The 131465-nt window shown below is 52.5% G+C and overlaps 3 protein-coding genes across 3 annotated transcripts; 2 read left to right on the plus strand and 1 right to left on the minus strand.

The window, feature by feature from the left end:
- The first annotated feature begins 12417 nt into the window (after positions 1-12417).
- On the plus strand, positions 12418-84315 carry LTBP2 (latent transforming growth factor beta binding protein 2). Its single transcript, XM_086462977.1, has 35 exons — positions 12418-12878; positions 21117-21187; positions 26928-27171; positions 45670-45851; positions 47131-47301; positions 48857-49057; positions 49416-49684; positions 51266-51368; positions 60003-60077; positions 63047-63169; positions 63629-63793; positions 65001-65231; positions 65801-65823; positions 67285-67324; positions 67713-67808; positions 68835-68960; positions 69138-69266; positions 69678-69797; positions 70710-70829; positions 71027-71149; positions 71347-71472; positions 73958-74080; positions 74391-74516; positions 74614-74736; positions 74966-75097; positions 76305-76430; positions 77215-77358; positions 77632-77823; positions 77946-78026; positions 78643-78771; positions 79019-79159; positions 79408-79575; positions 80126-80401; positions 80622-80771; positions 84149-84315. The coding sequence occupies exons 1-35, from the start codon at positions 12418-12420 to the stop codon at positions 84313-84315; spliced, it is 5277 nt and encodes a 1758-aa protein (XP_086319103.1).
- A 1452-nt stretch (positions 84316-85767) lies between these two features.
- On the minus strand, positions 85768-87900 carry NPC2 (NPC intracellular cholesterol transporter 2). Its single transcript, XM_086463116.1, has 4 exons — positions 87816-87900; positions 87603-87710; positions 87201-87373; positions 85768-86570 (listed from the first exon to the last, which is right to left on the minus strand). The coding sequence occupies exons 1-4, from the start codon at positions 87898-87900 to the stop codon at positions 86484-86486; spliced, it is 453 nt and encodes a 150-aa protein (XP_086319242.1). The 3' UTR covers positions 85768-86483.
- Positions 87901-92465: 4565 nt separating this feature from the next.
- Positions 92466-93864, plus strand: ISCA2 (iron-sulfur cluster assembly 2). Its single transcript, XM_086463151.1, has 4 exons — positions 92466-92530; positions 92694-92862; positions 92997-93112; positions 93303-93864. Exons 1-4 carry the CDS (start codon positions 92472-92474, stop codon positions 93475-93477), a joined length of 519 nt encoding a protein of 172 aa, XP_086319277.1. The 5' UTR covers positions 92466-92471; the 3' UTR covers positions 93478-93864.
- Positions 93865-131465: the final 37601 nt, after the last annotated feature.

Genomic DNA, 131465 nt, shown 5'->3' on the forward strand with positions numbered 1-131465 from the left:
AATGAGAACCAGAAAAGCACGAGGAGGTAAAATGGCACAGATCCATGAAAATAGGCTTGTGGGCCCGGAATCCTCATGGATCTGCATTGACTGCAGGGCCAGTGGGGAGGGTGGCTGTGGGGGAGTCTGGTGTTTACAGAGGGGCTGTAGGGTTAATCGTACTCAATCTCAGAGGCAATCGACTCTGAAAGAAGAAAGCCTTCCTGCCAAACGATTCCTCCCGCACCCTGGCTTTTTCAGTTGCCTTGAACAGAAAGCAAGAAATTGAGGGAAATGGCAAGGGCTGGATCTGCTGTCACTGTGTTTGTGTGGTCAGTGCAAGTGAGGCAGACACCCCCCTCTTGCTCTGGGCTTAGCCTCTTGAACACAGCCCTGTAACTTGGGGGCTGAAGACAGAAGGTGCAGCCAAGAGTGTTTTGCAGGTCCATGGGTGTCATGTCCCCAGGAGATGTAACCCCAGCTCCTCTGGTGGTGACCAAATCCATTACAGCAAAGGTGGCTGATGCCCACTTGTGTTAGAGGTCAGCGCAGAGTGAACAACGCTGGACCAGGCTGCCCAAGGGAGGCCATGGAGCCTCCGTCCTCAGCACAGTTCAAAAACCCAGCTGGACACAGCCCCGAGCACCCTGGCCTGAGCAGGGGACTGGATGGAACCATCTCCAACGGTCCATTCCCACCTCAACCAGTCTGTGATTGTGTTGGGAGAGCACCAGGAGATGCTGTCTACTGCCAGGACCACCTGCTTGCTTGACCATGTCTGAGAAGCTCATGGCTGGCTGAGGCGGGGACAGTAGGAGCCTTGTTTCCTCCACACCTCCGCTGTGAAACTAGATCCTTCACCGCTCCCTTGCCCACGCTAGTCCTTGCAGGGCTGTGGCTGAGCCCTGCAGAGCAGGGGTGCTTCTGGGTAGAGCAGGAGTGCTCCTGGGTGTAGCAGAGTGCTGCTGGAAACCATCTGAGCTGCTGCCTCTGGGCACTGCGGTGGTGAAGCTGGCTTGCTTCCACTCCTCCTTAAAGGAGGCAGGGTTGTAAAGCAATGTGGAAGTTAGGCACCAACAGCCACTTGGCTGACTTTGGCATTGGGCCTGAACTGGTAGGGGTTATTTAGCAAAATAGTGACGAAGTACCTGGTGGGGGGTTGTTTTTCTAGCTGCCTCCTTGCTTGTGCCCCAAAGGCTTATGGTGAAGGGCAGATGTTTGGTCTCTCTCCTTGTACCTGTGCCCTAGGTGCGCTCCTTCATCTGCTCATGTTCCCAGCCTCGGGAGAAGCTCTGTGCCAGCTGTGAGATCTCAGCCTCGATTAAGTGGCAAAGGCAAATCCTTGGCTTCGGGAAGAGTATTCTTGACCTTTGCCTCTGCGAAGTTATGCTCTCCCTTGGGAGGAAGTGTTGGCTCAGCCGCTGAACAAAGCACTGGCTGTCATAAGCAGGACCTGCCTGCCTTGGGGAGGGAGGGCCTGGGGTGGGGGTCAGATTTATGCTACAGCAGGGAGGAAGAGAAAGCAGACCCAGTGACCTGGAAGCTTAGAGGTGACCAGCTCAATTTACTGAGAAATGCAAAGCTACTTTGCCTCCTCTGTTGGTAAAAATGCACTATCTGGGCAGATGGACCCACTGGCACATCCAGATGGAAGAGGGGAATTTGCTTGGTAAGATCCAAATGATGTTTTGCATCCCCTTTCCTTATTTTCCAACCTGTTTTCCTCTATCATGTCTTGCAGTGCCTCTCACCCTGAATTATTATTAGTATCTTTGCAGGGTCTCCAGAGCCCATGGAAGAAGTATCCAGTAGAGAACTTGGCCCTAGCTTGGACTTCAGACAACGTTATATGTGCTCAGTGGTAGGTGCAGCTAAACGTGCTTGTTTTCCCTAAGCAGTGGTGCATGTACAGCTCTTGCATTAATTTAGATGTTTTCTCCTACAGTATGCCCTTTGTTCTGTGTAATGTGGCTCACTCTAGTGCCAGAGGGCTCAGCAAGGGATATGGGCAAACAGAGTGGGTGTGTGGGGTGATCTCTTTTCTACTTTTTACCTGGGGGCTGAAGCTAGATGGTTCATGTAAGATCACAGAAGTTGTTTGCGTCAGAGCTAGGACTGAACTCGGGTATCAGGCACTGTGAGGCAGCACCCCTGCTCTGTTGTCATGGCCTCTGTTTAGAACATGCCAGGTCTTTCTACGCCAATGTTCTTCCATGCATTCACCTAAGTCAGGTTGCTTTTATTTCTAGGATTTTTTGGGCGCTCTGCAGCCCCAGCACCAGGCTTTTGAAACAGATACACAAGGACAAAGAATCTGGCCAAGTACAAAGCGCTATAGAAATTTACATTTGCATCTCCATTGCTGCAGGTACAGTGTTTGAAGGTTTGGTGTTACTCCTGACCTTCACACCCTTGTCTCTCCCCAGTCTCCACTGAAGTGCTCTGAGCTTGGAACCACTTTGAATTAGTGCCTTTAAAGAGGTAGTTCAATATTACTGAGAGCACGTAGGGTTAGAGAGGGAAGAGATTCACTCAGATGGAGCTGATGAAAGCCCAGGCCTCCAAAGGGCTGTAAAATAGGTATAAAAACATTTACAGTCTACTGCATTGCAGAGAAGTGAAGAGACTGATCCAGCTTGAAAGGAGCATCTCCTTTTCTGCCACCTTTTCCAGTTCCTGTAGATATTTGCACAGTGCTCCGCCATGGGGTTAGCAGAGTAGATTCTCTTTCAGGGTAGCATGGCAGTCAGTACTGCAGGACAGGAATGTGCCTTCACCTGAAGGTGGAACAACAAAATGGAAGGAGACCCTGCCATCTGCCAGCCAGGCTGTTGCAGAGTGAGAATGAGGGGAGGAGCAGTTTTGGAGAGCACATCTGTATCTAGCATTGCTTTGCTTTGCAGTGAGGTTTGTTAATCAGCTGCTGTGAACTTAGACCTAGGCTGTCAGAAGATCTTGTGGGAAGCAACCACCACCAGATTACCAAAGCTCTCCTGCACGCTGGGAGCAGAGCTACCTCCTGCTCCATCAGCTTTACGGGTCTTCTGTGTCTCTTGCCTCTGTGTCACTCACATCCCAAAGTATCAGCTGTTTTTCTGTGGGTGAGGGATGGCTGGGAAGAGACCAAAATCAGAGTATGTTATTGAACACTTGCGTGGGAGGTCCATTCTTAGCATGGGTGCGAGAGCTTCACGTTTGAGAAACTAATACTATGAGAGGGGCTGTGCACGTGAAACAACTCAGGGCAGTGGGCCACATTCCTCCTTTAGATCTACTTGGTGCTGACAAACCCGTTAGTGTCAGCTTAATGCTGCTGCTGATCAGGACTTTGCTGAGAGCAAAAGCCCTGGAGGCTGTTGGTGGCGGAGCTTTGCACAGGACCAAGCTGATGGCGTCAGTTATCCCCACTGGCGCATATGGTCCAGATTCCCAACCAATTTTCTGAGCAGGAGGTGTTTCTGGGAGATATTTGGCTGAAGTCTAGGCTCAGTGCAGCTGCATCAGCAGGTTCTGGGGTGGGAAGGGCACTGGATTTCACTTCCCTGTTTCCCTCCTAGAGCCTTGCTGACACAGCTTCCTGGACCGCTAATGTCAGGAAGAGGCAGTTTGGTTTCTGGGGTGTGTGTGTGTGGGGCTCAGCCCAGCTTGCATGGGGCATGAGAACGGCACCGAACCATCCTTCCAGCCCAGCTGTTTCCTCCACTAAAACATCGAGACAGAGTCTCTGCCATACCCAGACTGTTTGGAAACACGTTGATAAACTTCCAAATGTCTATTTTACAATCCAGATGTGCTAGCCTTGGCTGTAAACCCTCATCTGAAGAACAGGTGTGCTATAATGTTTCTAGCAGTGGCCCCAAAGCCAGCTGAAGGCTTGAGCTGAGCAGAGGCCAAGGGGCTGGTGCCATATAGGATATGGATACTGGGGCAGGAACAGATGAGGCAGAAAGCTGTAGGTCAGCTGTAGTTCACAGCAACCTGGAGTCCGACTGCAAGGGGAGAAAGAAACAAACCAGAATATCCCTCAACACCCAGCCTCTGCTTAGCAGCACTGGAGCCTTCTCAGAAGAGACTGCCCTGGTTGCGTGGGCGGCATGGATGCATCCATGGGGTGAATCAGCCTTGATCGGATCTGTCCTGGTGAAGAAGTACAGGGCTAGACCTGGCCACCAGCCTCTGTGGTATTTTCTGTGGTTTGCCTCAACGTCTCCAGCAGCTCTGCGGTCTGGGAGGCACTGGAGGTCACAGCAGCTCCCCACTGGCGTTGCTGGGGGAACTGAAATAGGGCAGCTGCTTCCTTGGGCCAAACTTCACAAGTGGCTTTGGCTGGAAAAGTCGGTGTCCCCCTGGGCTGCGCAAGGTGTCTTGCTGCTGGGCCTGGATCTAGCTACTGAAAGCTGTGCTGAGAAGAAGCTCAGTCCCAGTGGGAGGACTGGCAGCAGCAGTGGACTGCCAGAGAGCGGGCCACCAGCCCTCTGGGGTAGGGCGAACAGCCAGCTCTGGGTACAGGTTGGCAGGAAGCCTGTGGATAGTGGGGATGAGACAGGGCACAAGGTGCTGATACAACACTGCCTTAGCTACGCACAGTGTCTGCAGGCTGAAAGGTGAGAGCCATGCTGATGGTCTATCCCCCTACCCCACAAACCCCAAACTTGCTCTCCCATAGGGTTTTATCTCCACTGGTACTGTTGCGTGATTCGTGTAGCCTGAAGACTTTGTCAGTGATGTTCACACCCTCCAGAGCCCCCACAGAGCTGCCCAAGCTTGTGGAGAAGCAGAGCCTGACTGAGAGCAACAAGGTAGGCAGCACATGCCATAGGGGCAGCTGCCTTTGCTGAAAGTGGGCAGCAAGGCAGGGGTGACTTGGGCCAGGGGCAGTGCTGAGGAAAGCCAAAGGCTGTATCAGTCCCATGCCCTTGTGGAACAAGAGACCAAAGTGGCATTGAGAGGGGTCCCCACAGACAGCACTTTCTCCTGCACCTGGGGTGGCCCTGGCCATGCTCTGTGCCCAGCCAGGAGCCTTCAGCATCCACTTGTCCCTTCTGGTGGGCATAAGGAAAGCTGTTGCTGTTGCTTCATTTTCATCTGCTCTTAGATTGCACTCCTGGCCTGTGCAAGGACCTCTCCTGCTCCTTACCCCTGCCCGCCTGCCTTCTTCCTGCTCATCTGCAGCAGGAGATGCCTGTAGACCAGCCTAGCTCGCATAGCCTCGGAGCAGGCAGTTCTGGCTTCCTGTTGCTGCTGCTGCTGCTGCTGCTGCTGCGGGGATGTTCTCCAGGGACGTTGGGAGATCCCCACCTCCTTCAGCCCTGTCATCCTCCAGGACATGCTTCCCTTGGCTCAGGAATGTACAGGGCCAGGCTCTGGGAGGGAGGAAGGAGAGGGTCTTTCGCGCCTCCATGGTGCCAACTTCTGTCCCGAGCTCCAAACTCGGTTCTGGGAGAGGCAGGAAAGTCATGAGTGCCATCTCTGTAATCCGGTTATGGATTTTTGTTCTGTGCCTGGCATGGCCCCTGTCTGGGTAGAAAGTGGGTGCTTCTCCACCCCAAGCTCCTTGCTTTTCTCAGAAGATGATGACCCAATGTGGCATGGAAGGAGGCTTTGCTCATCTTCCCTGAGGCTGACCTGCATTTATTTTGTTGTTAAACTCTCATTATCCTTATTTCCTGTAAGAGTCTGGGCCCTTTCTTAAGGCCCTATGCATAGAGTGTGTGACAGCAGAGTCAGCATGGCAACTGGTGAGGGAGAATTCTGGAGATGTGATGTCACCAGAGAGCTGGATTCCCAGCCTATGAAGTCATAGCTGGGAAATTGGGTACTCAGCCTAATCCAAATAATTACCCAATGGGACTGTAAAGTGTCAATGAACTAGTCTATTTCTTGATGACTGACTACTTTAGCTCTAGCACATGCCACCTAATAATTGGCACTTTTTGCAGTTCCCTAAGATTCACTTATTAATAAGCGATTAAACATCCACTTGAAAACACTGCATTGTAATGAGCCGAGATCACGGCTCACAGAGATATTCCAGTGCCCAAATTGGTAGGAAAGCACCTAAAATCCGCTGATGGGGAGTGGGCCTGCAATTTCGGGGTGGCAGAGTAACCAGACTAAAATACAGATATAACGTCAGCCCCACTGGTCATTCCCATTTCAAGATCTATGTGGCCATCATCAGTTTTCCTCTGATATGCAAAGATGATGGACCAAAGGACTTCCAGTCCAAGTTCTCCATGCCCTGGGCAGCCAAGGTGAGGGTCTTAAGGAAGGAATAGCAACCTGAAGGAAATGAGAGTCGTTGCTTTTTAGGAAGATTGCTTTGGAATCAGAAGCAAGAATGAAATTACTTTAATCCCAAACACTCAGTAGAATTCAAAGTTTGATCTGGGTTTGGTTTTTTTCTGGTCCTTCTGTTGTTTAAGATCATGCAAAGGAAATGTGGTGCTTTTGAGAGGAGTTTAGTGTGGGAGGAATTTCTCTGGAATAGCTTCTTCAGTACAGTCTGGGGATTGCCTGCTTTCCTCTGCCCTCACTGTTGGGTCATCTTGCTTGGATCTCTACCTTTTCTTTTCTCCAGGTTGTAGGCTCCATGGGAAGCGCAGCCTGTGAATTGGTACCAGACCCCTGGAAGGGAGACTTTCCACTGAGGAGAGCACCCTGCACTCCCTGTGCAGCCTCAAGCTGTTGCTCCTGCTTCCCTGTTCCCTTCCAGTCTGCGACAAGCTGACATTCAATGGCTGTGCCAGGAAAAGCCTCCTGGAGTTAAGACCCCGGTGAAAAGGGGGAGAGAAGGTTATGGAAATTCACACTATTGGGGCCCTTTCCACACTCCTCTCAACAGTGCCGTGACCACATGGGGAGTGTTCCCTCTTCATGGGTCACAGCCTTTAAAAATGGCAAGAGGTTCTGCTTCCTTCTTTCCTTTCCTCCCTTAGTGAGGACAGCTGACTAACGAGCCCTCTGGTTGAAGCCTCCCATCAGGTTGATGTCCTGAGCAGGCTTGCTCCTGCAGGGAACGCATGATGGAATGGGTTTCCTGGTCAGGGCAGCCTCCATGCTCCTCGGGGATGCTCAGGCTTTCCTGGTTTCCAGGCCCCGCTCTCTGCCATGTGTGGTTCAAGCCACAGGTATCGAAGAATCAGAGAGGCCAGACCAGCCTCCTGGGAAGAGGGGAGATTTCAGTTGGATCAGTGCAAACAGGACTTCATTAATTATAAATGGACAGGTTCCCCTGAGCTGCTGCAGCTCTGCATGAGTCACATTCTCGCTGAGGATTTTTTTTTCTTCTGAAGAGTTGCTGAAGGGGCTTGAAATAGTGTGATGGATAAATAAGGAACCAGCTGTACTCTGCAGCCAGCCCCACCAGAGCTTTTCTGCAGCAGTGGCCCACAGCAACCCCATCTCTGCCTCACTCTGCACTCCCATCCCTTGGGTTCTGCCATCTGGTCCTGCTCTCCAGGCTTCTTCTTCCTAGCGGCAAGTTTTTGCCTCCTGTTGTAACCTCTTTTCCAGCATGTGGTTTCGGCCCTTGTTAATGCACAGACATATGTTTAGACAACAGCACCACAAAGAAGCCCAGTTGCGGGACACCCACTTGGCTGGTCTGTGTCTCCCTCCTCCATCTCTGAGATGGTCCTCGTTAAATGAAAGCGCAAGGAACAATTAAACCAGCAAACCTTGGCTTTCGACTAGGAGCTGCTGGACAGTTTCTCTTCTGTTTTCTGACAACAAACTGTTGCTTACACTGCTCTTGGCTGCCTGCTGGCAGCCTCCTCACAGGGAGAGGCCAGGATGCACCCCAAGGCTCTGAGGGACACACCGAGAGTGAGTGGAGGTGGTTGGAGGGCCAGGCTGTGTGTTTGGCTGGAGTGGCTCGTCTGTCTGGTGGGAATGTCTCCCATCCTGGGCACTGTAATCATGAGTGTGCTGAGCTGTGTGTGTCATGTTAGAACGGCAAGCGGTGGGAATGCTGTCCATGGAGGATTTGCTGGCTGGGTTCACAAATTCAGAAGCTGCTTTTCCTGCCCCTCTAATGTCCATAGTTACAGAGATCCTCTCCAGAGGTGTCTCTGCACTGCTGCCTTAAAGTTGCTTCTCCATCCAGCTGACAGGGCTGCCGTGAGATGGCTTGCTCCTAGTGTGAGATGGCTCTTTTCAGAGAAGCTGTGACTTGTACCTCCAAAAGGCTGGCTCCACACCGTGGTTTTTAAGCTGGTGGGGCTGGCCAACCTTCCCCTGCCCTTCAGCCCTGAGTCACGGGGGGATCACTCCTTCTTCCTCTGTGGGAGCTGCAGGCAGCTCCTGAATCTGTGGAATGTGTCCCATCTGCAGCACGTTAGGGGTCTGCTTACAGTGGAGGAAGAAGCACATGTGGGTTGTGAACCCTTCTGAAGAGGAAGAAAAAAGGCTAATTAATCTAAGGGATACAGTGCCAGGAGCAACATCTGGGGGCCAACTGGCCCTGAAAGCATGGCTGCCAGGTGCTACCCCCCTCCCCCTGCCAGGGGGTCATGCAGAGCTGGTGTGGACCTAACAGCTAGGGGAATGAGGGTGGGAGGGGTCCTGGCACAGAGGGATCCCCATCAGCACAGTCCTGAAGAGAGGGCTCAAGGAGATGTGACTCTTGCTCATCTCTCCAGGGCACAGCCCACCTTGACCCCTCTCCCGGTGGCCCCAAGGATTTGATCCTCAGCTGCCCAAGCACCTCTCCTTCTCTGCCATAGCAGTGGCAGGCGAGAAGGTCCATACCATCAGCAGAGTCCACCCTTGCTCCTCTTCTCCTCAGGGTCTGATGAGCCCTTTGCTTTCTGCACTGGCTCCTAGACCTGCCTCATTCACCTCAGTGCCCTAGCCCTGGAAAGCATGGACTTGGAGAGGTGCTGTGGCTGCAGCTGCTCTCAGCCTCTCCTCTGGTGCCTAGATGCTCATGCAGCGAATTAGGGGGGAAGTGAAGGCAGCAAAGAGCACTTTGAGCTGTCTACTTGCAGCTTGCCCCCCTCCACCCAGAGGAGCCCTGTGCTCCCTGCTGGTAGGGGCTAGGCTGTTGAGCCCCACTTGCCTGCTTGCCACTCCATCCTCTCTCTGCTGCTGATCTCTCTTCCCAGGCGTGGGTTTGATCTCAGCAGCATGCAGCCCAACCGTCTGAGTTCCTGAGAAATGAGGTATTTCATGTTTGCCTGCTGAGCCCCCACTGAGCGGCACGCTGAAGCTCAACCCGTGCTATGGCTCCCCGTGCACCCCTTTTCCAACAAGTTTGTTTTCATGGCTGGCCAAATATGAAATGAGCCGCGGGGCAGGGAGGCAGCGAGCCTGTGGCCAGTCACCTGTGCATCACCCACCTGCACCGGGGATGCAGTCGCTCCCCTCCCCTGAGCCTGTGCCTGCAGCCCCCTGTGCCAGGCAGCCCCGGGGCTCGCTGCCCTCAGCCGGCCCCTGCTCTGCGCAGCGCTTACGGGGATCAAACGGTGCCGGCACGTCCCTGCAAAAGCAAAGGAGTGTTTGCATGTGTGAGGCTGGAAGGAGCTTGGTGTCCAGCTCCGGGGGGGGTTACTGTAAACATGGAGTGAAGCTGATTTGAGAAGGGATGCCAGGTCCCTGGGCCAGGCTCCACCGCAGCGAGGGGTGGCTGCAAGACGTACCAGAGGGCCGTCGATGGCATTGCTGGGTTTGCACATCTCATTCCCTGGCCCGTTAGGGAGGCACAGACTCTTGCAGCCCCATGTCGGGGCTCCGAGTGCAGGCTCCTGTGAAGGCACGGTCCTCTGGGGATTCCACGGGTCTCATTTTTCCCTGGAGGAGGAATTTACTTGTGCCCTGAGCGAGCCTGCTCTGGAATTGCCTGCTCTAGCTTTGAGCACTGCCCAGGCTCTCAGCTGCTTTGTTTATTGCTTTGTTTATGGTGTTGATAATTTTCTTGTGTCAGGTTTAGGCACAAACATTCTTTCCACTGCTGCATAAGAAAGTAATTAGGTGAGGATGGAAAGGACATTCCTCTTCCTCAGAACAAAGAAATGAGCCATGGCTGTTATCAGGCACTGCTCACGGCATGCAGGGCCAGGCAAGCTCCTGCCCAAGCAGTGGCTCTGTCCCAGTGGGGCAGGCGGGCAAGCTGATGACATCCCAGGAAGCGCAGAGCACCCACTGGTATTTCCTCTGACGCTGCTGCCCCATAAGCCAGCTGCCAGCTCCAAGGTCAAAGCCCAAACCCACTCAGCCCCATCACTCTCGTCACGCTTACTCACTGACCAAGTTACTTTCCCTCTCCCTCACTTGCAGGACCTCAGCATATCCCCTCTGGCTGGGGTCCTGCTCTGCTCCAGACCCAGTGTGCTTTTGGGGGATTTGTTGCCTGTGCTTCTGCTCCTTTCCCAGCTTCCCCACAACCTGGATGGCAGGCAGCAGTGGTCCCATCCCAAGGAGGGGTCGGCTGTGGTCTGAGAGGGCCTAAATGTCAAGGGGCAGTGGGAGGAAGGGAGCTGGAGCCACTGGTTTCAAACGGGAGAGGCTTTAGGAGCGCAACTGCTGGAGGCCAGAGAGAAATCACTGGGGGAGCTGGACCCCTCTGCCACAGAGCTTTTGGGAAGCAGACAGCTTAGTGATGGCCATGGGAGGTGAAACTTGCAGTGGGAGAGGCTGAAAGGAGAGGAGTTTTGGTGAGAGTGCGTGCTGTAAGGGGCTGGGGGAGCAGCGGGCACGGGAGGAAAGCCAGTGCTTTATATTGCAGCCACTGCACGCTTCAAAAGGGACAAAAGTAATTAGATAAATTCATGGGCTGATATGACAAATTGCCTTTTAAACCCAGCGGCTGAGCTGCAGCATCTGGCTAAAGGAGCCCCTACCCCCCAAACTGCTGGAAGATGTGAGGGTACACCCAAAGGATCGGTCACTCTGTGCACGTGCAGATTTCCTCACGTTCTTCCACAGCATCCAGACAAGTGCTCGGGGTTGGGGTGTCGAGTGAGGTGAACTTTTAGCCTGCCTGAGCTTGGCATGATGAAAATGGGTTGGTAAGTGTTACTGGCCACAGGACTCACTGCAGGGGCACACACCAGTGAGCATCTCCTTCCTGGGAGAATCTGTGGTGCCCTGCTCTGCCTCCTTGCATGCAGACAGGCAGTGAGAGGTCTTTAGCCACCCACCAAGCTTGCAGACACTGCTGTGGGCCAGAATGAGCCCATCCCAAATATATCGTGTTGCTGAACTGGGACAGAGCTTGCACTTCTCTGTGAGGATTTGCTCCCTGCCCGAGATGGCCAAGGGCAGCAGAGAGCAGCAGAGATGTGGCAGAGGACATGGCCAATCTGATGTGTGCGGATGAAACAATTTCTGCCTCCGCTTCGCCCTCCTCCTACTATTCCCTCAGTCTTTCTCAGTGCATATAAAGCACTTCCAAGTCATCCCTCGACCTCCAGGTGCCCACACAGAGACAGATGGGGGGAGGGATGGACATCTACTCTAAGCTGGTATGTTATGTCTTCTGAAAGATCTCTCTTAGCTGAAGGACCTGGAGCTTTCAGGTGAGTCCTTTTCTAGCCCAGACCTATACAAGGAAGAGTATAAAGTCCCGAGTTGGGCTTGAGGGGGGGATCTGAGAGCTCTGTAGCCCGGGTGGGGTGGCATATAAGGCTCTTCCCTTTGCCGTGCCTTTCTCCTGTGAGATGCGGTCAAGAGCAGCAGGAGGGCTAGCGGTGCTGATGCAGCTCCAGAAGTCCCAAGATGCTGGGGGGCGGCGGCGGTGTATTCCTCCGGCATCCGTGTCTCCTGCTCCGAGCACCCCACGGCAGGGGCTGCTCTACCTTCCCCGAGCGCTTCCCGCTGGGCGGGAGCCGGCAGCTCGCTGCGGGCCGGGTGGCAGGGAGGGCTCCGGGGGCCGCACGCCGGCTGCCGGGCGGGAGGCGGACGGGTCTCCTCGGCCAGGCAGGGGTTAAGGCTTCTCTGTTGTAGTTTGTTTCCCTTTGCCAAAGTGGGTGTTGCTGGAATGTCTCCTCTCCTAAGGAGGGGGGCCGAGCCGTGTCCTCTGGAGAGGGGGGATGTCAGCATCAAAAAGACACAAAAGGGGGAGGTTTCCAAAAATAAAACCCTCCATCCCCTCCAGGCGCTGCCAGTGCCAGAGGCAGGCGCGAAGGTGCTCGGAGCTGCCTGCGGAGCGCGGGAGCTCGCTGGCAGCCCGGCGAGCGGGGCCGGCCGCCTTCCTCCTCCTCCTTCTCTTCCTCCTCCTGCGGGGGCCGCTCGGCAACCCGCGCCCCTGCCTCAGCCCTGCTATCTGCGCCCCCGGCCCCGGTGAGCGGCCGGTACCGGCGGAGCCCCGGAGCGGGATGGGGCGGTGAGCGGAGGGCGGAGAGCCGGCGGTCCCCGCTGCCCCGCGCCCGCCGGAGGATGCCCGCCGGGTGCTGAGCGCCCCGCGCCGCCCGTCTTCCCCCGACGCCGGCTGTCACCATGCGGGGCGCCGCCGCCAGCCTCCTCCCGCTCACCTTCGCCGTCCTCCTGGGCTCCGCCGGCTGCCGGCCGGACTCCGCGGCCAGGCTGGAGCCGGGGAGCGGGGGGGCGGCGCGGGCGCGGGGCCGGGGGGCTGCCCTGGGGGCGGCGGGCACAGCGCACAGTCTGTCCCCGGCGCTCAGACCCCCCCCGCCGGTACGGCCCCTCCCCGCCGCCCTCCACGTGGACCGCGGCTCCGCGGCCGCCGCGGGGAGCCCGAGCGGCGGCGACGGCGACGGCCGGAGGCAGCGTCCCGACCGCGGGCTGCCCGCGCCCCGGGGCCAGGCGAGCGATGCCGGGCTCGGTGCCGGCCCGGCACTGAGCGACCGGCCGGATCCCTCCCGCCAGCGGCAGGGCAGCGGGCTGAAAGCCCGCGTCGTGCCCCGGGCGAAGGAGCCAAGCGGCAGAGGGAGGATGGCGGGGTAAGTGCTGCGGCCGGGGTGCGTAGCGTGAGTCCCGGTGGCCCCGGCGCCGGGGAGCCCCAGGCGGAGGGGCTGGGTCCCGTCCTGAGCCCCCGTGCTGCACCCCGGTGGATCCTCCCTTCCATCCCCACGGGTGCTGCCTCATCCCCTGTCAGGGCAGTCACGGGGGGCTCAGGGCTGTGCTGCCCCTTGGCTGGCTCTGGCACAGGGCTCCGGAGCAGAGCAGGAGCCTGCTTGGTGCTCGCCCTCATGCCATGCATCTGTCCCACACATGAGGCAGGCGATGGTGCTGTTCTCGCCCGCACCCACACGCTCCGTTGGTGTGCAGGTGTGCCTGTGCACGCCCGTGTGCCGGTGGGGGCGAGGCCGGCAGGACGACGCGCTGCTGTCTGCCTGTTGCGTGGGGACGCGTGGCTTGCGAGCGCGCTGGATGTGACACCCTTCTGCTGACACTTCAGGGCTTCGGCGGGTCAGGCAGCTGCAGTGCGCGGGGGCCGTTACTCTGCCGCTCTCTGGGGCTGCCTGTGGCTGTCCTGGAAAGTGTGCGGGGCGGGGGGCTGCCAGGGGGGTGGCAGCGTGGCGATGGTACATGGGTGGTGGGAGAGGCTGCAGTGGCTTGCTTGGCTCTGAGGGCTCGGAGCCTGGCTGCTGCTGCTCTTGCTGCAGGTACCTGGCCTCTTGGCTCCTTCCTCCCGTAATGGGCCCCTTGTAAGCACTCCCCGCGGCAGCTTCCCATGGCTTCAGCTGGCTCAGCCGGGGGAGGCTTCCTCTGACTTGCCTGGCAGGGCCGCTTCCAGCTCCAGTCTCTGGCTACAGCCCTGTGGAGGTGGAGGGGAGATCATATGGCAAGGCCAGCTGCTCTGCTGTGAGGGGAGCCTGCGAGCGGGATGTCGGTGCAGCTCTACTGCACCCTTCAGCCCCAGGCCCTTTCTCTGCAGTTCCCTCTCTGCTCCCCTGTGGCTGATGCCTCTCATGATGAGCTCCTCTGACAGCTGGGAAAGGCCACTGGAGCCACTGCACAGGCAGTGTGACTGACCCATGTGGCAGCGTGTGTCCACTCTCCGTGTGAGCCCTACCAGAGGGATACTGAGGGCAGGCTCTGTGCTTACTGCTTTCTGATATGGGCAGAAATTTCTTCTGCTAACATCGGGTGGAGAGCTCCACTAGAATAGAGAAGGCAGCTCAGTTTCTGAGGTTTCTCTCTCCCATACTCACCTCCTTGCAAAATTTCAAGACAGAGACGTTCCCTGTGCCACTCCATGTACTTTCTTTCAACAAACCCACAGAAGCACCAAACTTGCTCTTCCATTATGTGTGATCTATAAAGTATTTATTACTAACAGCTAGTCAATAGCAAGTAGGTCTTGAGCATATTTTGGCTTACCCAGTCTATTAACTTTGGTTTGTCAACTGACCATAGAGCAAGAATCTTAGGAAAATCCAGTCCTGCTCAGTCACATTTGGGCTTTTTTGGGCTTAGAAGGATTTTACCCTTTCTGCAGTCAGGGTATTGTCAGCATTGCTTCGGGATCACATAGCGGTTCAGTTGGATTTGAGTCATCTGAGATGTAGCCCATTTCTTTTCAATGACTACCCTGAATAGTCTCCACCAGATTTTCAGGCTGCCTCTGGTGACAACAGCAGGCCTGAAGTGCTATCAGGAGCAGGTGGGCAGCCCCAAGGTCCATGCTATGTTCAGAAGATTGCTGGACCTCTTCTCGAGTAGCTTGCTTTCATCTCTTAATCAAGCGTGTAAACAGGGATGGTTAGTCCAGCACTTACATGCTATGGACCTGTTACCAGCTAGATTTGGCTTCCTGGGGTGTCAGGGAGTGCCATCGCCTCCAAGCTTAGAGGAAGGAAGAGCTGTGCCTCCGTGCTGTGCTCCCCACGCAGGCTGTGCTGCGCTCTCTGCCTCTGCTCTGCCCTGGAAGATGAGGGCTGGGGATATGGGACTTGCTCCTAACCCCGAACTCTGGAAAGTTCATGTAATGGCTTGTCGTCAGTAGCTTTCCATCTCTTCTGGAGTCCAAATCGGCACTTTTTAAACTTCTCTATGACCTGCTGTCTTTGGAGCTTATGAGAAAGCCTAGCTGAAATAATTGTCCGTGAGTAACCACATGGCGTTACTCCTCATGGAAAGCTAGCTGCTGCTGCCTCCAGCCGTTCGGTGAGACTCCATCCTTCCACCTCATCCATCTTCTTACGCCCCTTGCTGCACCGGACGTATTTCCATCCAGGAAACTCAGGGCCTCTAAAAAACTTCGTTTCATGATGTTTCATTTTTTTGCCAGGTGGGATATTTTCTGTTCTGCTATTTAAACTGAACTCCTACCACTCTCTAATATGACAACCTTCATTTTCCCTTACTCAGGTAACTTTGCAGGCTGCAATAAACACTGGTGCTATTTATTTATACAGTTACTTTGGCTTAAAATCTTAACTCCTCTGTGAGTTGCCTTTCCTGATTCCTCAGTCAGAGTTCTCTGCTGGTACCTCCGGGGGCCTTGCACAGTCCTGTGGTTGAAAAACCTGTTTATTAGCTCTATATCCTTTTCTGGATAATTATTTTCTCACCTTGTTTGCTAGCAGCATACCCAAAATTGAGTTTCTTTCCTGGGGACCTTTTGGATGTGTCTGCCACATTGCTCACATCTCACCTTGTTGCAGGTGGCACCTGCTCACACCCTTCCATGACTGTGTCCAACCGCAAGTCTTGCAAGACCTAGATCTTAGTATTTTCTCCTGGAGGCTCATTGTGAGGTGGCTTTTGACATCACAGCAAATATCACAGAAAATTACTCTCTTCTAACACTGAGCATAGAAAACAATCCAGCCACAAAAGTATCTCTGCTTTGCTGTGCTCTGCTTAACCTGCCTGTCTTCCCAACCTTCCCTGACTGGAAAGATTTTCATCCTGAGTATTGGGGGTTAGGAAGCTCTCGAGCCCTGACACATGCCAGCTATGGCTGTACTTGTGTGTTGTTGGATGCATCCCTGATTTGGGCTGTCCAGTCCTGCTGGGAGGACACTGTAGGCATCTCCCCCTACCTCTGCGTCCCCTGGGATGTGACCCCCCTTGTTCCTCCGCCCTGTTGCTGGGAGGGTGGGTCCCAGTGATGATCCTCAGGTGATGTGCACAAAAATCAGAGGAAGTTGGGTAATGGTGGAGTAGTCTCGGGAACTTCTGGTACCTGCCTGGATGATTTTCAGGGTCACGTGAGGTTCTTCAGGTAACAGGCGGGCAGTCCCACACTCTCTCCTTCTCACTTTCTTTTTATGCGTTCCACACTCCGGTTCTTGTTTAGTTGCTGTTGTAGACACTGTCTGTGGCTATATAGTGCTGCTTTACCCAGGCTTTGTGGGACATAGGTTCTCACTGCAGTGTGTGTATAGGACTGTGCAGGAGCAGAGGCAGTTAATGCTGATGTGGACTTGGCAGAGGATTTTCAGTGGCTCATCAATGCCAGCAGCCTTTTGCTAATGTTCTTCATTGGGTCTGACTGCAAATATTTCATATGCAGTTGGATGAAGTTCACTGTCCTGCAATAGAAAGGCAGATCTGATGAGCTAATGGTCCCTCTGGCCTTCTGTGAGGATGCTGTAAATGACCTGAATGGAGTCAGCATATCTGGCAGCACAAAGTGCTGCATGAAGTTGAAAGATGATGCATAGATTGCTGTTAAAATAAATGGGGGAAAAAAAATAGTTCCACTGAATGCTTCAGAAACAGTATGTGATCATTGCTGAGGCTGTGTACATGCTGAAACTATGTGAAGCCGTGATCTTACTACTGTTTTCTTGTTTTTATTTCCCCTAGTGCTTGTTACAGTTGCTTGGCTCTGGTTTCAGATAACACTGCAAGATCTTGCAGGCTTTTCTCACCCTGGGTACCTTGCACAGCGGGGGCCTGATCCTGATGGTGGCCTCTGGCTGCTCTAGCAAAGCAGGTGATAAAGGACTGGCTTGCTGCAGGTCCTTTGCTCAAGTTGCAGGTTGTGCTGGTGCATCCAGTCAGGGCCATGAACAGTACTCCTGGATGTAGGGAGGCTTCAGGGCACTGGCTTCAGCTGTGTGAGGGGCATCAGGGAGATGTCTGTCCCAGAAAAGGAGCAGGCTGATGAGTAGTGCCTGACACTCACAACATGCCAGGGACTATACCCGGGCACAGGTGGTGCATGCGAGCTGTGGAGTGAGGAGCAAGCTTGGCTTGCAGTTACTTACTACTGCCTGTTCTGTTTGGAGACCTCAGGATGTACCTGGAACTTGAGGCAGGGGCTGAGATGTGGATCTAGTGCCTCGCCCTGCATTTTGCCAGAAAGGCAAACACAAAGGCCCACGTCTGCACTAGTGAGCTATGCCTTAGGGCTTTCTCTGGCACTGTGGCTATTTAACTCAGCCGTTCAACCATGTTTCTCTCCAAAAAGGGGAAAATTGCTATTGGAAATGGTCTCTGTCTGCTCCAGTCTGAGCTGGGCTGAGAAGGTGCTAAGTGGCCCTTGAGCCCTGTAGCAGTTCAGCATTACAGGCAATCAAGTCCCAGTGCCTGGGAATGTCCCCAGCAATGTTTTGTTTCCTAGGAAAGATGTGTGCCGGCTGACCTGGCCCTTGGGAAAGTAAATAAGTTAATGAACCTATTCCACTGGTAAGGAGACAGAGATAGGAAAGACAGGTGGTGTGCTCAAGGCTTGTTTCGGCATCACTGGCAGGCCTGGGAATGCGGCATCCCTGTGCAGCATGACCTAGTGTGAGTGTTCAGTGAGGCTTCAGCTTGGGAGACCTGTGTGAAGACATGTCTTCTGTTCTGCTGTGATCTGGGGCTGTGTCAAGCTTCTTTCCACATGGGAGAGCTGCTGACCTCTCCACGTACCCACCCATCCTCTGGTCCCTCTGCATGCCAGGCTGCTCAGGATGAGGGCGAGAGTCCTGCTCTCCTCTCCCTGCTGCCGTGCTTCCAGTTTCAAGGGGTGGGTAAGCAGGAGGCAGCCCGGGTGCTCAGCCTTGCGTGGCTGCTGAGTGCTTCAAAGTTATGAGTGTGGCTTTGGCTCATATTGTTGTCAGGTCTGCCAGGGGCTTGATGCATCATGACATCCAGCAGGTCCCCGTGCCGGACAGCTCTACCTGATGCCTTGGTAGCCCCTGTCCCCTGTGTGATGCAGGGGAGGGGGCTGCTCAGTGTGTACAGGTAGCTCTCCAGCAGCTACCCCCAGGACAGTGACACCAGACCTGGAGGAACCCTGCCACTTGTTCTGTTCACCAGAAGCAGCACTGGATGGAGAGGCCCAAGGCTGGACTTGCCCCACAGGTGGCTCCTGCCTGAGCCACATCTCTGCCCAAAGTGTTGGCGACGGCACGTGCAGCAGGACAAACGCAGCTGGGGGCCACCACTCTCTCGAGCACCATCCCTCCATACTGTAAACACTCTGTGCTCCTTAAACCTCCCAGGATTCATTCTGAATTCTTTGTAAGGCAGTGAAAACCACATGGCGTTCGAGCCATGCAAATGTCAAACTAAAGGCTTTAAGTAGAAACAGACGTGCTTAGGACCGGGTCCTATGCAGCAAAGCCCCCCCAGCTATTTTTCCACTGCAGATGCTCTTGCTTACCTGGGGCCCCATGCTCTGCGAGGGCCTGCTAGCTGGGCTTTCATCAGGAAATAGTTGTGGTCCTTTTCTGCCCTCCAGTACCACCTGCATATTGCTCTTTCCAGTTTTGGAGGAGTGCTCACTTCCAGTCCTGGAGGTCCTCCCTGCCTCCGTCTCTGTCCATCCTCTTATCCAGGTTATGGAAGGAAGAGACATTCTCGTTTGGGTACTCCCTCTGCCCCTGCCTCCGAGGGCATCCCTGCCAGGTTGCTCCCCTCTACGCATGCTGGGCTGTCCTCCCTTGAGGAGCATCGCCCTGGTGCTAGCATCTCCCTTCACCTGGGATTGTCAACTCATGTCGGAGTTGGCAGTGACACAAGAGTGACTCTGTTAATGAGAGGTTTGTGCCGAACTCAATAGCCTTCAAGAGCAACCTTGTCTGCTCAGGCATGGGCCCCTGTCTCTTTCAGTCTTGTACTTTTCTTCCTAACCTCTGCGTTGCTGTTGGCATTGAGAGCAGCTAGCAGCACTCTCCCTCCAGCACACACGTGAGAGATGTAGGTAAAACTTGAACTTTAATCCCATGAAGAACTAATAGAGTGATTCAAGGCCAGAACAGCTTCTCTGGAGAATGTAGTTATTTTGACTACTAGAAATAATGTCTGATCATGTGACTAAGTTGAGGTAGGAAAGGGCAAAGGCTTTGCTCTTTGAACAGACCGCCTGAATATGACTTGCAAGGTGTGTTTCAGCCGTGCTTAGGCAAGACTGGGAGCTGTGACAGTGCAAGCAAAGATGCTTATGCTGCTGCTTGAGCGGAGTCCCTCAGCAGACCTTAATTACCTAAAGACCTGCTCCACTTTAGTGTTGTTCTCTCTTTACTGATCTTCCCATCTTTAAAAAGTTTAAGGCCTTTTGTGGGCTTCTATGAAGTAAGTAAAGGAAAGTTTGCTTTCCTTGGATACTTTCTGGTGATGTCTTAAAGAAGAGACCCATAGATCTCTTTGCATTAACAGACAAAAAGCTGGAAATCAGTGCTCTAGCTCAGCCAGAGCAGATGTGAGTGGATGCACGAATTACTTTGGCTTGTTGTGTTTGCAGGAAGTCACACCAAGGGAATATAAGTGCTTTCTCCCTATAAAAATCTACCCAGATTAATAAAACGTTGATCCTGAAGGGCTGAATAACGCTTTACAAATGATGCGGCTTCTCACACCACTTCTGCTTCCCATGTGGTGTGATTGCAGCTCTACAGGCAGCTTCATTCATGAACACCAGAACAATCCTTGGCACACCTGCTACCCACTGTCTTTGGCTTTCCTAAAACGTGAGCCCCACAGCTTGAGCTCTGGCACTTCTGGAGTTTCATCTCATGCTATGTGGATGCAGGAGTCACGAGGATGCCAGTTTGGAGCAGGATCATCTTCTGACCCTGCTGTGTTCGTGTTAAAGTCAAGCTAGAAGATGAATGTGCATGTTTCCATGGTTCCTGTAAATTCTGTCAGCAGCTCTGACTGCCTTGTCCAGCGTTAGAAATAAGCCATACTCCCCACTTTGTTTCCAGAGGCTTTCCAGAGCTTTCAGGTTACCTATTTCTAACTTTTAATCTTCTGATGACTGTATTTTCCCATCTACCTAGACATGCAAAAGTCAAATATTCCCAAAAACTTCCCTCCATGATAAGTAAATATGCTTGGAGAGCAACTTGCAACTTGTTATTCCTTCTCATTATAGATGTGTAAATACGAGATGTGATGAGAGGAAGCAGGATTAGCTGCCTGCTTGGGCACTGCAGAGCACCTCTTGGAGGCACAGCACTGTCTCCGATGATAGCTGTATGTTGGCAGTGATCACTACCTGAAAACACATAAGAAGGGAGAGGTGGGGAGGACGCCATTTATGTAAAGGCAGTCAAAAAGTTGCTGCAGCAAACTGCTGGAATTAACAACCATGGAAATGATTTGAGCATCCTGGAATTAGTGTAGCACTGTGCATGTCAGGTAGACACAAATTTCATAGCATTGGAGAGTCCCCAGCCCTCGGGGTCACTGTGCCAGAGGCAGATAACTAATGCAGGACTGGGGTGCTTGCAAAGGAAGAGCAAGCCGGGGAGCATCCGGTGTGGCTGCTGGTGTGCCGTCCCTCCCAAGGTAGGGTTGAGCAATGAACAGCAACGGGCAGCAGCAGTTAGGTGGAGAATGAAGCGTTGTCTTTGGCTGAAGCAACTCGGGACACTTGCGGAGGCGAGACGTTATGACCAAAGTTGGAATCAGGCCCAATTTACACCCCAATACCATGAAGTGCCATGAGATCTTTAATGATCGCAGGCTGCTGGCCTCCAATTGCTCTCAGGAGGAAAATGGTTCCTCTGAGCACTGTGCCAGGAACTCAGCATAATGCCAGTTCAAAAGGGAGATAGCTCCCTGAGGGATTGCTCACACTGCAGCATTCACATAGTCCTTGGGGGTTTCTTTTCCAAGCACTTAAACAACTCAGCCCTTGTCCCATTGGTTTTGATCTCAGCTGCTGGTCCATCTGGAAGGAAAGATCACATGCTGCAGGAAATAATTTTACGGGTGACTCAGAGGTGCTGGCTGCAGAGAGACCTCAGCTTCCCCTTCTCCTAACCACGCTGCTTTGTTTCCCTACTTAGGCCAAATGTCTGCGGTAGACAGTGTTGCCCAGGATGGACCACGGCTCCTGGCACAAATCGCTGCATCAAACGTGAGTATGACAGTCTCTGCCGGTGCAGGCCTCGTGATCCACCCCTAAAAAGCACTTGAGTACTGCTGCGACCTTGCACATGTCCCCTGCTCTGTGCCAGGGCATGAGATGGACTGTGGGGTCCCCAGAGGTAGCACTGCAGCCTCCCTGTGGGGCTGCCGGGTTGTGGGTCAGCTCTCCATGCCCACTGGCAAAGTTTGAACATGCTGAATAATTATGGCTTTACTTTATTATCACTATTAGTGTCCATCCCAAGCAGGGTCTTGTTGGGGCAGGGCATTGCAATGGCACATTTATGGGTAAGTTTTGAGCCCTGGGTCCTCATTGTCCTGCTTGGAGCAAAAGGCAGGTCTGTGGAGGTCCTAGCAGGTGGGAACCAGCAGAGTGGGGCAGTGGGTGAGCACTGCTGATGCTGAGGGAGAAATCAGGGCTGCAGATTATCTGAGTGCTCTTGAGGAAAGCAATTATTGGAGTTGGCACAACATCTGAGACTGGTGGGGCTGGAGCATGGTGCAGCATGTAGAGTGTGTAAAATGGCGGGGGGCTGCAGGGCACTCCTGCAGTGTGGAAATTGCCCAGGCAGGGCCCTCCTGCCTGCCCACAGACGGGTTAGTAAGGGCTCTGCTCCTCCAGATGGCCCTGCTTCAGCCCTGGGGGCTGAGATAATTTTGGGCTCCCTGACACCACACTGGAAGGGAAGCGATTTGGGCAGGCACCAGTACAACCCTACACTGTCATCTCAGTCCCCAGTAGCTCTGCAACCACAGCCCAGCCCCTGCTGCAATCCCTGTCCCTAAACAACAGGGTTACACTACCCAGCCCACCCGTGGGCCTTCCCAGGGGACTGCCTGCCCTCACACTTGCCTGGTCCTGGGGAGATAAGGGGCTGCCTGCAGCCCCCGGGCAGCTCGGAGTGCAGGGAGCACAAAGGCACCAGGAAGGCTTTCTGGACGGGAACGCCCTGCCCAGAATAGCCAAGAGCATCTGCCTTCACTCGAGTGGCAGCAGCTGCCCAGATGTTTAGCGGGGGAAGAGGCTCAGCTTTGTTTGCTGCAGGATCTCACAGCGCTTTGGCTGCGCCGGGATAATTGCATTAGCGATCGCTGTTCGGGAGCAAGGGGCCAAGGGCTGACTCACCTCCCTTCTCCCTCTCCCCCCCGCCGACAGAAGCCAAACGGTAGAGAGCGTGCTGTGCTGCCAGACAGCGTCTGTAAACAGAGTGCGGGGCCAGCGATGGCAGCATCTTTCTCTCATTAGGGATTTTTGTAGGAGCAGTAGATCTGGGCTCGCAGCCATGCAGGCCGTCTAGTGATTGCTCAGGTGCCGGGCCCTTGTTCCCAAGGATTCATTAAAAGGACACTGTCAACATGATCGGGCCTGACAGTGTCCCTCCGATGGGATGGTAAATCTCAGGCAGGACTTAGGTGGAGACTGGTGATGTGTAAACATCGTTTCATTCCCAGCTACCTCCCTCGCCTGGCTTTTCTGCTGGAGTTCAAGCTGCTGGAGACGTTCGGCTGGTTTTAAAGCTGCCAAGGCAAGCTGGACAGCCCGTCCCAGTTACTTTCTGCACTGTAATGCTGTTTAATGTCTGATCCCATGGTCTTTGATATGGGGCATATCAGGGAAGTTAGCAGGATAGAAATGCAGCCAGAGGGAACCTCTTAGCGTAACGAAGCAGGGAAGAAGTTGGCATCCAGGTCTTGGGCAGGACCTTGGTTTTCATGTATTGGAGCCTGGGTACAGGAGAGAGGTTAGGCCAAATTGTTGCCATAATCTGCTTCCTAACACCTGTCGAGCATGATGACTTTTTCCTTCTCCACCTATGCTTTTCCAGGGACTTTCCTCTTAAAATATCTCTGCATATGACTGAAGTCAAGCAATGGGCAGGTCTCTCTAGCCTTCTGGTTTGTTCCAGCTTTGAGGACCACAGTGCAGTGAGGACTCAGGGAGTTTTCAGAGAGTCATTGCCTGGGAAGATAACAATCAGAAATCTCTCTCTTCAGGACACTGGTATTTCCCGGGAAAGTGGAAGTAGGCTAAGGGAGTTTAGGAGGAAGATCTCGACTGCTTGCAATGGGCTTGGTTTCCACCCACATGCTGCCAGGTCATGTCACCAAACTGCATACAGGGCATCCTGTGGGGCTCCAGAGGTCTTCCCACAGGAGGGGACATTAGGGATAATGAGCTGCATCTGAACTTGGACCCGAGGAGTTCATCCAACCTCCTGCCTGTCTAACTTCACCTTGGGACAAGACTCAGGCCTTTATGTCCTGAGTTTGGTGGAGAAGAAACCTGTACACTCAAGCTGGCCAGAAGCCCCCTTGCACTGCCCATATTTCAGGGGCTGCAGGGGCTTCAGTCTGCACTTGTCGGTAACTTAGCTGCTACCTATTAGCTCATCATCCTCGCCCTCTGCTTAAGAGCAAGGAAATCCTTTTGCTCAGCCTCCTGCAGTAGTTCATCAACCTCTGCTTTCATCAGTATTATTCACTATGGCTCTTTGCTGCTTCCCAAGATAGCAGCCTGGGCTAGTTTGGTAATACAGGGTGAGCTTTTTTTCTGACATGGGTATTTCAAAGTTTAAAAGAAACATTTTTAATCAGCATGTTGGGAAGGACTAAATAAATTCATGCACTTTCTAATCTTGTACAGATGGTCTTGCGGTTAAGATACTGGATGAAGGTACAGGGATTCCAGCATGAGTTGCTGGCTCTGCTGTGGTCTCACAGTGTGTCTTCAGACAGTCACATTAGCACCTGGGGCTTTTCCACATCTGCAAAACGGAGATGACATTCACGTGCTCTCTCCTTTTATCTTTTCTGTACAGTGACTGTAGGGCTTTTTGAGTTCAGTCTGTTTTTCATTGAAGTTCTGTTTTCCCTCTCTGTTATTGCTGCATTGCTGTTGATCTCCCTGCCTGTCGGCCTGCACGGATCTCTCGGTTGTGTTAGATTGTCCATCCCTTCTGGGTGTGCTAACACAGTCAGAGCTTTAAGTTAGAACTGAGATTATGTATTGCTGTGCATCAATAAGCAAACTTTTCCATGGGAAAGTGGACTAAATCACCCCAGTGGTACAAGTCCTTCAGCATCTTCCCAGTTTTCCTGTGGATGCCTAGCTGGCTGGACAGGTTCCCCCGCATTTAAATGGAACCAAGCAGCAGCTGCTTACAGTGAAGGTCTATACCACTCTCCTAGATCCTAGACCCAGAGCATGTGCAGAGCAGCAGGGTCACAGTACTTGAATGTCACCTTGCAATGTCATTACTCAATCCTGGGCTGGCTGTGCCCGCAAAGTGATGGGAGGTTGGACTTGTGACCTTCCCCTCTGATGGTCCTGCCTGCCTGCCTGGCCTAGGTGAGTGGTCATAGTCATGCCACAGTCATAGCTGCAGTGTGACCTTGCAGGGAGGACTTACCTCATGCACTGAAGACCAGACAGCACCAGAATCGATCTGTGAGGGCACTGCTAGATGCTCTTGAACAAACTAGCATTGCTACTAATGACACTTTAGCAGTGCTCCGAATCTTGTCCTTTTATTGAGAGTTTTGAGATGACTCTTTTTGCTTTCCCTAAAGCCCTACCTCCTGAAGCAGGTGATTACATGAGACTACAGCGAGAAGAAATGAGTGGCTATCATCTTTATAGATGTTTATGGCCCCTACAACTGGGGAGAGACATCTCAGAGAAACCCCTGGTCTCAGAAACCAGAAAGCAAAGAGAAAGATTCCAAATGTATATATATATTTAACCATCTTGTTTCTTCTGTCAATATTATGGTTTTGGGGGCCTGAGTTGTGATTTCACATGCTTGGCACTGGCAGTACTTCCACTGAACGATTTGCTCTCCCTACATCACATAGCTGGACTGAGTGAAAACCTGTGACTTTTTAAAGCTGTTTAAAGTTCTTCCTGAGTCTGCAAAGGCAACCAGGAAGGTGATTAATCCTAGGGCTGGAATATTTCAGCTAGGGCAGCTCCCCACCCATCCTGCATGAAGGGACCAGAAGACTAATCCCATTCCCTTCTTCTTCTTTATATCAGCTGCCTTAGGGGCCTTTTAGAGTGCCTGGTCACTTATCACTGCTTTCCTGTTGAAGGGCACATTCTAACATGACTATGTACATAGTGGGAGAGGTTGTGAGAATTGCGGTGAACCCAGGTCCCGGTGTCATGGCTCTGCAGTATTTCAGCACGTGAAGCAGTTGTTTTCAATGGCAAGCTTCCTGGTCTGGTGGTGTTTGTTAAAACAGGCATTTATTGGGAGATAACGGTAGGGACTGACAGCCTATTTAAATCACAGCTGAGTTTCATATTATAAATTACATCAACTTTTGGAGGGCCAGACTTCCCAGAGACCGTTAATTCCTGCCTGACTAGGACCTTGTCTCTGTTCCAGAGTCTGCAGTGGTGGCTGATTTATTTAACTGGGGCATTTCATCAAAACCTCTGGCTTTAACCTATACAGCCCTGCATGACTTGGGTTCTCACTTTCCTTGAGATCTCCATTTCTTCCTGAGTGTTAACATGGTAATAAAGGTCAAATGAAACATTCCAGCCAACATATCCCTGATCTAGTTAGGAAAAGCTGATGGCAGTCCAGTTTTGGGGTGAGGGAAGGGCTGTGGGGGCTATACTGATGTGAAAGGACCTCAGCGGTTCACAAGGACTTCCCTCGCTTGGTGACAGCGTGTTAATGTGTGGGTGGCACACAAGGCTAGAGGTCTTTGTATGCTTGTTGCCCAGAAGCAGTGTTTCTCACAAGCACGCTTGTATCTTATGGGGATGGAGAGCATAGCCAGAGAGGGAGGGATGTGCTTGTGAAAGCCCAGCAGCTGCATGAGAAGGTGGTGGGATGTCAGATGCTCCTGCAGCCTCCCTGGGGCAGTCCTGGGGCTCTCAGCAGAAGCAGTAGCCACATGGCTGGAGGTTAATGTCCACCTTGTGTTGTCCAACGAGGTTTCATTACCCTTCAGCCAGCCAGCCCTTTCCTTCTTTGAAGTATGACACTGTTTTCCAGTGCCTTTTCTATTACTCTTGCTCAGAACAATGAGCTCGGTCCTACCTGAGCGAGCTGTCATTTCCTGGCTCTCACTGGCTGGGCTATAAACCCAATTTGGCACCTGTTGACTTGGGAAGTGTTAGGGTCCAGCATATGATTAATAACACTTTTCTCCCAGGGTGCAAACTGAAGCTGATGTACTGTAATTAGGAACACACACAGGCTCGGAGGGTGATTTGGGCATGAAGTTAATGAACTGTAAGTCCCCATAGCTGTGGAGGAATTTGAGAGCAGTGACTCTAAAATCAGCTGCAGAGGGAGAGCTGGAAAGCTCTGGAGGGGACAGACAGGGGGGGACTGTGCAAATCAGACCCCAAAATGGACTAAAGGTAACATGCAATCCCTTGCTTTGGGATTGAGGTCCTATTCCTGCCCAGAGCGCTATGGGAGCTGGGGGCCATATGCTCTCTGCAGACCATGCTGTTCACTTCCGAGCTTTCTGAAATTAATATTTTGGAGAAGAGCTCTGCAGAGGCCGAGGGGGAGAAGTGGGAACAGAAACAAGTCTCTGATGGAGGTGACCTTGCGTTAGGGACCCATGGCAGTAGTAACACCGAGACTTTGAAGGTCACCTGCCTGCAGAGAAGAGCTGGGACCTCCCTGCTTGTGCTGTCCCAGTCGGGTGCCACTACTGTGGGGCTAAGCCCCACTAACTGCCTTTCTATGTCTCCTCAGCTGTCTGCGACCCGCCATGCCAGAACAAGGGCTCCTGCAGCCGCCCCCAGGTCTGTACCTGTCGCTCGGGCTTCCAGGGCTCCCGGTGTGAAGAAGTCGTTCCCGAGCAGGAGTACCACCCACCTAGTGCTGCCGCCGCCTTCAGGCCCCCCGCAAGCTCCCTCCGGAGGAGGACCGGCACAGCAGGGCGGGATGCCTCCCTGCGAGGGGCTCAGGTGCCAGTCCCACGACATATCCCAGCTGTGTAAGTCAAACCTAGTTCCCAGCAGGATGCTCCCCCAAACCCACAGGCAGCTAACACCATGCTCAGTTGGGCCACAGCCTCTGCTTCATGAGACCAGGCCCCTTGGCTCCTGGTGGAGGCTCCTCCCCAGGCTGTGGGAGCTGATGTAAGAGGGTTGGGTCCTGCTGTCCCTCCAAGGGACTAAGTTTGTCCCCAGCACTGTGTCACGGTCCCCAGGCACACGCAGGAATGGGACAGGCTAGTAATGGTGAAGGAAGACTATGAAGCTCAGCCGTTTGCCCTTGTCCAGTTGGTGAACAGCCTTCATGGTAGCAGCAAGGTGGGTGGAGGACTGGCAGTTAAATCTCTTTCCCAAGAGGATGTGTTTAGAGCAATATGTCCAGGTAGTACCCACAGAAGACTACATACATCTGAGGTGTCCTATTAAGTGCTGGTATGAGCAAAGAGATGTCTTCTGGCAGACTTCAGCTGCTATTGAGCCATTTGTTCCATATTTGTGTCACCTTGCACGGTGTGGGTCATTTTGGTACGCAGGCAGGTGCTTGCATTTTGGGTACAATATGCAAAAGATGCAGCTGTTGGAGCTCACAGAGGTCCATGCAGGAATCACTCTGTGAGGAGCTTGTTAAGCTCAGGATGACAACTGTGGCACTGTCTGGTCCTTTTGGATGAGAAAGAGCTTATGGCTTCAGCCCACCTGCCTCAGGTCAGTGCTGAGATGCTCTTGTAACCAAGCCACACTTTGTGTTTTGTAAAGTCCCGCTGGACCTGTGGGTTTTCTGCTGAAGGAGGCAGTACAGATGGGAAAGGGGCCTTTCCCTGACAAGCTGCTGTGCTGGCAGCTTGGTGGGAATGGAGAGGTGGGAATGGTGCCTGATGCCATACAACAACCCACAAGTGCTGTTTTTTTTGTTTTGTTTTGTTTTGTTTTTAAATCATATCTGCTTTTCCGTGAGCAGATGGACATGGAAGCAAAGTGTTAGGCTGCACCATCCCTAAAGGCCTGTGTCTTCGTTGCTACTATTCACTCAGTTGCTGGGCCAGAAAGTGGTTTTCTTGGTAGGCACCACAGCAGAGAATTTGTATGTGGCTTCCAGCAGAAGTCCCTCAGTCACAGTCAAGAAGACTTTGCAGCAAGTTACTGGTGCCTAACCAGGAGGTAACTTCAGCTTCTCCTTTTCTTCTCTGAGCTGTTTTGCCTTTCTCTGTCAGTGTCACTTAGAGCTGCCTGAGGAGCGGGCAATTCATCCTTTGTTTCTCTGTATTCCTGCAGATTGCTTTTAACATGCCTGTTGCACCTAAAGTAGCTGTTGCCTTTTTGTCTCTTCTGAAGCAGAGGCAATGCATGGGCTGGAGTAATTTCTAGACACTTACTCTTGGCCATCTGCAGTTTTGGAGGGGCTCAAATAACTAGTGAGGAATTGAGTAGTTCGCTGAAGCCAGCATGTCTTGGTGCCCAAGTGAAAGACTATCTGATGGGAACCAAATTCAGGCAAGGCAGAGGTGATGCTGGCAGGGAGAGGTTGCCTAGCTCGTGTCATCACTGTCCCAAGAGAGGCTCGGTGCCCGAGCGAGCACGCAGCCCTCACACGTGCCTGCAATCCTGGTCATTGCTGACGAGCTTCCCCACAGTGATGACCTCCTCCTACCCCTCTGTGCCACCACTCCGTGTGGAGGGACTGGAGGGGAGGGAGAGCAGTGCCCTTGGAGTTACAGCACCTGTTGAAGGCTTTCCCAGTAAGGAACATGACCTCAGGCTCTGCACAGAGGACAGGGGGCTGCACAGGCACCGGCAGAGCATTCCTATCCAGACAGTCAGACACAGCGTCTAGCAATCACTGAGCTGGGATTGCTGAATGCCCAGCTGCCTGCTGTACCTTAAATCCTCTGGCATTGTCCCAAGGAAATAGGACTCCATTAAGGGCCATGCCATGCCTTTCCTCCTTCCCTCCCCATGGAGGCCATAGGACGTCACCTTACCCCATGCTTCAGCGAGAGCATTTGATGTTTGTCCTTTGCGACAGCTGCAGGTAGGACCTTGGGACATGTCCACCACTGGCCTTCTGGAGTCATCCTCAAGGATTTGCTGAGGCCGCTGTGTGTGTCTCTGAGAGGGAGCTCTCACCGCCCCTCTGTGTGTTGTGCCACAGGCTACCGCCTTTCCCGCCCAGGCAATGTGTAGCAGCCCTGCTTTGCAGGCAGGTGTGAAGCTGCCTGCACCCTGGCACTATTCTGCATCAAAACACCTCACTGCAGCCCCTGGGTGTTTTCCTGTACAACTCAGTCACTTGCGTTTTGTCCGTGGACCATACAACATATGGCATGCAACTGGCATGACCTAAAAGTCTTGCTGCTATTAGGTGGGTTGTTTCCCCAATACTTTTGAGCGTCCTGTTCAGCCTGCCAACTTCTAGGCTAGAAGTGGAGCCTGTAAGAGTGAGCACCTGAAGCCAAAGGGACACTCTTGCTGCCATTACACCTGGCTGTGCCCTCCCACTGCTTGCCTTGCATTGGTGTTAGTCCTCATCTGGCCACAGGGTGAGTTGATTCAGTTCAATAAACCAGAAAAAAATTAGCACAGCAAAATTAAAGATAATTTCCTGCCATTTCAATGGGCTAAACTGGCTTACTGAAAGATCATGGGGACCAGAAGAACTGGACAGAATTGCAAGGCTAGCAGCGGAGGGAAGAAAAGGGTTGGACTCCCCTTTTGGGGGAAGCCACTTATTAGGTTGGTCTTTTGTCTCATGAAACGATGCTCTTAAACTTGTCTGAACTTGGAGCCTGCTTCTTGCAGTTACAACATCATCTATTTCTGTGTTACAACTAAAGTAGTTTCTGTGCTGTGTCAGGCTTTCTCCATACAGTCGAGCCGTAGAGCAAAAGCTAGAAGCATATTGGCCTTTCCAGAGCTAGGTAGATCTTGCTTATATTTGCAAGTATGAAGATCAGTTCTCAGGCACTGGAAACTTGCGGTCACCTTCACTGGAGCTTAGTTCACTGTCTGAGAGGAACAGCTTGGGTTTTCCAGTCCTTGGTCTCCTCCTGGATAAGCATAAGTTGTGCTGGTGGGACACTGACTTTTTCTAGTCAGCCTGCCATGATCCCACAGCAGCTGGCTTACTTACCTGACTTGTCATAAAGAAGAGGTAGAAGAAGATCTTAGGTGGCTTGGTGGACTGAGAACACTGGTGATTCCAGGTCAGTGGCTGTGAGAAGACTATGAGATCCAGGACAAACAACCAGTCCCTAACCTCCCTGCACATTCGCATCGCTAACAAGGAGGAGTTGCACAAGAGTAGGAGCTTATAGACCTCTAAGCCTCATCTTGCTTTGCCAAGACAGGAAATCAATCCTCACATGAGTGAATTTGCTTTCTCCTTTTGTTTATTTGTGTGTATATTGGCTTTATTTTTGTTTGTTTGTACAGAGGTAGCAATCAGAAGCTCTGAAGTTGTGCACTAGAACAGTGCTGTACTAGATGCCATATAAACATGCAATAAAACCCATGAATCCTCCCCAGAGACTTGCTCTTTAAGCAGAGATGGGGTTGCTTTTGGTTTCAAGATGTTCTGAGGTGAGTCTTCAGAGAGAGTTAGGAGAGCAGCCTCCTGGGTTATTTGGGAACTGTCTGGACTAAAATATTCCTCACTGGCCTGAGTGGTGGATCTGCTTTAAAATGGTTTCTTATCCTCAGCTATTTGGACTTGCTTGTTTCTGGTACATACTCAGGCTTTCCAGAGCTCACTCCTGGAAGCAGAAACTGATACCTTTTGTGGCTTCCCTGCTAGGAGAGCCCAGGAAGCACAACGGTGACAGCAGGTGATAAGTTACTGTCAGTCTTCTGCCCTCAGCCTCAGTGAGAAGTAGCAGCTCCTTGACCAACAGGGATGTACCGGTCATACACAGCTGGTTGGTTTGTATTTGCACTGACAGCTGTGAAAGTTAGCAAATGGATCTGTGGGCATTCCCAGTGAAGCTGTCACAGATCCATTTCTGGGCATGCTGGCGTTCTGGGGAAGATGTGGACATGGGCATCAGCCTGAGCGTCAGGGCCTCTGTTTGAAGAGGTGCCAGGGAAGAATCACTGCATCCTTGGATTGCCCTTATGGTGCACATGATCTCTTCTTCCTGGGACTAAAGAATTCCTACCCAGCCATATCTGAGCTCAGCGCTTGCCCAGGGGAAGACATGGCTGGGAGAAGGGCAGCTCTGGGTTTACTTTGCTGACACCGGAGCTGGTGATGCTCAAGCTTTCATCCCTTAAAATGCAGGTGGAGCAATGAGTACCACTTCCCAAGTCCCTTCAGCAGGCCATGGCTCAGCGGGTGAGGGAGCCTGTGGGAACTTGTTAGCTGCTGCAGAAGTCTGGAGGCCCCCGCACTGTGCTGCTTGGAACAGGGAGTGCTCTGGAGAGTGAAATCCTGGGGGTGTTAAGAGGCCCTCCCGGCATAGACTAGCTGCAAATCCTCCCTCTTCTTGATCTCGGCCTGAATCTCTGCCTGGAGAAGCAAAGTCCCGACGGATGATTGTGCGGGTGGAGCTGCACCTCGGCCCAGAAGCCGAGCTAAATGGAAACAGCTTTGTTTTCCTAAGGCTGGAGTATCAGCTGAATTCCTGTTTATTTAGCAGGGAGTGGAAAGGGCTTGTGCCCCTGCCCCTCACCATCAGGATGGATGGCCAGCTGCCTCTGACTCTGGGCAGCACGTGAGGAGGGTCCTGCCACTGCCACCCGAGAAGGTCCCTCCTGCAGGAGTGCTGGGCATCTACACAAGCAAGCCATGCTGCCCAGATGGGATGCGTGTGCTGGATGAGAGCTGCCTGGGAAGCAAGGCATCCTTCCTCTTCACAGAAAATAAGAGATGCCTGGGACCTGCAAAGTATTTTCCCAGCAACCTAGACAAGGGAAAAGGACATGGCTGTGGTATAAGGTGCTGAGACACTGTGCAGACAGCTTAACGCAGCTAAGCTCCTGAGCGAAGGGAGCTTCCTCTGAGAGGGCTCTGTTTAGGCAAGGCAGTTGCTGGGAGTTGCCTGGTGTTTTCAGGATGGAAAAGGAAGAAGGCTGAGTTGTGATGTGACATGCCCACTCCACTGACTCCTGACTTCAGACCCTCCTCGCCAGCACCCATCTCTTCCTGACGAGAGGAAAGGCTATATGCAGCCCTTGAGGAGTTGTGGCAAGAACTCCTGGCCGGGGGACACATGGAACCTCATGCCAGCAGCAAGGCTCTGCCAAAATCTCTATTCTCTCTCCTGGAAGAAAAGGATGAGAACAGCAGAGAGCAAGCAGAAGGCAGGATCTTGGGTGTGGCAGAGGTTGCTGGATGGAGAAAGTATATTTCCCTCAGTTTGAATATTGGCTGAAACCAGCTCCTTCTCTGGTGGCAGTCAAATGTCTAGCATGGTCTTTGCAAAGGATAGTGGTGCCCATGGGTGGATGTAAAGCTCTCCACCCTGGAGTGGCTGCTTGAAACATTTCATTGAGAACTGTGGCTTGGCAAAATCAGCTTGATTAGCTTATCATTGAGGACTAGCAGATAAAATGAAAGTTCATTGCAAGTTCACTTGCTTTTTAAAGATGTTGCTCTAAACAGAGACAGATTTGTCTTAATTGTTAAAGCAGGATCTGGAGCCTCCTGTCTTGTCAGCTTTGAACTTGCCATGTTTATGAGAAAAAGGGGAGATTTCTTACTGCCTTACTTGGGTTGCTGCTGAGTATCCAGGACTGTTTGTCCACGATACGTATAGTGCTAGAAGGAGGTCTATACTAGCCACATACCTACTGAACACACCTCCTGCCTCTTCTACTCATTTATGACTGTCACTCACCTTACATTTATGAGGGTTAAAATTTATTAATACCCAAATAGCAGAGAAAAGAAAAGCTGACCCTGGCTGAGAAGCCTTGCCTCTGTAGATGCATTCCCATGGCATGGGGCTGTGGCAGGTTTCCTACTTTACTTGGGATGGGACCAGCCCACGACATCCATAGCGCATGACATTGAATCCCTGGGATAAAACACTGGTGCCAGCCTTGCCTTCTGCCACTCTGCTGTCCTTATGCTCGTTACTTGAATGCGTATTTTCCCAATGCAGATAAGCCCTAATTGCAGCTTTCTAAGGTGCTTCCCTTTGGCAGTACAGTTTTTGCAAGGTGGCCAAGCATTTACATTCCTTGATCCAGAGCCAACTTTGAGTAGATATCTGAGACCTTGTTAAAAAATTGAAAGTAAAAAGCTGATGCCAGTCTGTGTGAGAAAATGTGAAAAGAGATTCCACTCAGGCCAATGAGACCTCCATAAGCTCCAGATCTCAGCCCCTCTACTGCTTTGACATAGTTGAAAGCCCTTGGCAAGCTGGCTGGGAAGCCTAAAGGAAAATCTCAAGCTACCCAAGAGGAGCGTAAATGTCATTCTTATATAAAAATACTTCTGTTTTTAAATTACATGATATACCTTCTCTAGCCTGGCACCAGATACAGTTGCTCTACTTTCTAGTGTTTTAAAACTGTCAGCACCATTCTGGTTTATGTGTTTTATATATTTACTTTCTAGGGGGTTGCATATGCTTCAGAGCAGCAGGAGGATAGCTGGCTTTTCAGGCTCCTTTTAAACTCCAAATATGGACTTTACATTACGCCTGGTTCTTCTGCACCTCCTTGGGAGCCATTCCTATATTTTAATTCAGCCTCTAGGCTTTGTGAGAAAACACTCAAATGCATTTTTCCTTCTAACTGAAAGAAAAATGCTGCTACTGTCAGCTTAGCCTGAGACTACATGCGAGAGAGCAGGGTGCAGGGCAAATGCGTTGTACACGTGGTAGGTGAGGTAGTACAGAAAATCCAGTTTATAGCCTATTTTATATACTATACATATATCATTTGTGACACTTATGACAATACAATTTGTATAGTAGTTGTATAAATAAGAAAGATGTTAGAAGAGCGCTAAGGCCACACGATCAAACACTGGAGAGTTTTTCCATAATGCCTGAATTAGGATTGTCGTCCAGCTTGCTTTCAGTTCCCTCGTGCATATGGATTACACTGCTCTTTCTCATACCTGACCATATGCTGCCTTATTTGGTTTAAGCTGGTACTTAAGCAAAATCAAAACTATTCTCTTTGGTTTTGAGTGTTTTACATAAATCTCCAAGTGCTGGCAGGACACAAGGGATGAATAGAGGCTGATCTGGTACAAGGAGGAGTTGAAATGGAGATGTAGAATTCTCCATATAAAATATGCTCATTCCCCTCTACTTTCTTGAGAAACATTCTGAGAAATGCTGCCCTGAGTGCATGGTGCTGGATGGGATTGGTACCCAGCTCTCTACACCACCTCATTTTTGTCTCACTTGCATGGAGACTGGCTAAACTAAACATATAGGCAGGAATTAAGAAGAGATTCGGGCTGGAAAAATATTATCTGTTACAGCTGAAGGAAAAAACTCCTCTTTGGGAAGAAGAAATCTGGAAGAAGGAGAGGTTGAGCTTTTTGCAGGGTAAGAGTGAACAGCAAATTAGGCAGCAGAGAGTAACATGGTGTGGCTGCATAAGAGAGACTGGCAGTGCTTAGGACTTTGGAGACAAAAGACCCAAGTCGCATGAGGTTTTTCCTGTGTACCCCAGGGTCCTACACTGAGTCAAGGTATTCTTTATTGCCAGAAAAGATCTTGACAAATTGGAAAGAATTCTGAAAACTACAAAAGGAGGGAGGGAGGGAGCTGAGGGGAATGGTTAACAGACCCACATCTGCAAAACTGAGCCAAATGCTGGCCTTGGAGGATGGGGAGCATACTTGGAGGCTGAGGCTTTCTGGAGGGGGCAGACAGGGTGTATTAGGTTGCCTGTAGCCTTGGCAGGGTGGCCATGCTAATTTTTCAGCTATGAGGCTTTCCACAACAGCAAAGCGCCAAGATCTTCCAGGGATGTAATGACAGGTTGATAACGACACTGGAGCTCTGCCTTCTCCCTCACTTTGGAGATGCACTGCCGAGGAGCTGGAGCCCAGGTGCCGCCAAGGCAGGCGCAGCCTTTCTGCCTGCTCCAGATCCCCTCCCACTGGGGATGCCATGAAATCCACTCCTCCCTGCTAGTCCTTAGTATGGATACTGAAGGCCAAGTGGGAGAAGTGTGAGAGCAGACTCGTGGTCATGGTACCACTGGAAGCACTGACTTTGCCACCAGGCATTATGCATATGTGGCCAGGAGCACTCCTGGTCCCCAGCCAGGCTCTAGTCTTCTGGCTAGTGAGCAACTGGAGGGATGGAGCCAGTGCAGAACAGTAAAGAATAAAAATCACCAGGATGCTTGTTCCCCAATCCCCATCAGGGCTGAAACTTCAAGACTGGGCAGCAAACTGTCACATCCCAGCACAGCTCTCATGGCTTGAGTGCTGCAGGTGAGGGAATCCTGTGTGTGGCTGGGGATGGAGAGATGTGAGGAGACCTAACTACATTGAGCTAATAGATCCAAGGGCCAGGACGTTCTGCTGGGTGTTCAACCATTATTTTACCTTAAAATATGTCTTAGATCCACAGTGTTCCCAGGGTGAGTGGGAGACTTCCCAGCACCTCCTGCTGTAGATGAAAAGCCTCCCCTTCTACAAATGAGAGGACTACACACATCTCCTCTCCACCCTGTTGCTCTCATGCCCTGGGTGTGTGTGTGCAGCCACAAGCTCTTCACCCCACTCGCACACCTGGGATGAGAGAGGCTTTGCCTGCCCTCGCGATGTCCGGTGTAAAGTGGTGGACAGGCAGCTGGCTCCCTCTACTCCCTGGGGTGCCTGTGGGAGTGAGGATGAATAGGCTAAAGTGTTTTTTTCAGGGCTTTGAAGTTGGCAGCCTCGTGGAGGGGCTGAGTGTTGCTAGTCAACAAGATGGAAAGCAAACTCAAGAGTGCTTGTTTTCTCCTTGCTGTACAGGGGAGACGAGCGACCTCCCTGCAGCTGACAGTGAGTTTTTCTCTGGCTGATGCCTCTGTAACAGGTTTCATTAGATGAGGGCCTGGTCCTTTGGGCTGGAGATCTCAGTATCCTTGTGGGCACAAAGGCAGGATGATATGTTGTCTTCTGCTCTTGCATGCCTCTGCCCTAAATACTGGTCCTTCCCCTGCCAGGCAGGACCCTGCTGCTTGCTGTACTGGGGAGCACAGGGAGGAAGAGAGTGGTAGTGGAGGCATTGCTGTGGCTGGCAGTGGTGGTTGCACCCTCTGTGGGACAGTCACAATGCATGGCAGACAACCCAGCTCTCCAACTGTGCCAGCATCTTACGCCCGGTTTTGTAACGGTGCAAAAGCTGTGGATGTGGTATGGTGTCTGCAGTAAGACGGTGGCACTGATGGAGGCCTTCACATGACAGCAGATGTTAGGGCACTTCTGGATGGATCTCTTCTCACCAAGGCATGAGAGTGGCTGCGCAACTGCACCTGGGAGCAGTGCTGTGCCTGTTGATTGTGCTACTGAACACCAGCCCCTGCTGCAGGCAGGGGAGCCAACTGGAGCAGCTTTCTTGCTGCTTCAGCCCGAAAAAGCTTGCGACTGAGCTGGGGAGAAGACAGCTGCACAGCTGCCTGTTTTGCCTGCCACTCACCACACACACCGCAGGCCAGCCTGGGCGGTTCTGCCAGAGAGGTGGTAGCTCGCCTGGCCTCCCTCTCCCTCTAAATCCCTGTTTTAGTCTACGGAGTGTGCAAGGTTTGGCCCAGTTGTGGCATTTATAACCGAGTAGCCCAGCCTGGATCCTCTGCTGGCTCCACTTGAAGCTCAGAGTGGTTGCAGGCTGCATTTTTTTTTTTCTGGGAGGCACCAGCCTTGCACTTCAGCTCTGGAGACAGGCCAGTTGCAAACAGCTCTTCATCATGCTTCGCATTCGGAAATCACGGTTCTGGCCGTCTTATAGGTCAGCACTACAGTCTGGTGGATCCAACCAGGGGCGCGATCTGCTGCTCCTGGCAACAGCCTGGTTCCATGCCCTTGTGCAGGGCATGTTTCTGCAGCCTTGCTGGGCCAGGCAGGTGCTGTTCCCATGCTTGGAGAGCTGGACCTCTTCCAGGGAGTCAGTTGCTCACTCCCTAATACACGAGAGCAAAGAGCACTTGCAGAGTGGCAGGTGGCATGTGTGGCACGTGTGGCAAGGGAAGGGCATTTAATGTCAGCAGAGAGCTGTGTGGAGACGTGTGAGCAGCCACTTTGGCTAAGGAGAAAATTAGACCCCCAGAGACCGGTTAAAAAGAACCTGTTAGCTGTCTGTATGCTTAGAGAGGTTCACTTATGGACTGTCTGGCAATGCCTGAGCAGATAAAAATAGAGTTCACAGCCCATCTCCTTCTCCCTCTTTGTTCCCATGCACTATGTTGCGGACTGGGAGCCAGCTCGGGTGGCCCTGCAGCACCGGCACTGCTTTAGGGGCCAGAGAAAGGAAGGCGCTGGGGGGTGGTGGTGGAGGGACTGACCTTGGTGGCATGGGGCAGACACCTAGTGGAATTTACTGCCCTGCAGACTTGCACACTAGTTGCTGCAGTTTGTAGTGAGAGATCCAGAGAAATCTCGGCCAGCCACTGACGCACATGTCAAGTGGAGCAGAGAGCTGGAGTTACCACTGCAAGATGGCAGAGGAGAGAGCCCAAAAAAGAGAGCCATGTGGGCTCTGTGACAGCCCCTTGCTAGCTGTGGTGTGGGATAGTGGTGGCATCTGGGTGCTGGACTGACATGGCTCCTGGGCATGTCCCAGCAGCATTGAGTGTGGATGTGGGGCAGGGAGCCTGACACGTGTCCCTGCCCATTCAGCCCTGCTTTGGAAGTGCTCTTTGTGCCCAAGGTAAAGGGTGTTGTCAGTGGCACCTCTGCCTACAGGAGCTCTCGAGACCTCACACGGGAAGGATTTGGATGACTCCCTTCCTGCTTGCCCAATGACCTGACTGTGTGTTAGCTGTGCCTGTGGCACTACGAGGTGTCAGGTGAACATACCAGGGGACACCTTGGCAGCTGAGATCTGTTGTGGTAAGAAACAGGGTTGCTACTTGTCTGGGTATGCCCATGAGGTGCAGATGCCTATGTCTGGTGTCCCATCTGGAATGAGATCATTCCTGTGGCCTTCACGGTACACAGGTCCTGCTTGGCTCAGCCCAGAAGGTCTCCTGCCTGGGGAAGGCTGGTGGCTGCTTCTCCTGGGCAGCAGAACTTCCCTTGCCTTCCGCCAAACCTTGTGGAGCAGGGGGCTTTGGACTTTGGTGTCTCACTCTCTTGCCCAGCGGGTACCAGGGCTGTAGGCAGCCATAGGAAGGACAGTGGGAAGCCTGAAGCAGGCAGCTTTCAGATCTATCTCTGCTGCTCATGGGACAATAAACTGAGCCAGGATTTATGGACATAATGTGGGTGGGCTTGAAGTCAGGTGCCTTGTATGGTGTGGTTTCCCCCCTTGTCCCCAAGTCCTAACAGAGCTGTCTTCCTTGTCAGCATGTTTGTGAGCTAATTGATAATAAACTTGAGTGCTCTCTAAGCAATGCCTGTCCCGTGCTCCGGGGCCCGCAGACTGAGCCATGAATCCTGTCTGCCTGCTGAGGAACCTGTTCGGAGTCCAAGAAAGGGGAAGTTTCTGGTCTGTGGTCAATTTGCTGCTTTCCAAGGCTGGCTGATTCTCTCTCTCCCTGTAGATACAGACACTGGTGTGGAGGCTGCCCATTCTTCTGTGATGCTTTAGTGGAAAATCAGCAACTGCTGAGCATTACAAAGGGGGAAGTGAATCACTGATTTTGGTCCCCATGGCCCCAAGCAGGGAGGGCGTCTAGCCAAAGGGACAGGCAGACGGACAAGACAGACAGCGAGTATATTGTTCAGCATGTAAAAACCAGGGGGGAACCCGTCTGTTGTCCTGGCAGGTTATCAGGGGCTGAGCATGACTCAGCCCCTGTCCTGGCTGAGTCCTCTCACCTTGGAGCAGTGAACGAAAGCTGCTGGAGGAGCTGGGGTGGACGTATCAGTGCTGCAGCAGCTCCCCTCTGTGGGACCCTGCTCCCAGCCTCGGGGGCAGCACACTGCCTCTCTGGGTGCCTGGAGGCAGCAATTGTGTCCCAGGCAGCAGGCTTGTTATATTTGGAGAGATGAAGCTTGTTGAGCTCATGCCCTGGGATGGGGCTTTCTGGATCCTGGGAAGATGGTTCCTTCTCTGAGGGCCACTTACCTTCAGCTTTGTTTTGGCCAGCACTGTCACACCCCATTATTGCCCTCTGTGATCTCTATCATCTCTCCCTGATGCTCAGAAGGGTGCAGATTTGTTTCCAGCTGGAATAGTGACTTTCCAATCCTCATCTGGCCAGCCCTTGCCTTGTCTGGGGTTAGCACTCCTCCCCGCTGACCACACTGTCCAGGATTCACTCTCTCCACAGTGCCTTGGGCCATCCACCCTACTATGGTCAGTCAGGCTTTGGCTGGGGAGAGGGCGAGGCAGGCTGGATGAAAACCCAGTAATACTCCTGTGGCACTTGTCTCTGCATTTCCTTTACGCAAACGCAAAAAAACACTATTTCCCAGCTTGCTAGTGATCTGGCCAAAGTCAACAGTTGGATGAAGAGTGGCTGATAGAAGCTAAATCCAGGAAAGACTGAGGTGTTGCTGCTGGGGAGAGGGAAGTGCTTTGAAGAGTTTGCCACCTTTGCCTCCAGCCCCAAGGAAAATGCTTGGTCTTAGGTCACTAAGAGAAGCCACAGCTGTATACCCACCTGGATTTTCTGTGGCTTTTGCTTACCCAGAGAACCATGATCATCAAAAGTGATCAGAGGTTTGAAAAATGCTTTCTATACACAGTGGGTTAGAAAAACAGTATTGTTTTCTGGATCCTGTGGTTTAGACTTGGTTATTGTGATTCTGTGTACCTAGTCTTAAAATTGCAGGCTTTTTTTAAAAAAACATGATTGACTCAGAAGACAGCAGTCCTCACATTCATCTGTGTGGTTACTGGGAGCCTGCCAGCTCAGTCTTCTGCTTGCTGTCCATACTTGCTGAGATACTACTCACCTCCTCTGGACAGGGAACAGGCACCTGGCAGGTTCATCTGGGACCAAGCAGGAGAGCCACTGTATCCAGGGAATACAACATTTTTTTACCTTTTCTAGCCTGCTGTCTCTAAAGTAAATATACAGCAGAGTGTAACTGGTAACAAAACCTATATAAAATAAAGCGTTTATACACAGACAAAGGTGCAGTGGCAGGTGTGCAGGTCCCTTGCTGGATGTCATACAGGTGTCATTTGGATCCTGCAGGGATGTGTAGCAGTAGAATGTAAGGGACCAGGTCTCTGTTGGTTCTCCTGACTTCTGGTATGTGTCCTCGGGGGCTTATGGGGAGTTCAGGTCCTTGACCTGCACCTCAGAAGAGGGCAGCTACAAGTGCTTGTTGGGGAGTTTTGAACTGTTGCAGATGTGAGTCAGTATGTCTGCACAGCTCCCTCCCATCCCAAATCTCTTTTAATTTTGACTAGCACTTAATACCTATAGCAGTGAAACTTCCCATGTGCCGGTGATTGAGGTCTCTCAGCCAGTGGTGACCTTTCATCCCTCAGCCTGGTAGACAGCAGCAGGAGCACATACATCCATGCTCTTGGAAGGAGAATGCTGCTCCCTCTACCTTCTCTCCTTGACCCGTGTTTTCCCCTGGACCGCTGCTGCTGTTAGCTGGACACCACAGAGGCGGGCACCCCAGGGCAGCCCAGAAGGAGAGGTGTCCTAGGAGTCTGCATGCTGCTTCTGCCCCACAGGCTGTGCCTGACACGGAGAAAGCTGTCAGCAGCTCTGACAGATGAAGAGCAGGGAAACCAGCTGCTTGGCAGGCGGTCGCTTATAAAGGAAGAGACCACTGCCTCTTTGCAGAGATGTGTGCTGGCCATGTGCCTGGCTGAAAGAGTGGAAGTGAGTAATACCGTGCTGAGAGAGGCTGTAAGACTGAACGAATGTGAAGGCTAGGGACTGTAAGTGTCCTGGAACATAGTGCTTGTGTCAACCTCCTCTGCCTCTTCCGTGCCTCTTCCCCAAGCAGGTGGAGGCATGGAGAGTGGTAGCACAAGCTTCCCTCTCTGCTGATTTGGAGCCACCCCATCTGTTTTCCATCCTCACTCTTACCCCTAGGACAGACATGCCAGTGAGAGAACTTGTGGCAATGTTGATCCCTGGGAACTGGACAAGCTCTGGCTATATGTTAAGATCTACCACATGGTTAGGGGTTGCTAATGCCTTCTGGCCTGGTCTGTACTGACATGATGAGCCCAGGTTACTTTCCCAAGACCCTCCAAGCAAGCCGATCCTCATCTGCCCAGCATGGACTGACTCTGAAGGTTTGGAGGGGAAAATCTCTGTTTTGTATTTTCTGACCATGAGCCAGCCACTTGGCGTGACTTGGGGATGGATTGGGACTGACAAACTGAGATGGAAAGATGCCTTTTGCCATTGATTTCTGTGGCCTGGGGTAGGATGATGTTACTCAACTCAGTCCACAAATCCCAGAGCTCATCTGCCTAGAATAGAACCAAATAAACAAATTAATTCAAAGCAAATCTACTCCCCCCACTGCAACACACACTGGAATGCTTTGCCAACAGGATACCAGTAGGATGGCTTTTCCTCAAGTGTTGCAAGCCGTGGAGTAATGTTCCTCCTCTGTTTTTCCTTTGTGAAGTTGGCATTGCCCCTCGCAGTAAGCACATGTAGTCCACTTTTCTTTGCAACTGAGAGCTAACGATGATTTTATTTAAAGCCCTTCATATGTTGTTTTTTTGGTGGTTTTTTTTTTACAAAATCTGATGATCCTGAGAATGCCAGTAGTTGACCCCAAAGCCAAGGGGTGGAATTCCTTCAGGCGGGCAAAGGGTAGCTCCCAGCCAAGCCCTACTACTTGCACGTAACATGCTTTGTTCAAGTATAGATATGATGTACTTTCAAGCACAAGAGCTGATATTTCCCTGTCTTATGCCACCAGTCACCTTCACTCAGTGACTCTTCAGAACTCAGGGCTGAAGTTGCCATCAAGTGACCAGCACTAGTGAGCATTGCTGTGCTGGGGAATTCTCACTTCTTTTCTTTGTGGTGCTTCCACCTATGCAGTAAAAGACCTTGTAACCGCAGCCACATTCACCCATAAGACTATGCTTGGGATCTCTCACCAGAGATCAGAGAACAAACATACATGAACTTCCAGGGCTTGGTAGCTCTCACCTAGCCTCCCTAGAGCTCCATACAGCTTTTCCTCTGTCACCAACAAAACCAGCTGTAGCACACCAGGTAAAAAAGCAGTAGGTAACAGGCACCAGAAGTTCCTTCTCTGGCAGCAGGACTGAATTAGTAGCTCAGAAAAGTGTGGGCAGGCCATGCCTGGCCCCCATGGCTATCAGGGGTAGGTGGTACTCTGCATAATCTCAGGAGAGCTTCTGAAAGAGGCTGATAGAGACTGAGGTAGGACCGAAAGTTTACTTCTCTGCTAACTTCTGGTTAGCCTTGATGATTAATGAAAAACAAGCACTGTTTGCTGTCCTCATCTCAGTTTAGATCTTGATTTTAACAAGGCAAGAAATATTTTTATCAGCAGGTAATAATTTCGTTATCCTTCTGTGCTCTTTGTCCAATCCCACTTTCTCTGTCTCCATTCCTGAATGACCTGTAGCCAGGCTCCACTCCAAACAGTGTATGAACCTTCAGCCTGCAAATCTGGGTGTCTGCCCAGCAGCAGGGGTTACCTGTGCTGCTTCCACTCAGGACTCCTGTTCATGCCTCTTCCCAACAGCTCAGACACTCATTTTCACGGTTTCCCTGTATTAGAAACAATTAGGTAATGATACGTGGACCGGGGACTTCTGTCTCTGGTGTAAAACTGTTCATTCTTGAATTCCTACAGGTCAAGGCTAGAAATGCTCAATAGATCAATAGAAATCCAAAATTACCTCCAGAACAGCACAGGTTATGCATCTTTATTTAGTTATATTTGCACTGTTCCAGTGATATCTCATCTCTCAGCAGTACACTTTCCTCTCCTGAAGTGATGGTATTGGGAGCTGGGGAATCCACTACTGGGGTGGTGTTTGCAGAAGGAAAACAGCTATACCACTGCCTGTGGGCGTGATTTCTAGCAGGGAATCATTTTACTTTGTTTTGCAGATGTTGTTGTTCCATGGTTTGCCTTTCTTGGTTAGATTAAAAGGCTCTTTACACCTGGCATTTTGTTCCTGTGGAGAAACCTGTGCCCTGTAATCAGAACATTTCTTCATCTCCTTTTTGCTAAATTAAAGAGATTGAATACTTTAGGTTTCTTACAGGAAGGCATTTTCACCAGCCCTCAAATTACTTTTGTCATGTTTTTTCCAGTATCCTCTCCAGTTTTTCATCATCCCTTAGAAGATGTGACATACTTCACATCAGAGCTAGATGTGATATTTTAGCATATATATACCCTGCTGTGATGAGGATGTGTAGTGAGGCAAAAATATCTCCTTGTTCCTGCAGTGTTTCACTGCCCTGATGTCAGGGTATTGAACTGACAGTTCATATTTAATTGCTTGTCATTACCCCCGAAATCTTTTCAGAATTGCTGTTTTCCAGGATCATCTTCTTCTATCTGCAGCTGCTGCCTGCATTCCTTCTTCCTAGAAGTGTAGTTCTGCATTTGGCTCTATTAAAATCCCATATTGCTTGGATGGATTTGCCCTCTGCTGTGATCCAAGCTGCTCTGTGAGATTGCGCTGTTCTCATCATGATACACCACATTGCAAATTTTTGTGTCAGCAGCACACATTATCAATGTCGATCGTATGTTTATTTCGAAATAAAAATATTTATTTCCAGATGAAATCCTTGAATCGTGCCAGGCCTCATACTGATCACCCTGGAACCCCTCTAATTCCCTCCCCAGCGACAACTGCTTCTTGTGTTCTGTCACACAGCCAGTTTGTTATTCATTTCACATGTGCCTGATTGACATCGTACTGCCCTGTTTATTTTCTTATCGGAATAGCATGGGCTCTCAGCCTGTTGATGTGCATGTATGTAATTCTATCGAATTATGAAAATGGACTCCTTTGACAAGAGTGGTTCTCCATAGACCTTGTGGACTTGACCTCACTTCTATATTCCTTTCCTTTAGTTCCAAATTAATTGACCTATGCGTCATCTTTTCCATTCTGTTGTTCAGGGCTGATTTTGGCTTTGCTGGCTGACTGTTACCTTGTGTCTCGCACTTGACCTGTTTGAATACCAGCACAGCATTAGCTCCCTTTCCATCTCCCCAGATCCTACTGTTATTCCAAGCTATCCAAGCCAGCAATGTCAGTGAGCCAGAGCTGCTGTCAGCCAGCTCTTGTTGTATCATCCAGTCCTGTTGGGTTTAGAAATCTGTGTTCCCTGTAGACACTGTAACACCTCCCCTGTGCTGACTGTGACAGGGAAGATGGTAAAAGCCATAAAATGGGATGGATATCTCTGGGCACTTTGATGGGAGAGAGCTAGCTGCTTTGCCCTACCCATTCGGTCAGAGATGGAGGTGGTGGATAGGGTGTGCAAAAGACCTGTCGGTGCCTAAGTTTGGTTGCAGAGGAATCCCACTTTCAAAGAAACTCAAGGGGCACATGGGCAGCCAACCTATTTTGGCCCCTGGTGTACTAAAGCCTTTTTCCTTGCAAGTGGTGCGGGTGAGAGTGAGGGAGACATTTTCCGGTAAGCACAGAGCACCCTCTTGGAGGCTTAGTTCTGCCAGTCAGTAAAAGGGAATGGGAGGAAGTGCAGTAGAGCAAGATGTGCTGTTTTGCTGGTTTAATGCAAAGAGCTCTGCCTAGGAGTCTACATGGCTATATAAAAGAGTGTAAGAAGTGTGACCTTGTGAGCTGGATGGCTTCTCCATGCTTAGTCTCCAGAAAACACCAAAAGTCATAAATGTAGTTACTGCAGAAAGTTGTAACTGCACTTACAGGCTTAAGTTCTTGGTCATTCTCTCTTGTTTGTGACTCTCATGGACCAAGTTTTATTTGCTTGCCCTGGCTTCTCTTCTGACTGCCTTGCTGGTTTTTCAGTGCTCATTTGGGGCTGGGAAGGCAGGTCCTGAGAAAGCTCCCACCATAAGGACAAGTGTATTTGGAGCTGCTTGTGTTTGCTGGGGGAAGGATGTGGTGGGGCAAGGAGCAGCCTTTGAGTGTGTGGGCAGGCAGAGGTCCTTCAAGGCAGCTGGTGCTTCCCTGTGGCGGGGCAGCCTGATGTGATGGTACAGGGTGGGTATCTTGGTGAGTACTGTGCCCTGACAGGCTCAGGGCATGGGGCATGGTCCATGAAATGGTGAAATAGTGCCATTGTGATGACTGAACCCAGGTGAGGAGTGGGACCCTGCTCACTTAGGCAGAGCTCTGTGTCGAGGTGGTGGCTCAGGCAGCTCGTCAGTGAAGGCTGCCACAGGGTATCCTGGTGGACAGGCACTGTGAATCAGCGCAGTTACTTGTGAGGAGTATTGGTTCATTTTTTCTCTTCTACAGGACTCAGAGCAGAACTGGCTCTCCTGTCTCCCCCCAGAACACAGGGCTGTCACGGACTGTCCGGCGGTACCCAGCCAGCAACGGCCAACTCACCTCTAATGCACTCCCCAATGGGAATGGACGTGAGCAGAGCAGCTCTGGGCCACATGTGGTTTCCCAGGAGCACACCTTGTCTGCAAGGGGTAAGGCCTCCAGGACTGTCACTGTTTTGGGGCTTCTTGTTGAGGTGTCATGGGGAAGGGCAATAGTGTGACTGGGGATCCCCAAGAAATCCTGGTCTCCCAGGACTGTGCCACTGAGTGGGATGGAAAGGGAAGGTCAGCATGGGCATTTCTGGGCTTGGTGAAGAAAGAGACCTTACCAAAGGAGGACAGATCAGGGGAGCAAAATGGGATGTGTGTAACAGATGCTTCCCACAGGTGTTGAACATCACCCCAGCATGCTGCCCTGAAGAGGGATTGCCTCAGTCTGTAGGAATGGTGTCTCCCAGCTTCCTCCTGGGTCTGAGCAGCCTTCGAGGTCAGATTGTGCAACCAGCATCCAGTTCTTCCCTCTGGCTGCCCCCTTGGTGCCTTCTGACATGAGCATGGATCAGGCCAGGCTGCTGGGACGTGCAGTTGCTGAGCCTCAATGACTCCCCAGCTAGGACAGATGCAAGTTGTCTTCTGCAGCTTGGCTCCCCCTGAAGCCATGATTCCCCAAGGAGTCACCATGTGGCATCTCAGACCTTATAAGTAGGGCCATGAGCCTGACTGAAGCTGTAATCTGAAAGTGGGGATTGAAATGGGGAAAGTGGGGGTTGAGCACAGCAAGGTGGGCACCCACAGAAACAGGTGTCTCATTGGGCAGGGATGGAGGACTCTGGTGTGGAGCCAGATGGTTCATGGTTACACAACAGTTCTGCCTGTTGTCTGTTCTCTACAAGCCACCACAGGCTCTGAGTGTGATTTCCCCCTGTATCTAATGGGAGGATGGTGAGGGACCAAGAGGGGCCTGCAGGTAACTGCAGGAGATCAGGTGATGCTTGTGGGGAGACATTGGTTTTCTCAAGCCCTCTCTTTGTTGGATACCAGTGTGGCTGTTCATGTGGGAAGTCTTCCAGTGGTTTAAGGGCAGCCAGTCTCCCGGCTACTGACGTGGCTGGAGAAGAAACACTATCTAAAGCAGAAACACACCCTTTATTCTGGAGTTGGTGCACACGTGTCCCTTCACAGGGAGTCATGCCACTCCAACTGGGCAGGCAGAGCATGCTGCTTGCCATTTTTCAAGTGTTGACAAACTCTTACTAATGTTGAAGAAGAGAACAGGCTGGAGTGTGCAAGGGGCAAGGAGAGAGACTGCCCCAGGGAGGGACATAGACCCCTCCTTGCTCTGGGAATGCTTCGGAGCTTGATCTGCAAATTACCAGCCCCCTGGTCTGGAGATGCTCTTTCCACTTAGCACTATCCTTTTCTTCCATAGGGGCCAACCTGACAGAGAAGATTAGGAAGATAAAAATCGTCTTTACACCCACCATCTGCAAACAGACATGCCGGAGCGGGCGCTGCTACAACAGCTGCGAGAAAGGAGACACCACCACTCTCTATAGCCAAGGGGGGCACGACCATGATCCCAAGTCTGGCTTCCGCATCTGTAAGCACCCCAAGGCCCCCAGCCCACCTTCTTCCCTGCTCCCCCACTCTCATCCTTCTGCCTTTCCTGCCTTTACAGACTGAGGGCTTGGGCTGCTATAGGGATGGGAGGGGATGGCCTCTCTCAGTGCCTTGGAAGATGTGTCCTGGGATCTTTGGGGCTTACTCCATCTCTGTCTCTGGGGGAGGAAGGCAGACCTTGCCTAATTGCTCTCTTTGCTGGGCAAGCAACTTCTGTTTCCATCCCACCCCAGGTAGAGGGGATGCGTGTGTTTGAGTCAGGCCTGCAGCCAAGCCTCACCACCCCCTCCTTCTCAGAGCCAGCTCACTGCTTTCGTTGGCATCCAGTCTTGGGGCTGACTTTCATCACCTAATTTCCTCCTGTTCTCTCCTTTCACTCACGTGGCAGCCAGGAAAGCTGGCTGCAGGTTGCAAGCTGTTCTTATAAACAGGGCTGCTGAAACCTCTGCTCACCTTTCAGAGCTGTTGGGATTGCTCATCAGGTCACTGGGATACCCAGCTGTGGGCTGGACACATCCTCTTGGAGCCAGTTGGTGGGAGCAGGCTGCAGCTCATCCTCTGAAAGCCTCTGTGATTCTTATGTTCTTGTAACACTGAGAGAATGCAAAGTCTGGCTGTTGTGGACACTGACTGATACAGGGTTCATAGAAATTTCTGCCTACATCCCAGTCCAAAGATGTGTCTCCTCCCCCCAAAACTGGTTGCCGGGCTTGAGCAAATGAACTTGGAGCAGGGTGGGATCTCATCCAGGAACCTGACCAGCCATCCAGGGATGTGCAGCAGCAGCGTTTCGTCTCACACTGAAATGAGTCAGGATGATCTGTCAGGGAATCCCATGCCTTGCCTGAGTGTCACTCGCACTGAGAGACACTCTGGGTTGCTCCAAGCATCTGATGAGGCCAGAAAAGAAGTAGCTTCGATTTCATCTGTGGATGCTTTTTCCAAGCCTGTGTAGATGAATTGCTCCCAGTTCTTTTGTCCCACTCCACACTTCTCCCACTTGAGCTGCTGGCAGGGCCAGGGCTGGCCGGGAGACAAGCTCTGAGGACGTGGCTTTCTGCCTGTTCTCTCCTTCTGCCTCTCCCATCCCCTCTGAGTTCCCTTCTGGGCTGAGAGCAAAAACCCTTCCAAGGGGGGAAGGGGGCGATGCAGAAGAGAAGAAATTGTGCTGACTTGGCTGCATGCGGCTGCCATAGATTCTGCTGTGCCAGCAACATCACCTTGGCCCTAGGGGGCTTCCCTGCAGGGTGTGGATGCCCCAGGCTGGCCGTGACCCCAGAGCCCAAGGGAGGGCTCATCCTCTTCAACCCATGACTCCGGTCCTGAGCAGAGGTTGGGGAAGATCGTGGTGCACAGCGGGGACCCCAAGCTGCCTCCAGTCTGCAAGTGCTGACCCTAGCCTGGTGCTGGGCCTGGTCCTTGGGCACCATGTGGCTAGTGCTGGCCCAGATCCAGCCTCCTGGCCTCCCCCAGCCGCCCCTTGTCTAGAAGCAGTGTCTGCTTCTTTGCTAAGCAGATCTCCCTTTGCCTTGCAGATTTCTGCCAGATCCCCTGCCTGAATGGAGGGCGCTGTGTGGGCCGGGACGAGTGCTGGTGCCCCTCCAACTCCACAGGGAAGTTTTGTCACCTTCCAGCTCCCTCTCTGGAAAAGAAGCAAGGAGGGAGAGCCCCAAAGACCCTGGCCAGTGGCTCCATGAAGCACTCCACCTACACCCTGCCTTTGTCCAACCAGCTGGGTGAGCATGGCTGGCAGCTCCAGACCCCACATTTTCCTCCTACTTGGGTGCTTTTCAGATCTTCTTTAACAGGCCTGAGGAGGCTGTTACCTCATTATGCTTGCCTTTTCAGGTCAGGTTGTTAGAAAAGTGATTCCCCTAGTCTCTGAAGGGTTCAGGTTGCTGGGGAAAATTTTTGGTAGGTTTGCCCTGGTTTTGGGCCAGAGAAGTATTTTTTCTTAGATGCAATCTTCCCCTAGATTTCCTGGTGGGGGTCAGTCTACCTCTCCTCCCTTGTGACTTTACTAATGACAAGATGTACTTCAGGTGCCAAATTGTTGCCAGATTGTCACAACTGTGGTATAAACTCATCTTCCAGCTTCCCTAAACCCTTCCCTGGTGAATGTCCACATCAACCACCCTCCAGAAGCCACTGTGCAGATTCACCAGGTGGCCAGGGTGCGGGGTGATGCAGAGGTGTCGGAAGAGAACAGTGTGGAGGCGGTCCTGGTGCCTCAGCTGGCCACCATGCCCTGGTACACCTATGCCCACGGGAATGGCAACAGCATTGCCACAGAGAGCGGCCAGCAGCAGCAGAGAGCCCCAGGGCTGCTGGGGAGATGCTTTCGGGAAGCTCTCCATGGACAGGTAAGGGGTCACCCATCAAGCATTAGAGTGTGTGTAGATATGTCTCTTGTTCTGGGGTACGTGGGTGCATCAGCTTATGGGGCAGGGAAGGTGGCCTTTCATTGTGTGAAGCTGTTTGGCATCAGTGTGGGCATCACCCATGTGCTGTGGGCACAGCCAGCAATGTACTTGGGAGGAAAATCCCTTGTTTCAGCCCAACAGGGAGACCTTGCTGCCTTGGCCTGACCAGGCTGTGCCCTGGGGCAGTACAGCCCAGACTTGATGGCTTTCACACAGAGTTTCCTTTAAAAAGGGTGCCCTATTTATAGCAACATTTACAGCCACATTGTGCGATTATTGTAGGAAACATATAAAACATAGGAAAATTCCTTTCCCTCTCAGACGATAAATGAAAGTCTGATTTCCATGGAACGGTGCCTTCCTGGGCAGCTCAGTTGGGGCTTGGGAAGCAAACGCACGTGAGGGGCTTTCTCACCCCTGTCCCACAGTCATCGTAATTTCTTATTTTGTCTTTCCCCATATGTTTCTCTTGCGTCACTGGAAAAGCATTGGAGGTTTTTGGCACCCACAGGAACACCTGTGAGCTCTCCTGGAGCAGCTCACGCTCAGTAAGGCTCGCTGGCTGGGCAGCGTGGGACTCAGCCCCCTCCCCACTGGTCCCCAGCCTTTTCTGGGGGACTGCTCCTGGTTTCCATTCTGTCCTTCAGTTGCTCCCATCCAAGCTGTTTCTAGTCGGATACATTCTCATCCACTCCCTAGTGCAAAAATAAATGCAATCAGACCCTGAGGCTGGAAAAGCCCTGCTCCTCTGTGGGGAGACAGCAGCTCTCTGACCCTGGGAGCAGATGATGATGCATGGAGGTGTTCATGTGCGCCTGGAGATGCTGTGGGAGATGCTCTGTGGGGGGAAAAGGGGGGCGGCAGGGGGCACCCTTGCTGTGCTTGCACCTCACCTGGCCAGGGTGATGCCATGCCCAGGAGAGGGTGAGGAGCCTGGCGGGAAGTGCTTGCCTCTCCCCACTCAGCCTCAGCCACAGCCAAGCCAGTCGGTATGTGAGCACTGGGCAGGCGGCCATGCACGCCTGGATGGGGTCCAGCTCCAGCCTCTGGGCCACGGCAGCTCCACTCTAATGGGGAAGCCTGTAATCCAGAGGGCCTTGCTGCGGGGCGCGAGGGAGGTGGGAAAGAGAGACTCGCTAAGCAGTGGAAAGTGCCTGACCACAAGCTCCCCACCAGGCTGGAGTGGTGCACCCATTTTGCTGGCTAATCAGCCAGGCATGGGGCTTATCCCGAGGCTTTGCTGGGTGATATCATCTCTGGTTCATCTCCTGCTTTGTTTGATGTCCCCTTCCCCTCTGAGGGGTGCAGTCGAGGGAGTCTGATGTTTTTCTGGCTGCACAACTGTTTACTCTTTTAAACCGCATCCCTGGAGCTGTGCCGGGAGGGCCATGCCAGCCTTTGACCCCAAACCATTGTCCCCCATGCTGGCTCTGCCGCCCCCGCGCCAGCTGGCTGCAGTGGATGGGTGCATGTTCCCTCCCCATCCCGCAGAAGCCTGATCCTCTGGTCCTGTCTCTGCAGTGCACCAACCCCCTGCCAGGGCTGACCAAGCTGGAGGACTGCTGTGGCAGCGTGGGGCTCTTCTGGGGTGTGGACCGGTGCCTGGCCTGCCCCCCCCGACCAGGTGAGTACTGCTGCCACCCGGGACAATGTGAGGGATATCCAGCACCCTTGGCAAGCAAAACTGGTCAGGCTGCCTCACGCAGTGGAGGAGGCATGGAGCAGAGCTGGTTTGAGTGCTGGCCCCAGGCTCAGAAGTTTCTTCCTAAACGCCCCTGTGAAACCCTGGTGCAGCCAGTAGTTCCTGCCATGCTAGCCCTGCTCAGAGGGAGAAATGGGAAAAGAGCAGCCATGGTCTTAAGAAGTGCAGTCCTAGATTGGTGGAGGAGGATGCAGACTTGGCCCTATAGAGTTACGGGCTTGCTCTGGGCCCGACACGGGCTTGGCAGGGGCTCTGGAAATAACACTACATCAAACAATTGGCAGGAACGCACCTGGGGTCCGTTCCAGGGGCACGGGTGTCCAGCTCCGTTTCTGCGGCGCTTGGGAGCTGGATGGATTGATCCAGTGGGAGACGGGGATTCCTCAGCCACTTTGTTGGGGTGCTCTGTGACAGGCATGGCCCCTTGAGCTGTGGCTGCATTCCATGTTGTGGTGGAGAGGCTGTGCTGGACTCATGGCTGGGAGGAGGCAGCCTCGCAGGCACAGAGGCTCCGCCAGCTGGTGCTGACGAGGTTTGGTGCAGGGCAAGGTGCGCATGTCCAATGCAATGCCTGCCTGCCCCCTTTCATTGCTGTCTGGCTGCTCGTTCACATGCCTTCACTGGATCGAAGGACTGAAGTAAACAGCCCCCGTGGTACAGGAGACTTTGACCCCTGACGAGAGCGGAGGTGTTGAAGGTGGCAGGTTTTGTGCAAGCAAGTGTGGTGTTGGTTCCTTCTAGTTCTGCCCAGAGTCTGTCCCGCTCACTCACATGCACGCTCCCAAGAGCTGTTTGCATCTCGTTGTCCTCCATTGATTCGGTTACCTCCTCAGCCAGGGGCAGGGCTGGCTGGAGCCAAATTCTTCGCAATCGCAGACAAGGTTGTCAGTATCCTGGAACCCAGTGCAGATCTGGGGAGCTCTGACTGCTGTCACCTTCCTGCTCTGCATGGCTCTGCTGTGGCCCCAGGCCACGCTGCTGCTTGCCTGCCCTCATCCGTGTGCCAGCCCCAAGGGAGCCTTGGGCACATGCAGTATAGAGGTGACCACAGAGTCTCCACGTTCAGCACAAACAAGGAAATGCCCCATACAGGCCTCAGCCCCCTCCTCTTTGTCCCCAGCCTTTGCATACATGGTCACAGCTTTCTCCTCCCCATCCCACAGCAGTCTCCCCCCTTTAGGAAGCTATGCTAGGTATCACTCAGTGGTCAGAGCTGTAGCAGTGATTTGCTCTGCTGAACTTAGATTTTGATGCTTCAAAATGTGTCTCTAATCAAACAAGACATGAAAACAGGAACAAAATGCCCTCACGTGCTCCTTGCAGTCAGCCAGCCAGTAGAAAAAATGCACTTAAGAAATGCCTCCTAGCTTCCACAGCTCAGCACATGTCCTGTGTCCCAGCAGCAGCTGAAACACAAGGGAGGCTGTCACTGCTGGTCTTCATTGAGTGGACAGATGCTTGTCTGGCTTTTTTTCAGATTAAATCTATGGGCATATGAAAAATGTATCCCCGTGGGTCTTCTGCCTTCCTGTGCCGCAAGAAATCCAGTTCTCAGTCCCTTTGGCTTTGGGTGATAAAGTTCCCCCTTGGATACCAAATGGCTCTTGTTGATCTTGGCTGGAATTCGGGCTAGTTGAAGGGGTTGTTTTCATCCTCTGTAATCATGTGCGAGTATCTTCCTCCTTTGGCTACCTCCGATTGACTGCCGTGTAACCAGCCCCACATGCAGGAGACCACACAGTGCAAGTGAAGGGAGCTGTAAGACAGACACTCGACGGAGACAGCCTAAGAGAGCCCAGCTGTTGTGGAGTGAGAAGCTCAGGAGGCTGGCATGCTCTTCTCTGGCATGCTGTCTTCACACAAAAAGATCTCACCTCAGAGTGAAGCCAGGGAAACCGTCTTTTCTCCGTGATCTTACTGCTCTAACAGAGCCATCGAGCACTGTGACGTCTCATTGCCCTGAGTGTCCTCTTCCAGGGCTCACAGGTCTACGCCTGTCCAGTGGGAAGGCATTGCTCTGCATTGTTCCTGCCTGGAGACCACATCCCATACTCACATTCCTTCTGTCTCCTGGTCTTGCTGGCCTCTGTTGTGCTCACTCACTCAAAGTCACTGGGCTGTGGTTCAGTGACCTGGTGTCTTGTGCACAGAGATAACATGTCCAGTGGATGTTTCCAGCTTTCTTCTTGGCACTGTGGTCTTCAGAGGGAACTTCTCCTTGCACTCGTGTGTCCCAGGGAGGCGTGCACCAGAGCAGACTTGACAGCGCTGGGAATTTAATTCCAGCAACCAGAGACAGAAATGGCAGAAGCTATTTCAGTGTAAACACTTACAAATGTACAGAAGTGCAGCCAGGCAAGAGCTAGACAAATGGAGAACTTGTTTGGATTGACTGTCTGCCCGAGACACTGATTGTTAGTAGAGTCTGGATATGTCCGGATGTCTCCGTCGACTGCAGCTTTCATGTTTGGTACGTGTTTGTGTGCGGAAAGACATCAGAGAAGAAGAAGAATCAGAGGCAGGCATCTGTCCTAGTGAACCTGCCATGACCAACCCCTGCTATTTTTTGTGTTTCGCCCAGCATCAGAAAAGCCAAGGCACTAGAATGCTTTGTCTGCATCCTAAGGAGACCATGTTAAAAGCTGAGTTCAGAATTAAGGCAGGGGTGGGGTTAACCTGGCCAGGACTCTCTATAGCAGGTGTTACATTAGTCTCAGAGGTTTCCTTAGGCTCTGCTCAGACTTTTGGCTGTCTGATTTGCTGCTGGCAGGGTGTATCAGGCTTCTTCAGAGAAGTGGGCACAGAGATGGGTATTCAAACAGGCTGTAGTAAAAGTTGCTGGGATCTTGCTGTTGTAGGTGAGAGCTGAAGATGGGACCCCCAGGATATATCAGAGACAGCCCTGGGAGAAAGGGGACAGCCGAGAGCTTGTTTGCTCCTTAAGCTGTTGAGGCAAAGGCTGTCACTCAAGCCATGAAAGAAAGGGATAAGTGAGAGTCAGGGCCCTGAAGAATGGCAGGACACCTGCATGCTGTCATGCAGCTGCAGTCCTTCAGTCTGTCTCCAGCTAGAGATGGCTGGATGAAATGTGCTGTGCTGCAAGATAGGATAAATCAGATGGAGACATCTAGTGACCCTCCTGGGTCTTTAGCACTTGGAGGAGGCAGTGGAGCACACGCTGAAAGGGTAGAACAGAGAGATAGGAGCATATGGGAGCTGGAAGGTAAAACTTGAAGACTGATAGTGAGAAAAGGGAATTGGGGGCTGAGGAAGCAGCTGTAGTAGAGATATTCAGAAGTGGCTGGGAGAAAGCCCAAGGACCACAATGTATTTGAGCAGTGCTGGTGCACTGAAGAAATGTCCCATCCTGTGGCAAGCTCAGTATGTGAGGCTAGTAGCAGGCACGCTGCTGGGCAGAGCTACTCCTGCTTACCTGCCAGACCACACGCTATTTTGGGGTATACAGTGGTCTGTGGAGAGAAACATGCTGGAACAAGGTCAAGAGGTGGTCCACAGAAACTAAAACCAACAAGTCCCAGGCTGCAGGTCGGCACAGACCCCAGGGGTGGTGTGGATTTGAACACTGTTTTCCTTGAAGCCTTGGCCCTCCTCAGGCACGTTGGGATAAAGGAAACTGCTAGCAGAGTTCTGCCCAGAGTGGGTCACAGCCCTCCTCTTCCACCTCCTCGCTGTCCCTGCGACTACATACCCTTGCGACCAAGCAGTGCTCCAGGAGAATCTCATACCAGTGACGGACACCATCTCCAGTACTGCCTAGAAGCTACAGGTCTTACCTTTCCCCGTGGGTTTGGGGGACTTTCTGGGAGCACCAGTAAACCTGCATCTTCCAGGTCCTGGTTTTTCAGTGCACCCTGTCCCTCATTAGGCAGTCAGCCTAAGCGTGGGCCGGCCTGAGCACCCACCGGTTGTGCTCACTGCGGATCTTCCTGGGCTGCTTTCTTTCCTCCTGCCTATGGGTTTTAACTACATTAAGAAACAAGTCTTTGAAGGCTATTGTTTTGTTTTTATTCTCACTCCCCATGTTTTTTCAAGTTTTTTGTCCTAGAGAAAAGTCTGAATTTCACTGGAAAGTTGGATCTTGTAATGTCTGGCTTGGCGTCCACAGCACTCCCCAAACAGACCTCCCACCACGAGAGGGGTGGCAGCTCACCCATGCAGCCGTCAGCATCAGAAACGCTGAGCAGCTCCACAAGCAGCACACTCCCCTGTGCTGTGCCTGCAGGCATTGGAACAGCCACAGGAAGTCCCTTGAAAATAACCCCCCTGGTCTGCTCTTGTTGCGATCAGATTGGGGAGGATACAGGGAAAAAAACCCTGGAAATATGGGAAGGAGGCTACGGAGGGGGCTGGTTCTGCCACCCCTACACCATGTGCCACAGGGAGTCTGTCCGGGACAGTAAAGAACGGCTAGAGGTGGGGAAAGAAGCTGAAACCTCTGCAAGGTTGTGGCAGTACCACAGAGAGCAACGCTTAGTCTGGGGAAGATAGTGCTTGCTTTGCCCATCATTCGTGTGCAGGATCATGGTCTCGGCACCCAGCAGCAGTGTTGCAAAAGTGGGGTTTTTTTTAGGTACAGAGGTATCTTGTCCCAGCTGGGAGCCACTGTGGGAACAGAATGAGTTTCTCCCTGTTGAAATGATTTCAAAGGCCAACAGTAATTACCAGTCTTTTTTTTCCTTCAAGCGTCTTTTCCACTTGAAGATCTTTATTGACCATGAGTAGAGCAGAGGGCTTAGTTTTATAACGCACATCAGCACTGGTGAATGCCCCCCCTCACCGCTGCTACTGTAGCCTTTGTTAGGGCATTGGAGAAAGTCTTGCTGGAGCCTGCCTGCCACAGACCACCTGGAGGAGAGGAGAGCAGTCATGAGAGATCTGAACTGAAGGATTTGAGTTCCTCTTGTCCATTCTGCCTGGGAACTCAGCTTATCCCCACAGCCACAGCCCTGCCCATTTCTTGGTTTAGAATCTCCAATACATTTTCTCTCTGGAGGCTTCTGTGGGGTCTGACCTGCTCTGCTCTTCTGCCAGTGAGTTCAGCAGCTGAGGATCTCTCTGCAGTGGAGGCTGATCTCCTCTGCTTCACACCAAATCAGGCTGAAGTTTGACTGGGTCCACCACCCCCACCACTCAAGACGATGCACTCTGGCTCCTTTCATCTCCCACATGCTGGAAAACCCAGGGCAAGCAGAGGCACCGCTGCCACCCTCCTGACTGCAGGTTCTGTGCCCACTGGGGTCCAGCCAGGGCAGGGGTTCTTCTGTGGAGCTGAGCCAGGGTCTCCAGAAATGTCTGTGAGTCCTGAAAGTGGCAAAGGAGTTCAACAAGGCAAGATTTCTCAGAGAGACAATGCCTTTTGCATGATAAATGGAAATAGTTGAAAGAAATGGGCTAGCTTTCAGCAGCCAAGCATTTCCTCACTTTTCATCTGACCACAAGCTTGCCTCTTCCCCTTTAACAGAGTGATTTTGGCTGGCCTAATATGATGTATTATCTCACCCTACAAACCTTGCCTTACTCAGGCTGTTGTGGCTACCACCATTAGAAGTGGTTTCTTCCTGCTTCACCATCAGCCTGAGCTTCTTCATTCTGTCTTCAGAGAGTGTTTGGAGAGCCAGGGCCCTTCGGTGAAGCCTTTTCTCCTGGGAAGTGATGGAAAACTAGCCTACATTCTTAAAGATCATCCTGCTAGGCTGCAAAATCCCTCTGCCCGATTTCCTTGCATTCATTTCCCTTCTTATTCTGCTCTGCTTGAGTATTATTCTAGCTGGGGATAAAGGTGCTGGTGGGAGTCCTGGGCTGTGGCTGCTTCGCACTCACCTCCTTTCTGGATCTGTGAGCTTACTGCACATATGATCCTTTGTGCAAGCCTGGCCCCACTGGGGATGTCCGGTGCCTGCAGAGCTTGCAGAAAGCAGCACTGGGCAGTGGGATGAAGCAGATCTGGAGAGAGGTATGAGGAGAGCCAAGGGGGAGTCCTGGTGTGCAGGTATCTGGTGAGCACATCACTTGGTGAACGCATTGCTTGGCAAGCACATTGCTTGCTGAGCACATCGCTTCAGCACTGCACCCAGGGGGCTGAAGTGCCCAGGAGGCAAGGCTCTGAAATCACACCCTTGAATCAGGAGCCAGAGCTCCCTGCACTCAGCAAGCCTGAAACCCCTCTGCCCGACAGATGCAGCTCAGCTGTTCCATCCTCAGCCTCAGGCTCTGGGACAACCCCTTCCTGGAGAGAGTGTAGACAGACACAGGAGGCCGGGACCCCTCTGGCTGTGGATATTGACAGATTTCTGCCCTCTCCGATCACCAGATCAGTTTTTTCCCTTTGGTGGGTTCCAGAGGAATAGCCTCTAAAGCCAATCTCCCACTCCTGCCAGCTGCATGGGAGAGGGGTGGATGCTGATCCCCTCTGCAGGAAGCTCAAGTGTCCTAGGCTGGTTTTTCAGGGACTTTTGGCTACCTCTGCTGTAGTTCGGCAACATCAGAGCTTGTGGAAGGAAATGGACCTCTGCTCAAGTAACCAAGTACAAAGCTGAGAGTTAATAGCTTACATCCTTCTACAGCTACATGCTACCTTCTCTTGCAGCAAGGTCCTGGCAGAAAGAGAGCAGCCTCCATCCAGTACTTTAGAAACTGCCTTGGTTCCCCTTGGTACAGAGATCTGCTCACATTACATTACAGTTATTCTTTCCAGGGAATGCGGGTTTCTTTGCAAAATTAAGACATTTCTCCACAGCCTCATGAGTGATTTGCTGCAGTAATGAGCTGCAGGTTTCTGCAGACTGGAGTTGTACGAGTGCTGAGGTGTCACGAGACCTGCACACTCACCCCCCATCACCGGTATCTTCTGCCTCACCCTCTCCCCAACAGCATCTGGTGGAGGGATGCTGCAGTATCTGTTTCTCCACAAAGGCTTTTCAGAGAGGGAGCAGGGCTCTGACACATGTCATCGCTGTTTGATCTCCAGCGTGCTTGGCTCCCCGTTGGAGGGCTTGCACATAATGATGCTGCTTCATTTGAGTGTCTGTTATCACATCATGCTGAGGCTGACAGATGCTTCCAAGCACAGTTAATGCCTGTCAGCAGCCCTGAACCCACAGGCTGTGGTGTGGGAGGACCTGGAATCCCACCGGGGTGCTGAGCCTGGAGCCCATGAACCAGAGGTTGTTTTTCCTTTCCCAGAAGGTTGGAAATGTACTCAGCAATTCCCAGTGTCATCAGCAACGCCTCACCCCTAACATCCAGATATTTGTAAGCACCTCCTGCTTACAATTCATGACTGAACCATTGAAGGGGGTGAATAAATTTTTTGTCTTAATCATTCATCCAGGCGCTGAGGATCTTTCTGCATCCAGAAAACCTTGTATCTTCATTTAATATACCTGGGGAAACCAGGCTTTCTATTCTCCTTCCTGGTAGAGGCTGGTGAACAACTTGTTCTTCCAAGTGCCTGTATCCTAGGAGGCTGGTCCCTTAATTTTGCCTTTCAAGAAGTGTCCTAGAATGGCTTTAAAATGCTTTATAGGGTCAAAGTGTCCAGGACAGAGTCATGGATGTCCCTGTTGTCTGCCAGTGGTGCATTGTTTGTATTCTTAAACTTTGCAGGCTTTTTCCAACCATCTCCTGCCACAAGGATGGTCTCAATTTGTCCCCGGTTCTCCAAAGCTGCAGTGCACTAGGAATCTGCCAGATTCTTGATATGGCTATTGTCATGGAGGGCTTTCCACATACGACACCAGGGTGTGAGCTACTGATGCCAGGCAGGAGGAATTCGAGTAGTGGGAATAGGGCTGGACAGTCACTTAGTTGTTACATGCACTTCTTGTTTCCAAGCATAAGGTCCAGAAAATTAAAAAGAAACCCCACCCTGGGAAAATCCCATCCTTAGGCAAAGTACCCTTCTTCCTACCCCACCCCATGCTTACTCACTTCCCAACCCATCACCTCCTGGATTCCCTTTCCCTTGCTCCAAAATACAGTGCCTAAATTTGACTTCCTTGGAATTTATGGGCCACATTTCACTTGCCTTTAAAAAATTTGGAGAGATTTAATTGTGCAGTTTATAGGCTATTTTGAAACTCACAAAACTATTTTAAGTAGCAATTTGAAATTTTCTTTGATGAGAGTGATCGGACTAGGAAATCAAATGCAGTAAAAAAGGGGGGAAATGTAATAAACAGGCCCTGAGCTGTTATTTCAGCATCTTGTCAAGCACCTCTGTCATTCCTTTCACTCTGATCCCCCTTGTCATGTGCCACCTGGCTATCCAAGCTGGCCTGGGAGGAGCCGAGGTGACACAGTGATAGATAGGAAGCACAGGCAGCACCTCTGTGTCACCAGATTGGCACCTGCCAAGTAGCAGAAGACACTGCTTGGGAAACGTGGCTGCTCCCACCTTTCCCTCTGCCCTGGGAGTCATCAGAGGCCCATCCAAGGCAGACCTAGGGACCCTTTCCCCTCCACAAGGAGGGCAGAGGTAGGATGCTGGTGACTGACTCTACTGCTGATGTCCCACACTGTTTGCTTTCTTCCCAGCACACCCTGTGATTGAGAATGGGCAGGTGGAGTGTCCCCAGGGATACAAAAGGCTGAATCGGAGCCACTGCCAAGGTAAGGATGCTGCTTTCATATCTCTCTCTCTCCTTCAGTTGTAATCATCTACACAAATGAAATGCAATTGTCTAACTCCTTGATACAGATCTGCAAAGAACACTACTTACAAAAAATCCTGTGCTTTCATCAAGAATGAAGGAAAACCAGGTAACACTGGGCTACATGACTCAGCTGAGAAGCATAGTCAGCACATAGTTGGGCCAGCACAAGAAAACTCACCAGTTAAGTCCTACTGACCCAATAAGGACCTATGTTGCTGCTCTGCTATGTGTGAGTGTACAAACACTTCTCCCATAGTCTGAAACAACAGAAATTCTGTTGCCTGAAAACATTTGGGAAGGTTGTCAGCTTGTTCAGTTGTTTATTTACAAGTGGCAGAGTGCCATAAAAGCGATTCCTGTCACTTGTCCATGCTGCCAGGCTGCCCTGCCTGCCCCATGCTGCTGGGATCTATCCATTTCTCACTACCACGGTCCCTCAGCTCCATATGAGGAAAGCGCCATTTCTCCGCTTTTCTCTCTGGTTCATGTTTATTTGGCATCTCTTGGACCCACAGTGCTCCTGGTTTTCCATGCTCTGACTGAATTGGAATTTTGTGGTACCATTCTCGTGATTCACGATAAGCTGAGAGGTGTCATCTCGAAGATGCAGCAGGGAGCCTGGGCCCTGGCCATGCAAACCCAGGGCTGGCAATCCAATGACTCATCTCTTTTAGCTGGGACTTTCCACCATGCTTACTTAATTAATGATTCAACCTCCCCACATTGTCCTGGGGGATAATTTTCAACAACACAACAGCTTCTATTCTCCTCGGTGCTCAGATTTCACCCCTTGTGCAGCCACAGACAGTGCTACGGGCATGAGGAGCTACCCAGAGACATCAAATAGGAGTAAAAGGACCAGAGCAGCTAGAGGTACTCATGTCAGAGAGTAGAGACCTGCAGTGCCTGCTCTGAATTTGCGTCCTCACTGGAGCAGGGAAAGGCTCAGAGGAGTAGAGGGAGAGGGCAGTGTGGAGTTGGCTAGGATGTTTTTGCACAGGAAAAAGGATGAATCAGAGATTTGTGCCTCTGTGTGCTCCTTCATAAGGTGGACTGTGACAGATGGGCTGGAGAAGTACTGTGCTGCACACACTCTGCTGTCTTGAGGTTCTTTTCCCATCTCTGCTGTTGCAGCAGAACATGTGTCAGGAAGCCCAGCACCTCACTTCAGGGTCCAGAGTGAGCAATGTGGCTGATAGACTGTGGGTGAGGCTACACAGGGCCTTCTCTCACCAGCCTAGGTAGGAAGGGAGCCAAGGGTCTGGACAAGGGCTGATGGCTCCTGAGGCAATTGCCTGTAGAAGACAAGCTGAGCTAGGAAGGAACTGGACTCTGGCTTTGCAGGCTGTCATCAAAGCACAGATGAATGACTGCAGGAGGGCCCTGGCAGAAGCTTACTTTCCTCTGTTTTGTATGGATAGAAATGGTTGTCTCTGGTGCATTCCAGCAGAGGGACAAATGGTCCATCTCTGCAAGATTTCCTTTCCTTTCCTTGCTGCATCCCATTGAGCAGGAGCAAGGCTGCAATGAATCTGAGTTGAGAGTGTCTGGCAGACCCAGACAGGGAACCTCCCAGTGCTTGTGGGACCAGCAGGAAGGATGGCACTGGAAGGAATAATGTAGTTGCTAGACATGAGGCAAAGGTTGTCTTGGAGGCTTGGTGGTAGGGAGGTGTGCATGCACAGCAATCACTGCACAGGACCCACACTGGCAGCTTGGTGTCCCTATATCCTTGGTGTCCACATACACTTGGTGTCGATATATACTTGATGTCTGTTGCTGACTCATGTCCTTTCTGCTCTCCAAGCACTGGGGTAAACCAGCCTGTACCTTTCCACCACAGGCTGCCTGACCCAGTGTGGCTGCTTCTGAGGATCACCGGCAGGCTGTGTGGGGTGGGAAAAAGCAGCCAATAGAGTGTATGGATCTCGGTTTGTGGTCCCTGAGGCCTCTTCTTGTGGGCTAGCCCCATCCCTGGCATGCTGCAGGGGGTAGGAGTGCATGGCCCTGAGCACGCCTGCCTGGTTCTGTTCCCTGAGAATTTCCACTGTGGGTGGGTCCTCTGCTGCCAGTGGATTAGAGGGGTTGGACTGAGGCTGGGACATGGCCCTGTTTTAAATTAAGCTCATAAAGCCCAGCCCTTGGTGCTTGTTTGTTTTGTGCTCTCATTATTCTAATCCATTCATTCCCTTTGCTTATGTGGAGGCCAAACACTTTGTCCAGTTGGTGTGCCAGAATGACACAGCACTCTGACTGTGCTGGGGAGTGACAGGGATGAGTCCCAAGGCTCCACCTGAGACCCCAAGCCTCTTCTCTGAGTGGAGTTCCCAGCACATTTGGGGTCTGGCCACTGGTTGTTCTCATTAACTCTGTCCTGTGCTTGGTACAGAGCAGGAAACCATTATATTGTGCAGCCAAATCCTACTTCTCCCTGGCCTGCTACACAGCCCTGTCGTGTTGGTACTTCCAATTGACTGAACATCATGACCTTGTCTTTTGGCCTCTGTGTTCTTAACCATGTATGGACAGCCGGTGAGGTGAATGGGGGAGCACAGGACTGGGGAGGACCTCTCAGGTTATTAAGTCTGAACTCCAGCTGTCACAGCTGTCTGTGTGACATCCCCTCTTCCACCAAGCAGTGATGCTTCAGCTCTGAGGTATAAGGTAGTGCTGGGAAAGCTGTTCCTGGACCTAGCTGCTCTCAGTCAGGCTCTTACAGTATCTCCATTCTTCCAAGTATCCCAGCAGCCTGCCTCTGCACCCCTTCCACCTTGAGACAGTCTTTAGGGCACCACTGGGTGCTCTCAGGGCACCTGAGGTCTCACCAGGGCCTTGTACACTGGCATCTGAATGGGAGACACTGGGTGGTGGGTTCAGTTCACCCTCAGCTTCCTCACATCTCACCAGGTTATCTTCTGTCCACAGATATCAACGAGTGTTTGATGCAGGGCCTGTGCAAAGATGCTGAGTGTGTGAACACCCGTGGCAGCTTTCGCTGCACCTGCAAGCCTGGCACCATGCTGGACCCATCCCGTAGCCATTGCATCTGTAAGTGCTCCAGGGAACCCCTCAGTTTGGGAAGGGGCCTGAGCAGGACCCCAGCTGAGCGGAGGCTGCAGCTTGCTTCTCGTCTCTTTCGACTGTCCTGCTTTTGTGCCAGGATGGGTCCCCATGCTGCAGGCTCCCTTCACGCCTGGTCTTCTCCATGGACATCTCATGGCCCCTGTGGAGCCTGGAGGGGACATGCCTGCAGTGCAGCAGCAGAGGACACAGCCTCCTGGGTTGAGAGCTCCCACAGGAGCTGGATTTGCTGGGGGCTGGCACTGTTGGGAGGATGGCCCAATGGCTGAAGGCCAGGAGTGTTCTGGGGAGAGGGCTGGGCAGCCCTCAGGACAGGGTGGGAGGCATGCACAGAGAAAGGCCTGAAGGGGAGAAACTGTGTCCCTGTTCTGTCTTCGGACAGTGTAGAGCTTGATGTCTGGCACTGACCCTACTGTTGTGTTTCAGCGGACAAGGCAGTGTCGATGGAGCAGGGGCTGTGTTACCGCTCAGCAGCTGGAGGCATCTGCTCCTTCCCCCTCTCCCACCGCATCACCCAGCAGATCTGCTGCTGCAGCCGCGTTGGCAAGGGCTGGGGGAAGAACTGCGAGGAGTGCCCCCTGCCTGGCTCAGGTGAGACGTGCCCGCTTTGGCTTGTTCAGCTCTGGCTAAGCTGGAGGTTGGGCTTGCCTAAACTTGCTGCCACGCAGACGGCTGCAGGACCCGAAGCTGAGCAGTGCAAATGCTGGCCTGTGAGATGCGTACAGCAGCCCTGGAAGCAGACCTGGATAATACTGGGAATCCCTGATGGGAAACCTCTCTGTACCAGAGGGAGAGCACAGCCATATCTGTGCCTGGGTTTGCTTTCCTTGAGGAAAGGCTGAGAGACCTGAGAGGAGACCTTATCAACACTTATAAATATCTAAAGGATGGGTCTCAAGAGGAAGGATGGGGTCAGGCTCTTTTCAGTGGTGCCCAGTGACAGGACAATGGGCAATGGGCACAAACTGGAGTACAGCAAGTTCCACCCAAACATAGGGAAAAACTTCTGTACTTTGAGGGTGACTGAGCCCTGGAGCAGCCTGCCCAGGCGAGCTGTGGAGTCTCCTTCTCTGGAGATATTCAAGAACTGCCTGGACGCGATCCTGTGCAGCCTGCTCTAGGAGAACCTGCTTTAGCAGGGGGGTTGGACTAGATGATCTCCAGAGGTCCCTTCCAACCCCTACCATTCTGTAATTCTATGATTTTTTTTTTTTGTTTCTCGTACATCTTCTGCTGGGATGAAACAGGTGAGGATGAGTTTGGCATATCTTAGCATGGGGTAGGGTGGAGGGGAAAGCACTGAAATCCTCAGGGCTGGGAAAAATCTTCAGATGGTTTGTGCGGAGCATCTTGAGTGATGTGCAAAGTGCTCAGTGACGAAGCACCACAGGTGTGTTTTTATCTGCTCCCTTGCTCAGCTTGGACCTTCCTGTGGCATGATCCCTTCCTAGCAGTACTGACCCAGGCGAGGGATTTAGTTTTTGGTTTCTGGGAGTACAAGCCAGTGCCTGTTAGAAACCCACCCTGCCCTGTGAGCTGATTCCTTTTGCTTGAAGCATCCACCCACTGCAGCCCAGATGTGTTTCTACAAGGATTTAACCCTTAGAGATATCCAGAAAATGATAGGATCGGAGAAACTGGTACCTGCATTCACATACATGCATGTCCACCTTCACTCCTTTCTTCCACTTGTCCCACCATCATGTCTGGCTGCAGGAAGCCAGGTAGGTGATCCCTGCACCAGCCTCTTCCTTCCATCCTCTGCCCTATAAAGCTTTGATTTGATTTTCCATCACAGAAGCCTTCAAGGAGATTTGCCCAGCAGGACATGGCTACACCTACTCCAGCTCTGATATCCGCCTGTCGATGAGGAAGGCAGAGGCAGAAGAGCTGCCCTTCAGCTTGGAAGAGCAAGGGGAGAGCAGCAACTGGACGTTGGACCGGGCAGCAAAGAGACAGCAACTGCAGGACAACCTGCGTGGGAGCATCCTGGAGGCATTCCCCCACCCTGGCACCTCAGCAGGAGAGGGTAGTGTGGGGTCTACTGCTTAAAGCTTCTCCATGCGGGCCTCTAGCAGGGTGGGCAAATTCCCAGGTCCTGCCATGCCTCCATGGATGGACTTCTAGATGATAAAGGCTTTCTACATCTCTATGAATATGTAACGTGTTCTTCAGCCCTACTAGTGTTCCTGGGCCATGAGACACCACATCTTCAAGCCTTGGAGAGGAGGTTGAGTCTTTCAGGCTTCTGCAACCACATCTTTGCAGTTGGTGCTGGCTGGCCAGCCTGCCTCCACCAGGACCTCAGGTCTGTGTGGCAGCCCTGGCACTGCAGTCCTTGGGCTTTTGTCCAGCCCAGCTGGAGGGAAGTATGACCAACTCCTTGTGCCAGCACCTGCTGGAGCGGAAGCTCCTGCGGTCTGCACAGTGCCAAGAGAGGAGTCCGGGTGTGTTTGCTTTGGGAACAAGCTCTTGCAGAGGATCTTGAGGGATTGAGCGGCAGTGTCTTAAAGGTGGGGTGAAGTTAGGGCAGCCAGGGTTTGAGGAGGATGCCTGCCTGCCTTATCTCTACTCACCATCCACTGTTTCACTTTCCAGGTGAAGTTTCTCCTGCTATGCGAGTGGATAAGGTTTGTCTTGCTACATCTGGGTGCATCTATGGTGGCTTGATGGGCAGGAAGGGGGATGTCATAAAAATACGTGACAGGGAGGTGTGAAACATGTTCAGAGGGAGCACTAAAGAAAGCAAATAGCTGCTGCCAGAGGGAACAGTGTACAAACTGAGAACCCTGTCACCCTGGCTGAGTTGCTGTGGTTGAAGGCACTGTGCAATATGCCTGTTCAGCCCTTGGTAAGAGGCCATTAGCTCAAACCAACAGGAGCCGATTGCTCTGCTGCGCTAGTTCATGGTCAGCATTGACTCCAGCCAGCGTTTGCTGAGGTTGGGGTAGCAGCCCAGGCTGAGGCTGGACCTGGCTGAGGTGTGCGTGTTCACTCCCTGCTGTCGGCATGGGCTGGCTATAGGGCTGATGGGCAGCAGGGGAAGGGGAACCGCAGCAATCAGCTTGAGGAGTGCTCCTCTCACAGAGCCCAGTGTCATGTTCAAGCCCAGCTCACAGGCAGGTCTCCCTGTGCTGGTATGGGTGCAGCAGTAACTCCACTGGAGCAGTTGGGGTGGGGGTCTCCCACACTGGCTGTGTGAATTCACCCTGTCTGATGGGAGCAGCCTGGGGACTGATTCTCTGCTAGGCTCCCCCAGGGCTGGGTTTCTTTATTATGAGTCTCACTTGAAAAATAAGTGTCTCTTGATCCCTGCTGTCAGTAGAGGTTGGGCAATATCTCTCCTGAGCATCTCTATGGCCCCTTGCTATAGCAGCCCAGCCCTCAGAATGTACTTGGAGCTCTTCTGAGAGAGGGGACAGCAGTGGCATTGTCACTGCTTCATAGACATGAAGTGACTTAGCCAAGGACATGTGAGACATCTCAAGACAGGGCAGAAATTTGAACCAAAGCTTCCAAATTTGAAGCAGGAATAGTCTGGAACTTAGGTTGCTCAGCCACATGTTTCTTCATCCACTGAGGAAAGATCCTCAGAGCAGAGAGCCAGGCTGTGCTCCAGCATCTCCTTTGGCAGCCATGGGTTTGCCAGGAGGGGATGCTGAGAAAGAGTGTCTAGCACCAAGCACCCTTCCAGTAGGTAGCACTCTTGAGGCAGGTCAAAGCAGCGGCTGTCCTCAGCCCTCCAGAGCTGCCGGTGACAGTGGCAGTATTTACTGTGCCTGGATCCTCTTCCCAGGCACCTTGCAGAGATGCCTGCCTGGTAGCAGTGCCCTGGGTCTCACCAGCATGGTGTGCTGGCACAGCTCCTCTGTGGGCAGCCCCCCAGGCATGGCCAGGTGCTGTGTTTTGCTCAGGAGGATGTGCTCAGGACAGAGTGTCCCTGCCAGCTGCACCCAGCCATGCCCAGGATGGTGTCTTGGGGAATAAGAGGAGCCAGGAGGTGGGTGGGAAAATGTCTCAGGGATGCTGCATCCCAACTACATGCATGTGGATAGCAGTGGTCCTATGTTTCTGTCTGTCAGGGCGCTGCTGATGCCACCGCAGAGCCCCTCACACGCAGAGGTGAGCACTGGCTGGCGGGAGGGGAGGTCAAGGCGGTTGCGGGCAAGATGACAGGGCAGTGAGGAGGGAGGAGAGCATGGCAGCCCCTGGTGCTGGGCAGGATGGACTCCTGGCTGGGCTGGCTGCAGGGCAGTGTGGGGGACCAATGCCACACTGGGGTGGCTGATGTGGGACTGTAGGGATTCGGGGAGGTGGTGGATCTCCAGCAAGGATGAGGAGAGGGTATGTTAAATAATAAGATGATGAGGTTGCTGCAGCCACCCTGTGGCCCCTTCCCATGTGCTGTCTTGGGGCTGTGGGTGTGGGGACACCCAGAACAGCTAAACTTTGGGTGGGCACCTCTGCCTGGGATCAGAAGCTGGACCTCACATCTCTTCTTCTTCCTCAGCAGAGGAAGAAGAGTCCTGGCGTGGTCCTCACCAGCCTGGCCCCACCACCACCTGGGATGCTGCTGCTCCAACACAGATGCCAGCACAGGGCTTGGGTGTGTGTCCACTGCTCCCAGGGATTTCCCTCCTCTCTCTCCCTGGCACTATGGGGAAATTCTGCCCTAAGCTCTGCTCAGGGGCTCTCACCCTTCCCCAGCCTGTCTTCCCACATGCCCTTCTTGACTTCCCAAAGAAAAGTCCCTGCCCTACCACTCTGGGGTGTTGTCTGGTCCCAGCTGCTGCCAGCCAGGGAAAGCCGGGGAGGCACAAGAGAGATCCCTTAAGCAAAGTGTTTGGATTCTGGATCCTTCCCCGCCTGCAGTTCCCTTGCCTGGCGCAGCAGTGGCTGCTGGGTGAGGGGGATGACGCCCCCGCTCCAGTGGCTTTGGCCCAGTTCCCCCAGCGGAGCTGACTCATCGGGAAGGGGGAGCGCAAGGGGAGGCATGTGGCTCCCAGGGCGGCTTGTTTACCACGACGGAAACAAGGACGCTCTTGTTCCAGGACTGCTGAAGTGTCTGGGAGTGTGGCCCCTGCCCTCCGCCGGGGGCTGGAGCACCTTGGGGAGTAGGCCTGGCCGAGGCACCTTGCTGAGGAATGCGTCTTCCTCAATAGCCTTTTGTTTGGAGTTGGGCTGCCCCCCACCTCCCCGGCTGGCTCCGTGCCTAGGGGTGCTCATGTGTAGTGCCCCGCTGTCCCCCCACTGCCACCTGTGCCCCACTTAGCAGGGCGGTGGGGGGGGGAGCCCTGTTGTCACTTCAAAAGGAGCTCCCTCACAGGTGCCAGGCTCTGCTGCCAGCCCTCCTACAAGGCATGAGGCTGGCAGACTTCCCCACCACCCTTTTGAGGGGCTGTGATGCAGGTGAGCAGTGCAGGGGACTGGGGCATCCTAGCTGGTCTCAGGCCAGAGGAGGCAGCATGATCTGCCCTGTCCTGCAGGGTACCTGAAGAGCAGCAGGCTTAGCACCGCTCTCCAAGAAGGGGAAAAGCAGCCTCCCCTGGCATGTTGCTGGGGACACAAGGCAGACACTAGACTCCATGCACCCTTTCGGTGCTGGCCCCAACCCCATGCTTTCTTCTCTCAGGGGTTGGCAGCTGTGCCTCTTCACCCCTCTCCTGTGGAGCTGGCGCTTGCGTGCTCACCCCGGAGGGATACAGCTGCTTGTGCCACCCTGGCTACACGTTGGACCCCAGCCGCCTCCACTGCATCGGTAGGTTGGCACCACCTCTACCTGCCAGGCCTCGATGGACCGTTTGGCCCTTCAGGCTCCTGGGAGAGGGTTTTCTGGCAGCTCTGCTGAGCCCCTGCCTACCTGCTGCACCACGGGGCTGGCAGGCAGCTGCAGGTGGTGACTGCCTGTCTTCCTTCCTTCCTTGCCTGAGCACAGATGAAGACGAGTGCATGAAAGATCCTTGTGCTGGAAAAGGTCGCTGCATCAACAGCATGGGCTCCTATTTGTGCCTCTGCTACTCTGGGTACACCCTGGCTGTCTCAGAGGGCAAGCAGAGCTGCCAGGGTAAGTGGTATCCACCTGGCACAGGGCTGACACCTCTCCAGTCTCCCACCCTTGCACTCTCATGCACATGCACATACATGTGCACTCATGCACACGCATATGCAGACACCTGCACACACACATGCACACCCACCCTCCCTGCAGGCCTGCCCATGGACAGCTTGGTCCATGGGGAACACCGTCTCCTGCTTGCTCAGGAACAGGACCTTGCCCATGATGATCTGGGCAGGAGCCTGTGACACGAGCCTTGATCCCTGCTTCATGGCAAGGGCGGTGCTAGGGATGGAGGAGATCCCTGGCATGGGTCCCCTGGGCAGAGCCTGCTGCAGGTGGAGCAGCTCCTCTCCTGCACCCAGCCTTCCCCACACTGGAGGGAGAAGCCTTCAGGACTGTCTCCCTGTCTGTTGCCAGATCGAGATGAATGTGAGCAGCCCTCTACCTGCCGAGGACAGCGATGCATCAACACCCCTGGCTCCTACCGCTGCGAGTGCAAGGAGGGCTTTGCCATGGGCCCCAGAGGACAGTGTGAAGGTGAAGCTTGGTGCTCCCTGTTCCCCTGTCCCTCCAAACCACCCTGTGCAGGGCTGATCACCTTCTTTCCTCACCACTCCACGTCTTCTCCTGGAAGGGAGTAAGGAACCCCCGCATTTGCCCTCCCTGAGGGCTACCTGTCCTCTCCTCTGCCTGCAGGAGAGGCAGGCTTTCCTGGGCAGAAAGGGGAGTTATCCCAAGATCCTCTCCCACTTCCCCAGGGAGATCCCCCATGACCAGCCCATGCCAGCTTCCCATTGTGGGAGGAGGTGCCCATCCATTTTCATGCCACTTTGACTTTGTCATCAGACCCTCGTGCTGACAAGTGGACTGCAGGGAGAGAAGGCTGCAGAGACTCAGGCCACCTGTCCCCACAGCATCCCATTCACATGGCACGACCTGGGCCCTTCAGAGCATTCGACCTTGTGAACATACAATGTGCCTGATCAAAGATCCCCCTTTCTCAGTAGCTCCTCTCCAACAGAGAGTGGGAGACTATTTTAGGAGGCAGTATGGGAAACAGAGCATGCACAGAATGCTGCTCCCCCACACACAGCCTCCAGAAAACACTTGCCTTAAGGACTTTCTGAGCTGGAGGCTGCATCCTAATCATAGTTATGAAAGTCCCTGATGAAACAGCCCTGCACAGATGTTCTCTGATCCCTTTCTCTGCTCACGCACATTCCTGGCCTTGGCAACATCCTGTGGCAGTGAGTTTGCTGCTGGATTATGTCAGCCCTCAGGTGTGGGTGTAGGATCCTGAGTGATAAGTGGGACTATAAGAAACATTGCCCAAGCCCTGACAAACTTGTCTCACCTCCTGTTGGGCATTGCTGTCCCCCAGAGGGGACATCCTAGAGAAGGCTGCACTGTTCACCTTTGGGAGCCTAAAAGGAGTGTGTTTCTTGGCAGATATCAACGAGTGCGTGGATCCCAGCCCTTGCCGCAGCGGGAAGTGTGTCAATACATTGGGATCCTACAAGTGTGTCAGCTGTGGAGATGGCTACCGGCCCAGGAATGGAAGATGCATTGGTGAGGAGCTCAGGCTGCCTCTGGGTACCCCTGTGACAGTGCTCCCTGCAAGCCTTAAAAGCAGCAGGGACACAGGCAGCACCCTTCTCTCCTGGGCAGCCAGCCTGCATGGCCAGGGCACAGTGCCCTCGTGGCTTGGGTGGCAGGGATGGCCCTTAGCACCCTCCCATGCCATATTGCCCTCTGCTGTGTTGCAGATGTGGATGAGTGCCTTGCGGAGGGGACTTGTGCTCACGGACGGTGTGTCAACCTGGATGGCTCCTTCCACTGTTCCTGCTATCGGGGCTACAAGGTGGCACCTGATGGGAAGAGCTGCCAAGGTACCGGGGAGCTGTGGGTCCAGGCCCTCTGAAGTGTCATGCACCCAGTCCAGAAGTTTTCCTAGGCTCTTCCTGAGTGTTTGGCTCTGTCTGAGTCCTGGCCGCTATGTCGGCTGGCTCTCTCAACACACCTGCCCCAGTCATGGTTACTCCGCATCCTTCACACTCATCCTGCTCTTCTTCATGTGCTTATGCAGACATCGATGAATGCTTGGCCCAGACCACCTGTCCCTCCGGACTCTGCCTCAACACCGAGGGCTCCTACTCCTGCATGGCTTGTGACGCAGGCTACGCTGTCTCCAGAGATGGCAGCACATGTGAAGGTATCCCAGGGACAGACGAGCAGGTTCTGGAGGGAATGAGGGAAGAGACATTGCCATTGCTGGGTTATTGGTGGGGCCTGGTGACTTTTTTAGCCTCAGGATCCTTCTCCAGCTCTTTAGCTCTCTGATCAGCAAAGAATGTGGTGGGCTGCAAGCGGATGTCACCTAGAGCAGCAGGAGGGTGATCTTCCTCACACAGGAAATGGGGGGTGGGGGTGGGGGTGGGGTGTGGGGGGAAGACTCATTGATGAGACTGCTGGACTAATGCTGACCTGGGGGATGCTGTCAAAGGCCAGAGCAGTACAGGAGGCCTGGAAATATGGGCAGAGAGGATTTGTGTGTGGCTCAGTTCAGAACTGTGTGCCTGGGAGCACATGCCCCAAATATAGTTCCTCAACAGAGGGAGAAACCTTGGGTCTGCAGCCAGTGGAGAGACTGTGGGCACACAGGTTTCATCGTTTTTCCCCAGCCCCTAATGTAACTTGGACATGTTTTAAAAGGGAAGCTTAATCCAAGGGCTCTGCTGTGCCAGGTATGTGTGGCAGAGAGTTAACACCAGCATCGATCTCTGTTGGTTGCATTGCTGAGACATGAGAGCACTCTGTTCCAGCCTTACAGCCCCGCTGCCCCAGCGAAGGCAGGGAAGCTCCCTCCCCAGTGAAGGCAGGGAAGCAACCTCCCTGGTGGCTGCTCCCAGGGGAGGTTCTGGGCTTGAGATGGCTTGATGAAAATTCCCTGTTTTGGGGCAAGAGAAGGGAGAGGACAGAGCTTGCAAAGGTATTTTTTTAGAGATTGGCCATGTGCTGTGAATTTCTCTCTGAAGCATTGCAGAGCTCTGCAGCCTGCACATAGCTGGCAAACAGAAGATCTTGCCTTTGATGTGACTCTCAGAAGACCCTCCCTGCATGGGGCCCTCCAATGGGGGAGGAGAGGGAGGCTTTCCTGTTTCTCTGTTTTGGTGTCTGAGAAAGCCAGTGTGAAATTAGATTGTTTTCCATCTGATTTTTGGGTGCAATGTAAGAACCATGGTTTGAGCCCTTCCATCTGCCCTTCCCCTTTTCCAAAGACTCCACGTGAGCCCCTTCTCAGCCACCTTGACCCAGCCGTGTCACAAGGGCACCTTATCAGTGTTTGATAATGTTTGGGTCACACTGACACGATGGCAGGATGGCACGTTCTTCCCTGCCTTGGTTGGTGGCCTTGTCTGTGGATCTGTGTTTCATATTTGAAAAAAGATAAGGGTTTCATGATAGTTTTGTGATAAATAAACTAGGTTATGGTTCATCTCCAGAAGGATTTAAGAACATTGCTACTTGCAACCCTTTGAGCTGGAACAGCTGGGAATCCTGCCCTGAGGTGGTAGGAAAAGATGATCTGATTGTTTAAGCCTGTGGCATGCTTAATGCTCTGGGAAGGGAAAGAGAAGGTCCCTGCCCTGCCCTCAGGAGCTGCCAGTCTCAGGGCTTTAGGTCCTGGCAGCGAACAAGAGTAGAGCAGGACCTTCTTCACTAGCATGTCTTCTGCTGCCTGCACATCAGCCCATCCTTCTGATTAGAAGCATCCTTCAACGCTCCCCCTACCTCATGGGCCTGTAGGCAACGGCAGTCTGCTGGCATTTTGCAGCCCTCTGTTAGAGGGAAGGTACTCCTCCGCTCTGAGCAAAATCCTCAGAGTACCAGCAGGCTCTGGACAAGGCCTGGGGGAGTTGCGTAGGAGACGGTTTATGGGGAGCTCTGCAGCTGGGTAAGAGCTGAAGTAGGCCCCCAGCCAGCTTTGCCAGAACATGGACATTGTAGGCAAGTCTGGTCCTGGGTTACTTTCCTGGTGTTTGCTCCTGTAGGGATGGCTGAAGAGAGGGTTTGTCAGCAACTATGGCTCTGCACTGGCCTCTTGGTGGTTGTGGTACCCAGTGCAGAGCTCTGCTGGAGGTGGACACTGGGGCTAGCAGTATTCCTGTGTGCACAGAATCACAGAATGGCTGAAGTTGGGAGGGGCCTCTGAAGACCATCTTGTCTAACTGCCCTGCTCAAGCAGGGCCATCTAGACCTGGTTGCCCAGGACCATGTCCAGATGGCTTTTGAATATCTCCAAGGAGGGAGACTCCACAATGTCTTTGGGCAACCTGTGCCAGTGCTTTGTAACCCTCACACTAAAAAAGTGTTTTCTGATGTTCAGACGGAACCTCCTGTGTTTCAGCTTGTGCCCATTGTCTCTGGTCCTGTCACTGGGCACCACTGACTTGGTGCTGGGATCCAGTTTATCCTGGTCCCTACAATGGAGGGCAGTGAAGGGGCTGGGTTGACTCCTCACACCCCAGTAACAGCGAATCTCTGCCCTTATCTCACTGTCGTGGGATGGTCTGGGAGGACAGCTCAAACCCACCTTTCAGGCCAACAGCTGAGTGACAGCTTCTCTGGGTGGGCATCTTCTCCAGTGGTGGCAAGAGCTGGGGCTTCACTCTGTGCTGTGCCATTCTGCTTGGCAGATATGGATGAGTGTGAGGACCATGATGTTCGGTGCCTGGGGGGAGAGTGCAGGAACACCCTGGGCTCCTACGAGTGCCACTGCCAGGCTGGTTTTGAGCTCGTCAACGGCACCATGTGCGAAGGTACGAACCCCATCCCTGCAGCCTTCTGGGCCATACAGCCTCCCTATGGATCCCCCTTCTTTCTCAGCAGGGAGGATGCCAGTGCCAAGGCAGATGATGCCACCATGCATGGCACATCATAAGGCTGTAACCAAATGCAGGATCACTGTGGACAGGGAAGATCTCTGTCTCCATGGCGAGAAAACCAGGGGCCAGGCACCCTTTGAGGGCTGCCTGTAAGAGACTGGGGAGAGGGAATCCATGTGGCTTTGGAGAAGGATGTCCCCCAGGGCTGGGTGAGTGCGTGGCCCTGACTCTTCTCCCTCTGCAGATGTGAACGAGTGCCTGAACAGTGAGATCTGCAGCCCCAATGGCGAGTGTCTTAACAGTCACGGATCCTACTTCTGCATTTGTGCTCCTGGCTTCTCGAATGCGGATGGCGGAGTCAGCTGCCAAGGTGAGCTGGACGATGGCAGGGACATAGCTCAGGTCCTGCCCTCTTCTCCCTCCCTTGCTGTGAGATCCAGGCTGATGATTTTGGCCTGATTTTGCAGATGTGGATGAATGCACAGACAAGTCCCGGTGCTCTCAAGGCCAGTGCCTGAACACAGAAGGCTCCTACAGGTGTCTGTGTGAAAATGGGTTCAAGCACTCCCAGGAGACTGATGACTGCGTGGGTGAGAGCTCATCGTTGGGGAGACCAGCCACCTGGGATTTGGGGGGATGGATGCAGCCAGTGCAGGGGTGAGGGTGGTTCTGCTCCCAGCACCCAAAGTTGCTGGTGACTTGTAAGGAGGACTAGCAATGGCTCAGGGCCTTCGGCCAACTGAGCTTGACCCAGGTGCTGTAGTGAGCAAGCAGGGTCCCCATCTGACCATCCTCATCCACTTGCCCTCCTCCCTGCAGATGTGGATGAGTGTAAAGAATATGGGGATGCCATCTGTGGCACGTGGAGGTGCCAGAACAGCCTGGGCTCCTACCGTTGTATCATGGGCTGCCAGCCTGGCTTCCACTGGACCCCCTTGGGTGACTGCATCGGTGAGTACAGCCCTGGGTGTCCCTGTCCCTCCTCCTGGCAGGGACAGGGTTGCTGTGGGACATCTCTGCCAGGGGCTCGGGGGAGAAGGAGGAGGAGGAGGAAACGTGTGGCTGGTGGAGAGGCAGATAATGCTGAGAGTTTGTTTTCTTGGCTGAGCTGCCTGCTTGTGTCTAGACTTCTCTCTTCCTGGCATCTGGAACAGACACCGCATTGTGTGCTTTCCGCTTGGGGAGAGTCCTGGACAGGTTACAGCCATTCCAGGCTTGGGGCTGGACCGCAGTTCCCTGCAAGCTATGCTTGCTGGGGCTGCTGCCTGTGCCAGTCACCTGCCTGGCAGGGCTGGGTGAGGGGAAAGGCTGCTAGTACCACTGTGTGCTAGGCTGGGGAGTCTGGGTTTGGAGTTCAGGCTCCAGCAAAGAGGAAAGAGCAAAGGGGTTTCTGCAGTTTTTAAGTCTCCCTCTGGCTCGGGGAAGGCTGCAGCAAGGAGAGGCTGCTGCCAGCCACTGGGCTCTGGGCTGCTCCAGGACTCAGACTTAGCATGTGGAGCTGCTTCTGGCCTTGCGAGCGGTGGGCTGTGGGCACGCAGCTGCTCCGGCTGCTTCAGGGAAATCTCTCCCATGCAGCAGTAGGAGGGGAGTGGGATGCGGTCAGCAGGGCTGTAAACCTGCCCTCTGTAGGCAGAGGAGCCAGTGGTCACCGTCCAATCCCACCGGGCTGCTGTAAGGCAGAGATTACTCCCTGGCGCTATAGCGGTTGGAGAAGGATCAGGTCGAGAAGAATGGGGCAGGAGGGTATCATCCTAGATCTGTCTGCACTTGCCCCATACACTTCAGTTGCACCCTTGTATCTCCTACCGATGTGACCCTGCAGGCTTTGTGTCCCTTTATGCCTCTGCAGGGACCTGTGCTACTTTCAGTCACCCCTGCCAGCCACCTGCCATGCTTCCCATCCATTGCCTGTTCCCACCCTGCTCCTGTCGCTCCATCCATGTGGCCTCTTTGCAGCTCTGGATGTTGCAGAAAGCTTTTCTTAACTTGCACACTCATAGCACGGGAGTGAGTGGGGCAGCCAGACCCAGTCCCTCACATCACAGGAATGCCTGCCCCATACCCAAGGTCTTGGGGTCAGAGCAGAAGGGCCTGGGCAGAGGGGATCAATTGGGAGAGGAGGGGCCTGGGGCAATTCCTGCTCTCTGCTCTACTGCAGACATAGATGAGTGCGCCAACGAAACGCTGTGCGGGAGCCATGGCTTCTGCGAGAACTCAGATGGCTCCTTCCGCTGCCTGTGTGACCGTGGCTATGAGAGCTCGCCCTCTGGGCACTACTGTGTTGGTGAGTCTCCTGTGATCACTCTCCCAGTCAGTAAGGGAGAGCCATCGGTGGATGCCAGGCTGGCGTCCCTGATGTGTAACTGTTCCTAGAGCATGGACGGGGACAGCATCTGAGCATGGAGAATCCCAGACATGTACAGGGCAGTTCATGGAGGGAAAACCACTCCCCTTAGCACAGCAGCTCCTCGGGACTGCAAAGGAGTGGGTCTATGTGAAAAGGCAAGCAGCTTCTGGTGAACATGGAGCCCTTCTCTGTGCAGGTGCAAAGGAGGTGCTTAGGAGCTAGAGGCACTGAAGGTGATAGAGAGGTACTTTAATGGGTGCCTGCAGAGAACAGGCAGGGTGTAATATAAGGGAAAAAAATGTTTTCACCGTGAAAACAGGCAGACAGTAGAACAGAGGCCCAAGATGGCTGTGCAGTCACCACCCTTGGAGGTTTTAAAGCCCCAACAAGACAGCCTTGAGCAGCCTGGTGAGATCCTATAACTGACCCTGCTTTGAGCAGGGGGTTGGACTAGAGACCTTCAGCAATCCCTTCAAACCTGGATGGTCCTATGATCCAGTGACTCACTGCAAGCTGGAATTTAGGCTCCTTGAATCCACTGAGAGCAGGGTAGGAAGCTCTTGCCAAACTTGTGTTGAGCTACGGTGTGAACAGAGCTCTCCACTCGTCCCTAGCAGCTTCCATCTCCCCGCTGAAGGGTGACCTCATGCTGCAGACCACGCACGGGCTGCCCATGCAGAGGCAGGTGTCCCACCACCTGTCACCGCCCCTTGCTTTGCAGATGTGAATGAGTGTGAGCTGATGGTCGCTGTATGCGGGACTGCGCTTTGTGAGAACGTGGAGGGATCCTTCCTGTGCCTCTGCCCCAGTGACCATGAGGAGTACAACACAGAGGCAGGGCAGTGCCAGCCCCGAGCAGCCATGGGTAAGTAGGCAGCTAGGACAGAAGCAAGGGTGGCAGCTAGAGCAGGAGCGTGGTAGCCCTGGCTGGGATGAGATAAAGCTGAGGAGCTGCCAGGGCTGTACAAGCCCACAGAGGCATGGACATGCTTTTATCTGGGGAGAGGTGAGGAGCCTGAAAGTGGGGACCTGGGAAGGCCACACTGCTGGTGATGAGTGTCTCTGAGACCTCCTAGGTGTGGGATGCTGCACTGGGGTGCCAAGGACCCCATCCCGTCCCTGCTCTGCTGTCTTCTAGAGGGCCCTGAGACACACGCAGCCCACCTCTCTGACAGCGCAGAGCGCAAGCAGTGCTACTACCACATCAGCGATGTTCGCCTGTGTGACAGTGTCCTGGCCAAGAACATCACCAAGGAGGAGTGCTGCTGTACTGTGGGGGCAGCCTGGGGTGACAACTGTGAGACTTACCCCTGCCCCATTCCAGGCACAGGTAGGACTGTGGCCCCACCACACCAGGCAAGGCCAGTGCTCTGCCCACCAGCTCCACACTGGTTGCACTAACTAGCTGTTTCTATTCTTTCTATCTCCCCTTGACATCTGCCTCCTGGCCAGTGGAGTACCAAGAGATCTGCCCTCTTGGGAAGGGCTATATTCCCCAAGAAGATCTGCTCTCAGGAAAAGTCTCTTTCACAGGTACTAGCACCATTTTCGCTCATTTCTTGCAGCGGGAAGAGGGAGGGCACTTTGCAAAGCTCTGCATGGAGATGCATCCACAGAAATATCTCCCTGGGGGTGTGATGGGGGATGCTAACATCCTGCTGCTGCTTTTCTCCAACCAGAGAAATCCCAGATTGCCAGTATCACCAAGCTGGAAGTGCCCCTTCTTCCAGTCCTGTCTCGCTGATGGCAGTGATTCTTTCTTGGTGCAAATCTCGCATGCCCGTTTTGAATCAGGGATGGGGTCCAGTAAAACATAGCCCTTCCAGTTACCAGTCCGATCTCCCAGAGGCTGGCTGGCTCAGTTTTTGGCACTTCACCTCCAGGGCGTTTTGTTCTCAACCTTCCAGAAACACACATGAATTTTCTGTTTATGAAAGTATCCTGTTCCCTGTCATCCCTCCTCCTGCTCTACCTGTGGATGCTTCCCCCTCTGCTCCCAGGCATGGAGCCAATGGGAGCAGGGGGGCGCTCACTCAGGGACCTGCCAGTGACCCAGGCCAAGGTGCCGTGCTGGCTTTCTACAGGTACAGCACCCAGCCCACCTTGTTTCCATGGCTCTACTCCCTGAGACGCTCTCTCCCTCCCTCAGACATGGACGAGTGTGAGGTATTTGGCTCTGAGTTCTGCCGCAACGGACAGTGTTTGAACACGGTGCCAGGCTACAAGTGCTTCTGCCGTACAGGCTACTTCTATGACTCCAGCAGGCTTGAGTGTGTTGGTAAGATGGCCTCAAAGAGCAGCGGGCACCCCACTGTGCACAGAGGGATGGTTGTGCTGCTGCACCCAGGGTTGTCCCTGCTGCCCACGCTACAGGGCCAGGTCTGGGTGGCAGGCTTCCTAGGACCCTCCTGGGGAACAAGAGAGGGGGTGGCAGGAGCCCCCAAGGTCCTCGTTTGGGCAGGGAAAGGGTCGCATTGCCCATGTCTGCCAGCCTGAAACATTGCTCTGTCCTTGTGTGTGGGCAGACCAGGACGAGTGTCAGAACGAAGTGTACTGCATCAACGGCGAGTGTCTGAACACGGACGGGTCCTACCACTGCTTCTGCAGCCTCCCTCTCGTGCTGGACGCCACCGGCAACCGGTGTGTGAACCTCTCCAGCAGGGCAGGTGAGCCCAAGCCCCCACAGCAGTTCACCTTCATCCAACACCCTGCCCTGCAGCTGGGTCTCCCGGGAGGGAGCAGCGGGTGGAGGGTCTGTGTCTGGCTGGGGTGTGCCAGCACCAGCACAGTGTGCAGCCAGGGCAGCGGGGACAGGGGACAGGTGCCAGGGCGCACAGTCATTCTTCTCAGGACAAGGTGGGGTGGCACTCTTCTGGGTGATCTTCATGGCATCCTTTGCTTGTGTCCCTCACAGACGCCTTAGAGGAGTACGAAATCCACCTGGATGTCTGCTGGCAGACCGTCGCCGACTACATCTGCCAGGACCTGCTGCATGGCGAGCGGACCACGTACACCGAGTGCTGCTGCCGGCTTGGTGAAGCCTGGGGTCAGAACTGTGCGCTCTGCCCGCACAGGTCCTCTGGTGAGCAGGGCAGCATGGGCAAGCATCCCCCAGCAGAGGTGGGGACAGGCTGGGCTGCTGCCAGTCATGTCATGCAGGGTTGGCCGCATACGGCTGCAGCGGGGGTTCCTCTTGTCTGCATTGCCAAAGCCAGCCCAAGGAGTGGATGAACCTCCCCTTCTCCAGGGCTGAGCTGCACCAGCGGGTAGGATGTACCTGAAATTGGTTTGCAACGAGTCCAAGATTTCTGAGGGGAGAGTTGCTCTCTCTCTGAGCATCCCACTGTTCCTGCTTAGCTTACGACAGGTGAGGCTGTGGCAGCTTAGGATAGGAGCACATAGGAGCACACTGGGAGTTGGGGTTCTTGCTGCTCAAGGACTTGCTGGCCCTGGACGGGAGCTGGTCTTCTCAAAGATGGGGTCCCATCATCAAACTACAGAGCTGCAGCTTTGAACACCATTGAACGCAGGCCTGGCTCTGCTGGCCTGCTGCGGATGCACCCTCTCTGGCCATAGTGGACCTACCTCTTGAGCCAGGCTGCTGACCATTCCTTTTCTCTCACCACTTGCAGCGGATTTTGCTTTCCTGTGTAATGGGGCCAGTGAAGACAGTGAGAGAGGGGCTGAGCTCCGAGAAGGACCTAGGTATGAGTATGCACCAGGCTTGGAAGACCCCCACTATGGCCTTCCCAGCCCTGATACGGGCCCCTACTACAACTACCTGGAGTCTGAGTATGGAAACCCTGATGCTGGTTTCCCTCGGAGGGACCACAACAGCGAGTTTCGTGGCAGCCCTCTCCACCACGGTCCAGGGTGGTCCCCACCCCGCTACCGGCCCAGCCAAACTGGTGAGTACTGGGAGACACAGAGAGGTGCCTTCCCACCCAGCCTGTGTCCCATGGGGACTCCCTACTCTGGCCAGGGTGCTCCAGGCTTGGAGCGAGCTCTACTCCTGGCTGCTCTGAGTCAGTCCTGGCTCCAGCACCACCGTCTCGCCGCATGCCTGATGTCCCCTCCGCGGCTGGGTGGAGGGTCACCCTGTTCTGACACTGCCTTGCCACCCTCCAGGCCTCTACGAGGGCTTTGAGGGGCTGCAGGCCGAGGAGTGCGGGATCCTCAACGGCTGCGAGAACGGGCGCTGCGTCCGCGTCCCGGAGGGCTACACCTGCGACTGCTTCGACGGCTTCCAGCTGGACATGACCCGCATGGCCTGCGTGGGTGAGTGGCGGCCGGGGCCAGCCCGGGGGCTGCCGGAGGGGGCGGCGGGGCTGTGCGGGCAGCCCGGCCCCCGCATCCCTTGGCGGCTGCCGCTCTCTGGCGGCGCTGGCCGGGACAGCTGCCCGAGGAGTCCCCGCTCTCCCCGGTGCTTCCTTCGCATAGAGGCGGGAGGACTTTTCCTGGAGGTTCAGCTGGCCGCTTTCTGCTGGCAGCTACATCAGGGCACCTCTGGGCATTACGGGGAGCAGCTGATCGCTCCCTTCTTCACATAACACTCTTGTACATCACTAGCCACTGTTACTCTATCCCTGATTAATTTCCTCTACATTCACCACTGCCCTGGTGAAATTCCTCACTTTCCACCGTGCCCTGTGAGACACAGTCTCTAAAGCTCTCTGCATTTCCTCTGCATCCCTATGCCGTGTCTCCATCGTTTTCACAGTCCAGCTCCCCAAGCCAGCTGAGGCCCCGAGCACTCCACAGAGTGTCCACAAAGCAGATGAAGACCCTCTTTTGGCTTAGGCATGGCACTTACGCCAGCTCCCAGCATCCTTATTGCACGACACGATCACACAGCTTCTTCATGCAGAACCTATTGGTCTCTGTCTCCCCAAATGCTGCCGAGCAGAACAGCTGCCTGAGCTGTTAATCCCTCTTCTGCATTTGTGCCCTCGGTTTCCCTTTCCTTGGCCACAGTACTTTGCATTTGTCTTCAGTGAATTTTGTCTGGTTGATTTTGGACTGCTTCTCTGCTTGATCAGAATGAGTCTGAACCCTGCAAAGTGCTAGCAGCCTGGCATCGCACACATCATACATTGTATAAGCATGGGGATTCTTCCTTCATCCACCTTAATGACAACATTTGGATGGAGCAGGGGTCAGGACAGAACCCTGCATGCTGTGCTTTAAGCGGCTTTTATTGTAACAGACAGGTATTGCTAATTATCTTTGGAATGCAGCTTTGCAGCCTGTTTCGCAATTGCTGCAGTTTCATCTAGACTGTATTTGCTCAGTCTGCTTGAGTGTGTCATGCGAGAGCGTGTTGAAATCCTCGCCACGGCCAAGGCACATCATATCCACCGCTTCTCCCTTATCTGACAGACCAGTTATCAGGTCAGCAAAGAGAACTAGATTGGCTTAACGTAATCAGGCCTTAACAGATCTGCACCAGCTATTTAATGGCCCTGATATCCTTTGGAGGGTTATGACCTAATCACTCACAAACCTGGTCTGCTTAAGGGAATGGGGGTGAGCAGCCTGTAATTCTGGATTCTCCCTTCTATGTTTTTGAAGGTAGTTACCAGATTTACCCTTCCTCAGGTATCTGAGACCTCCTTTATCCTCCACCTCAGAGACAACTGCCAACTTTTCAGGGACTGCAAGAGCATCAAGCACGTGAAGATGAGTTGCAGCAAGCCTTTAGCAATGTGGATGTAACTGCTTTATCTATCCAATTGTCATCTAACCTCTCCAAGCACAGTATGGCCTTTCCCTCCCTCTGCTCCTGCACCCTCATTTAAACACTTCAAACATAGTCTGTGCCCTGTGTGGTCACCACGAGCATTTTTATGATGGCTGGAACAAAGCCCTCGTTAGCAGCTCCAGCCAGCTCAGCTGGCTTTTGTTTCCTCCACCGATAAGGACCAGACCGACATTGCCCATTGTTTCCTGCTAACATATTTATGGAGCCTTTGCTTGTTGCCTTTCATGTCCTGGACTAACTAGCACTCATTTTACTCTGGAGCCTGTCTTGTTTTTTTTTCCCCTTCAGTTCTCCTACGTGGTGCTTAGTCATCCCCGTGTTTTTACCTTGCTGACTTCAGGCCTTTAGAGTACTCCTGCATCTGCTGCAGTGCTTCCCATCTCACCTCCCTATGGGGACAGCTTGTCCTCGCCCCGCAGGACAGGCTGCCTGCCCCCACCCCTGCCTGAGTGGGCAGGCTTCAGGGCTTGGTGCACACTGCTAGCACTACTCTACTGATCCTGGCTTTTGGGTGCCTCTGGGCTAGGGTAGCCTTGTTTTACTTCTCGATTTGGTGGTTGACAGCCAGACCAGCCTGCTCTTTTCTGTTTTACCTTTCCCTGGACCCCCCAGCAAGGCTTCCTCCCCCTGCTTCCCAGGCTGTGGAGCACATCACCCCTGTGCTTCCTAACATCTCCTCCTTGGGCTTCTGAGCAAGCTTGTCCCATCCATGGCGATGTTCTGGTCCTGAGGTTTAGCCCAAGTCCACAGTGCCCATTCAACCATTGCTTTGGCTATGTGTGAAGGCTGCTTTGTTCCTCAGGTTCTCTCATCTCATGTTTCCCCTCTCCTCCTTCTTCCTTCTGTGACTGATGTGCTTTCTTCCACTGCACCTGGAGGTTTTGCTTCCAGCCTCCCTCCCTGGGGCTGCACTTCCCTTTCTTTGCCATTTGGCCCCCTCCACCAGTTATCCATAGGGATAATCCAAGGTCCCCGGGGTGGCAGAGCTCTTCAGTCCTCCATCAGTCACTACCAGGGCCTTCGTTTTCCCTTGGGTGGCCAGCTGAACCCATCAACTGCTCCACACTCCTGCTCCCTGCCAGTCTGTGGGGGGTGAGGCTGAAGTTTGTGGTCAGAGGGCTTGAACCTGTCTTGGCAGGATTTGGGCTCTGGAGGTCCTGTGGGAGAAAACAAGAGCTCTGGAGTGCATGGGGACGGCCTGCCCAGCTGGTGGCCCCACCACAAGTTGGGGTAGCTCAAGCAGGGTGTCCAAGGAAGTGCATTTAGCAGAGCAGACCAGTTGCAGTGGAGCAGCTGCTGTAGGGCTCACATGCATGCTCTAGTCCAGCAGCGAGTCAGCCAAGTGAGCCCTTTGGCACAGTTTGCAGGTTAATAAAACAAGCCCTTGTTTGCACAGCATGAGGTCCCTCCATGTTCTGGTCCTAGAGGTGATAATAGGCCTCTCAGGGCCACCATCATCTGCCTCCTCGGCCTTGTCTGATCAGGAAAGGGCATTTTCCAAGGCTGGAGGCAGCCTTTCTCCCAGATCTTACACTAGCACAACTTATTAGCAAGAAGCTGCTAACCTGGGAGTGTCACCAGCTCCAGAGCATGGCCAGGGTACTTATCTGGTGTGCATTGCTTGGTGAGTGGGGGCTACCTCCTGTGCTGGGGGATGCCAAGTGCTGAGGATGTCACCCTTGGGGACTGAGGGGGCTCTATGGACGTGCTGAGGGGTGTGTGAGGCTGATGGGGTCACAGTGGGCACCCTGGAGGTGCTGGAGGAGGCAGGGGCGTCATGGGGCACCTTCAGGAGAGGGCTGAGGGGTATGGCAGGGGCACTAGGAGATGTTGCCTGCAGGCTGGGACTGCTCACTGTGCCACTGGCTCACCCCTGTCCTTCTCCTCCTTGCAGACATCAACGAGTGCGAGGAGGTGGGCAGCCCTGAGCCCCTGTGCCAGGGTGGCACCTGTGAGAACACGGAGGGCTCCTACCGCTGCCACTGCTCGCCAGGCTACATGGCCCTGGCCCAGCCCCACCACTGCGTGCCCCAGACAGCCCAGAGCCCAGCGGCAGTGTAGCTCTAGGGGAGTGGGGGTGAGGGTGCTCCCCTCCGGCACGTGGCTCTGGCACTGGGGACCTGGGAGCAAGGAGAAAGGCCCCCCCGGGGCTGGGGCTGCAGGTGCTTTGAGTGCTTTGAGGATCTTTGCTCCTTCCCCTCCAAAGCACACAACTTCCTCGCCAACTCTCTACAGGCCAAGGCTGAGCTACCAGCCTCTGCACCCCTCTCTACCCTGCCAGCCCCTGCTCCTGCCACAGCAGAGCCCACTCTGGCCCCCAGCACCCGTCGCATCGCTCCATGCCGTGGAGGCTCACAGGACACCTTCCCCTGACACACAGCCTCAGCCTTCCCCCCTCTGCCGAGAAGGGGTTCATCTCCCCACCACTGCTGCACTGACCTAGTGACAAGCCTCACCCACACCGTGGGTGCTCTCACCCACACCACGGGTGCTGCCCCTGCTCCTTGTGAAGCATCCAGCCGCCAGGCTAGAGCTTTGAGGGGGGAGTCAACCCGAGCTTTCTAAAGCTGCTGCCTAACCTTGGGGCGTGGGGGAGAGGCCAGAGGGGCCCCAGGGCCACCTCTCCCTGCAGCCAGCCCAGGTGCATCCCTTAGTGCTGCACTTTGCCTTCACGCCCTACGCTGGCTGGGCAGGGGGAGGCAGGGGAGCAGGTCCAGCTTTCTTTCTGTAAAGTTGTTGGTGACTTTTTTTTTAACCAAGTCTGCTGGAAACTTCTCTCATGTTGTTAAATAAAACATTTATTTTGGGCCCCTGTGGCTCGAGACACTGGGGCTGGCTAGAACTGTGCTTATCTTGCCTCTGCCAAGGGGTACCAAAGCCATATCCTCCCTCTGGGTCCAGCCTGGCAAGGCCACCCCACTCTTGTAAGCCAATTCTTGCCCCTCTCACGCTGGCACCCAGCCTCCTCCTGCTCCTGAGCCAGAGTAGAGACCCTTGCCAGGTCATATACTTGCTTATCTCCCCAGCCACAGGAGCCAACTCCAGCCCCCAGAAACAGCACAGCAGTTGTAGCTGCTCACACGCTGCCCTGTTCACACCCAAGAGGGCTGCAGTAAGAGTGAGAACATGCAGGTTTCTGCAGTTGGCAAGAGCCCTTGGGCAGGTCTAAGAGCTGCTTTTCCAGCCCCAGAGCCCTCACTAGTAAGGCCTTTACCTATGCTGCAGCAAGCAAGGCCACGTTCTACACCACCACCACTTCCTCGGGGAGCCTTTGTACAATTTCAGGGCAGCACAGGACCAGCAAGGCAGGAACCCAGCCAGGCATTGCTAGCTGGACACCCTGGCAGCCAGCAGCAGAGATGCCTGGCTGCCTGCAGGTCACCCACACTCGGGCCAGCATACCACCTCCATCCATGCCTTCCGCTGAGAAATAAGACCAGGCCAATCCCAACTAGAAGATAGCCAGCCACTCTGCTTTTCCTCCTGCTCCTCTCCACTCACAGAAAACACAAGCAGATTTTGTCTGGCCTTTATTAAAAGGAAAGTTATAAAAAGAGGTTCAGGAGCTCCCAGCAGCTCCGAGTTAGTAGTAGTGCAAACCGTTGGTTAGAGAAAGAATCATCCCTGCAGAGACGTTGAATGCCATTTGGCTTTGCATCCACAAAAAGGAAGTTTTCCCAGCTGCAATCCCACCGACTCAAGCAGGGGACTAGGACAGAGCAGGCTGCCAGCTCAGGGAAAGTCTCCTCTCCTTTCCTTCAGCTGCGTGGATGGCAAATGCAGGTCCCAGGGACATCCCGGTTGCAACCGAGCAGGAGAAGTGCAGGAGGGTGGATGATGCAGCCAGCATTCTAGAAGAGGCACTGAAGGGTTACCAGGTAGCAGCTCAGACACTAGCCAGGTTCATCGCAGAGAAACTCCTTTGTGAGGACAGACAGCTCCATTTCAAAAACTAAAGCGCCTCCGCAGAGCAGCTGGAGGATGATGCTCAGTCAGTCCTGCAGCAGACACTGCCCCCCCCTTGAGCTGCTGTGAGAACACCCCAGGGGGCTCTAAACGGGGTACAAGCCCTCTGCCTTCGGCTGACCTTGCACCAACACAGTACTGGCTGCTCGGAGGCTGCAGAGCTCTGAAGGAAGCAGTAAGAAATGCTTATTATGTAAAAGAATTTGGCCTGTGTGTTGTCTTCTGTTTTTCCCCTCCCCAAGCCCTATTAATGGCAGGGCTCCTCAGCTGGTGATCTGCACTGGTATCTTCCAGCAGAACAACATCTGGTCCTGGTCATCCACCAGCTCCCACTTCACAATCAGTTTAATCTGAAAGAGAGAAAAGAGCAGAGGGAAATAAAAGTGTTCAGGAAACCTTAAGGCAAGGACGCGGGGAGGGGAGTTGTCACTTGTGTGGAGCAGGGAGGAACCTGGGAGCTCTGCACAAAGAGGACAGTGGCACTGCACCCACTGCAGTAGGTGGGCCGCACTCATGCAGTGACTCCTGGAGTATCTTACACGGATAGAGGGTTCTGCTGCGTGACACAGAAGACCTCCACACACAGCACTCGGCTCCCCACTCTCCGAGGAAGGAGAGAGCAAAAACACCCCACAGTCTCCCAGCTGAACCGTACCCTGGAGCCGAGCACCCCCAGTTTGGGAGCATTTGGCGAAATGCAGCAGGCTCTGCAGGGAGGCACAGTACAGGAGGACACTTGAGCAGCTGAAGCCACTTCTCAGCAGCTGGAGCCAGGCTGCTTCCTCTGTTGGGTCTGTCCCAAAGTGGGAACTTGAAACAAGAGTCATGCTCACAGCAGAAGTGCCACCAGATAGTCCAAGGAGTCTTCTAACCTCTTTCCCCTCCACCACAGGACAAGGCGTCCTTCCTTAAAGGCAGGTGGTGGGACTACTAGGAAGGGCAGTAGCTCTGAGGAGCAGACCAGCTGCCTGCTTACTTACACTGGGGTACTCGCTCTTCACCGGGAGTTTATTCAGGTAGCTGTACGAATGGCCCTTCTGAATGGGGCACTGGATCCCAGACTTGCATCCATCGGGCTCAGGAATGGGAAAGGGTATGTCCACATGCAGCATCTCACCGTACACCTTTGCTTTGCTGCCCTGGCTCTCGATCTCTGGAAAATACAGAGCGGCATGAGCATGGCACCAGAGCAGGGAACACATTTCTGCCTTACACCCTCCCCTCTGCAAACCCGGGAGGCTGCAAGAACACAACTAAGGGACACTCTTCCTCCCCGGCCACTTCTTCCCACCCAGACCCCTCTCCAGCCACCCTTCCCCACGCAGTGGCACACAGAGGCGATCACCCCCCGCCGGCACCCCAGCTGCGGAAGCGGTGCTTACTGCTGGCGAAGGTGACGTTGATGCTGTAGGATGTCCCCTTGTGAAGCAGGCAGGGCTGAGTGGGGCAGGGGCTCACGTTCACCTCTTGGATGCTGCCGTCTTTGGAACCTGCAAGGAAGAGCCGAGTTCACCGGGCCTCCTCCACCTGCCGACCCCCCTCCACAATCCCCCCTCCCCGACCCCGCCACCCCGAGGCCGGCCGGAGCCACTCACCGCAGTCGACGAAGCGGAGGGGCTCGGCCAGGGCGGTGGCGGCGGCGCCCAGCGCCAAGAGCAGGGCGAGCGGGGACGGCACCATGGCGGCGGCGGGAGCGGGAACGGCGGCGGTGGCGGCTGCTCCGCGGCGTCACATGAGCGCGGCGGCCCCGCCCGCCGCTCGGCTGGGGCGGGCCCCGCCCAGCGGGGCCGGGCCGGGGGCGGGGGTTCGGCCGGGGGCTGCCCGCTCCGCTGCCCCCGCGGGTTGTCTTAGAGCGGGGTGAGGGCGGGCGGCGGTGCCGTGACCTGCGGCCCCCGGGGCGGGGAGGGGAGCGGTGGGCCAGGGCAAGGCTGCCGCCGGGAACGGGGCAGCGGGTACAGCGCCGTGAGTCCGCCGGTACCGGAGCGGACAGGGCAGCGGGGGCGGCGCTGGAACCGCAGCGCTTGGGCAGACAGACGCCGTCTCCAGGAGCGCTGCTGCGGGAAGGGTCCGCTCCTGGGCCATACTGGCGGGTTGGGTGCTCCCGTACAGCCAGCGCCATGGGCGGGATGCTCTGTCACCGCCGCTACTGGAAGGGGGAAAAGATAAGGATCAAGAAGCTATCGTAGTAGACCAGGCTGTGGCCTTTCCTATTACTGTGCCACACCTCGTGCTCTGCATGTCGAAAGCTGTCTGTGTAACCCAAGTGCCACGTCTGCTAAGTAATTGGTGTAGTTGCTGCCTTTCACACAAATTTGGTCCTGCTTTCCAGCCCTGTGAAACGCTGGAGACTCCCTGCTTTGTGCTGTGAATGCCAAGACAAACCAGAGGATGATTAAGACTCTTCACAAAGAGTTTGACCCAAGCTAAAGTTTACAGCTTTTCACCAGTTTCACAGGGTAGCCAGTGTTACAGTGTCATGTCAGGAGCCCAACAAAGGCATGAGCACTGATTTGGCAGGACCGCAGCGGAGCTGCCACAGATTCCCCCCCTCCAGACCTCTGTCCCAGTAAGGTGTCTGCCCAGTCAGCTTCAGCTGCCTTGCCAAGTGATTCAGAGGTGAAACCCCCATGCTTTGCTCCGGCTCTTCACAGAGGGCGTCGCACCAGAAAGCCCAGAACTGTTAGCAGGACCGAGCAGGACCTGCTCTCACCCGACTCTGCTGAGCAGCTTAGCTCTTCAGAAGAAAAGGGATCCCTTCCTTCAGAAGGCAGAGTAGGCCTTTTTCTTTTCTTTCTTTCTTTTTTTTTTTTTTTTTTAAGATTCTGAATAAGTATTTGGTTTGCAGAGGCCTCAACCAAGCAGACCAGGGTGCTACAGCAGCCCTATAAAAAAACAAAACAAAACAAAACAAAACCCCAGAAGTCCCTGCTGAGACTAAGCCGTCTGTTTAAGCCCAGCTAACACACTCTGTAACTTGTGCATGAGAACTCGTGCCCTTAGAAAGGCTTTCTTTCTCCCCCATCCTTCAGGTCTTATAGATGGTAAACAAAGCCACCCATCTGACTGCTGGGAACAGGAGTGCGGTCGGGTCAGAGCAACGCCATAAACTACTGTCACACGTCCACAGGGTAAGCAGTGTCATGCTTGGGAGCAAATTCCATAACGCATTAAATCGGGATGCCTCCCTGTGAAACAGCTCCCCAGATATCTCTGCTTCCCAGACCTTTTTGCACAGTGGCAGCGACTACATACATACAAGTCTACACATATTTCAAAGGCTTTGAACTAAAAATCATTGAATCTAGGATCAGAATTAACACATGACTATTCCTCCCCAGAACTGGATTAATAAAAAGCCTAATAAGTTTGTAAAATTACAGCCAAGACCTTTACACAAGAAGCAAAAACCTTCTGCCCAAGGTTTTCAGCTGGTATCGCACATTACCATAATGCCAGTTTTGCAGTAACAACACTAAAGCTTAGATTCCCTAGGGCAGCATAAGCATCGTAGGCCAAACAGACCTTGCTTTGCCCCTTTTGACATCTGATACAAGACGCGGGCCTCCAGGTCACCTTGGAACCCAAAATTTCGTCAAAATACTTCAGAAAGACTCAATGCAACTTCAGGCTGGTCTCATTATTTTGCAGACAGGGCTCCTCCCAGGTTACTGACATCACATGGAGCTTGTGCTACTAAGGTGCAGAAATACCAGGAGAAAAGGCTAAGAAAGCCAATAGATAAATTCTTTCCAGCAAGACTAATATTTGAGTTCTTCATTTCTGAAATCCAACCAACTCTATTACATGACAAAAAAGTCTAAGGTTCCACTTCATGAGCCATCTACATGCTATGAATCCAAATCCCTCTAACAGCATTGCACTTGCAGCTTGGTAAACAGATGCGCCTGCAGGCACTACAGCAGCAGTGAATACAGAGTCAGGTTCTCAAGAAAATACATGTACAGAGACTAATCAATTTTACTGTTCTTTCAGCTAGAACATGCTCCTTTTGCTACAGATCATCAGAATGCACATTGCAATGCAGCACAAGACGCTCTCGTGTTCAACGCTACGCCAGAGGTTTTATTACCACCTGTTTCTGAAGCACTGAAACAAGCTCAGTTTTCCACCAGAACAGACACAAGACTATTTAAGCATACCCATCGCAAAGGAGAATAGAGCAAAATATCTAGAGAATTCAACTCACAGACAAATCTCTTCAATACAGTGTGCTTAAAGAGAGCCCCCGAACCCAGATACCACAGACGAGAATATGAAGAAAAAAATGAAACACAACCAAACCAACAAACAGATTACATCAAGCTATCAGGAACAAGATGACCAAAAATCACAGCCCAGGAAGGAAGAAAACCTAGACCGTAACTGAGTGAGAGAAAAACACCACTGTACCACATAGCTGGCAGAAGGAAAAAACCAGTTAGCAATAAGAAAGAAGTGCAAAGTGGCTGTTCTCCTTAGTTACACCCACCTCTCCTAGCTGCTCAAAAAATTTGCCTGCAGCACCTGAGTCACTCCTCAGCATAGTGGATTATTAATTTGATTAAACTAACTCTGAGTGAGACCAGCTAGCACCTTTCTCATTCTTTCAGTCTGCAGTAACCATCGGAACAACATCCTGAAGTGCCTTGAAGGTACTTGTCATACTTCTGACACTTAACACTGGTAAAAATGAAGGCAATTAGGAAGTAAGAGTATCTATTTTGGGGGGCTACATCCATTCTCCAACAGGCGTTCGCAGTGAATGTGGTCACAACATGGGGAAACACGGCAGGATCAGTCTGCCGGAGAATACACCCCGCAGGAGAGAGAAGGAAAGCCGGCGCAAGATGGAAAAGCCGGCATGATCCCCTGCCTTTGCTCCCAAGAGTTCTTGATTCACTCCTCTGAAGTTGCCTGCTTTTGGGATGCCACATTGATAATAACTAGAGAAACACGCCAATACGATTTTTTTTAAAAACATGATGTGTTCCAATATGCCTGTTGAGGATTCATTGATGATTGCAGGTACCTGCATTAACACCGGCCCCCCCGGACCCTGCCTGTGGTACTTTCCTGGCTTTATCCTAACATCGTCAGAGTTAACCCAAGAGCAAGCAAAAGTAAACAGCTCAAACCAGTCTTTATTTACATGTTCAGGGTGGGACAAAAAAGCAAAAGCATGTGGTTGCAAAAGCATCGGCTTCCTTGGAGCAGGACGGTGAGAAAGCAAACCGTCACAGGGTCCCAAGGTCCCCTGATATTAAATCATCCCCTCCTGCTGGGATGACTGGTTTTCCTCCACCATCCCACTGCGTGACTCTCGGCAGGCCTGGCCAGGGGTGATGAACAGGATTCCTCCCCCAAGCAGCACATTAGGAAGAAAGAAATAAAGACTGCGGGCACATCTGTGACAGACCGGTGAGACTGCCGTCACATGTCAGACGATCAGGAGGAGGTGAAAGCACCGAGGGACGCAGCATGCCTCAGGCGGCTACAGGGGAGGCCGCCGGGCCGGCCCGGTGCCCTCCTGCGGCAGGAGGGAAGCGAGGAGCGGAGGGGAGGGATGGCGGGGGTCTGCAGGAGGCTGAGCACGCGTCCGCAGCACCGGGGCCGTGAACACCCACCCGAAGGAAAACCGGCCTCCGTGGGGATTTCTGAGCAGAGCCCCTGGCTGATAAAGGAGAGCAAACCAGAAAAGCCAGGATCAGGGGAAAACCCCTAAAACCGCTTTGTCCTGGCCCGGTGTTTGCTCCGCCGCTTGCCCAACTCCCCCTGCGATGGCACCTTGATCCCCCTCAGGGTCTCCGGGTTCTGCTCAGGATAAACACCCCTCACAGCTAACTCCAGGACAAACACGCTCTGCCAGAGAGCGCTGCGTTATTTACTTTCTTACACTTTATTGCTGTTTATCTCCCTCCGCGAGCATCGCCGCTTGCAAAAGCAAGCACCCCCAAGGCCGGGCGGCGGCTTCGTGCCTTTGTGCAAAACTCCAGCGGCTTTGGTGGCTTTACCGAGCCAGCAGCCGAGCTCTGCCCGCGGGGGGACGCTGCCTCCCGGGACACACGGCCCGCCCGGCGGAGGTGCCGCCGTCCCCGGCCCGGTGGGGCGGGCAGCGCGTTGCCTAGCAACCCCCGCCGGCTCAGCACTTCCGCCTCGGCGGGCGCCATGGTGGCCCTCGCCGGAAGCGGCGGCGGCGGGCAGCCAATGGGCGAGCAGGGGGCGGAGCGCCGAGGTGAGGAGGTGGGGCCAACATGGCGGCGCCGGGGACGCTGAGGCGCTGGTGGAGGTTGGCGCTGGGTGGTCGGACGAGGTAGCGCTCCGCGGTGGCGGCGGGCCCGCTCGGGCCCTTCGGGGGTCGCCGAGTGTCCCTGCTGTGCGGCAGGGGGTGGCGGGGGTCGGGCGCGGGGTCGGGCGGCTGCCCGTGGCGGGGGCCCCTCTGAGGCTCCCCCTTCCCTCCCCTCTTCCTGAGGCAGCTGGTGTCCCGCTTCGCTGTGCCGAGGACGAGCGCTGGCGATGCCCCCGCCGGGTCCTGCCGGTGCGGTTGGTCGCCCGCTGCGGTGGACATCGTCCTTCTCCCAGCCGGGCCCGACAGAAAGCGACCCCAGCGAGGGACAGGTCTTCCTCAGCGAGAGCTGCGTGAAGGTAGGGATCCCGGGAGGCAGCTCTGGTGCCTCTGGGAGGGTTTTCCAAACTGCCTAGCCTGCCCTGGGCACACAGGGGAGGCGTTTTGAGTGTTTGTCAGTTTGTTTAGCAGGTGTTTTAATACTTCTTTGCAGAGGCTACTGGAGATCACAGAAGGCTCAGAGTTTCTCAGGCTGCAGGTGGAAGGAGGTGGCTGCTCTGGATTCCAGTACAAGTTTTCCTTGGACACAGTTGTCAATCCCGATGACAGGCAAGGGCAAAGGGGTGTAATGGTGGTCAGGTGTGACTGTTCTTTGCAAAGGTGACAAGAAGGGTGTGCATGACACGATAGTGCCTTGCATTGAAGGGAAGAAGCCTGTGAGATAAGGGAAGTGCTTAGGCTGTGCTTCTCTGTCAGGTCTGCAGCACAGTTAATGGTTTAATATGCTGCTTTTCTGCAGGGTGTTTGAACAAGGTGGTGCCCGTGTGGTCGTGGATGTGGACAGCCTGGCCTTTGTGAAAGGTTCCATGGTGGACTTCAGCCAGGAGCTGATTCGCAGCTCCTTCCAGGTGGTGAGCAACCCCCAGGCAGAGAAGGGTTGCTCGTGTGGGACTTCCTTCTCTGTCAAAATCTGACTGGACTTCATATGGATGGACGCTGTCCGCAAATGCTTCCTGGCAGTCTTCAGAGGGGTTTTGTGGGTTCTTTTCCCAGCTGGTCCCTGTCATCTCCCTTACCCTGTAACACAGCTGTTACACGTGACTCCAGCTGTGTGTGTGTCTGCACTGAGCCTGTCTCCAAGACTTGTTGGCCGTCCCTTCAGAAACCTGAAGTAGCTGTGAGCATGCACACAGGAGTATCTTCAGCGCCTTGTGAACCACCAGCCAGGTGGCGCTGACTCGCCTACCCTGTCCTGAATGTGGAACCACTTAACTGGCTTGTCTCTGCAAGAGACTGCTGTGTATATATATATGTGTGTGTTTATTGAAAGTTCTTAGAAAAAAAAAAGTCTTTGAGATTGATTGGTATTGCTTGTGCATTCCCATGTGGGTAGAATTTGGGTTCTTTCAGGCTACTGTTGCTCATCCCTTGTCTTCCAGCTGAATGGGACTTGCAGTCTCTCTCCCATACACCTCCCAGGGCTGCTCACTTTCCACTCCCCAACTCACAGTCGGTTTTTCCAGGTACTTCACTCTCTTACCCAGCAGGCTTCTCTCAGTCCCAGGAACCTGCAGAGGTTTGCTGTTAGTCTCTGGGATGAAAGTTTTTACTTGTTCAGAGTAAGTGAAGCTAAAAAATGGAGGTAGGAAGAATTAATAGCTTATTTCTTTTATTTTTTAAAAAAAGAAAAAGCTTGTATATATGTAAAAATAAAATACAGTGCCCTCCATCTCCCAGTGCTATTTTAGGCTGTTCCTAAGCCTGGCTTGGAATTTTAGGTCATACAAACTCTCGGGTTTCATAGTGTGTTATCTGCCTTCCCTTGCCAGAAGGAAAGGAAGTTCAGGTGACACAGGCAGAAGAGGATCCGGAGTACTAGAGGGTCCCCAAGTCCTTTTCACTTAGTTGTCTAAGAATCTTTTCCATAACTTGCTTCACCATTTAATCTCTAACTTGTGCCTGGTTTGAAGAAAGAATGAAATAGCTCCTTTCCTTTCTGAAACTCCCATTCCATGGGAAACGCAGAAGTTTCCAGAATAACATCCTTTTGATTAGTTGTTTTCTGTAGTTTTTTATTCGCCACTAGATGTCTTTTAAATCAAAGTGATTCACCTGCTTCTGGGTGAAAGGAGAGATGGGGAAGCTATTTTTGTTCCCTCTCTTGTGTTTTATCTGATGATAACCAAATTGTCTAAGACTCAAGTCTTTCATGTGAGTGTGGGAGCACTGCATGACTTTGGTCTCAAGGAAACTGCTTATGGCAAATCATGAGCTTTTAAAGACTCTATGCCATAGGCATTTTTGTTGTTAAGCTTCCCAGATGCCTTTCTAAACTAATCAGCAGTGCATATGTACAGCACTGATTTGCCTATTGATTTCTAGCGCTCAGGGAGTTGATAGCCGGCTGGCTTCAGTTTCATCCATAGATATTACAGGAGTTCATATGCGATCTGCTCAGACATTGCCATGTGGGGAATATGGATGGGATTTGGAGCAGCAGCTCGTTCTACCTAGTTATGTTGCTATCAGAGGGAGCTGGACATAGCACCGTCCTGTTTTGTAAAAAGGACTAAAAGATCAAAAGACTTGTCTAAACCCCTGCAGGATGTTTTGGCCCTACCCTTATGCTCCCAGATCTGGAATGTGATGCCAGCCAGAACTGCATTTGAAAAGTGCAACACATGCAAGCTTGTGTAGGTAGAAGACACATTAGATAAACTCAAATTCTTTCGCCTGGGATAATTGAGCAATGAAAGTTGGTAGGAGGAATTGGTTTCTGAACCAGGAAGTACAGACCTGTTCTTGATCCATTTCAAGCAGTCCAACCTTGGTCAAGTCTCTTTTGGGATCTTCTATGGGAAATAAAAGTGCAGCAGTAGGGCTGGGAAGATAGCAGCTACCAAGGCTTTTTTCCCTCAACTAAAGCCTGCTTTCAGCACTGTAAGCACACAGCCTTTATCTGGGATTACTGTTCTTACTAAAGGTGAATGTGCCATGTCTGTTCAACCTAGCCGGGTTCCACCTGCCTTCACTCACTCTACACTGGTGAGGTAAGTCAGGCAAGTGCTGTCCATGTGGAGTGCCACTCCGTTCAGAGAATCTGCCTCTCCCTCCCAGGGACTGTACAGAGGATGAGGCTTTGGGTCCTCACCAGCAAAACGGGCAGCCTTGCTGGGCTGAAGGGGAAGCTTGCATGTTGGTGTGGCTTGCTTTGCCTGCGGTTCTGGTAGTACTGCTCTAACTGCGCTAGGTGGACCCCTTACTCCTTGGGAGTTCTGCTCTTCTATACAGGCATTTCGACTTCTGGCAGGGGTGAGGCTGGATCTGCACCCCACAGGACCTAGGCAAGGGCAAAAGTTTCTTTGCAGCTGTCGGTTCGGGAGGCAGGCTGGAGCTGAGTTCATCTGGTATTGCAGCAGTGTGGTCTCTAGATGGAGACACTGCTAAGGAGCTGGAGAGGTTCCAGCTGTACAACATGTTGCTCTTGGCCTCCTAGTCCTACTTCTTGGGAGCAGCAGTAACCTACTGGCCAAAGCTACTAGCCTTCTAGTTCCCGGTAGGGAATGGGTGCAAAGGCTGTCTGTCACCTCCAGAGTCTTCCTGACTCTTAAAAAAGTCGATCAGTACACCAGAAATTGAAAACTTCTGTCCATGCTAGGAAGTCAGCAAAGGGGATCATGTTAGCAGAGGGGGGTGAAGGTGACCTTGGTGAATTTTGGCTGTGTAGGCAGAAAAGGCTAGATGCTGGCTCCTATGGGAGAGGGGAAAAAAATACCTGTCAAGGTTTGTACACTGAATAGCCTTAGAGGGGAAAGGTGGCACCACACTGTAGGCTGTGGGGCAAGACCAGCAGTGCCTAGAGAAGGGTACAGAAGATAAGACGGGAGATTCAGTTCCGCCTGGGCAGTGAGGGGCTGCCAAGGCTGTCCTGTGAGGGGTCCGTAGTGTGGAGATAGGTGGGAGCCCTTGTACTGAACCACCGAGAAAAAGCAGGAGTACGGAGCTGGAGGTGCCGCCTTCGCTTCATGGCAAATGAGAAACTGCAGTGGAAAATCTTTCTCTGCTCCCACATGAAGAAGGAGGATTCTCTCAGTTCACCCACCTGACAAGGACTGAATGATCAAGAAAGATATTTATGGAAACCTATGTTGAGATGAAACTTCAAGGGAAAAGGGCACAGTCATCAGTGTCACTGACGGGCGGGTAGAAGAGGATGGAAGAGAAATCCTCACTTTGGTGAGGGCTTGTTGGAGCTCTGCAGGGACTTGTTAGAAGACGACCAGCACATCCTCAGCCTGTGACTCTATCTCTGTTCTTCAAATTAAGTATCTACCATTGCCTATTAACTGTGGGTCCCTCTTCCAGCCTTCAAGCCAGGCAGTGGTAGAGAAATGGCAGATTTTTGTCATGCCCCTTTTCTTGTGGTTTAGGGGTATGCATGAGAATGCTGTGCTCACCTTGGTGGGCTGCTGTGTGGTATCACTGGCTACAAAGCAGAGCATTTGGGGGTGAGTGGCTCCTATGAGACTGAGGGCCAGCCTAGGGTGGATGTCAGGGGAACAAGTGGCCCTCTCACCCCTGAATTTTCATCTCCAAAGCTTCACTAAGCTCAGTCCTCTCCCTTCTGAAATTGTACCTCTGTACAGAGCTGTTGGGTGAGTCGGGAAGACAGGTAGGGGTGAGGAGTATCCCCTGGATGATACCCACTGGGGCTTCTGTTTCCCCGACGCAGTAGTGTAGTTTCCTGCCTCCTTAGGCCTTGCCTGACAGAACCTGGGGAGAAGTCATTGAATGGTGGAGGCAGCAATAACAGGAAGGCAGAAGTGCATGAAAGAAGGCTTCTGTTGTCCATGTCCCACACTGTGAAGGCAAATAAGTGCTTTTATATCAAGACTGTTTTCAGCCTTGCAAGTGTTTAGAACATCCACTGGCAGCTGGAAGTAAAAAAACAGAGTGGTATAAACCCCACTATTTACACCATTAGCTGGGACTGGCCAGAGGAGTTTATTGAATTCAGAGCAAGAGTGCTGTATTTCCAGGATGAGCTGCTACAACACGTGCTTGAGGACCAAACCACACACTCTTCACTAGCAAACACAGCAGTTGGGTTCATCAGCAGAGGATGTGATGGGATGTGCACCATTTTGATGTTTTGTTCTCTTTGCCTGTTTTCATGCACGCCAGCCGAAGCTCTCGCCCCACATTCACCATACTCCCCTGGAACGGGCCGTAGCTGCCAGAGACTGGCAGCAGAGAAGGGGATAATCTTGCATAATGGTGTGTTTGATACGATTCAGCCAGTCTGGAAAAAGAACTATGATTCAAGGAGACCGAGCACTGGTGAGAATAAACTGCAGCCACCTGTATTGTATCAAACTCTTCCATTTGGGTAATCTTTTTTATTGCCTTTTTTTTTTTTTTTTTAAAGAGGATGAATACTTGAACCAAATTCCGTTAGGGGCTAGGTATAGGATTAACGGTGCAGTTTGGATCTTGCTGGGTTCTGAGGAGTATGTTTGCTCTGCATGGTTTCCATGATTAGGCTGCAACTTACTTTGATCAGTAGAGATACCTGCCCGGGAAACAGCTCAGTAGAGCACAGACTTGGGGTGGGTTTAGCATCCAGCCGTGGACAGAAACACCACGGTGAGGCAGCTGAATGACAGCAAGATGGGCCATTACTCCAAGGCTGTGATTCCTTGCCCTGTGGGGAGCAGTTTGTGCACAGTGCTTCCTGCCTCTGGCCTTCCCAGCACTTGTACGGCTCTTAATATTTCCTGCTTGAGCAATAAGAGTTTATGGCCGTAGACTTTGTGGTTGATTAGAGCCCAAGTTTGTGCCCCTGTTTTAATCAGTGCTCATTTACCTTTGGCATCCTTCAGAGGAACAGAATGGTATGTCTTTCAGTTGCCATGGAAACAGTGGGACTAAATGCACATTTCCATGGCAACCTGCCATTATCTTCAGCTCTATCTGTGGGTCTCATTTTCTGACCATGGGGGTGGGGTTGTGAAAATGGAACTTCAACTCTTAAAAAAAAATTAAATTTTAAAAAAAAGAAAAGAAAGACACTACCACCACCATCATCACCACCCCCTTTCCTCCTCTGGCTCAGGCTTGGGGTGGAAAGAGGCCCATGACTACTGCCGCTATCCTGTGCGCTGGGGCTCCGAGGTATTGTCTTCAACTCCTCTCCTTCACCCTTCTAAAAATAGAGACGTTCAGAACAATTTGATGACAATGTTCCAGCATTTCTCTGAGCTCTTTGTTTCTTCAACTGACACTCCCAGAAAAGGCCCTTGAAGTTAATTGGACTTTCCAATGGGTTCCAAAGGTCAACGTGTCCCAGCTCCTTTTGGTCCGAAGGGCCAAGGGTTAATTATGGGGTCTAAGACTCCGAGGAGAAGCCTTTGTCTGCTAGGACTGAAGGCACCAGGGCATGTCACATTAACCTCAGGAGCGAGGGACCTTCTTGCAAGGGGCCAACATGGACTGCTCCAGGAGGTCATACCCATCAGAGGGTTAGGGATCAAAGGCGATGCTTATCTGTTTTGTGTGCGACCCGGGGGATGCAGGGAAAAGAAACCAGGTGTTTGCTGTATGATGGGTCTTCCAGCCCCCTGGCCAGAAGTGCTCTTGGCCACTGCTAACATCTCTGCCTCCCCCAGCCACTGAGTCAAAAAAAAGGACAGAATCTGCTGTACTTTGAGCAATTGCACACAGCTGTTCCTTAAGCCTGTGTTCATTATTCTTGTTCTTGCTGGCTTGACCTTTAGCTAATTCCTCTTATTCATGGTCTAATCTTGGTTACTGAGGGAAAAAGCTTGTGTCTTGCACTGTTCTAGCCTGAGGCAATAGAGTCATCCATGGAGAGGATGTAGTAGAGCTCTCCTTCCACAACTGCCCCAGTAGCCTTTCACAGGTGCTGCAGCAGAGGATGACAAAGCTCTGTCCACTCAGGAGTTAGTATGGAGGCAGGTGCGGTCTTCAGAACAGGTCAGCCGTGTGAGGCGGGTGCTGCTCAAGCACAACGCTTTTCCTTGCTGTCGCCTACCACAGCACTGATTGCACATGACAAAGAACTGTCGCAGTCAGCCTGGGTTCATGTTGTCTCATGAAGGGGACAGCAAGGACCACAGAGTCCCATGCATTGCTGAACCTTCAGGATTTCGCCCTGGAAGAATTACTGCCTGGACACACTGCCAGGGTTTTGTTAGGAGCTATTGCTTGGAAGACACTGAGAATGGTCTCTGAGATGTGGGGAACCTCCCTCCTGAGCTGAGGTGCTGAGCGCTGGGACAAACTCTGCGTGGTTTGCACGGGCAGAAGTTTGCTGGAGGATGTGCTGCTGATGTTGGACCAGGCTGGCTTGCTCCATGAGGTGCCGTGGCAGAGGGTACAGAGAATTTGCTGCATGTGCTGTGTGTGGGAAGTGATGTCTGCCTTCTGGCTGCTGTGGGGAGCTGACCTGCTGCATGCAGGCTGAGAGCAGGGACAGCCTGGGCTCTTCCTGCTGAGGGGCACTGTGGGCTGGCAGGCTTGAGCCGTGGGCTAGGACCATAAGGAGGTTTGTCTGTGGGCTCAGTTGTAGCCCTGCTGCCGTGGCTTGCAGAGCTGCACAGCCCGGGTGGCTTTAGGCTCTTCCCCTCATGTCCGTAGCAACTCAGCAGGCATTGACTGAGGAAGTGGCATGGCCCCTTGTTCAGCTTCTCCTTGGCACACAGGGTCAATTGTCCTTGCCAGCATCCTGTGCTATGTCCAGGAGAAGGTGGCTGTGCTGTAGGCAATGCATCCAGCAAACTGCATGGCAGTCTTCCCTTCACCTCCCTGTCTACCCATGCATGCCTGCCACAAACTTCAGACCTGGAAGATTCATGTTAAATACAGAAACTTTTCAGGGAAGAACTAATAGCATTTGGAAAAGAGAATTCAGTAGCTGTCTTTAGTGACAAAGGCAGAAATAATGGGATGATGCTATTGTTAGCAGAATTTTATCTACCAGCACCTGCAAAAGCTTAGTGGGGAGCAGAGAAGCAGTGGGACTGCATGGCAGATCCCTCGTCCTCTTAATAAAATGTTTCCCTCTGCTGCCACTGTCCTATGCTCCTAGATAACAAGCACAGGCCAGAAATAGGACTGCGTGGTGAAAGAAGTTACTTAATCCTCTTCAAGCTAAGCAAAAATGTATCAGTGAAGAGCAAATTCACAAGGCAGAGCTGAATTACATGAGAGAAAATTGTGTCTGCAAATCAGATGGAGCTCCAGTACTGTGAGAGAGCAAAGACAAAACAGGCTGGTATGGAAGAAGGGGAAGTAGTCCAGAGAGATGCTCAGGGGTGGAAGGTAATGGGAGGTACTTGCTGAGCCTCCAACAGAAGCACAGGTTTGTGGACAGATGGTGGCTGTCAGAAGGTGGGAGGGACACATACAGCTGTCCAGGTATCGTAATGGTGAAGGGATGGGGTGTAGTTCATGTAGGAAAAAGCGAGCAGGTTGGAGAAACAAAGAGTAAGCAGCTAGACCAAGGGGATGCAGGGGCTGAGCAGAGTACGTGCCCGTGCCCACTGTCCCTCTCAAGATACAGCCGTGGGGGTGCCAGATTCATGAAGCCACTGACCCGCTCTGCTTTGTGCTGGCTGAACTTCGGATGGCGACAGCCTACAGGGAAGGACCCACAGCAAACAGAAAGTGCTGAAGTTTCAGAGATGAAAACCAGACCTGCCAAAGGACTGGAAAATTACCTCCTTTTCAAAGACTAGGTCCTGCTGGCCTGGAGAAAAGACAGCAGATCTGAAAAGCAAGGGTGGACTGAGAGTCTTGGTCAATGTGTTGCATACTTAGGAGCGTGGGCTAGTTCTCCAAATGAGTAAAAGCTCCTGTTGCAAGGAGTTAAGAAGCAGACTGCTGCTGCTTGAGGATCTCTGCTGGATGTGATAATTTTGTAGGGCAGATGAGACCTTTGGAGGTGTCAGTTGAGAGGTCTTCCTCTCAAGACTGGTGCTAGGGGCGGAGAGGGGAGGTCCTAGGCCCCCTGGGGCTGGTCCAAATGCAAAGCGGTTCAGCAGAAGGGCAGCTTATTAGGAGAGTTGTTTATCTCAAGACAAAATGAGGGCACACCTTGCACAGTGTATGCTATGCAGGGTGTGGAGAGCTCTCACTCAATGCCTGAGCTCCTCACCTCATGCTCAGGTGCGAAGGGCTTACTATATGACCTTGCAAACAACTTCAGGCCAATGGGAATCTGATCACATCCCAGGGATGCTGATTTGTGTCACTTCCTTGGGAGTCTGTGCTCCCTCTGCCCCCTCTTCTCCTGCTCATGTTTTCCAGATGCATTTGATTTATACATACTTGTTTGCTTCCTCACAGGAATGAGTTTTGGTGCGTGTCGGTTGCGTGAGAGAAAAATTGATAGAGCAGGCTGCAGAGCAAAGCAGCTGGGATCTTTCTTAGGAGAGCTGCAGTCGTTAATTATAGGAGTCTAACTAAACCCTGGCTCAGGCAAGACACATTTTCTAGACCTCCCTCCTTTCTTTTGTACCTCCCTGCGCAGGTTGTCACATCAAAGCCAGGATTCGGGGACAAGTCAAAACTACACCCACCTTTTTGAATAAAAATGGGATGCCGAGTGCCAGGGAGCAGCTCCCTTTCTGGCTCCCTCCTCTCCCAAACTGGTGCAAGGGGCACCGCACCTCTCCCTAGTGAGGTCTGTAGACAGCACTTGTTTGTCCCTTGGGCTTGCTCCTGCTTCTTCCCTGCCTCAGGCAGCACGGTGAGTCAGCTCCTGCCTTACTAAAGCCTCTCAGGTCTGATCTGAGCAGCAGCCTCTTCTCCCCAGCTCAGGTCTGTGTAGCCTGGCCGATATCTTGGGATGGCAGGTTCTCCAGCACCTTAGCAGGGTCACTGCAGATCTGGGTGTTTTGTTCCCAAGCAGCTTCATGTGTACATCACAGGCAGAGCCAGCAACACTGGAAACCATTTTCTCTGTATGAATTTACCCTAGGTGAAAGAGAATGGGGGAAGAGAGGGAGGAAACATAACCTGGACATCCTTAAAAGCCTAAGAGTCCCGATGTGTGTGCCTCTCCAATATGTTTCTGGCTGACGATCCCAGTACAGGCCGTGTTATTGCCCTGTTTCAGAGACTGCCTACGCAGATAACCTTGTCTTAACAACACCGGCTTGCTCATAACCTTTGCTCATGTCACCTCATGATCTGTAATACAGAGATAAGAGTGCTTGCTGCAGCAGGAGCCTGCCTGCACTAACAACTAAGAGATACTAAGAGGAAAGAGGGCTACGAATATACCTAGGGTAGATAAAGCCAATTTGGTCTCTTTGCAGAAGAAAGTTGCTGTGTTTTCCTCAAAGTTTCATGGAGCTGCCAGGAGAGGTGTGTGCCTAGCCAAGGGAGGTACTGTCATCAGAAGCTGATTTTGGTGCCCCAGATGGATGCTCATGGCCTTTTGCTGGGTCTTGGGCAGGGAGAGAAAGGAAGGGGGGCACTGGTTTGCTAATTAAGAGACTTTTTCTCTCTACTGCTTTTCTGCTGCTCAGAGGGGAAGGCAGAACCTGTGCCTGATGAGAGCCTCTCGCCTGTGCTGGGACCCCTCTTAAAAGCTGCTAAACATTAAAATGAAAGAAAGAAGAAAAAAATCCATGAGCGCTTTGATAGTCCTCACAAGAAAGTGAAACAGAAGAGACTTTGAGCTGCACATATAAGAAAAACCTCTGTACATTGCTGGGGGAAGAAAGGCTGGCGGAGCCGAAATCTGGCAACAGTCCCCAGCTGGCAAGGGAGGTGCTTTTCTGCTGTAAGCTCCTGTCACAACTGATGCAGAGACAGAGACAGGAAAAGTGCAGGATCCTCTGTAGGCAATAACTAGCACCTCAAACCCACTGGGGTGTCAGAGGGATGGGGAGGGCGAGCCAGCGCTTGTTCTCTGCCTCCACGCAGGGGCTTGGCAGAGGCACCCAGCCTCGCCACGTTACACCTCCTGCTGTGGGACCCCTTCCCACTGCAGGAGCCTCCCAGCCAGGCAGCATCCCCCTGCTCCGCATCCCTCGGGGTTTCCATAGCAATCAGTGGTGCCAGCTGCGCGGGGAGAAGCCAATGGAGGGAAATGAAGGTTTCTTCCCATCGTGAGCCAGGGGTGGGGTGGGGTGGGAGGAGGAAAGGAGTATCCTGATGCTCCTGATGGAGGTAGCAGCACCTGGGCTGCCCCAGTTCATCCACAGCCAGGCCAGGGCACGAGGGTGCAATGGGAGTGTGTAGCCCCCAGGGGCTCTGCATGGCAGGTTTTGGGGGACTGCATGCACCCCAGAGCCAGCCCCATGCACTCCTTGCCTTGCCAGGGGGCTACCAAAACTGAACAGATGCCACTCCTGATTTTATGTTCTCTCCTCCCGCAGCTTCCATCTCTTTCCCCCACAGTCTGCTCCGTTTTTCACCCCTTGGCAGATTTTCAGTCAATGGAGTCAGAAATTAATCTTTGGCTTTAATGGAAAACACATTATGGGGGCCAGAGAGGCACAGACAGCCTTGAAAGCAGTATTTTTATTCCCAAGATGGGGGAATGGGGCATTGGATTAAAACCTCAGGGAGGGAGAGAAGGGTCAGACAATGGAGTATGGGTATCCAAGGCACTGACCCAGCAAGAAGAGAAAGAGAGTCCTGAGAGAGCTCCCTGTACCCTTGGCGCCATGGGGAGAGTGGATTTCATCATCTGCTAACCATCCCCACCCCTTCCCACACAGGAGGAAGGGGGAGACCTGCTCATTCAAACCAAATGGAAAACCTGGGGGGGACTTTCAGAAAATAAAATAAAATAAAAATGTCAATTTGAACCCCAAACATTTCATATTATTTAGCTTTTTTTTAAAAAAAGATTTAAAAGATAGGTCAGCTTTGAGATGGAACTGTCATGTTGAAAGAAAGCCAAGCTACTTCATTTAGAAAATGTCTAAACAAAATGTTTTGACATTTTCAGGAAAAAATTATCCCATACATTTCAGACAAAACTTGTTAATGAATGTGACTGAAAAGTTTGGCGTCCTGAAAACTGCATTTTGAGGCAAGCTTGGCACATGCCAAATATGTTTTATATGCTCCTGGGCACAACCGAGGCACCTGAAGTGTGGCATCCGAAGCAGAACCCGGAGACCTGACAGGGGAGAGGAGCTGCCCAGGGATGCTTGGCACAGGCTGGGCAGGTCCTGGCCGTGCCCAGGGCAGCTCCACACGGCTGCCTTAGGGTTTCGCCCTGACCCGGCTCCTGCCAGCACCTCTCTGCACGCAGTGGGAAGGATGGCACAGGTACCCATGGGTTGATGTGCCTGCTCCTGCCTTTGGCTCAAGGCACAGCTCTGCTGCAGGGGTGAAAACTGGGGCTCTGGTCAGTTTTAGCATAGGATAGTGGGGCAAGGAACTATAAATAAGCCAGAGCCATCCTTCAATGGCTTGTGCAGCACGGGGAAGAGAAACACAGAGGTTTCTGGTATAATCATGTTCCCGAAAGGGGATTCTTGGAGAGCCTGAGTGTGTGATTTCCTGACCAGGGAGAGAGGAGCAGGCACAGGCACAGAACATGTACCACTGCCTGGCCTATTGAGAAGCATACATGCTTTTCACCAGAGAGATAAGATATCAAGAGGAAATTGCCGTTTACAATGCAGTGTTCCATTGTACTCTGAGACCTCCGGTCTCACGCAGCACCTCTGTGACAGGCCAGGCACCAGCTAGAGCATGGCTTTGGCCACCAGCACCCCTCTCCCCAGTTCCCACCCCAGGGCCACAGCAGGTTAGAGGTGCTAAAGGCACGTGTCAGGGAGGATTTCGCAGTTTCCCACGCCAGGCAGGGCTGGGGTGTCTGGGTTTGTTTCAAGACGAATAAAGAAGACTCTTACCAGGTATGCCCTTGAGGAGGGACAGTGACCAAACGCAGTGCCAGGCAGGACCCTCTGCATCATTCCATAGCTTAAATAGCTTAATGCTTGCCCATCTCGACAACATGTTTGGTATGCTGGGAGACCTGAGATTCTCTAACCTATTTCCATGAATTCAGCATTTTCCCCATCTTCACCACTTCTGTTCCTGCAGCCTGGAGGAGGGAAGGAGGGGTTTGGCAGAGGAAGTGTGAGGAAAATGCATCTGCAAAGGTAAGGGAGAAAAAAGCAAGCAGCAGACGTGACTCGAGCTGTCTGCAAATCCCCAGAGAGACTGGAGGACTGCTGAAAGTGTCTCCTCTGAACCAGCTCGCTCCTGGGCATGCCTTGTCTCACTGCAACAGGCTTGACACCAGCACTTCCAAACCAGTGGCTGCAGGAAGGCAGTGGGAGCACGATGTGTGCCCTGAGGACCCCTCAGACCTGACAGCTGCCAGGGACTTTTTCCTTAAGTCAAAGCAGGCTTCAGGGTCAACATCCTTCCTTTCTGGGCAGCTGAAACATCCCCTGGGGCCTGGCAGCTCCAAACGAAGCCACAGGTAGCAGAAAGAGATAGGATAAAGCTTCACCCTGGGGCACAGGCCTTCTTTGTCTAGTTATTCCTGCTTAATAGAAAATAGCCCAAGAAATAAAGCTGTCTCCTGCCCATAGCCTGGGCCAAGGCTCCTTGCAGCAGCCAAGGACCATGGATCGGTACGAGGTGGCTCCTGTGGCAGCTGTGTAACCTGGAGCAGAGGGATGGAGAGGCAGAGCAGCTGCACTCACTGCCCACCTGGCTCCCAGTGCCGCTGCCTGCAAAGCCTTTCAGAAGAAAACGCTGTTTGTTCTGACATTTAGAATAGATTAAAAATCGTTACAGGCTCTTCTGGAACATTTTAGAAGGTGAAGCTATTGATTTAAAAACTCAACATCAGTTTTGTAAGAGAGGTGGAATGCCCCCAGCTTCCTCCTGTGAACACAAGCACCCAGTCCTGGCTCACGGCAGGAGGATGTTTGTCACTGCACTGTTCTCCATCCCCAGTTCATCTCCGCTCTGCACCTTGTGCAGGGTTGTGTGAAGGGACACTCAACTCCCCAAAAGCCTCTCAGTGTGCAGGGGATGCTTAATCTCCTCCATTTTGTGGATCCATTAGGGACTCGTGGTGGTTTTAGTCTTCTCTTCACCACCCTCTGGTGCAGATGCTACTGGATCCCAAGGATGTGCCACCTTAGCCAAACCACTGCCCTTTCCTGCCCATGATGCAGGACACAGCACTGTCAATGCCCCCAAGTCGCACCGTCCCAGCTTACGTTCCAACAGGCTGGAAATTTTTTTATCTTGAAAATGTTGAAAATCAAATGAAAATACATGAAAAATAAATGAAAATACATGAAAATATATGAAAATATATGAAAAATATTTTTATTTGCAGCTCGTGGAAACACGCCTGTAGACACTGGGCCCCAAGGGGGAGTGCCCAACCCCATGAGTGTAGGAATGAAGTTGCGAGGGCTGACAGCACTGGCTGTATGCCAAGTGTTTGTGCCATCAGGGAACCAGTGGCCTGGTCCTCAGTGCCCCACACATCTCCTCGTCCCCTGTCCCCTGGTTTTTCACACGCTAGAACCCTGTATTCAAGGAGCAGCTTCATACCCGCTGTCGTTTATATCTCCTCCTGACTTTGCCACCTCAACCTCAGATGCCATTTCCCGCAGCACAGCATAGCATCCTGCTCTGGGTCATTGTGTTGATGGCAATTAACAATGTTACTGGTTTCAGTCTAAGCACAGGCAAAGGTCCTCCTCTCCATGTCTCCTCTCCATACCTGCACGCCCACCTGTGCCAGCTTTGGTTGCAGAGTTGGAGAACTGCTCAAATTTTCCTCATTTAAGCTCTGCCCTGTTGGCTACCAGGACTGCTGGGACTTCTTCCCTCTCCAGCTGACCTCTTTGGGAGGTGAAGGACATCCAGCCTTCCGTGGTGAGTACACGAACTTACTGGGTACCTCCAAACACTGCTGTGAACAGAGATGCTCAAGCGCACGTGTACCTGCCATGACACGGGCTTGCGTCCTGGCCCAGCTGCAAGAGCTGGCTGTGCTGTGACACAGCCTGTTTCACACAGCCCTGTGGCAGCAAGACAGCCAGAAAGCAGGAGGACCAGTGGGTACCTGAGTCCCAAGGGATTTAAGCAATGCCTCTAGTGAAGACGTTTTGAGATGAGGCCCCAAAGACATCACAGCAGTGCTACACTCGACAGAGGGTGACAGCCAAGCTGTTGCCACCTTAAACAGACCTACGTGCCATGATGGCTTCAGCTTGACTCTGATGTTCTTTACCAGTCTGGGTCTTTTGCACTTGTGATGAGGGAGCAGAGGCGGTGAGGTGCCAGGTACCACCGGTACAGGCAGCAAGGGCTCGGGACCCCTCTGCCCTCCAGGTGCTGAGCAGCAGGATGAGCATCTCACACCACCCCGAGCCCCCATGCTGTGCTCACTGCCAGATGCCAGCCAGCTGTGCTTGGCACTGCAGGGGCTCTCTGGGGGCACAACACCTCTCTGGCTGAGCTCCTCAGAGCATCCCCGTGCCTTCTGGGAGCAGGCAGGTCCCCTTTGCAGTGCCATTAATGCAGTGAACCGTGGGAGTGCTCAGTCCCTCAAACTTCTTCCCCTGTCAGCAGAAGTGAAATGAAATTGCCTCCGCTGCTGGCTCTGGAGCGAGCTCATATCTCTTGGCCCTTAATCAGGGCAGATATGAAATTTCTTATCTGTTAAGTAAAACGGTGCTGCACTTCAATCCATCCAATTATTTTTTCCAATAAGTGTGAGTGAGGGGGCTAGTGGGGCTGGCTGCAAGAACTCATACAGCCAGCAGTGTGCTGGCAGTGGGGGAGCATTGCCCTGGTGGGCACCTCAACTCAGCACCCCTAACAGGACCAGTAAAATCATGCCAACACACATATTCTCCCAGCCAGCATGACCCAGAAAGACGCGTGGGGTGGGGTGCTGTGTGGGTCAGGCTGGCAGGTAGGACCTTTGCAGCTTGCTGCCCACCAAGGTCATGTCCAGGAAGCCCCACCACATGGCTGCAGAGTGGTCCCCCCCCACTTTGGCTGGGAGTGGGGGCATCGCAGGTTGTGGGTGCTCTGCTCTGCCCTCACAAAGCGGAGATAACAGGTTCTCCCTCAAACGTCGATCTGTCTTCAAGCTGTCCTTGAAGACCTGTCCAGAGGAGACCCATCCACCTCCAAGGGGGAGGCTGTGCTCAGTCCCAGAGCCTGGGACCACCTCTAGTAAGCACTCAGCTGAGACCATGGGAGCCAGCCCAGTAGAGACAGCAAATGTCAACGGCAATGAAGTGGCTTTCCCACCCTGGGTCAGAATTGAGCCCCATCCAACAGCATCCAATGCCTGGATCACCCAGCTCCAGCATTTCTCTATTCCCAGCAAGGCAGCTATCCACCTCTTCCTTGCCCCTTGGAAGTCAGTGATGGTGTGTGAGGGAGGATCAGAAAAGCTGGCCTGGCCACATGCAGCATTGATGTGTGGGCATCTGGAAGCTCCAGATGGATAAGGGGGCACAGAGGCAAGGGAGAGGGCAGAGGAGGAGGAAGAAAGATGAGACCAGAAGGTGGGAGAAGGGACACAGGACTCCTGCAGAAAGGAGAAAAGGGAGATGAGCCAGAGGAAGAGCTCTTGAAGGTGAAGTGACAGGGCAAGGTAGTAAAAGAGAGATAAAAATGAGACAAAAGGGGTCATCCCAGAAGAGTTGTCCCTTCATCATCCTACTTGCAGTTATGCTGAGGAGCAGCCCTGGCATCGATTTAGCAGGTTGCAATGGCTTCAGCCCCCTGTCATTGCCCCTGCAGCTGTCCCTGCACCCCAGAGCACCAACCAGGAGGGAGTAAAGCCTCCTTTCTTTGGCACTCCTCTGCAGGCTGAGCGAGCTCCCTGGGAGGGGTACCCAGAACTCAGGCTCCTGCAGCAGTGGGGCTAAAGACAGGGTTGGGGACAGCACCATAAACCACAGGGTACTTGTGAGCTCCTTAGGTGCTCAGAGCAATCCCAATCAGGTTTTGCTTCCCTTCCCCTCGCACCTTGATTCTCACTCACTGCCATGCTTCCCCAGCACCCTCTGTTCCCCCAAATCGCCTGCATTGCTCCCCCACTCCCCCAGCTACAGCTCCCCCGTCCCAATGGCTCTGCCAAAGCTGCTCCTGGGTCCTGGTCCCCAGCTCCTCTAGCCTTTACGGGGTCACCTCCCAGAGCCGGTGTGCCATGCAGTGTCCCACACATCCTGGGCAGTGGATGAAGTGTGCCAGTCCTCCCTGCATTCTCCTGGATCCTTCCCAGCACCTTGCTGGACCCCAACGGTTCAAACAGGAACCGAAGCCCCTCTGTCAGGGGGAGGGCAGGCACCAGCCTCGGCTTTTGCTGGTAAACTCTGTGTTTCCAAGCAGGTGATGTCAGAGGCTGCAGCAGGCTGGACACCAGGGACATCCCCTGCGACAGCAGCTCCTGTGGTGAGCACCTTCACAGACCGTCACACTAGCAGCAGAGAAAGGGTGTTTGGATGGAGCAAGGGAAACAGCCCCTGCTAGCTCTGCTGCCCTTCCCAAGCCATTGGACTCTGTGCCACCTTCACTGGATCCGTGCAGTTGCCTCCAAAGGTGAGCAGCCAAAGCACTGAGAACCTAGAAATTGAGCCTTGGCTTCACGAGACGACAGCTAAATTTTTCCCCAGCCTTTTAATAATGACAATAAAAAGTGCAAAATAATTCAATGCAATGCAGCAGTTAACATGCATACAGTCACCAGTTAATTGGAAACTGTTTTCAGGCAGGATTTGCAAGCTTCTGCGTTAGCAGGGGAAGAAGGAGGAACACGTTCATTTAGGGCAGAAAAAGTTGATCTCTATCTAGTTGATAGAAATAGCAATTGACCCTTTATTTCTCTAGTCTTCTGAATTCTTGACTTTGAATGAAACATGGACTCTTTCCTTTCCAACTGAGGTTGTGTGAAAGGTTTTAGGAGAAAACCCAGCATTTTTGCTCTCTGTAATAAGGCAGGAGGGTAGGAACTCCACCTAGGACCAGCGGCTCTGGTGGGATGCTCAGCATTGACCTTGAGCCAGTCCCAGCAGGGAAATATTAATTTAACATCATCACACTCAGTGACCTGGAAAGCAAGCACCAAGGTGGTCTTACTTTCCTGGGAAAAGCAAAGGTGGGAGATGCAGACTTTCTCTGCAGTGATATGGGTTCCCACCGTTTTCTAAAAGGCTTATTTAAATGTTAACTGCAAAGTGGATTTGCTCTTGAAGCCTCTGACTGAGCAGCAGGGAAATTAATACAATAAAAATGTAGCCATGTAGAGCAGTTCTCCGCTGACCTCTCAGCCTTCCTCTGACGGTAGGCTTTGAGTCTGAAAAGGATTAATTTGGTTTCCTTCCCCATTAAAGAGGCAGGCTCCTGCTCACTCCCACCCGCCTACAGCAGACCTGAGCTTACGCTGTGTCCTGCCTAACACTGCCAACATTGCCTGGATGGAAACAACGGGCTGCAGAAAATCTAATTTTGGAAATAGTTGGCTCCTGATCTTCAGTGATGAAATTTCAGCCAGGGGTGCTCATTTGGACCCTGGGTCATGCATCATCCCTTGTCCTTCAATACCTCTGGGCACTTCACCAAAGCACCTCACAGGGATGAAGTATCTTCTGGAAGGAGGGAATAAAGTGCTAAAACCTATCTTTAATATCTGGCCATGGCTATCTGAGCCACGAGATGATTTCAGCATTTTTTCCCCTCTTTTTTTTTTTTTTTTTTCCATTACTTCATGACACATTATTAGAGGCAAAACCACCCATGAATGAAAGGGAGTGATTCAATACTTTGAAATCTTAGGCCAGCTCCCCTAGTGGAAGAGCACTTTAAATGCTAAGGGAAATATCTCGTGCACTGGCTTCATCTCAGACATGAACCCCATACACATTATCAAAAGCAACCAAACAGCTATGAACTGGCTTGGCCCATGAAAACAGACACAAAGTGATGGAGACAGCCCACTCCCCTGAGAGACCAGCCGCTGAAAAGAGCTAAAACACATCCAAAATGTCTCTTTTTCGCACACAGCACTTGCTGATAAAGGTCCTCCTGACATGACATTTCAAACAATCACATTTTACACCAGCCCAGCTCAAGAGCGCACAAGGGAGGTGTCGCTCTGGGCGTCACTCTAAATAATGCATGTGGGCTGCTTTGCAAAATAACTGTGGGTGACCTCCTATTTGTCAGCCTGGTGCCACCGCGTGTGCAATGGCCCTTCGGCTGCTGCTGTCAGGGACATCCTCATCCAAAGGAATAGAGGCCACAGTTTAAGAGCATCTGCATCATTGGGGAAATTGTGGTCCAAAATTTTAAAAAAGGATGTTTAACAAGAAAGAATTTGCTTTAATTAAAAAAAAAAAAAAAAGAGAAAAAAAAAAAAGAGAGAAAAAAAAAAAAGATAAAAAAAAAAAAAAAAAAAAAGGATGTGACTTCTGGCTAGTAGCCACTCCCAGATAGTGTCCAGATTAGGGAGCCCTGGGCCTGAAGCTCAATGCCAAGTCCTCTGCTGCCATTCTTAGAGGTTATTCATACCTAATACATGTTCTTCCAAAAAGCAGGATGCATATGTGGTGGACAGCCACACCACACTGATTATCTTTACCCTTCACTAACCAAAAAAGTCTTCAGTGAGGTGCCAGGGCTTCCTCCTGCCTGCAGCAGTGCACAGCAGCCATCTCAGAAGTTGCTTATCCTCCAGCAGTGATGCTGCAGGGCTGGGACCCGTGTCCTGTCCTGGGTGGGGCGTGCAGGGATGATTCCCCCCAGGCCCGGGAGAGCCCTTTTTCATGAGTGGGAGTGGTACTTCTGTTGTTTACAGACAAACAGGGGTTTGAGGAAATGCTGATCACTGGCTTGTCACTTTGACAGCAATGTTTTCTTGATGGCCTGTCAACTGCTGGTAACAGCAACGTCCTCACGCTTAGGAGCACAAGTCCCAACAAAATAAATCCCATGCTCTTGTCTAAGGTTGAGTGGCAGAGAGAGATGAAATTGGGTCACTGCTGCTGCAGATTTGTTGGCAAAGTTGGAGGCGCATTCAGCAGAAAGCTGGTGGGTTGTGAAAGCCCTAATCCCACGGCTGTGATGGGCCTCACAATCATATGATGGCATTGATGAGTTGCTGGGCTGGGGCAGTAACATGTGCAAATCTCTGATGGCAAAAAGCAGAGAGGAAATAACAAACATCAACATCATCTAACAGGAGCACAGAGGAGGGACTGCTTCTTCAGTTACCTTCATGGCTGGTCAAGAAGCGCTGGGTTTGGTGCAAATGATGCATCAGAAAGCAGATCCAGGTAATGCTTCTGCACGCCCCAAGGAAGTGGTCTCAGGAAAGGACGGCTTCTGCACTGGGCGTAGAGGCAGAACCAGAAAAACAGGTGAAGAAAATACCCCCTTGCCTCCTGCACTGCAAAGTCAGGGGGGAATCGGTGCAGTAAAGAGCAATCAGGTCATAAATATTTTCACAGCATTGGGGCCTTCATAAGGATTCAGGGAAACTCTGCTTTTGGAAAGGCAATGGCTTTGATCAGAAACAGATTCCAGAGTGTGTTGTGTCCTACCTGATGAACCCCTTTGCCTATTAAGGCTGTTTCACCAGTGTACAAGGGAAATCAGTGAGTGCGAGAAGCCCATGGACACAGAACCTATTTTTTTTTAAATGGCTGAGGGTGCATTTTCAGGGCTGAGAGACAGTTACTCCAACCAGCCATGGAGCTCCACCACCAATCCTAATCAAGTCATTTGTTCAGAATCCAGATGTAAAAGTCTCTGAGCTAATGTACCCCCTTTAACCCAGCCCGAGCTTCAGATACCCCTCTTTCTACTATACTGGTCCATCCCAGGCTGGCAAGGGTTAAATAAATTGTTCTATATGACAGACATGTCTTTTTCTACTTGTCAAGGCATGTTTCAGAGGAAATCCAGAGACTGCACAGTCTCTGATGGTCTATACGGACTTTGAATCTTACGGGCTCTGATCTATAATAAGGGCTCTGAATCAGAGAGCTATTCCTGCTGTGTACGTAGTCTATTTCTGCTCCTTATAATTGTTTCCTGTGCCCCATGATGTCCATCACTGAGTTCACATCCGAATTTGTTTTGATAGTCAGAAAACAACCAGGAATAAATACAACATCCCAGGAAGAGAAGTGGGGCTGAATAGAGCTTCACGTGTGCAGCCTTGAACGAAAAGAATGGGTTGGGTTATAGCTTCATACACTCTGCATGCTGGTACCAAAGAAAAAAAAAAATGACACAGTGTAAGAGCTGTAGAGATTTTGGAGAGACCGTAAATCCAGAAGAATAACCTCTTTTTTATATATTGGCACGCTCTGCTTCTCTGCAAGTGGCCAGGATTTCAGCAGCACAGAGCTGTGCTAAGACTAGGAATGAGAGCCTGGGGAGCCAGCAGCATGAGTCTGTGCTGTGGTTGTGTCATCCTTGATGTATAAAGCTTTGAGCAAGAGGCTGGACAAGACTAAATATGTTAAACCACTAGAGCCTGACAGATATAAAATAAGGGTCCTGAGAGCCTGGGTGCGATCAGACCCCATGTGAAGAGCTGCAGCTTTCAGATTCACAAGTATCAACTTATCAACTTTTTTATTGAGAATTTGATCCATATGAATTAAGCCACTGAGCCTCCAAACTCCAGTGTTTGCTCTCATTCCAGAAATGAAAATAATTTTGGAAGACACTCTTTTTTCACAGGGATTCCTGAAATACAAAGAAAATGTCTTGGGAGTTTTCTGCTGTTTCATTCCTCCCTACAAAGATTAGGACAAGGCTGCCTGAAATTATATTGCAAGATAGAGCCGTCACTGACCTGCTTTTTTGGGTTTGCCCTCTTGAGAAAACACTGAATTGCTCACTCCACTACTGGAGATGGCCAGAGATATTGGTTCTTGATAGGGTCTCCACACCGTTGTGCCACTGCCATGAAGATGACCTGCTGTATCCATGTCACACCACATCCTTGCAGAGAGCTGTGTGTGCTTTCCAGAGAGGAAATAAAACAGAGGATTGGCCTACATGCTCCTCAGGGCCAACACAGCAGGCTTTTCAGGTCTGACACACAGTGGCCAAATGCCCAGTGGCATTGCAGGTGGGGTGGTGGGGAGGTATTGAAACGAGGAGTGTGTGGAGGCCTCCTGGACTAGCTCAAGTTTCCTTTCCATCCATTGAAAGCATTCACTGGAGATGTGTCTGACTCGGACAAAACAGCCTGCGGGTGATGGCAGACCTCAGTTTGTAGCACAGACTTGGAAACTGTTATGAAGACGAATGGTATGCGTCACATCAAATCAGCACCTTAGCAGCTAGCAGCGGCTTAGCAGAAAGATTTGTTCAAACAATGAAGCAAGCCCTGTGTTCTTCAGAAGGAAGAGCATCTGTTCATGAACGCTTGACTAATTTCTCATTATCTTATCGAAACAGCTTATACCACTGGAAAAGCATCTCCAGCACGGCTAATGTTCAGCCAACAGTTGGCTACCTGCTTTGATTTACTGAGATCATCAAGAATGACACATGTGATGTAGGAACAGGCACAGGTATTTCAAGAGGAGAGACAGGTAAAAACAATTTGAAGAGGAGAGACAAGTAAAAACCCACTCCTTTAAAGCGAGGACAAAGAGAATGAGCAGGAGCAAAGCTGGTGGCCCTGTGGGGCCTGACCTGTAGCCATGGCCAAGGTGAGATGCTGGGTTGGGTTTGTCCGGGGGCTGCTTGGATCAGCTTCCAATAAACCTACCTGCTCCCTGGGGTCTGCGTAAGGTGAAGGTGGGAGTTTCTGTGTGGGGTTATGTGGGCTATACCTGCCTCTCACGGCCTTTGCCATGCCATGGTCATGTCAATCACCATGTTCGTCTGCTCCATCAGCTTCCCCACTAAAGGGCTGCTCCCCTCAGCCTTCCCTGGCATCCTGTGTGCTGTGGCCGAGGTCCAGCCTCTGCAGGTGCTCCCAGCAAGACAGTCTCCTGCCGTCTCAACAGCAGGCTGGAGCAGAGGAGTGTCAAACTTTGGGCTGAATTTTACACCGCAGACTCCAGATCTGCAGTGAAAAGGTTTGTTAGTGTTCCCACTGGGAGAGTCAAGCTCAGCTGCGGTTGGTCCCTAAGGCCAGTCCCCTTCAGTGATATTTTCCTTCAAAGTGTAAAGGGGGAGCACTCTGCTTGTGTCCCTCTCACTCATTACAGAGCCCAGTGATTTGTTTCAGCTTCTCCATCTGTGTCACAGAGATAAAGCGATTTGCCTATCACTGCAGAGCACTTGGCGATGGCTGGGTGGAAAGCACTCCGAGAGCCAGCCCTCACCTTGCTCCAGCTGTAACATCACAGCTCCCCAAAGAAGCTTAGCCAGAGGAGCTGGCCCTTTGTGCCATCCTTCATCACTTTTGCATCTGCTGGCACAACGTGGATGCTCCCAGGGCAGGCTGGAGCTTCGTGTCTCTGGCTGCAGGAGAGCTGGAAAAATGAAATATGCCTGAGGTGCGAGGGGAGGAGGGAACGGGAAGGGAGGGAACCGGCACTTGTTATTTCCACATCTCGAGTCTTTCATCATCATTACAGCTGTAAATGACAGTATACAATTTACTGAGAGATAGAAGTAAGGACAAGCAGAGGGGAGAGGCTGGAAGCAGAAAGCGAGAAGAGGTAGAGAGCAAGAAGTATGAGAAATATGGGTGCAGTTTAGGGAAATAACACAAAAGGCACAAGGAAGAACAGTGACAGACTTTGGAAACAACAGAGGGACAAGGGAGGAATGGAGAGAAACAGGATCTGGCAGGGCAGCAGGGGAGACAGGAGAATGGTTCTCTGGAAACTAGCTGGAAGAGGCGGAAGCTGGCTACTTCCCTAGTGCTTATGAGTAGTGATGGATTATTGATCGAGGGAACCTAACGTATTTCATCCAGCAGTATTTCACAGCTGGGAAAGGCAGACGATGTTTGGGAGGAGAGGGAGTGGGGGCTGTTGGCAGCCTGCCTTCTGGCTTCAGGTTGCTGTGGCACTCTTAGGGTTAAATCCAAGTTGCAGAATGCAGAGAGAAAGGACAGGGATTTAGGAGTCGTACAGCGTGATGGGATGGCTTTTAGAAATAAAAATAAAGGAATTAACAGATTCAGAGAAACACAAGGGACAGAGAAAAATCGTTTCTCTAACATGTGGCAGAGCAGGGCTTCTCACAGAGGTTGAGCAACCATCTAAAGCTGCAGGCTGTGAAAAATGCGCTGATACTTATCTGATGAGGAAATGTATTTTATTTATATAAGCCTCACAAAAACACATACAAAATCACAGCATCTGCAAATAGAGGCAGAGAATCTAAGTGCTGCACTGAAATTAAAGTGACCTAAAGGACAGACCCAAGTCACTTTGGTTCACATTTGAGGGTCAGAAAATACTATGGTATCTGAGGTTCAGCTCCACCATTGAGGCTATTCATTAGCTTTTTGGCCAAGTGTCTCTAATCCCATGACTTGATCCCAGCCCTAGGCCTGCAGAAGTGCCTGCCTCACCTGCTGTGGAATGGCGTGATCCTCGCAGAGTTCACCTGGCCAGCTTCTTCCATTTCACTTCTCTCTCTTCCAGCCTCCAAGCCATTTTCTCAACAACCTTCAGGTTTTTTATCCCAGCCACTAACATCAGGGCTGCAAGCACTGGCTCTCCCTGCCAGCTGCCTGCTCACTGCCAGAAGGAGCTGCATCTGCAGGCAGGTAACTGCAAACCCTTGGGCAACTTCTCAGCGTGTTGTCTCAATGGCTCAGTGAGTGTGGGTTTTGACGCCCAAAGCACCATCAGATGCCAGCAGTAAGTCACGAGCAGCCCATGGGTCTTTGTACAACTGTGCAATGAAGTGCAGGCTATGGTGAGGATGGAGTGTCTCACAGAGAGAAGTGCAGAACCAGGGCTGGTTTTCTTCAGGAATATGGTGGCCTCTGGGTGACTTGGAGCATCTTGGGTGACCTCCTGACACGCAAGCAGAGGCCAAAGTGTCATGAAGGCGAAGGAGTTGCACATGGCTGCTTAGCATACTGTCCAAAGCCAGGCAGTGTGCTGGAGGAGGGTAGGCAGCAGCCACCCAAAATGGCTCCTACGTTTGCCTGCCACCCTCATCCTCCTTTCACAGAGGCAGTGAGGTCTCCTGGCAGCCTGCGAGCTGGATCCAGCCTCTGGGATGCTTCCAGCCCAGAAGGGTCTTGGGAAGCTGAGCACCAGCCCAACTCCTCAGGCAGATGCTGTGGTATCCTGGTGTTAGGGATGCAGCTGAAGTTCTTGGGAGGGACACCTGGCACAGCCCCCACAGCTAGTAAGGGGTTGGGGTTACTAGCTCACGTGCATGGAGTGTTTTTTCCTTTGCACCCTCAGAGTCCGAAAGCGGGGAAGGATGGATGATCATCACCGGACCCCCGGCTGAGCAGAGCTCTTGGCTTCGCCCCCGCCCCATGCAGGACAGGTGGCAGCTGCTCGCCACTGATGTCTGTGGTCCTCCAAGGCTTTTCTGGGGAGAGGCTTTGGAGGATGGCAGATGGGCTCAAAACAGGCTCGGATGGCAAGGACGAGTGCTGCAGGGTCATCTGGACCAGACTGCCCTGTGGCTGAAGCATGGCTGTGGGCTGAGCTGCTGGGGACGGCAGGTGGGGGAAGCACCCGCAGACAGGAGCAAGCCCGTGTCTGGCTGGGTATGTGAAGGAGGCTGAAGGAAGGAGAGAAAGTGAAGCAAGAGTGTTAGCTGGGCACTTCACAGCAGCTGTATCTCCATGCGGCCTCCTTTACCTGCCCTTTTCTGCCTCAGCACTGGGACCCTTGGAAAAGACAGGGACCTATGGGAGCGAAGGCATGGGGAGCTAGAGGGGGACACTCAAGCTCCACAGCCCTTCAGGCACTGGGAGCTTGTATTCCCAGTGGGCTCCAGCACCAGGTTGTCTCAGTCCTCAGACCTGGCCTTAAATTGGTGGCATTCCTCAGCCTCTGCAATGAGGCACTTTTCCTGACTGTGGTCCTTCACACTGGCTTTTTATACAACTCTTAATGAATTTCAGGGTTTGCCCTTTGTAGAGCCTGGATTAAACAGAATTTTAATGAATATCAAGAGTAATACCTTTAATTGAAAGATAGTCTCTGTCTGAGGTGAAATCTTGACTCTGCAGGAGTCAATGACAAGCTTGCCAATAACTCTCTTGAGCCAGGATTGTACCCATTAGTGTTCAGGGCAATTTCAGGGCTTTAGCTTTTTCACAAGTTTAAAGAGAAAATGCCACAATTTGTTGTAATAACCTAGCTCCCTTTAATGAGCAAATTAAAGTTAGGGCAGAGCAGGAGGGAAAAATGGGATGGCGAGGAGAATGCTAAAAACCTACTGTACCAGTGGGGTGACATCCTTCCTGTGATGTTCCTCTCCTGTGACCCAAGCTTGAAGCCAGTGTGGGCACCTGCATCCAACCTCTATCCCTCACTCTGCGTACCCAGACAATGTCCAAGACTTACCAATCTGTTGTGCCTGGCTTCCCTAGGGTCTGGTTTGCTCCACTGCGTGGACAGCCTTAGCTCTAACCCAGGTGCTGGTCAAAGTCATGTCTTGGCAGCCCCTGCTCTGCAGTCCCCAACCTCGCTCCTTTATCTCTGCCTTCTTCAGCCCATGCCCAATGGCACCTGCTTCTGTCACCACAGTGTGGCATCAGTGGCTTCCTTCCTGTTGGCTTCTTCTTGAATCAGGTTTAAACTTCTCATCCTCACCTTCCTAACTTTATCCTTCTTTTGTTTTCTGTTTAGATTCTGATTGCCCTTCCTGACCTCCCAACCACACTAGCTCCAAGCTCTCCTGAAGGCACTTCTGTGGCTGGCTTTGTGCTGCTATGTGCAGCATCCCAGATATGCACCCCACATTTCCCTCTTTTGTGTCCTTGCGATACCTGCTGCCAGAGTATTGCCTGTCACTGGCATCTCCGTATGTTAGAAAATGGTATTTACTGAAGTTCACGTTGCAGTCATGTGAGAAACAAGAATAATACCAACGGTGCAGCATTTTCCAGGCCCTGACCTTCTTGCTCTATAGCAGCATTGCTGAAGTAACAGAGTAAGCTAAGGTGAGGACAGAGGTTTGACAAAAAGATTTGGCAGGCAGTTCCTGTGCGGATGGAGAACAGGACTTCAGGACATTCACAATAAACACTGGTGAAGGCTTTAAGGATTGATGAGGCCAAGTCTCTCAATCCAGTGCTTTAAAGGCAGCAGAAGTGAAGGTGATATGATCAATGCAGCTCCAGCCAGGAAGCCAGTGTGCTGCTGCTTCCAGAACAACCTACAAGGCGCGATGGAGAAGCCCTGTGGAGAGAGAATCACAATAATTGAACCAAATGGCCATGTGGATGTTTACTGTTCTCACAAGGTCATCAGGGGGTGCAGTAAATTAGCGTAAAGCCTATGCAAATTGCACAACTGGGTAAAAACAAACAGAATGCTCTTTGGTACCCCACCACTCTGGTGTGGCATCCCATGCAGGTGAGTGACACCCAGCTGTGAAGAGCCCACTCAGAGCACCTTTGCAAAGTTGGCACCTTGGTCTGGAGCAGAAGCCTGTTTTTAAAAATATGGGACCTTCGAACAGCTGAGAGATGCTGCAGTTGGGAATGATGTCCAGCCACATGTCCTGGGCGTGCTGCTATGAGGTGACCCTGTCTGGGACACCTCAATCCAGAATCTAAGTGGTCATTTTGTTCTTCAGGCCTTACCTGCTCAGGCCCAGAGCTGTGGCCCTGAGCCCACAGGGCTGCATGTGCAGGTCCCTCCTGGCTGGTGCAGGGAGGCAGAGGAAAAGGGCAGGCAGGCAGGCAGGCCCCTTCAGGACAGCCGTGATGCTATTTGTGCTGATGGGTTTGACATGCTGCATTAGAAACGCATCGGTGGCTTTTGGAGAGCCAGAGGGGCTTGTAAAACATTTTTACTTTGTATTCTCACCTTTTAGAAATGGGCTTTTGAGTTTGCATCTTTAACTGTCTCGCAGGTAACAGTATTTTAAGTCAATTGATTGTGGCAAAGTCCCTCCGGTCTATTACTGTTTATGTCATAGCTGGGCACGCTCAAGACTTGAAATACTTTCCTCTTTGTAAATGATTTCTAGTCTGAGGTTGAGGCAGTTATTGGTGCAGCTAAATCTATAACCCTGAGAAGGGACCCAAATAAAAAACAAGCAGCTGCACAGACTTCATGCACAGTTAGCTGTTACAGCCGAGCATCCACAAGAAACCAAATATATTGGCTACTTCTCCTTAGATTAAAGCTCCCCACCATGGCCTGCCTGCTTGTGAAAGTACCTTGGAGCAAGTCTGAGCCAGTGTGATATAAAACTGGTTGCAGATGCTGTCCTTGTCACAGGTCCAGCTCAGGGGTTGTCATGGGGTTAGAGAGGCAAAGCTGAATGGGCAATTTATACGAACACTGTTTCCCTCCAAACCCCGCTGCTATTGTATTTTTGTGTCTATCTCCAGGCAATCTCACCTCCCAAGGTTTGTAAGACTTCCTCCTGTTAACCTAGCCCCTACAAGGTATTTCAGCAGCTGATGAGAATGATTATTGGCCTGCTATGGATTTCAGATGGTGCATCAGTGCCACCCATGATAGCACTTGCTCTTCAGCGGGGAGATCACTGTCCTTGTTTTGCTGCAATGATCGAGAGGGAGCTTCAATTATAAGCACTTATTTTTGGTAGTTCATTGCTTTCCATACAAATAGTACCCTTTGAGATGCATTTTTCTCTTGCTTTCTTCAGCCCATAGGTGGTATATTTTGTAAAGTTTGATAAAAATCTGTTTGGCTGGTCTGTATTATTCAGATAGGAGGGAGGGTAAAGTGGTTTTAGTACCACAGATATCTTCCAGATTGTGCTTTTTCTCTTCCTGAAGTTTGATGTGGTAACTCCAGCATATCCCTCAGCTACTTTGCTCCACCTAGGTCCAATGCTGATGTTACGCTGGAGGACAATTTGATTATGCAGAGTGGTTTTAAGCTGATGGCACAAGCTTTAGCAGGGCCCAGAGCCTGGAGGAGCCATTGCCCTGAGAACATGAGAGTCCATGAATGTCTGTAGGAAGTTGCTCTTGCTATAAGCACAGCTGCCACTGCTCTGCACCAGGGCTTCCCACCCATCTCGTGGACCAAGTTCTCCAGACTCTTATCACAAGGCAGGTCTGAGCAGGGGATGTGTTTCCCAGCCACGTAGAGGTGTTTGTACAACCTCTTGTGGTACCCAGCCTGTGACCTTCTGCAGGCTCCAGCAGTCAGTTTAGGGACTGCTCATTGCAATCCCCCACAGGGGGCTTGAGCCCTGAATGGGTGCAGTAGCTCTACCAGCACTGAAACAAGGCAACCATGGCCAACAAGTGTGCTGGTTTTGGTGATTAAATCATGACAAGAGACATCGGTTCTGCCTTAAAGCCCATGGTGGTCCTCTGGGAAGCAGAGTTATACTACCACCAAAACATAACTGTGGCGTACCCATGGCTGAAACCATCATCCGGGCAGGTCAGCACATCCTTGGCTCATATCCCAGAGCTGCAATTCTCCTATTTTTCCCTGTGACAGGTTGTTCCTGAGGATCTCTTTGCCTTCATCTCCCATTTCCTGGCAATTTCCTCCCACCACTCATCTAATGTTTTGTATAATCTGAGCATTTTGTCATCAGAACAGAGGCAATAGTCCATGAGCATTGCCTTGGGTGGGCTCGCCACAATCCAGCCCTGCCCCCACCCCACCCCCAAGCAGACTGGAAGCAAACCCTAAAATAGCCTGACCAAGCTCACAAGGCAGCAGCAAGGCTTAGATGCTGGAGAAGGCTGGCCTGGCCAGGGTAAGTGTCATCATCCCAGAGCCTTGCCACCTCCCCTGGTCAGGTGCAATGGTCTGAGCCCATAAAACCTGCAGCTGCTGCCCTCAAAAAATTGAGGTTGTCCTCAATTAATTGTCACTAATTCATTCCTTGACTCCCCTTGCATTCCTCCGTCCCTGACTCACCCATTATTGTATTGCGTTTCTTGCCTGCCAGTACCCCTCCACCTCTGTCACCCCAAACTCCTCCAGGCTCCAGATCACTGTTTCACAGGGCAGAAGGTCAATGCTAGCTCTGGTCCCTGGAAGTATGGGCAAGCCAAGAGGCTTGGTGGGGCATGGGCTGGTCTGGATGATGCTGATCGAGTGGCTCGGGCTGCAGGAGCTGACGTCCGTGGCTTGCTAGCAGGGATTTGCACAGATCAAAAGATTTGTTGGGAGGATGCTGAGGGGGCCATAGGGTTATTGAAAAGGAATACAAGGTCTTTCTATGGAGAGGCAAAAATGGAAATTTTGACATTGTCTGAAGATCAGAAATGGGCTGCAGAGCCCAGTTTGGCATTAATGAGCTGAGAGTAGAAGAAGGGCCTCTCTGGAGGTGCCTGCCCTCAATTTGTCCATTTTCTCCCTATTAAAACCACAGCACTCCCTGGGGACAGCAGTTCCAAAGCCCATCTCATTTTGTCATTCGAATGAAGTGTTTGATCTGAGAATTATTATTATTATTATTATTTCATATTTGACAGCTGATAAAGCCTTTGGCACTCAGCCAGAGCATATGGGCAAGACAAGTCCCCGGCTCAAGGCTTTAGGACCACGATTCCAGCTTCCAGTTAGTCACAGGACACCAGAATGCTGCTCTTAATGAAAAACGATGTGACGCATATGTGGTATGAGTCATTATAATGTTAACTACTGTTACTTCAAGCCCAGACATCACCAGGATCGCTTTCCTCCCTGAAGATGATTCATGTGCCTTGTGCATGACAGTTCAGCCATTTTTTTGCTTATTCAAGTGAATTTCAATATTTTTGAAGTGTTTGGGGGGCAAAGCCCTTCTGTTCCTGTTTGCTGAGCTGAATTTCCTTAAAATGTTCACAACTAGTTCCCCAGAGGCTTGATACCAGGAAGGAGGAAAACCAGGAGAAGCCTCTAGATCTGCAGGTCTGTATGCGCAGGGGCGTGCAATGGGAGGCTACCCCTGCGCAAGGTCTGCTCCCCACCCCAGTCATGAAGTGGAGGTTGCCCCATACACCCAGCTGCCTGCGAGCCAAGCGCAAGCCCTTGGGAGAGGGCAAGGGGATGCTGGGGGGTCTGCAGGAGGCTGCAAGATAAAGGGATAAAACCCACCCCTGACCCTCCTCTGAGCCAGCAAGGGACTGAGCACAAATGGAGAAGGTCCCTGTGGCGCTCACACAGCTGTGCCTTGATATCTTCTTCCTAACCCTGCTGCCTGCCTTTCATCTCCAGCTTTGGCAGCTTTGTAAAGCTTCGTTTCCAGAGACTTCGCCTCCTGCCAATAGCTGAGTGAGCAGGTCCCCAGGGCTCAGTCTGGCAGTCTCTAAAGACACTTTATTCAGCAATTAGTCAGTGGGGGACCTGCTTTCAAGCAGGTGGCTGCCACCACAGGTAGTTTCTCTCTTTGCCAGGGCTGGACTTAAACCCTTCGCAGCCACATTGTGGAACCTGAGGCAGCCCAAGAGCCCCCAGCCACTGTGGCTGCCAGTTCCCACGTGCACATCTCACTCAACACAGCCTTTTTGTGCAGAGCAGGACAACTCTGAAAAATGAGAGGGAACAGAAAAAAAGGAAGCAGATGAACCTTTGAGGAAACAAAACATTGCAGATCAGGCCCTTGTGGGATTACAGGATTGAACCCTGTTGGCTCAAAGCCAGCTGTGGAACACGAGGAGTTCACTCTCTGTCATCTCCTCTCAAAACACGGCTCAATACTGCTGTTTTCTTCTTGCCCTCCAAGGCCCCGGGGACTGGTGGCTGCAGTCTGTACCAGCAGCAGAACCAGCCCTGGTAGCAGGAAGGCTGAATCATGTCCGTCAGCCATTGACCTCACTTCCATCCTGATCAGAGCTGGGCAAGATTTGCCAGGCAAGCACGTGTTGCAGACTTCTATTCTTGGGAAGAATTATGTCAGAGTGAAGTCTTTGGTTTATGCCCTAAATTCAACATAATAGGATGCAGAAGTGCACAGACAAGTCTTAAACACTCTGCCCTAGCCTAAACACATCTACTTTTTTTTGCATCTGAAGCTCACTGAGCTTTTTTGGTACAGGCTACATGGGGGTACACGTTTGGGCTTGTGTGACTTTTTCCCCTTGATTTTCTTCATAACTTGGAGTATCACCTTCAACAGCAGCCTCGCCTCTACCATTCAGTGACACCGTCCAAATACTACATGGTTGCAGAATCACAGTGCATCAGGCTGGAAGGACTGTACCGGTGTCATCCATGGCAGACAGGTAGTCCCACAAGCTCAGCTTTGTTTTTTTAAGACTGTTATCTTTCATGGCCAGATTTACCACAAGGCTCTGTCTGTGGGCAAAAGCAGACAAAGCATATGGACCAGCTATTCTGGGTTTAGAGCTGCTTTGCTTTGCCAGAGTGATACAGAGCAGCTAGACAGCACACAGGGTTCCCTTCCCTATCCTGCTTGTCCTCCAGACATCTGCTATTTGCCTGAACACATCCCCTACATGATGAGCATGCACCCATACACACCACCTCCTTCTCCCTCCTTGCCCCCCTTCACATCCTTGTACATCCCACACTGCTCCCCTGCTCTCTCAACATACACCTTGTCTGGCCCTGGTCCAGGAAGACCAGCTCTGAAGGGGACATTGGAATTCATGGACATCTCTTGCCCTCATGAGGACTTGCTCTTTTCCATAATGACCTCCATGCCTTGTCATCCCAAGTGGGATGGGCATCCAAGGAACTGTCCAGGAGGATGAGAGTTTCCTAATGCCGATAGGAGCTGGAGATGCTGCCACATAGTTTAGGCATCCAACAAGTCTCTCTAGCTGAACCGAGGAAAAGGTCCCACTGGGTGGCTACTCACAGCATGTCAATTGAGAGCTTGCTTACTGCAGAATTCAGGTGCTCTGAATAGCCTTCCAAAGGCACCTGCCTTCCCCCACCCATCGTCTGCCAGAGAAAAGTGCCTGGCACTGGGCAGCCTGAATACTGCTCCAGCACTGCTGATGAGAGTAGGAAGAAGAAAGCCCTGCTTTGACATGGCCGCACAAGACACCGTCAGGGCCATGGGGGATGGGGGCAAGGGGAGGTAAGACAGGACTTTTTCCACACTGGAGAGTTTTAGTCTTCAGCCTCCTCAGAAGCTGACATTCACTGAGAGGGAGGAAAATGACACTAATCCCAGAAGATGCTATTCAAATATATTGCAGACGCAGGCTTCTCGGGAGCTTTAACTACATGGGAAGTTGGAGACATCTGTGTCATCAGGTGTTAATCATATCAGAGGCGTGACAAAATCTGATGCTGGATGCTGTGTTTCATAAGGGACCTGCAGTTTATGCCTTGCCTACTGCTGCCTCCTAAACAGCCAGATTACCTTGCAAACACTTAAAAACTACATTCTGCACTCTAGGGCTTGGCGCTCCACTTTTACAGAAGCCTTTATTTTTCTTAACAGTATTTTTCACAATAAATGATCTGAATCTGTCTTCTGATCAAAAAACCTCAGTGTCCATAACAGCTGAGTCACTAGCAACACACTACTGTAATATTTTTATTATTTTCTGTATCCCTCTATGAAAGCAATCTGACAGCACGTTATGGGGTTTTTTTTCCCTCACCACTGTACATTAACCAGATGGTTTTCACTCTATTGTCCACAGATACGCCCACATCTTTTTTTTCCCCTTCATGCTTCCAGTTAATTTAGAAATCACTAGTGATTATGAAGCGTTGAAGTTGTTCCTTTCCAATATGCTTTACTTTCTCCTTGTCCATGCTTAATTTCTTCTCCCATCATGCTGCCCAATTAATTAGCTTTGGCTGATCCCTCTGAAGCTTCTCTCTCATCCCTAGATTTCACTAATCTGATTATTTTTAATAGCTGCAAATATAACTTTAAACTGACCAGTGCTCCCCTCAGTCATCATAAATAGGTACTTCAAGTCCCTCTACTTATTTTGCCAGTGCAAGGGGCACCGAGAACCTCTGACAAGCGGGTCCTGCCTGATGTCCTCTGGTCCCACTGATGCAGCCACCCAAGCAGCAACATCCAGTTGTCTCAGGTGTGATTTGTTTCCCTTTCATCGTGCCTCCACTCTCTGTTTCTGCTTCTTTGAGGATGCTCTGCAGCTGGCTCATCACCTTCGTGGAGGCCTTCCAGTTATTGGGGGGTTTAGTAGTTTCTGTCCCTTTCTGGCACGAAATCTTTCATCTCAGTTCTCCACTTGCAACTGTTTGGCAGGAGCTCAAGCTTTCAGTCTCATGTGATCTGGGGTTTCTTTGGCTGTCAATAAAGTAATGTTACCAAATCTGTTGTGGCGTATTTATCTGTTGCTATGTCTGTAGTTAGATGAAGCATGTGAAGCTCAGGACATATTGGCAGGGAGGTTTTAATGTTTGAGAGAACATAATCAAAAACAAAACCCCACCTTCCTGTGCGGGGCAGCCCTGAAACACAAGCAAAGCCTTTTGCTCGCATATTTTATGTCTATGGCAACATTTTTTCTAATTATTTTTTGAAGAAGGGCATCGTTTAGCTGGTATAACAAGTCCAGTGTGACAGCGTGTCAGCTAATATTTAATGTAACGAGATCTCATTTCCTTCTGCTGGATGGGCTCTTGCCAGAGGTCACCCTTGCAGCTGAGAGCACAGGGGCATCTCACTATCCATTTTTCCTTTCATTCATCCCAGAGGATGCATAAATACAACTAGAAGTTTCAGGGAAGCAGAAGGGTCCATGCACTTTGCTGCACTCTCATCGGAATTTGTCCCTTTTCCTTCTCTGGGCGGGAAAGTTTCTTATCGGCAGCTTATCCTCAGTGCCCTGAAGGTGGTTCATTTCTGACTGACTCTTCTGGGTCACATAGCCCTTTTGCCTTGTGTCACCTCCCACGGACACTGCCCCTCTCTAATCTGGACTGGATGGCTGCGGTTATAAAAACAAAAAATTGTTTAGGCTGGGTTTTGCCATACCTCCATAAGCACTAGCACGTACATATAATATCTGTGCATGCACACATTTCTCTCAGAGTCGCCTGAGGTCAGAGAGACTTTGATTTGGGATGCTAATGTCGCCTTATCATCATTAAAGCAGAAGAAACAGCACTGCAGCTCTGCCGTTAAGCAGTCAATCTGTAAAAGTTCGTGAGGGCTAATCCCCCTCTGCGCTGGGCAATTGCAGTGCCTCCATGTTAATCCAGCGATGTGTGCAGCCCCGGTGAAGGATGGAGCAACCGCCCCAGGGTGACAAAAGCAGCCAGTGGGGACTGTGCAGGGGCAGCCATGATAGAGGTGACCATGCCCACCGTGGTGGCAGTGCTGCCTCTGTCAGCCATCCTCCCCACTCGCCTGCCTGCCTTTTGCCAGGTGCCTTGGCACCTTGGCATGGCATAAAGCCAACGTGGCTCTCCGGGCCTTGGCAAACCATAGGCGAAGATCCTTCATCCAGCAATCGAGTTTTTCCTTCAGGCTCCCCCACAGCATGGAGAGAAAGGGTTTTGAGCCCACGTCTCGCTTCCCTTCACCTCCAAAAGGCTGTGCGTGTGTGATGAGGCCCTTTTTGCCTTTAATTAGCATATGTTGGCTGGACAGGGCTGCACAGGGTCCGATAACTGAGGCAAACAAGAGGACCAAGAAAGTGGGCAGCCATCGGCGGGCTATGCTCCAGCTGACCACATCCCCACAAGCTCCCAGGGACACGAGCAGGACCCTTATGAGGACTTTCATCCAGGGAAGGGGATTGCCACCAGACCTCCTTATTCCCAGCCATGCAAAGGCAAGTCTCACTGCCTCCCCTGCTCCCTCACAGGGCTGCAGCTCACTTCACACCCACGCAGGACTGGGGACCTGGGCTCAGCTTGCAAACACCCCAACATCCTGGGGCATGCACGGCTGGGTTTTTGCTTCACACCCGCCAGGAATTTGACTGAGTTGGAGTCACCAGAGCTGGAGGGGTCACTACAAGTCATCTGCTCCATCCCTCTGCCCCAAGGCAGAGTGTGATGTGCCAAGGCCATTTCCAGAGGATGTCTCTAACCTGGACTGACCACTTTGGATGATGAAGATGCCAAATCTCCTTTGCTGCATCCTAAATCCTTTCATATCTTAGGGACATGGGGACAGATTATTCCTTTCTCAGAGTCCCTTCAAGCTATGCTGGCTGGGTCTAGCAAACAGAGACACCTTTTCCCTGGGGATTGCTCTATTCATAGCAGCAGCTCTGCGCTCTTGCTGACATCCTGGAAGGCAGCCTCCCAGCTGAGGCTCCCACCCTGGGGCTGACATTTTGGGCTCATGCCCTTCCCAGACCTGCTGGGGGATGCCAACAGTAGGACATACAGATCACTCCCAGGGAGGGAAAGCTGGCCACCCGTCACTGGTTCTTCGGGGAATGAAGGCGTTTCAGTCCTGTCGTTAGCGCACACAATCCAGTGCCTTTGGTTTTGCAAAAGGACCTTGCTGCTGCTACTGGAAAGATGTGCACCTCTTTGGGAGCCGGACCACAGGGGGGGGCTGCCCTGCCGTCTCCTCCCCTAGCCAGAGCTCCAGCCCATCTGGGAATGGGCCCTCAGATCTTGCCTGCCCTGGCACATAACCAGTCACCCATCAGTTCAGCACCTGGAAGAAGACGGGAGGTACACTGCACCTGCAGAAAGGCACATTGTGCTGAGAAGCCACAGTGTGGTCTTGAGGGGGCCTCAGTGTGGGCTGTGAGTAGTGACTGCCAGGTAGTGTGGGTGGTGGACACGGGTGGCTGTGGGTCACAGCTGGGTCTGCCTGGCACGATCTACTCCTGGCAGAGCAGCACTGGGGATGAGTGAGGGCAGGCAGCTCTCTGCCCACACTCGACCAGGTACCCCCAGCTGGACCAGGCTTCAGCCATGGCTGTATCTGTTACCAGCTGTCCCAGTGCTGGGTGCTCCTGAGCTACAGGGGAACTGCCGGGGAGGGCACTCAGGGAGGTTAGAAGCAAGGTGGGAGACAGTGCAGGGCTTGGGGAGCTGCCAGAGTGTGGGAGAGCAGCACGGTTTCCCAGGGGCAATGCCTGGGCTGAAGGGGGGTTTAGCAAGATTGGGCTGTGCAGGCTATGGTGTCAACTCCTGCTGTGCTGGTGCAAATCTGGATTGACTCCACTAACTGTCGCGTGTAAGGCAAATCACCATCCCACCTGGGCCCTTATGGAGCAGGGCAGAAAAATACCTGGCTGAGCCAGCAAACGAGCTGGCTGCCCCTGGGATGCAGCCCCCAGGCCGGGCTCCCTGACCCCTCAGCAACAGCTCTGGCAGTGAGAAAACTCATTTATCCGTTTCTTTTAAACTCTGCTTGCAGGCACGGGGTCTTCTCCTTGCTGGGGGAGTGGGAAGGGCTATGTCCTGGGAAATGAAGAAGAGAAGGGAAAGAGTTTCTGCCTTCTTACCTAAACCAGCAGGGGAATAAATCGCGCCGGGAGAAGAGGAGCGGCAGCGATGCACAGCTCTCATTAGCGAGCCGTAGGAGCCGGCGGTGCCGCCGCCAGCGTGCGAGAGCGAGCGAGGCAGCGGGCGAGCGCGGGGTCCCTGGACACGACCGTGAAGTACGGCTTTGCTGCAGCTAGAGGGCTTCGCTGCTGCTGCTGCTGCCGCCGCCGCCGCCGCCGCTGCTGCTGCTGCACAGCCCGCGCGGTGCCCGGCGCGCTGCCGCACGCCCCAGCACCGGCGGGGCTCTGCCACGTCGCTCCCCGCCGCTCCCGCCAGCCCACCGCCAGGCCCGCTGCAGGGCCCCCGGACGCCCACCTGGGCCGCAGGCCGCGGCGTCCCCGCAGCCAAGCCGCTGCCGGCTGCGGTGATGCCCGCCGCCGCCGCTCCGCTGCCGCCGCCGACTCTCCAACTTGGCGGGTGAGCCCTTCCTCGACAGGCAGGTGAGGACCCGCGCACCGATCTGGGATAGGGGCATCCCCGCTCGGAGGCCGGTGGGAGGCTTTCCTGGGGGGTCTGGGTGCTCGTCCCCAGTGTCCGCAGGCTGTTCCCGTGAGGTGGCAGTGGGTCCCCAGGGAAAAGCCAGCCCAGCGCCCAGTTTGGATTGGACCCAGGGGTGTCAGGAAATGTGTCATGGGCTGTAAAGGTGAAAGCCTGCAACCTGGGGAAATCAGGACAAAATTACCTGATCAGAGGCTCTGGGGTGGGCAAAATGTACGAATTTCAGCAAAAGTTTTCGAGGCCAGATAGGTCAGAGCGACTGCAATGGCACCTTGGACCCAGACAGCTGTTGGGTCTCCCTCCCTGGGAGGCAGCTCAGCTGCTGGCTGAAGTTGGGGGGTTGTTTTCCTTCTGCTTGAGGAGCTTCAGCACCCGGCAAGAGCCACCCCACCGCTGGCCACCCTGGGTGCGCATCCCTGAGATGCACCTGAGCAAGGGAATGGGCCGGGGACCTCAGTCAAGGGGGCTGTTGCCAGTGTCATGAATTGTGCCACGCAACTGACTCCCCTGAACAGCACCATCTCCCTATAGCCCTGCGGACACCTTCCCGGCTTGTGTCTGGGGGAAGAGCTACACGTTCAGGAGTTTCGAAGGGAAGTGCTTTCCCTCTCTGCCCAGCGCCTGTTTATAATTCCTTCTCTGAAGCTGCTGCGGGTTTCACAAAAGCTGTGCTGCTCTCCCCAAACCCACTTTCTAGAGCTGCCTGTTTTGCTTCTGAAAAAATAAATTCCCTTTTCATGAGCTTGGGATCTGCCACCAGTGGAAACCTTTTTCCCAGGAGGAAGCTAGCGCTATGTAAATACCAGGGATAACCAGAGGAGCGGGGTCTGAGCCTGCCTGCAACGCACAAGGAAAAAAAAAGCCTTGGTCTCTGGAGATAATAGCTGGCTACTTGGTAGGCTGTCAGGAGAAGGAATTACCCAAGCCAAAATGTAGTGACT

This window comes from Leptosomus discolor, chromosome 3 (genome assembly GCF_034619465.1).
Source record: "Leptosomus discolor isolate bLepDis1 chromosome 3, bLepDis1.hap2, whole genome shotgun sequence".
NCBI classification, from domain to species: domain Eukaryota; kingdom Metazoa; phylum Chordata; class Aves; order Leptosomiformes; family Leptosomidae; genus Leptosomus; species Leptosomus discolor.

Coding starts and splice junctions, on each gene's coding strand:
- LTBP2 (XM_086462977.1), top strand. CDS start 12,418: ATGCGGGGCGCCGCCGCCAGCCTCCTCCCGCTCACCTTCGCCGTCCTC. Junction 77,824..77,945: donor CTGCCCCATTCCAGGCACAG/GTAGGACTGTGG, acceptor CCTCCTGGCCAG/TGGAGTACCAAGAGATCTGC. Junction 79,160..79,407: donor GAACCTCTCCAGCAGGGCAG/GTGAGCCCAAGC, acceptor TGTCCCTCACAG/ACGCCTTAGAGGAGTACGAA.
- NPC2 (XM_086463116.1), bottom strand. CDS start 87,900: ATGGTGCCGTCCCCGCTCGCCCTGCTCTTGGCGCTGGGCGCCGCCGCC. Junction 87,711..87,815: donor CCTCCGCTTCGTCGACTGCG/GTGAGTGGCTCC, acceptor TCTTCCTTGCAG/GTTCCAAAGACGGCAGCATC. Junction 86,571..87,200: donor TGAAGAGCGAGTACCCCAGT/GTAAGTAAGCAG, acceptor TCTCTCTTTCAG/ATTAAACTGATTGTGAAGTG.
- ISCA2 (XM_086463151.1), top strand. CDS start 92,472: ATGGCGGCGCCGGGGACGCTGAGGCGCTGGTGGAGGTTGGCGCTGGGT. Junction 92,863..92,996: donor TCAGCGAGAGCTGCGTGAAG/GTAGGGATCCCG, acceptor ACTTCTTTGCAG/AGGCTACTGGAGATCACAGA. Junction 93,113..93,302: donor GTTGTCAATCCCGATGACAG/GCAAGGGCAAAG, acceptor GCTTTTCTGCAG/GGTGTTTGAACAAGGTGGTG.